The sequence below is a fragment of the Thermobia domestica genome, chromosome 17 (genome assembly GCF_964235325.1).
Source record: "Thermobia domestica chromosome 17, izTheDome1.hap1.1, whole genome shotgun sequence".
In the NCBI taxonomy this organism is placed as follows: domain Eukaryota; kingdom Metazoa; phylum Arthropoda; class Insecta; order Zygentoma; family Lepismatidae; genus Thermobia; species Thermobia domestica.
This window is the reverse complement of record NC_137470.1, coordinates 150,120,465-150,264,643: the sequence shown is the minus strand read 5'-3', so window position 1 is coordinate 150,264,643 and position 144,179 is coordinate 150,120,465. Positions and strand designations below refer to the sequence as shown.

Below are 144,179 nucleotides of genomic sequence, written 5' to 3'. Positions count from 1 at the left end.
AAACATGTGATGATTGGTATCTGTGCTACAACGTTTGAACCTGTGATTCGATTGGGCAAAGCAAAACAATTTGGTGTACAACTGAACTTTGAAGAATGGTAGATATTATGTACACATATCGATCATGTAACCATAGTCAAATCATTAGGCTCAAATCATGAAATAGTGCTACGTACAGTCCTCGGGAAGATGGTGCTGTTACGTAAAAAGAGTACATTGCACGAAGCCCGCAACATGGTGTATCTAACGCAATCGGAATGGATCAAATTCATCAATGTATTCCAGTGTGTAAAACATGCAGTGGAAGTGTGCAACAAAAAAGTATATTCCTGAAAAAGTACTATTTTGAGAAATGTGTTATGCATATTGTACAACATGTATCTAGATGTTGATAGTTGTCAACATCGTTCGTGGGTGCATACCTGTATTGATAAACAGTTTATTTGTGATCAAATGGACACTGAGTTTCCACCAATTGACATTGCAATAGACCTTAAAAGACTTCAGTTGGAATTAAAAGTATACGCTAAAGATAAACTAGTGCAAGAAGTTCAAAATACATTGTATCGACAATATCCAGATCCTGTATCTGGAATGGATGTATGTGATTAAGCTGTGCAGTGTAATAAAATGACCCATTTCAATGATTGTGTTTTTTCATTTCAAGTACAACCCCATGTTCTGATGTGTACTATTGCATCATGATAAACAATGTTGCCAGATGTTTTTGTTCTAAACATTTACGAAACGGTTCTTTACTAATAAATGCACAAACTTAAAAAATGTCAAACCAAAATTCTGAACCAAAAACGCCCTCGCCGGGAATCAAACTCATGACCTTCACATGAATTGCTTAGTTAAGAATTTAACGTGAACGTTATGATTTCCTGTTTATCAGGTGATTAAGATTTTCCTTCCTTTCTTTTGTAGTAAATTAACGCTGCTCAATTCCTTTTCACCTTTACATATTTCCTTTTACCGTAATCGTACCTGTTTGTCTTCTCCTTTTTAACCATGGCCGAATCGGGTTTCACTGTTCGTAACGAAATTAATCGTGATTACAGGCGATTTAATATTGAGGGCAGAATGATGGAAATTCAATTTAACGCACCACCCGTAGGAACTGATACCATTCAATACGTACACAACAGTTTTTAAGCGATGCTGGATCATTTATTAGCCAACATCGACGATGAGGCGATGGTTGGTTTATCGGTAATATCGCCATGAAACACCAATAAGCCATTTTGGGTAAGCTTTCGCCAAGCACGAAACCTGACATTGGAGACGATGTGGGCTTCGTTTCAAAGAGTTTTGCAGAGAAACAATTCGTTTCTCCTTCACGAACCATTCACCATTTATTTTCATCGTATGGATATTCCACGTGGCTATGGCGGCGGTTTGCGGCAAGGAGTACTAAATGAGGAACTGCTACGAAGCAAGCGAGGGATTGTACGCGTAAAGAATCAAGATTTAAGGTGTCTGGCGTACGTCCTTGTCATTGCTATTGGTTTGAAGAAATACAAGAATGTAGATGTGAAACGACATAAGCAGTATAAAGATCAATCTAAATGTGTTGTGGACCAAGAAGTAGATGCTTTATGTACAAATACAGGAGTGAATTTGGACCACGGGGCAGTGGAAATGAAATTCGGCAATTCCAGTCTTATCTGAAAGAATATAAAATTACTGTGTACACCAGTTTCTCAGGCCATGACATCATGTACGAGGGGCCCAACTATGAAAATCGCACTCCCACAAATTTGATCAGTTTGGCTGGTCATTTTGATATTATCCAATTTTTGACTGCTTGTTTCGCATCCAGTTTCTACTGTGAAGCGTGCCATAAAAAGTATGATCATCGTAACAGACATGTGAAAAATTGTCCTGTAACGTATTCGAAATATTTACAGAGACCTGTATGTGACAAGAACCATACGCTGATATTGTGCAACGACTGAAGTTGTCAATTTTAGGCGAAAAATGTTTTAGTAATCATCGGAATGCTCTGTATCATCAAGGGGAACTTGTATGTAAAATGGTGAAGCAATGTTCTAAATGTTAGAGAGTATATTCTTTTGTGTATACTGGACAACGCATTCATGACTGCAATGAGATCTTTTGTAATGTATGTAAGAAGATCGTTTCAGGATCGCATCAATGTTCCATGCTCCCTGATCGCCAAAGCTTAAAACATGGTGTTCCTTCCCTCATGCATTCAAAGAAAACCTTATTGATTTTCTACGATATAGAATCCATGCAGGACAAGAACATTGACGATAACATGTTTGTACACGTTCCGAATTTATTGGTTGCACAACAAGTATGTTATGCATGTGTTGAGAATGACAATATCCAGCAGTTTTGCAGTACGTGTGGTCAGCGCCAGCATATTTTCCAAGGAGACGATCCAATTTATAATTTTCTTCAGTAGTTGCGGGAACACCGTCCCAACATAAATAGGATTTTCTGCCTCACACACAATTCGAAGGGTTACGATTGACATTTTATTCTAGGGACTGGTAGAGCAATGTCAATGGAGACCTGTTGTCATATAAAATGGGACCAAAATACTAAGATTTACCATTAAATAATCTAACATTCATTGACTCTTTGAACTTCCTGCCTATGGCATTAAGCAAATTGTCAAAAGCGTTCAATTTACCTGCAACCAAAGGATACTTCCCGCATTTCTTCAACACCAAGGAAAATCAAACGTATATTGGACCACTTCCACAAACGAAATATTATGATGCAAATGAAATGTCCGTTGAAGAGAGGAACAAGTTCGTGCAGTGGTACGACCATCGAAATGATACGTTCCATTTCCAGAAGGAAATTATCAACTATTGCATTCAAGATGTCAATGTGCTGCGACCAGTCAATGTACTGCGACCATGTGTTTCGTTTATGACGTCATTTGAAGTAGAAACTAAAGTGAACCCCTTCTTGTAGACGATAACAATTGCAAGCGCTTCCAATTTAGTATTCCGTCGAAATTTTCTTAAGCCCAGTACCATAGGAATTCTACCGGCACATGGTTATCGATGGAGAAGTACGCAATCGATCTCTGCAATGCAATGGCTGGCCTACATTGAAAAAAGCCGAAGGGAAACAAATCTTACATGCGGCTCGACAAAAAGAAGTGTTTATTGCGGGATTCCATGTTGATGGCTATTACCAAGATCCCGAGATGTTAGAAGAGCACGTCTATGAGCATGTCGGCTATTTTTTATCATGACTGTAAAGTGAGAATTACTACAGGCCGTAATCAACCCATTTACGGTAATCCGGAAGACACCATGGAATTTCGGTATGAACGGATGCAACGAAAAAATGCAAGACTGCGTGAATTGGGATACATTGTACATGAAATGTGGGAGTCCGAATTTAAACAGTTCTTGAAACAAAATCCAGCAATGGCAACATATCTCAAGAATCGCCCGTACATGAATCGCAGCCCCTTAAATCAAAGAGAGAGCTTTTTTGGAGGAAGAACCAATTGTGTGAAATTATACCATCAAGTTGACGAAATAGCAAGAGAAAAAATATCTCGATATTGTTTCGCTTTGTCCGTTCATAAAGAAGTGCGCTAAATACCCTGTAGGACATCCTAGACTTTATCTACAGGGTGATGAAGATATACCACCAATAAATAAAGTTAATCATCTGATCAAAATGACGATATGCCAAGTCGCCACCTTTATCACGGTCTCCTCCCATATCGATGCAACAAGAAACTACTGTTTCCACTGTGTGCTGCTTGTGCTGAAGAAATGAATCCAGACCCTAAAGCAACCTGTACGCAAACGATCAGGAGCGATACCTCACTGCAACATGGGTATCATACGAAATACAAAAGGCAATAGAATTAGGATATCAACCGGTGGAAATTTTTGAAATTTGGGATTATGACATTGAACAATATGACCCCATCACGAAAACTGGTGGCTTGTTCACGTAATACATCAACACGTTTTTAAAATCGAGAATGGAAGCTTCTGGATGGCCAAGTTCATGTGTCACCGAAGAAAACAAAACGAAATTTATACAAACCGTCCTGAAGGAAGAAGGTATTGCTTTGGACCCGGCCAAAATTGAAAATAATCCTGCACGAAGAAGTTTATCTAAACTTTGTCTTAATTCTCTATGGGGAAAGCTATCGCAATGTACAAACTTGAGCCAGATCACGATTATTGATCGGCCGGAAAAATTTTATGAAAAACTCACTTCCCCCGACATTGAACTCCATCAAATTGTAGCCATCAACGATACCATGTTGTATGCGTTCTGGGAGTACAACGAACATGTTCCTGTTCAAAATCGAAACACCAATGTCGTTTTAGGAGCATTTACATGTTAGGCACGTCTGGAGTTGTACAAGTACCTGGAAATGTTGCAGGAACGCGTTTTATATTTCGACACGGATTCTGTGATATTTACAGAAAAGCCGGGGGAGCCAACCATTGAACCTTCCACGTATTTGGGATGTTTATCAGATGAGATGGATTCTTATGGACAACGGGCGTACATCAATACATTTGTTACTGGAGGGCCGAAAAATTACAGTTTAGAAATATATAATCCAGACACCAACGTCACCAGCTACATATTGTGGCAGTATTCGTTTTTAAATCGAAAATTATGTTTAATAATTTTATTAGTTTAATTATTAATTTATTAATTTAAAGTGTAAATAAAATGTTTCATTGAGAGTCTGGCAATGCAGGAAGGCAATGCAGACAATGCGTCAATTCTTGCATAGGCCAAATACTGTACATTGTGAAAAGAGAGATTGTAAGCTTTTGTGAACATTTCACACATTCACGGATATGAGGAAATTGCTTAGAATCGAGAAATCAGAGTGTGTCGAGAGTTGCAGTTTTTGAGTCTTGACACGAGGAAAGAATTTGTTTTTCCAAGTGAAAGGGGGTCGCACGTGCCATCCAGCAGACGACAGGAGGAGGACCAAGTTGAACAAAACTGGGAGACAAGAGGTCTCGACAGAGAGAAAAGGAGAGAGAAGTCGGAGAGAAGTCATAGAGAGTAATAGAGTCATGGTCAGTGGTGGACAGTCTTGAATCAGTCCTTAATAGTCTACAAGATCGGTCTTTGAGTGTTTAGTCAAAGACAACGGGACAGTCAAATGACAGTCAACTGACAGTCACCTTAGAATATCATATTCTATCTACGGAGAACATCGAGTCATCGTTAGCATTTGGGAGTATACCAAACTCAATGCTCGTCTACATCAATCACTAATTGGAAGTATCAACTTGGCGATACTACACCCATCACCAAGGTCATCAGTGGAGCATCATCAGAAGATATCAGGTATGTGTTACTCCTATTCAGGGCTCAAAGGCTCAATACTCGATCAGCGATACTCGATTGGCAAATATTCCGATTATCCGTAATTAGATACATCACAACACTTACATTCACAAATTTTATATAAAAGAAATATAATTGTTAGTAAATGAATGAAGTAAATGTTTGATTACAAGAATTAATTTTATCATGGTAGGAGATGCTGTGTTTCGATCGTAGTATATAAAATATAGTAAGTCCCTCCCATTCCACCCTTTCATGGTGGCGATAGCTGGTTTTGGTAATAATCCAATTTGTAGCGATCTCAGTAAACATAGCAAGTAACATCCTACACCATTTCATGGTGTAGAGCTGGGACAGTAAATGGTAAATTTAAGTACCAGTAAAATTTAAATCCCTTCCATCCCACTTGTCAGCTAAAAAGCATGTGGAGTGATAATATAAGTGAAATTAATTATCACCCAACCCGCCCATTTATGGTGAATTACACTATATTAAATTTAAATGATAAATTTAAGCATTAGTAAAATTAAAATCCCACCCTTCCCACCCTTTCGTATTAGGCATGCTAACAAAAATAAAATGGACTAATCAATTACCGCAAAGTTACAAATAGTAATAACGAATAATACTTATAAACCGTTCTGACATATAGTATGAGTAAAAGTGTTAACAAAAGTGAGTACGTGATCCTGGGGTACTCAGGTTCGATCCTTGATGAAAATCAGTATGTATTTAAAGGGATAATATTTGGATTTTAATATCGTTTGTGTTTATTGCGTATATATTTTAGTTTAGTTTCAGTAAGAAAAATATCATATTTATGGTTATAGGGAGTATTTGTTATAGTAAAATTATTATTATAGTAAAATCAGTTGAAGGAAAACTAGTGTGTAAGAATAGGCAGAACAAGACAAGCATCGCTTCAGCCGATGTGTGTGAAAAGCGCACGGACCACTTGAGAGCGTGTAAAGCTGAATGGTTCCGAGCAGCCACGACGTTAAGCGAACTCGTTGCATGGGATAGACAGGATCAAGGACACGAGTACAGCGACGAACACAGAAACGTATTACAGTGGAATGACCATGCGCTATTCTAGTAATAATAATAAAGTGTAATATAGTAGAATTTGGATTATTATTAAGATAGAGCAATATGCTTTCTTTAAAAAATAACCATAGGGTACATTACCCGATAATGAAAGACAATGGGAAACCAGTCTCAATATTTTCTAGATCTAGATACTACTGTTTAGATTTAGGTGTGTTAAAACATTTTTCCGAGTATTGTCCAACTTACAATAAAACGAAAGAACAAGCATTTCGAGGTAACGTACTAGGTTATACATACAAACATTATTATCTGATTGAGTTCTCTCAGAGAAATTTTGACATGGAAGAATTGGTAGAGTTAGGTTTTCTACATTATTTGTCAATTTTGTCCGGTATAGCCGAGACAAATACATTAATAAGGAATGCTGTGTTTTTCGCAGTAAAAGTAGACAAAATCCGATATAAAATATGTGCATTATTTTCTAATGGTGCAAGCCAGGACGTGGTAAACGGTTGGCTGGATAGATTTAGAGTTAAGTATAACTGCACTCAGGCTATTAAGATATCAGATTTTGTGTCAACATTGGCTCAATTAGAGAAACAGTCGAAGACTGTGGTTGCAAGCGATAAATCCTTGCTGGATTTAGCAGCATTTGCTGGATTATTTAAAGAAAGGACACTATGGTTGTTAAAATATATATAATTAGAATGTGGAATGTTGTATTTAGGATTATTATTAGTATTTAGAGGATTATATATATATATATAGAAGATATAATATTAGAGCATATATTTTTTTTGATTATGACTATTAGTTGGTGATTAGTAATATTGTTAGAATATCTATAGAAATAAGTAGGTTATAAGAATATTGCGAATGTAAGTTTAGAGTTAATGGAAATCTGACTATTTATTTTAGCGAACTATGTCTTTAGACATATAGCATTTAATTTAGTGACGTATTGAGTAGATTAAAATTAGGGAAGACTATGGAGAAAAAAAAGAAAATGAATATATGAATGATTTTGTAATTAGTTTTGTTTTAGGAAAAGTAGATTTAAGCAAGGCAAGAATGAAAACAACACAAGAAAAATGAATGATGCAATTGAAATAGATTTACGCTAGATATGTAAGTTAAAATTAGAAACCTGAAAATTAGGCGAACCTTTCATTAGGGGAAACTCTAATTAGGAAGGAAATCCCATTCTCTTCGAGTTGAATTGGGCGATTACCAAACTTCGATGAGAATATTTTATTTATCAAGTCACATAAGTCTTCCGTGATTGTTGATAAGAGACACAGGTGTTGCCTCGTACATCACGCGCAAAGCAGTGCAAATTTTTTTTTTTGTGTGGTGATATCCTTCATTTTTAGCTAAAAACCCTTAGTGTTAATTAAAATTAAGTTAGTGATAAATTAGTGTGTAGATAATTCTGTATCCTAGCGAGTAGGAATAGGATAGTTAGAGTAGTTATAGATGTTAGAAAAGCATCTAGAATATTAAAGAGTAGAATATTTAGTTATTCTGGTGTTTATATTATAAGAAGTTAGTCTAGTTTTAATCGCTTCATTTGTATTGGTTTGAAGGAAAGAGGAAAACAGTTTGTTTGTAGGAATGTGAATAGAAAGAAGAAGGAAACTTCAGTAGTAAAAATAGATCCTATGGAAGTAGACTATTAAATATACAAGTAAAAATAGATAGATAACGTAGACATAAAAAATATAAAATGTGAATATGGAGAAGAGAAGTGTTATAGTAATTAGATAAATAAAGAATTATTAATAAATAAGAATAGTAAAGCATTAATAGATATTGAATATTTATAGAAGATAAAATGCATGCATCGTCGGAAGAAATATAGTTATAGAAATACATGTATGTTAAGCGCTAGAGTACTGAGATAATAAGAATATGAAAATGAAATAGAAGAAATAAGCGCAAGAGAATAGAAATAAGAAAATGTTTTCGGGGACAAGCAGATGTTGTTTTCCTGCAGAGAGTGTAGCCCTGAACAAGTTTAGTACATTTCGAGTTGGACAAGTGGAGCAGTTATAAGACTCACTCCGAGGTATTCCTTCTCACAAGATAGGCCCTGTCGGCATTCTTTAATAATTTAATACTTTAATAATTTAATACTTTAATAATTTAATATAGTAATATAATGATAATAATAAGTATAGAGAATAGTAAACAAATAAATAAATAAACAACTAATAACGTAATAAAAATCAATGGTGAAATATGAATAATAAATATTTTGTCCTAATGATATTGTTGTGGGAATGGCCATCCAAAACAAAGTAGTTAGGCAATGACTGAATAAATAAATAAATAATGAATCAATATGAAGTCTATGATTATAAATCTATCAAAATAGATCAACAGTTACGTCTACAGGTTTTAGTGAGAAAAAAAAGAAGCGTCACGAAAGTTGTATTGAAATTATTTTGAGTATAGAGAAGAATCGAAATTTTGGAAAATTAATTTTAAAACAGTCAGATTTTATAAATACGTAAATAGTTAAGTTGTAAATGTGGTAGCTGTAGCCAAATTTTGATTGGGATATACGGCTAGGCAGGCAGCCGTATTTAACAACCAAGGCCTCATCCGATCTCAAGGAAATGTGAGATTCCATCGATTTCCCCGAATCTCAATCAATTTTTGTATTCAGTTATCAAGCGTTAGGTATAACAATAGTATTTATAGGTAAAATATAGTTAGATAGACACACTGTTAAATCACATATCTGTATTTTAAATATGTAAAAAAAATGTTTTTTTGTACTCACCAACATAAATATTATTCCATTTTGTAGTCCGTTCTATAATCCATTGTGTATGTCCTTTAGGTAATTATTTATATTCACTAAGTTATATTTATCACTTTAATAATATCTTACACCACATTTTAATATTTGAATAGTAGAGAAAAGCCAGTTCGAGTATAGCATAATCAGGTAGTAGCTCGAATTCTGAAATAAGAGTAACACTAGTGGAGTGTATAAAACCACGCATATACAGGTCACGAAACGGTCAGGTCACGATCTTAAATGCTACATTTCAAACTCAATTTTAAAGGAGGGGGGCACGGTGGCTCAGTGGTAGAGCGTTCACCTCTGGTGCTTGGGGTCCCGGGTTCGATCCCAGTCCCCGCCAAGTGAACCTTGTGGCGGACAAACACCATGCTCGTGGGTTTTCTCGGGGTTATCCCGTTTCCTCCCACTTTCTTCAATCCACCATTTCATTCATTACTCATCATCACCGTCTCCTTTAGCCTCACCGGCATAACCGTGGGACGTAAAACTCAAAGATTTCATTTCATTTCAATTCAATTTTAAAGGAGTACCAATCCAGGTTGACTGTAGAAACCGATGCCATGTAGATAACGTAGCGACTAGTGTGTTAACTAATGTTAACATCGTTAATTACATACTTGAAATATTGAAAACTTGTTTTTACATAACTGAACTTCAGGTTGTTAATAGCTGGCAGTTGTGACTCACTTTACATTCACTGAAGTATAACTGACGGAAAGTTTGTTCTTTTCGTGTGCCTAACAATGAAAGCTAATCTCAAAAAAACTGGCAGGAGAGTAATTTGTGCAAACGTAAAATTAAATGAAATGAAATATTTAAGTTTTACATCCTACGGTTATGCCGGTTAGGCTAAAGGAGACGGTGATAATGAGAAATGAACGAAATGGTGGAATGAATAATGTGGGAGGAAACGGAGAAACCTGAGAAAACCCATGCACACGGTGTTTGACCACCACGAAGTTCATATGGCGCGAGCTGGGATCGAAAAGAGACCCCAAGCACCGGAGGTGAACGCTCTACCACTGACCCACCGCGTTAACGTAAAAGGAATCCTGAGGCACATCAGCTAAACAAGATAAAGTGTACTCGGTTGAAAGGAAATAAATACGTGAACTACAAAGACAGCAGACATCAGCCGCAAAGTCAGGATTCACGTTGTAGCGTGCAAATTCCCGATCCCAATTTTTGCAACGCTCCACTAATAAATCCTTGCATAATTACAATTGCTGAAACAAGTTGTATGCATATTTCATTTTTGTAAAAATTCTTAAAACAAGGAAAGACGAAATCAGCATATGGGAACGAAGATGTCCCAGTTAATCTTTATTTTTCTTTGTTAGGTTTTTTTTCCTGTGTCTGACTCCACATCCCTTCTGCAGATGAACACTCTCCGTAACCTTTGCCCGGAGATACCTAACGAATATGAGTTCTCTTCCCCAGAGACAGTTCAGAGAACACAAGTAGATTTATTAAAGTGTATTAAGAACAAAGTAGATAACAGCGTTCTACGCTTAATGAGTATTCCTGCCTTACATTTTACAAAGTTTAACTCCATATTATTGTTATATTTTCTAGCGTTGACATTAACTGTGAATGTCCAGAGATTCTACCATACAAGCAGTGTAATAATTCCATTACTGTCTATGTTTTCCAAATTCTTAGCTATTTAAATTGTCATAGTGAGGAAGTTACTACTTCCAGCGTACACTTGCAAGTTTGATCTTTTAAACTTTTAAAATGTTATCTAAACTCTTAATGTGTCTACAAACTTATAGAAAATTGTAACTGTCATTGTAAATTCCAGTTTTGTATTACCAGCTGCGCTGTTGTAAGCATGGGTTCACTAGTTCATAACCTTTAGAGTCGTCAGCGTATTATAATAAATTTGATATTATGTCAAAAGGAAGTCTTTGGTTACGCCTTTGTACCACCTCTACGCAAACGCAGAAACCCAAATTCGTTTGATAGATAATACAAAGCCAATCAGGAAAGAAACTATCTCCGCCTACGGACCCCTCTATTTTCACCCGTCACTATCCTGTGCCTTGTGAAAGAGATAACACTTGTAACAAAACGGGCTTACTTCCTTCTCCAAGGGGAATATTCGGAATATTCGGGTTATTCTTAATCGCCGACCTTTTGATCGTCTAGGAGAAGTCCCCCAGGGAGCAGACACCCGTCTGCTACCCGTTGGGTTATTCTCTATTTAGCGCCTTGGACATTTGCGACGAAGACTTGTTGCTTTCTGCTCTCCAAGCGCCAGGACAAAAACTGTAAGTCTCTCTTCAACCGTACTTCGTCCGGGAGACAAACTCTTACCTCGCATCGAGACCGCTCTTGAACTTGCTTTCTTCTATGTCTCGTGCATCTTCTATCGTTAAAGTTCTTTTCGTCCAGTATAGTAGCCGTACCGACTAACTACACCCTGAATGTCGGGATTTACATCATATTGGTGACTGTGTTGAGATACCATCTTTATCAACTAGAAGAACGACTGAGTGTGTGTGTTATTCTCTCTCCGCTTAACAGTGTTTCAGTTATTTCACCGAGACTTTCACTCAATGTTCTCAGTGCTGTGCGAAGTTCAACTCTCTTGTGCATATCTTAATTGGACAGTATAGCGCCCTACAAGTAAGTAGGCACCCTAACTTAAAATCCGATATTCATAACTTTTCTGTGTGTCTGTCCATCACTAAGACTGACTCGTGTTAAACACCTTTCGATTATCCATTAACTCATCTGCTTGGAACCAACGGCTTCCTTTGATCGTATCACAGTGTTACTAAATTGCCTCATAGCTCAATTACGGTCCCATGCCGGAAGCGCTTGTTTTGTATCAAATTAAAAGACTGAGACGAGTCATGAATAAACCTTCTCTCAAATGGAACTTTGCTTCATGTCATTCCAACACTACTAACCCTCAACCGAATCTCGCCAGTTTTTCTCTCTCTTTTGGTTTATGTTTAATCTAAATTGGAAGCCTCCATCGGCGCAGAAACATTGCTGTCTAGTGGATGACCAGACTCCCGGTGAGACGTTCTTCATTCGAAGCCCGCTCTAACTTGGACCTGACTCTTCCCTTCTTCACACACCACGACCTTCGACATCTATCCAGAGAAGACCAGCGTGTGCGATGTCAGAATACTAAGAAGACATCTAACCCAGTACGAAGCCCTGAAGATCTCTGTTCGTACACCTACTTGTGAATTTCATCTCTCTCTCCACTTCGTGTTTCAGCCGCTCGAGACACAAGTGCGTAAGTTATTGTTTTAGTGCAATATATTAGTGTTGTTCAATCTTGCTACCAGGTGTGTGCATGAAATGTCTGCAGTGGCGTCGACACAACCCAAGGGAACTCCGTCATCTGGTTCTTTGAGCGACTTGTGGTAGGACTTAGTTACTCAGGTGGGTTGTCATTTAATTAATTACTTTCTAAATTATCATCACTCGCATTCGTATATCATCTCAAGTCTTAACTGTAAAGGGGATCACCTCCCAAGTGATGTCGAAATTATAATGTAACCTTGTTTTATTTGACAGACGTATTTTATATTAACAGAGCGGTTCTGAAAGCTCTCCTTTTCTCGTCATTGAGATTGTTTAATCTCTTATAATATTAAGTATCTCTTTTGAAGTCGAGCGATATCATTGTGATCTTTTATTGTAATTTGTCTAGTGAAGCTTGACTGGCCGATAGCAGTGGCATTCCAATTGCCGACGCCCTTAATTTAAGTAACTATATTTTGAACCCAATTAACTTTCTAATTTACTATTGTATTAATCGCTCTTGACTTGAATACCAATGACGCTCGTCTTTTGTACCTCTAACCGCCTCTTGTTCTAATTGTATTGTCGGGACTTCAACTCCGTCCCTGACGAGTGTTTTGAGATAGCCCTACATTGTAGATGACATTTGCACCTCTTATACTTTAGATTTACTGTCACCTCAATTGAGTTATGACAGCTATGCTTTATTCAGAGCCTTACAGCTCGTGGATGTTGTTGGATTAAGTCCTTGTATAAAGTCTTTTTCAAGACTATTAGTTAGTGTCAATCCGGACTAAGTTAAGTCCTCATATAAACAGTCTTTTCAAGACTAATTACTGTGCTTTTACTTTGTTGCTTCATGTGCAACCCCGCGACATCATTAGGTGGTACAGTTAAAGATACAAACACCACCGCCACATAGTTAGGTGACTGATCGGTGACAAACCATCTTTCTTTGATAGCTGCATTATTTAGTAGCAGCGTAGATACGAAACATAAATAAGGTGCTAGTTAGTGGATGACAAGCTCCCCACTAATCATTTTTGGGACTCGTAGTGGAATACGACCCTATCCAAACAACAATTGGTGACCTCTATCTGGCGGTACTTCCATTCTTTTGTTATTGGCTATCCTTCTTTTGGCGACCTAACGCCCTGTTGGTATGCCCTTCAAACAGTTAAGCATTCCCAGTCATAAATAATTAAATTCTGATATACGGTGAGCTTGATCTATTCTTGTAACTTGGAAGTGTGACAAACTATTCCGTATTTTTTGAATGACAGTGATAGGAGCAGTGTATTTTCTCTCATAAAAAACGAAATTTCTACCAGTCGGACACGATGTAACCATACGGTTCAGCTTAGTCAATTTTTAAGAAGAAAATTTTAACTTTTTAAATGAACCTCGCATAAAGGTGCTCAAGAAATTTTCTCTCAGCCAACAAACGAATATGCATATATGTATGTGCGTCCCGACTGCGACGGAGATTGCAGAGTTCCTCTCTCCTTCCCATATAAGGAGCTAAAATCCAGCACAATGGACAAACGTCGTCTCTAAAAATTCCAATGCATGGATTGTCATAGTTATTTTTAGCTTCTGACATCAACGAACTGCGAAGAAAAGCGCACTATCGCCTAGCAACAAGACGAGACGAAAAGAAAGAGAAGTTAGTGTTACTGAGACACCCGAAGAAGCCACCACGAATGGATTAGCTGGTGCGAAAATACAGCAATAATGAAGTATTTGATACATACGTTTAGTAAACTCTTACTTAGAAACCAAAACGAACAATTAAAGTGCATGAGCAACGTTAAATAATATTTTTAACAAGTGTGAATAAAGTGGTTTTGGCAGTATGGAGCTGGAGAACGGCATACAATTCAATTCACCGCAAGAAAGATGAGAGGAGAGCAACCCGCAACCTACAGGACATCACCCCTGAATATCCAATACAGCCCCCCTTCCAATGTCAAAGTAAGTGAACAGTGCTAGTGAAGGTGTAAAATCAGCAATGTAACGAAACCTAACCAATAATTCGTGGCAACCGCGTCAACCGTGTCCTTGATAATCAACGGGCCTAAATTAAATTGGAATATAATTATCATTACCAAGTATCCATTTGAAGTGCCATAAAAGTGATGTATTATTTGTTCATAAAGTTTTAGTGTTGTGAATTAAAAGCAAAGATAGAAATCTGAGTATCCTTTCAACATAATAATTGTGGTTTAAATTTACATATGTTTATTTTAAGAAATAACCTAATTCATTTTTCCTTACAGCACGAGTGATTAGCGCCTATGCAACTTAGTAATACGTACATTAATAAATTGCATCAGCGCTAAAGAATTCAATTAGAGTTGGTTTTGTGCCGGTTTCCCGTAACGTTCTGACCGAACTCTGAACCTGTTGTCCAGCGGCTATATGGTCAGTTTTAATGGTCAATCCAACCCGCTAGTAGATGCTAAAGAAGACATTCGAACGGTGGAGAATCGAACCTAGACCATGGTAAAAGCGCAAGCCTACTTTGGGACCGTAGGACACGAACCACATACAGTAATAAAAGGGTTTATCTCGATAGGGAGTGAAACGTACCTGGATCGAACCCAGTATTGTTATATATGGCTTTCTCTCACGGGAACGTACCAGGACTCGAACCCTAATACTGTAATAAATGGCTTTGCCGAACGGGTACAGACGAGAATCGAATCCATTACTGTAATAACGAAGGGCTTGTTCCCCGAAGCCGTGACGCAACACAATGTTCTAACTCCTAATTTAATATGAGAGTCAATATTAATTTCCTCATAAGGCCACAGCACCAGTTCTGGGTAATTATTTAATCTGGTGTCCCTAGTTTTATATATCCAATTAAGACATTACCATCTTAATTATTGCTCTACCTAAATAAAATGGTTAAGTTCGTTACGAGATTATGCTCTAAATTGCCCTCATGCTAACATGTTCATTATTATATGAGTTAAGTGTGGATATAACTTTGTATGTTGACGTTCGGATTTCGATCCAGTAAGTTGGCATACGTTAAAATGGTTGAAGTACATGGAATACGTAACAAAGATATCCAATGTCAGTGCAAATAATGCATTGGAGGAACGGTTTGGAAGACAAAGTCGATGGATTTGATGTAGAAACGAACACCATATATCAGTTCATGGGCTGTTACTGGAATGCTTGTAAAGAAAATGCTATGAACATAATAGAAATAACATTATATAATAAAGAAAATAGTGCGTAGAATATTTGAGAAGAGGCATGAACAAACGGTGCACTTTCACAAGTATTTGAAAAACAACTGTGCTATAAGGTATTAGAGATACGGGAATGCGAATGCGATGCAATGGTAAAGCGGGACAAGCATATACAGGACATCCTCGAACAACGGTACAAACATTCGTGATCCTCTCGTTCCAAAATCTGCCTATTGAGGTAGAACGGAAAAAATTTAAATTATATGTAGACTGTGCAGAGAACGAATATGTCGCGTACGACGGCGTGACTTCGTTATATCCATCCATCATGTGTAAACGAGATATGCCTGTAAATGTCTCTAAAGTACACACTGGCCCTAACTTTCCCGATATGCGAAGCATTCATGGCCTTTAAAAAGTAGTCCTATTCCACCATCCAATTTGTATTTTCAAATTTTACCATACGTTACAGGAGGCAGGTTGATCTTTGGATTATACAAATCGTGCATGGATGAACAAAATGATGATGATTGTACGGTACACATGTAGAAATAGTGCGTGTTATTACTGGTACGTCCTGTACTCCCAAATTGCACAAAGCATTAGACGATGGGTATGAGCTTATCGAAATTCATGAAATATGGGAATTTGATTTGTTCGTACCGGAAAAGGGTGTTTCCGAAAGATTATTTGGCTCATACGTTAAACACTTGTTTAAAGAAGTGAAACAAGAAGCTTCAGGTTTGAAGGTATGACAAAAGAAGAGCAGGAAAAGTACATTGAAGAATATTTTATGCATGAGGGGATACAGCAAAATTGTGAAAACAGAGTACATCCAAACCTACGTGGTACAACGAAGCTGTTTCTGAATTCGCTGTACGGAAAGTAGGGGCAAAGGACAGACATGTCCCAATGTACAACTGTTGATACGGTAGAGGATTTTTTGAAAATCCTAACAGATCCTAAATATGAAATTCAGGCCGTAACATGGCTTGAAGGGTAAAGGAAAAAAAAAACAAGGAATGTCACAAAACTACATTTTCGAGAAAAAGACGTTTTAATATTGAAAACCGCGTAAAAACAATAGGATTAGTTAAATGAGGAATGTCCACACAGCCGGATAAATTTGAATTTACTACTCAGCCGGATCTGTGAATTTGGTTGGTCAGCATGATGTCAGCCGTAGCTGTATGATGAAATTTTCAATCACAGAATGCGATCTATGAATTTGGTTTGGTTAGCACATTCCTTTCCAATGACGTCAGCAATAGCTCTATGAAATCATCAATGGAAACGTCAGCAAATTCCGCCAGCCCCTGAAATCATTCGAGCAAGTAAGTTTCAGCAGGAAAGATGTGTACTTCTAACGATAAAGAATTCCTCTTCGCAAGCTATTATCCAATAAATATATTTAAAACAAAACATGTGATGATTGGTATCTGTGCTACAACGTTTGAACCTGTGATTCGATTGGGCAAAGCAAAACAATTTGGTGTACAACTGAACTTTGAAGAATGGTAGATATTATGTACACTTATCGATCATGTGACCATAGTCAAATCATTAGGCTCAAATCATGAAATAGTGCTACGTACAGTCCTCGGGAAGATGGTGCTGTTACGTAAAAAGAGTACATTGCACGAAGCCCGCAACATGGTGTATCTAACGCAATCGGAATGGATCAAATTCATCAATGTATTCCAGTGTGTAAAACATGCAGTGGAAGTGTGCAACAAAAAAGTATATTCCTGAAAAAGTACTATTTTGAGAAATGTGTTATGCATATTGTACAACATGTATCTAGATGTTGATAGTTGTCAACATCGTTCGTGGGTGCATACCTGTATTGATAAACAGTTTATTTGTGATCAAATGGACACTGAGTTTCCACCAATTGACATTGCAATAGACCTTAAAAGACTTCAGTTGGAATTAAAAGTATACGCTAAAGATAAACTAGTGCAAGAAGTTCAAAATACATTGTATCGACAATATCCAGATCCTGTATCTGGTATGGATGTATGTGATTAAGCTGTGCAGTGTAATAAAATGACCCATTTCAATGATTTTGTTTTTTCATTTCAAGTACAACCCCATGTTCTGATGTGTACTATTGCATCATGATAAACAATGTTGCCAGATGTTTTTGTTCTAAACATTTACGAAACGGTTCTTTACTAATAAATGCACAAACTTAAAAAATGTCAAACCAAAATTCTGAACCAAAAACGCCCTCGCCGGGAATCAAACTCATGACATTCACATGAATTGCTTAGTTAAGAATTTAACGTGAACGTTATGATTTCCTGTTTATCAGGTGATTAAGATTTTTCTTTCTTTCTTTTGTAGTGTAATTAAGACTGTTCAATTCCTTTTCACCCTTACATATTTCTTTTTACCGTAATTGTACCTGTTTGTTTGTTTTCTCCTTTTTAACCATGGCCGGATCGGGTTTCACTGTTCGTAACGAAATTACTCGTGATTATAGGCGATTTAATATTGAGGGCATAATGATGGAAATTCAATTTAACGCACCATCCGTAGGAACTGATATCATTCAATATATACACAACAGTTTTTAAGCGATGCTGGATCATTTATTAGCCAACGTCGACGATGAGGCGATGGTTGGTGTATCGGTAATATCGCCACGAAACACCAATAAGCCATTTTGGGTAAGCTTTCGCCAGGCACGAAACCTGACATTGGAGACGATGTGGGCCTCGTTTGAAAGAGTTTTGCAGAGAAACAATTCGTTTCTCCTTCACGAACCATTCACCGTTTATTTTCATCGTATGGATATTCCACGTGGCTATGGCGGCGGTTTGCGGCAAGGAGTACTAAATGAGGAACTGCTACGAAGCAAGCGAGGGATTGTACGCGTTTAGAATCAAGATTCAATGTATCTGGCGTACGCCCTTGTCATTGCTATTGGTTTGAAGAAATACAAGAATGTAGATGTGAAACAATATAAGCAGTATAAAGATCAATCTAAATGTGTTGTGGACCAAGAAGTAGATGCTTTATGTACAAATACAGGAGTGAATTTGGACCACGGGGCAGTGTAAATGAAATTCGGCAATTCCAGTCTTATCTGAAAGAATATAAAGTTACTGTGTACACCAGTTTTTCAGGCCATGACATCATGTACGAGGGGCCCAGCTATGAAAATCGCACTCCCACAAATTTGATTAGTTTGGCTGGTCATTTTGATATTATCCAAACTTTGACTGCTTGTTTCGCATCCAGTTTCTACTGTGAAGCGTACCATAAAAAGTATAATCATCGTAACAGACATGTGAAAAATTATCCTGTAACGTATTCGAAATATTTAGAGACACTTGTATGTGACAAGAACCAGACGCTGATATTGTGCAACGACTGAAGTCGTCAATTTTAGGGGAAAAATGTTTTAGTAATCATCGGAATGCTTGTGTTAATGCAAATGTTATAGCGTTGTTGCATCTTGCTTTCGATGTAATACATCTACCGGAGACACCAATAACAGCGGAGGAAAGTCATGTAGCAAATGTACTACAGAATTTGTTGGAGGACTGGATGGAAGCGGGAACTACGTTGCAGATGAAAATAGATACGACATTAGCTCTTGCAAATGACGATAAAGGAAGAGAACAGGACGACGTAGATTATGCACCGGAGGATGGCGCGGAAGAATGTGCTGTACCCGACACCGCATCTGTTGGTGATGTCACCCTTGTATCTAAAGTGGAACTTTAATAATTTTGCTGAAAGAACAATCAGTGAGATTTTGTAGTTGTTTGTTGTGGAACTTGTAACTTTCATTTTTCTTATTAACTTCAATAAACTTATCACGCCTACCAAAAAGAGATCCTATTTTATTTGAAGAAAAAGAAGAACCTGCGCGAGACGCAAACGTCAATCATACAACAGGAAAATAAAGTGGTGGCAGCTGGGCAGGATCTCAACCGACGTACTCGAAGTTCGATTCCAGTGCACGTTCCACAGTTACCAAGTTGAACATTCATCATTGTAGTCAGAGTTCGTTCTTCGACACGAAGCTGATACGTTTTAAAATATCGCTACGTCCAGATACAGACCGCACTTCGTCGACAACACCTTTTTTACTGTGAGTGCAAGAAGCTTGCCTGCACAAGGTGTAGCGGATACCTCGGCGTACACAACGTTCCAGTGTTCCAGTTTATTGCATCCAGTTCCAGAGATCCAGTGAGCAGTACCATTCTCAAGTGTGGCTGGTCCCAGTTGAGCAACATTCCAAGCCGAGATCTTGTGGAAATCCAGAGGCCTCATCTTTAAACCAACATCAGGAAAGTACCAGGATCGACGCCAGCAGCACCCCCCATCACAGGAAATTCAAGGTTGGTTACAATTTTCATTGCTTGTTTGAACTTCCAAAATTTTCATGTGTTACGCCTGGAGATAGAAAAGATTTGTTCTTTGGTCACCGCGGTTGTTGTTTACTTGTGAAGTGAATAACGTAAAATCAAGACAAGAACAGTCTAGGATAGAAGGCTTTAGTATTCACCGTTCCTCTAGGGAAGGATTAAAATATTTCATTTATTTAATCTTGGGAATACTTAGCAAAACAGAAGGTGTAAGAAAGGTATTGTCGCTAACAAAATTTTTGTAAATTTAAATTGTAGAGTTTAACGTAAGTACTAATTGCCATGGCTACCAGTGGTAGTGCTGATTCTTCTGATACAGAAGTAGAGTATTGTAGTGTTTCGGAAGCACTAAAGTTAATTTCGGTACCATTTTCGGGAAAAAGAGAAGCATTAGAAGAATTTCTGTCTAATGTAGATGCTGCTTTTGAATTGGTTGACCCAGCTAAGCATAGTGCCCTTTTGAAATTTATTAAAGCAAAAATAACTGGGGATGCTAGATCTAAATTATTAGTTAGAAAAGCCACTACTACGTGGGAAGCTGTTAAACAAATATTAATAGAAAATTATTCCATTAGACGAACTCTTGATTTCTATGCTTGCCAGCTTTTTAGTGCCAGACAAACCAAATCTGATTCAATTGCATCATGGGCAAGTAAAGTAGACACTCTTCAAAGTCAATTACGCGAAGCCGTTGCTCGTGTTATAGATGCATCTAAATTGCCAGGAGCCATAGCACTTGTTGAAATATTAGCTAAAGCAAGTTTCATTCAGGGGCTGACAAATGACAGAATTCAAATGATTGTAAGATCTAAAAGCGATGATGATACATCCTTAGGATATATTATCGAACTCGCTCTAGAAGAAGAAACACAGATCACTTCCCACACTTCTCTCCCCTTTTCAAATGTACATAGTAAGAAAGCTCAAAAGAAAGAGTTAGTATGTTACCTATGCCATAAGCCTGGTCACACCAAAGCTCAATGCAAATCACAGAAAAGAAAGGAAAGAGGAAATTCTTCTAATCAGTTTATGAAAACGGTACATATTTGTGAAGTTTGTCCTGAGATCGCCGCGAGAGGCACAGGATGTGTTAATGGTAATTCTCCTGAGATCGCCGCGAGAGGCACAGGAGGTGTTAATTGTAATTTTTCCGAGAGCGCCTCGCGAGGCACGGAAGGTTATAGCAATTGTTTGCATGTTGCTAGTAGGGTAAATACTAGTGGAAATACTAGTGGAAATGAGAGAATTTGTGATAAAGAACAAAGTTCTCTGCATTTTAATGATGTAAAAGCCTGCAGTAGTCAGATGTGCTCAAGTTGTAATGGTCAGGGAAACCGCAAATGGATGTAAATGAGCAACCTGTTTGCATCTCAGATAACACGAAGGGTTGCATAGTAACAAATCAAGAAGAAGGTACTATTACTGCATTCATTAAAGAATTGCATGTTGATGCAACTTTTCTCTTAGATACAGGCAGTGATTTAAGTCTTTGGCAAATCCATGCAGTTTTAGAAAGAATATCGATACAACACAAACTGTGACATTGAAAGGACTAAACAATGTTAAAACTAGGTCACTAGGTACTATTTATCTAACGTTAGTGATAAAAGGGGTAGAATTCTCACATAAATTTCATGTTATTTCGGAAGGATGCTTATCAGAAGGCAGACACATTCTTGGTCGTGATTTTTTGAAACAAAAAAAAATTGTTTGTTAGAATTCCATCCTCCCCCTCCTCCTCCCTTGTCAGCACATGCTTGCCAGAAACTTGACCTTAAGGGCAGCGATAAGCTTATACTACCGTTGACATATAGTATTCCAGCTCGATGCGAGAAGCTAGTTTTTGTTCCCACAAACAGCACAGGAATTGGAATTGTAGAAAAACGAGAGATTAAACCGGGTGTTTTTCTTTCTTCTTGTTTGACAGTAGCGAAAGAAAATAAATGTATAGCTAGTGTGTTAAATGTGAATTCTTCAGTAGAGAATATTACTTTAGATCCGATAGAGTTAGAGAAATTAGAAGAAAACCATGTTTTAAATATTCAGTGTGAAAAAGACAGGGTTCCACAGAAGTCAAATTCAGAAAGTTTAACTGAACGTTTAAAATTGCTTCACAAGCTATTAAGGCTAGGTCATTTACCACCCAAAGAAAAAGAAAGTATACTTGAACTTTGTGACGAATTTAATGATGTTTTCTTTGTACCAGGAGACAAACTAACTGCTACAAATGTTCATGAACATGAAATTATTATTGATCTCAAATATGTAGGCAAAATTGTTAACAAAAAGAATTACCGAGTGCCTGAATGTCATAAGGAAGAATTAAATAGACAAATAGAAGAGTTGTTAAGACAAGACATTATAGAAGTTTCAACTTCTCCTTGGAACAGTTCTATTTTCCTTATTCCAAAGAAACTCGATGCATCAGGAAAACAGAAATATAGACTAATAGTCGATTATCGATCTGTCAATGATTTGTGTGTGCATTCGTCCTTTCCGTTGCCTAACATAGATGACATTTTGAGTAATTTAGCGAATGCGCGTTTCTTTTCCAGTTTAGATCTCCATAGTGGGTACCATCAATGCTATATAAGGGAAAAGGATAGACCTATAACTGCGTTCAGTACACCTGAAAATCATTATCAATTCAAGCGACTTGCTTTCGGTCTGGCGACAGCACCGGCCACCTTTCAAAGATTGATGAATACAGTGTTAGCAGGGCTGACAGGTACGAGTTGCTTTATCTATCTTGATGATTTAGTGGCCTTCTCTAGTTCTTTAGAAGAGCATAATAGTAGATTACGTGAGATTTTGCAAAGATTTCGCAAAAGCAACTTGCAGTTAAGTGTAGATAAGACTGAATTCTTGAAACCAGAACTAACATACTTTGGACATGTTATTACACCTAACGGAGTAAAACCAGATCCAAGATTAGTGGAGAAAGTTCAGAATTTTCCTGTTCCCCAAACTAAGAAACAAATTAAGAGATTTCTAGGACTTACTGGATATTATAGGAAATTTCTAAAAGACTACAGTAAAATTGCTTTACCCTTAACGTCCTTATTAAAAGAAAACGTCCAGTTTTCTTGGGGAGTCAAACAACAAGTTGCATTTGATTCGCTTAAGGAGAAATTGACAACTCCTCCAATTTTGCAGTATCCTGATTTTAAAAAGCCTTTTATAATCACATCGGATGCTTCGGCATTTGCCTGCGGAGCTATTCTCTCACAGGGTGAAATAAACAAAGATCTTCCAATTGCGTATGCTAGTAAAGTTTTCAATAAAGCAGAGAGATCGTATTCAGCCACAGAACGGGAACTGGCGGCTCTAGTGTGGGCTAGCAAAGTTTTTAGACCGTACATTTACGGAACAAAAGTAACTTTTGTCACAGATTGCAAGCCACTAACGTGGGTTTTTAGAGTACAAAATCCGACATCTAGACTTTTGAAATGGAGAATACTTTTAGAGGAATATCAATACGAAATTGTGTATAAGAAAGGAAGCTTAAATACAAATTCTGACGCCTTGTCACGAATGTATTCTTTAGACGTTATTGAAGAAGAAGATAGGGTATCAAATTGTGATTCACAACAGAAAGAAAAAGCTGAAGCTTTAGACTTAGAAACGAAAAACAAAATTTTAGAAGAGTTTCATACTCAAATTCTAGGTGGACATATAGGAATGAATAGGTGTTATGAAAAGATTAGAAAGTACCTTTCCTTAAATAATATTGACATTAAAGAATGGCCAAAACTAAAGGAAGATGTTGAAGATTACATAAAAGGGTGTGAAATATGTCAAAAGAATAGGAACACACAACAAAAGGTAAAAATGAAGATGGTAATAACTGACACTCCCAGTACGGTTTTTGAAAAGGTTTCGTTAGATCTCGTTGGACCCCTTCCAGAAACTTTAGAACACAGAAACAAATATTTATTGACTGTACAAGATAACCTTTCCAAATCTGTTATTGCAATTCCCATCCCTTCTCAAGATGCTGATACAATCAGCAAAGCCTTTGTCGAGAATGTAGTGCTAAAATTTGGCATTCCACACAGTATATTGTCTGATTGCGGAAGTAATTTCTTAAGCGATGTCTTCACGCGTATTTGTAAATTGTTACAAATAGAAAAACTGCATACTACCCCATACCATCCGGCATCGAATGGTGGTATAGAAAAATTCCATCAGTCTTTAAAATTTTTCTTGCGATGTTATGTGGCAGAAAATCAGAATAATTGGGACGAATTAGCATCATATGCTACTTTCTGTTATAATACCACTCCTCATAGTTCCACTCAATACACTCCCTTCGAACTGTTATTCGGGAAACCTGTAAATGTACCAGGTGTATTACAAAGAAAACCCTCTGAAGTTGTATACAATTACGATGACTATGTAAAACAGTTGAAACACAAATTGCAGGAGATGCACGGATTAGTTAGAGCAAACCTCATTGACAAAAAGGAGAAAAGTAAAGAATATTATGATAGAAACGAAAACGAATGCATTTTTCAGAAAGGAGATAAAGTGTTATTATATGATGAGTCAGTCCGCCGCGGCAGATCAAAGAAACTTGACAGTCTGTGGCGGGGACCGTACGATGTAATCCGAACAAAAGGTGTAAACTGTACCTTAAAGGTTGGCAAACAAGAAATGACTGTGCATGCCAATAGATTAAAGATGTATTATTAAGTAACTCGAATTCTTCATGTTATCTTGTAAAAAAAAAAAGTAAGGAAAAGTAAAATAACGTTTCTATATTTACAGGCTGTTCAAAATGATAGGACTTAAAGCTATTCTACTGGTTTCTCTTATATGTAGTAGTCTAGAGCTTGGAGCACGCATAAAGAAATTTGAAAATACAGCAGGTATTTATTATGACTCTTTAGGAGAGGTTCAGTTATATAATACTTACTGGCAATTGGTCTCTTACGTTAACTTAACTAAGCTAGATATAAGCTTTCGTAATTTGGAAACTTACGTAGATAGGACACAAAACCTGTGTAGACACTCAGTGGTGAAATCAAATAAAACAAGTTGTGCTACAGTGTTCGTAAATCAAGTTTTGACTAAGGTATCTGATATCAAAGAAGTTAAAGAAATAATAAGAGAAGTAACAAAAATTTCTTCGCAAGAAAGTAGAAGAAAACGAGGGTTAATAGATGGTATTGGTCACCTTGCTAAATTTCTATTTGGCACCTTAGACGATGAAGATGCCAATTATTACACTCAAAAAATCAATAAATTAGAAAAAGAACAATTAGATTTCTTGAAATTGAGTAAAGAGCAGATGACTATTGTTAAATCTACCCTACAAGGTATTAATAAAACTCTTCACACAGTAGAGACTAACAAAAATATTTTGAGTCAAGGTTTAGAGCATATAAGTAAAGAGATATCAAAAAGAGAGACATATTTAAACGAAGCATTTTTGGATTTAAATTTAAAATATACAATAAATGAACATATCGCAAAAGTTGAAAGGTATTTAAGAGATTTAAAGGATCAGTATGACATTGTTTTGCAAGCAATTTTAAATACACAAAAGGGTGTATTACAGCCTCACATAATAACTCCTTATCAAATAATCCAACATTGGAAGGCTAGTCAAAGTGACCTCCATAGTGCGTTATCTTTACCAATGGGACAAGTACTAGGAATAGTTACTTGTTATTAAAAATAATAAATTTAGATGTGTTTATCAATAATGGAATATTAGCCTATGTAATTCGTCTCCCTTTGACAGATTCCATTCGTTATCTAGTATATAAGTTAACGCCCTTCCCTACTAAAATAAAGAATACCACAAATAAATTTGTTTTTATTCAACCTGAAAAACCTTACCTTTTAGTTGATTCAATTAAGCAATATTACGCAAAAATGACTGAAATTGAGTTCAATAAATGTAAGATTCTTAAACAAGATTGGTTTTTATGTAAACAAATGTTTCCTATCTTGTCTAGCCATATAAATCAAGAGTGTGAAATGAAATTATTACAATATGTTCATTATGTTCCCATGGATTGTAATAAACATGTGATACAAATTGACCATTGTATATTCGTAACCTTAAATAACAATGAGTGGATTTTTGCTCCTCCACAGAAAGAGAAAATGACAATATTATGTAATGGATTTGAACCTTATGATTTAATTCTAACAAATTCAGGTATTATTCATTTAGATAATAATTGTAAAGCTTATGGTTTGAAGGCGATACTCCAAACACAAATGTGGTATGAAACCAATGTTACAGGTAAAGACTTTACTCCGAAATTAAATCTTACTGATAATTGTTGTGAAATATTAAATTCTCATATATACCTGGAAGATATGCAAATTAACCTACCTATTTAGCATGTAATTAATTCGGTTACTGACTTAAAGGTAGCAAGCCATAAAATTCAGGAAGTAGAAAAGAAAATAGATGATGAACAATGGAAACTACTTCATTCTGAAAAGGTAACTAATCTCTCTTGGTTTTCATATTTTGGTACAGTTCTGATAGCTCTAATATTAATATTTTGTTGTTGTTACCGATGTAAATGTTTTCGCTTTTTCAAAAGGTATATTGATGATGATAGCTGTTGTAAACAAATATGCATTAAACCTTTTATTATTACCAAAATAAATCAAAAACAAGATACCACTGAGCCTGTAGTCATGTCAAGAATTGCTGAGCAGCTTACTGAGATTACAGATGAGTAACAGGTAGCTGTTCCCCCTAAGAAAAGTCCTAATCTACGTAAGGAAAGGTAAAAAAAAAAAAAAATCTTTTTAATGCTTCATATCAGACTGTGAATTTTCAGTATCCAAATTCGCAATTTGATATGAAAATTCAAAAAAGGAGGGAGGTGTTGTATGAACATATATTTACTGTTATTTTTTTCTTTTCTTTTTCTTATTTTGTTTATCACCTTCGATGCACCTCCCCTCTTAGCAGTACTTACCTGGAATGTCACTGTACATAGTGTATATAAAGGTTCGGGGTTCGATTATAAGTTAGTGTATTTTATAGTTGTTATATTATTTTTGAAGTCAATGTTAATATTGTATAAAAGACGAATCTTTATTCTTTAAGCTATTGGTAATGTGCCAGCCAAGAACAACAGGATGTAGGGTCACTGAAGGGTCACACATATGTGATGATAGTGTATGTACTTTCAAAATACTCTCTTTTGTAATGGTTTCTTTTTCAAGGAAGTATGATAATGTACGCGCGTGTTAGTCCGGCAGCCAGACCCCCTATTTTCGGTTTTTCGGCTCAGTTGGGCGCAGGATTTGCAACTTTGGGTGAAGATTGTTTGGCCCATGGGAAGTATAAAAATGAATGTTGCCCGTCTGGGAAGAGCAGCTTTTCCAAGATGGCGGCCCAAATCCAAGATGGCTTCCATCAAACAGACGCATTCACATTTCCTCACATTAAAATAAAACGGTAAGAGATAGGAAGGTTTTCCTTTAGTGTAAGGACGCTGAATGGTCTATGGAAAGTTAAGAAATGCATGCTACCCGTCTGGGAAGAGCAGCTGTTCCAAGATGGCTGCCTAAATCCAAGATGGCCTCCATCAAACAGTCGCGGTTTCGCATTTTCTTTCGTAACAATGAATTAGTGATAGAAAATAAGGTTTTTCTTCTTTGTGAAAATGTTGAATAACCCACGGGATGTTCAAAAATAGATGTTGCCCATCTGGGAAGAGCAGCTCTGGAGCACTAAAATTAATTCACTTGAGCATTAAAACTGAATTTTGAATATTTCTAAAAAAAAAAAAAAAAGAATCAAGGACAGTTCAATGAGTTCCAAGATGGCTATCAAACAGACAGGGTTTTTACTATCGCTCTTTTTAACACTAACACATACTCATTGAACTGTCCTTGATTTTTTTTTTTTTTTTTTTTAGAAATATTCAAAATTCAGTTTTAATGCTCCAGTGAATTAATTTTTGTTCCGCATGGATCAATGTTTCATATTCAGTTTCATTTAAAAAAGTAATATAGATTCGAGGCAGTTTATTGTTCTTTTATATTATTCTTTTTAATGGTGAAGGTATGGGATAAATGCTGTTATTATGTAACTGGATAAATCCTTCTTCTTTTACAACTCTGTATTCCAGTTACACATTTTATTTTACAAGGCAATCAATGAAAAGGTGTGTAAAATTTAATAACAGTAACAGGACTAAAACTCCTCACACAATTTTAAGAAGAAATTATTGTGAAATCACAGAAAGAAACCAGTTTTTCTTATACCAATCGTGGAAAACCTCACACATCCTCACCAGTGTCACTTTTCATGTTATCACACTGAACTTTACATAAATCTGTGCAAAGTAAACTAGCTTGGAAACAGCAGCAGATATCTTTGGTGCATTTTTTACAGTCGCAACACATGAATTGTAGTATTTCATCTGGCGCTGGTTTACATCCTAGCCACTGTATCTGCAGAGTGTTGCCATCACTCAGAGTCCATCCATGACCGTGGGGTGTAGGGATTGTAGGTTTTGCAATAAGTGCGTTTCTCCAGATGCCACATTGATAGTTTGCTCGAGCAATATGAAGTTGAAGGGATGACTGGCAAGGAGGAAGATTTTCTGGATTTATCTCTCCACCCTTTGCACAGTACAGTTCATATCTTAAGGAATTCACATCAGCCATCTTTTTTCCGTATAATTCGCACACTAATGACTCGATGGAAGCTGTTAGCTCTTCAGTTACTTCCCAGTTTGTCCCCAGATGCTTACATGCAATAGTGTGTTCTTTTGATCTGAGGACCAACTTAAGAATGGAAACTTTTCCTTTTCCGGAGAAGGCTGAAACTGTGTCGCACCCTGAAAGTGAATGCACTCCAGGCAAAGCAGAAAGGAAATCATTCACCGTTATGTCTGCACTGATCGATTTCTTGACTTTACCTACAATGGCTTGAAATGGAATTATCTTAGGTTTTTTTCCTTTCTTGAAGTAAAAAAATCCCTGTTTCTGTATAGTAAGACTATGTGACAAAGCGATCACAAATGCGTCTGTGTCATCGCTGTGGATCACAAATGATGACTGAGGGACGTGGGCAACATGCAGCATCATTCTTGTGTCAGCCTCCTCATGTGTGCAGAACAACTCCGGAACAGGATGGGAACCACTGGAAGTGATGCAAATGCATTCTTCACCACGGGTTACGAAGAGTGTTCTTCCACCGAGTTTTTTCCTATAAGACTCCTCCTCCCATTCCTTTGTAAGAAAGGTGACCAATGCCATTTTGTTTTCTGAGCATTGTAAGAATTGTCTCCATGACCGCACAACATAAGACGGTAGGATAGCACTGTACTGCAACGAGGCTGGTTGTGATTGTGCTCTTCTCTGTCGTTCACAATCTTTTATGCTAGGGCAGGTATACACATCAAAAACAACATCTATTCTGCTAGAAGGGAACCTAGTAATGGTATCGAATATCTTCTGAGCGAGCACATCAAATGTTTCACCAGATGGAGGTGTGTATCTCTGAATAACAGCCATTCCATCAAAGACGGTTGCAGCTCCGTTTGGATAACTCGTTTCAGGATCGAGATCTTTTGTGAAGTAGTTGGTAAGCTGGGCTTTGTTGGTTTTTCTGGGAATGGCAAAAGGATCACTCAGACTCCATGGAAGTGGACCCAAAGGATACTGGAACACAGTTCTCATGTCGATGGAGCGGACCTGTGCCAAGACTGCCATTCTGCCGAATATAGACCTGTCAGCTTTTAAGGGGATGAGCTTATCCTTTGTTGAAACAGAGACTTTGGTCGTCATGCTTGTAAAAGTTCTTAAACGTTGCTTTGGTAATGGGTCAAAATAACCCGTTGCTGGGGTACTTGAACAACGATCCTGAAGGAACTGTTTGTAGGCTTTTCTTCCTATTTCTTCTGCGTTCAACAAATCTTGTTTTGTCTGTTCTGTTGCCACTTTTCCTGTAGACAGACTTCTGAACTCGCCACCTAACCATGGATTCGCTACGACTTCACCAAACAAAAGGGTTACTTTGCGCACACATTCATTGTCTTTCTTTGTGAAAGAATGGTACAGTTCCTTGTGTTGGCAGACGTTCTCAGGTGACTTTATATGGTCATGGATGAGTTGTCTGAACATGGCTCTACGTGATGCATTCAGTACCCAACGCTGAGTCGCTGAATAATTTACACTAAAGCCAGTGTAACCTCCTGGCGTCTTGCAGTCTCTGTTAATCGTGTTTTCAATCGTTTTGTCAGCTTCGTTTCCAGAGAAAGGGCGTTTATCACTGCGGTATATGGCGAAGTCACCTCGTAAGAAGGCATTGTGAACTGAAGGATGTGAATGAGGAAGATGAAGCATATCACTCAGGAAAGGTGGGAGATACCTGGCATAATTTTGCCTGTCATACGCAAACGTCCAAGGAATTACTGCGTTTAGGCAAGCAACGTACATGTTCCAGTCTCCAGTACGAGTAGCGAAGATGAGATTCAGGACCAGTTCTACCATATGTAAGTATGTTTCCCAGAATCGTAACAAATCTCCACGTTTCTCTTTCTGATCAGAAAAATGTTGTTCGAATTGCTGATACCACGTTAGAAACACTTCACTTTGTAGCACTTGTTCATGCTGATGCTGACAAAGATTGAGCTTCAGATCACCAATGGATTGGGTAAATTCACGTACTGTCATTTCGAAACTATCCTTTTCTTGCAGTGAAGCCTCAAAGTCATCGATGAGTAAACGGAATAGAGATTCGTACATCACTTTATGCATGTGAATCGCCCGATTATAGTTCTTACCACTTAACGCACTATCCACGCTACCAGCAGCTACAACCTCACCATAGACCGCTAAGTCCCTAAGGCCTGCATCCTGATATCTGTGTCCAATTATCCCGAGCAGCATCATCAACAGGTGAAAACCACCCAACATTATAACTATGTTTCCGTATAAGTCCTTGTTCTTCCAGTAAACCTCGGCAACTTTCGCATAAAATGACTGATCGAATACACACACTACTGCTGCAAGATGCAACGTTTCGCGCACTGCAAGTGCTCTCTGAAGAATCTCATGGGCAGTTCTTACGTCTGTTGCGGGAGAATCTATCATGTCTAAATAGCCCACAACACTTTCAATGATAGCGATGTCTTGATGAACAAGAATGTTGAATCCCGTCCAGCTGGGAACAAGTTTATTTGGATAAAGAGGATTTCGCCTGGCACTTATCCAAATCAGGTAACGCTGTCTCTGCTTTTTCTCAATTTCCGAGTACTTATGATCGTCGGGAATATTTAAAGGTCCAGGTCCCACCCTAAGCCCGGAATAGTAGTCAGGAATATTTTTTGCAATTATAGCAGTGGGTAAGGAACGGCAATGTCTTTTTATTCTCGGTTCGATTACTTCCTCTGATTCTTCACTCTGCTCATTCGGAAAAGAGTCGGGTAACTTTCTCTGGGCAACAATGGCATTGACACGATGTGATGTACCAGCACCTGTAAAGGTATTTTCGTTCTTGTCGATGTTGTCTGCAACCATAACTACTATTCCATCTCCAGGCACATGTGACTTACGAATTGAATCGGTATGACAACAGAACGGGAACGACAACAGAAGTCTGATTTTGTTTGGATATAATGTTGAGTGCGTGCGCAGTTTCAAGTTCTTCAATGAGATCGTAACTAATCCCATGACCATGCTGATTAATAAGCTTTATCACTTCTTTGTTATTGCATAGTGATTTAATTACACATGGAAAAAGGACACTTTTGGGAGGTTTTACAGCTCCGTCTGTAGCACAGAAAACAATATCTTGCGCTAGGGATGTTGCTCGCCGAAGAACACGAGTATTAAGCTCATCACTACTAAAGCTTCCACTGAGAAGAACACGTAGGAATGACAATAGTAGCTCTGGCACATACTTCGAAACATCACTGGGTTTTAGATCTTCTGCTTTGGGAGGCCATTGCTGTATTGATGGATCGTTTTTCAAGATGTGTTTCCGCAACAACTTCGCAGCGGTTTGCAGTTTGACGTCATCCTCACTTAGTCCTTTAAATGTCTCCTGCTCTTTCCTTAATTTGTAATTCTCGCGAATGACATCTTCCATTTTCAGCGTGATGGGAACGATCACAGTTTTTCTCTGTTCGATCTCGGTGAACGTTAACTCAGGGAATTTGTTTGAAATGTGACGCACAAGATTCTTCTTAAGAGAAGGTCTGCATTCCAGTTCGTGACTTTTGAATTCGTTTAGTAGGATTTCATGCAATACTTCAAGATGAACTGCCTTCGGATCCTCAATGAGGTTCTCACAGAAAGAGTACACTTTTCCCATTGCTTGTACTTCAATACTCTCAACTCCACTTTGCTGTGCAATTTCTGAATCGGTGGTGGAGTCAAGAATTCTGGTAAAATTTCTATAACAGGAATTGTGATATTTACCTTCACTTGACATGAGGTCTTTAACACATATACCCATTATGTAACTGGCATCGGAGTAACAGGAGGTTTTATCTTTTATGTGCTTCATTGCTGCTGCCTTGATGTTTTCGCTTGCTCTGGTTACTTCACAATTACTTAACCTCTCTCGAGTGTTCGATGCTTTCACGTACTTGTCTTTTTTACAAAATATGCATACAGGTGGTAGTATATTAGATGAAGTAGATGACGAAGTACCAGTAATGGACAATGTTGCTCGGGTGCATGGTTTATGTAAATCCGCCGCTGGTTCATCAGATGAAGCTACTGACTTGTTGATTTTTTCAAGCTTCTGCTTATGAGTGAATGCTTGGTAACATTGCCGGTGATAAACAATGGATTTCTTATCAACGGCGGGGAATGTGGTCTCAAGGATTTTGCTGTGGCTTCGTATCTTTGCAGCATTACGCAAAGTTTCCCAGGATGATGAAGAACGTATTTGACTTAGGGATCCTCCCCCTTCTCCACATATGATGCAGGTGTCATTCATTTCATCTGAAAATAAAAGGAAACAAAAAATATAAATACGTTAAACATGGAGGCATATGCATATACATTACATGTGGATATATACGCATTACTTGTTATACATATATGAAAGTGGTGATTGTGCCATATTTCAACGTTTAACACAATGAAAAGATGTATATAAAAAATTTAAATATAAATTTTAAATTATAGGTGTAAATCCTTCATTCTTATTAATGTCACCCTTGAAACCGCCCCTGAAAACAACCGAATGAGGTGTTGTTTACTAACCAAATATTGCATATTTACAAATGGGAACATGTGCCCTAAAACTAGTCTATTTCGTTCTTTTTCCAAAATCTAACAGATAAGTGAGAAATAATAATTAATAATAATAATGAGAAATATAATTCTCTATCCTCAGTGTCGCCCTTGAAGTCCCCCTGCCCCTGAAACAAAGAACGAGATACTGCTTACTAACCAAATCTTGAATATCCAAAATGATAACAATGTTCCGTAAGCGAAGTCTCTTTCTTCTTGCCAAAGTATGAGAGATAAATGAAATAAGTGAAATAATTAAATAAATGAAAAATAATAATTAAATTCTCTATTCTTAGAAATGCCAATAGCGAAACCGCCCCTGAAATCCGACATGTAACTAAAGAATGGACCTCCAGCCCCTATATCAAAAGCATTTGGCAAGATGAAGTCAAAAATTGGTGACGGAGGGCCGAGCACAGGGTAGGTTGGGTGGATTTGAATTCTATTATTTGCAATTATTTATATTTAATCCAATTACTCACTATACGATTACTTTTCTGTATAGTCATCGAGTAACGCAATGTACATAAAAATTACCCCCGTCAGATAAATTAGTGGTTCACAGTGAGGGTAGGATGTGTCTATCCACCTATTTCCGGCTTCAAAATGTCCGCTACTGGCTGTTGGAATTGCCACAACCTACCCTCACCACATCTATTTCCGACTTCATAATGCACGGTCTCGTTATCGCTCTATTCTTTAGTTATATGTCTGTGCCTGAAACAGAGATAATTATATACTGCTCACATCATACCTACAAATGGCAGTCATTCTCTAATATTTAGCATACAACGCACAATTCGAATAATATTACCTAAAATTGCAACATATCTTTGTTTAGTCGTAAAACATCCATTGAGTCACAATGTCCAAGATAAAGGACACACAATTTGAAACACATATTACGGGATAACTATAACAGCTATTATCATCATTTAACACAAGTTTTCTTTCTAGACATTATGATTACTTAAAATCACAAGTAATGGGGCTGTAGAAATAACAAAAATAATAAATATTTATAATGCTTACCTCCATTACTCTTCGTGCTCTTATCCATCGTGTAAGTATGACGTCACTACACCATCAATGTTGCACAAGCGGGATATATTTTGACTACAAATGAACAATAAAGGCTCCAAGCACGAGTACTTGGATATCATAATAATCAGCCTCATAACAACGGTATAAAATTGATGTCCATCAAAGTGGACACGATGATCGCAAGGGTTAAGAATCAATTTGATAATTTGGTATGTTATCCAAACATGTCCACTGTCTATTGGATTTGGGCGTATTGGATTTGTGCGGCCATCTTGGAGCAGTTTCTCTGTTCAGACTGGTAACATTAATTTCTTTATTGCCCATGGGTCATTCACATCTTTACAATAAAGGGGAAAACTTCCTATACCACCGTTTCATTTTTATGTATGGAAATCTGAATACAGCTGTTGATGGAGACCATATTGATTTTAGGCAGCCATCTTGGAACAGCTGCACTTCCCAGACAGGCAACATCCATTTTTAACATCCCATAGACCATTCAACATCTTTACAAAAAAAGGCAAACCTTCATATTCATTACAATTCCATTCTTATGTAGGAAAATGTGAATGCAGCTGTTTGATGGAGGCCATCTTGGATTTGTACCGCCATCTTGGAACAGTTACTCTTCTCAGACTTGCAACAATCAACTTCCCATAGACCAGTCAGCATCTTTATAATGAAGAAAAACCTTCCTATATATCACCGTTTCATTTTTATGTAGGGAAATGTTAATGGAGGAGGCCATCTTGGATTTAGACAGCCATCTTGGAACAGCTGCTCTTCCCAGATGGGCAACATCTATTTTTCAACATCCCGTGGGTCACAACATTTTCACAAAGAAGAAAAACCTTATTTTCTATCACTAATTCATTGTTATGAAAGAAAATGTGAAACCGCGGCTGTTTGATGGAGGCCATCTTGGACTTAGGCAGCCATCTTGGAACTGCTGCTCTTCCCAGACGGGCAGCATGTACTTTTTAACTTCCCACAGACCATTCAACGTCTTTATAATAAAGGAAAACCTTCATATCTCTCACCGTTTCATTTTTATGTAGGGAAATGTGAATGCGTCTGTTTGATGGAAGCCATCTTGGATTTGGGCCGCCATCTTGGAAAAGCTGCTCTTCCCAGACGGGCAACATTCATTTTTATACTTCCCATGGGCCAAACAATCTTCACCCAAAGTTGCAAATCCTGCCCTCAACTGAGCCGAAAATCGACCCTGGCTGCCGGACTATGTACATCACGCAGTGAGAGCATGGATTATTAAGTCCAGTTTCAAAGTCTGTATGATAGGTCTCCACGTGCGTCCACGTGTCGACCTAAACTCATGTGATGATTTGATCTTTGTGCTTACGATAGTTTTATATACTAGTTGTTATACTAGGCTCGGCACATTCCGAGAAAGCACGTCGATATTATTATTATACTCTTTCCGGTCTGTATCTAGGATTATTGCATCTTTGTTCATAGTAACTTGTTTTATATCATCTTGTATTTTAGTCTATCTTATTAACGACATTTTTACATCGTATACTCTGGTATTTCTTCGTATTTGGTGATTCTATTTTGTATCTAAAGTGGAACTTTAATAATTTTGCTGAAAGAACAATCAGTGAGATTTTGTAGTTGTTTGTTGTGGAACCTGTAACTTTCATTTTTCTTATTAACTTCAATAAACTTATCCCGCCTACCAAAAAGAGATCCTATTTTATTTGAAGAAAAAGAAGAACCTGCGCGAGACGCAAACGTCAATCATACAACAGTACTTCTAACGATAAAGAATTCCTCTTCGCAAGTTATTATCCAATAAATATATTTAAAACAAAACATGTGGTGATTGGTATCTGTGCTACAACGTTTGAACCTGTGAATCAATTGGGCAAAGCAGAACAATTTGGTGTACAACTGAACTTTGAAGAATGGCAGATATTATGTACACGTATCCACCATGTGACCATAGTCAAATCATTAGGCTCAAATCATGAAATGGTGCTACGTACAGTCCTCGAGAAAAAGATGGTGCTGTTACGTAAAAAGAGTACTTGCAGGAAGCCCGCAACGTGGTGTATCTAACGCAATCGGAATGGATCAAATTCATCAATGTATTCCAGTGTGTAAAACATGCAGTGGAAGTGTGCAACAAAACAAATATATTCCTGAAAATGTAGTATTTTGAGAAATGTGTCATGCATATTGTACAACATGTATCTAGATGTTGTGATGGTTGTCAACATCGTTTGTGGGTGCATACCTGTATTGATAAACAGCTTATTTGTGATCAAACGGACATTGAGTTTCCACCAACTGACATTGCAATAGACCTTAAAAGACTTCAGTTGGAATTAAAAGTATACGCTAAAGACAAACTAGTGCAAGAAGTTCAAAATATATTGTATCGACAATATCCAGATCCTTTATCTGGTATGAATATATGTGATTCAGCAGTACCGTGTAATAAAATGACCCATTTCAATGATTTGTGTTTTTTCAAGTACAATCCCATGTTCTGACGTGTACTATTGCATCATGATAAACAATGTTGCCAGATGTTTTTGTTTTAAACATTTACGAAACGGTTCTTTACTAACGAGTGCACAAACTTAAAAAATGTCAAACCAAAATTCTAAAACAAAAACACCCCCGCCGGGAATCAAACTCATGACATTCACATGAATTGCTTAGTTAAGAATTTAACGTGAACGTTATGATTTCCTGTTTATCAGGTGATTAAGATTTTTCTTTCTTTCTTTTGTAGTGTAATTAAGACTGTTCAATTCCTTTTCACCCTTACATATTTCTTTTTACCGTAATTGTACCTGTTTGTTTGTTTTCTCCTTTTTAACCATGGCCGGATCGGGTTTCACTGTTCGTAACGAAATTACTCGTGATTATAGGCGATTTAATATTGAGGGCATAATGATGGAAATTCAATTTAACGCACCATCCGTAGGAACTGATATCATTCAATATATACACAACAGTTTTTAAGCGATGCTGGATCATTTATTAGCCAACGTCGACGATGAGGCGATGGTTGGTGTATCGGTAATATCGCCACGAAACACCAATAAGCCATTTTGGGTAAGCTTTCGCCAGGCACGAAACCTGACATTGGAGACGATGTGGGCCTCGTTTGAAAGAGTTTTGCAGAGAAACAATTCGTTTCTCCTTCACGAACCATTCACCGTTTATTTTCATCGTATGGATATTCCACGTGGCTATGGCGGCGGTTTGCGGCAAGGAGTACTAAATGAGGAACTGCTACGAAGCAAGCGAGGGATTGTACGCGTTTAGAATCAAGATTCAATGTATCTGGCGTACGCCCTTGTCATTGCTATTGGTTTGAAGAAATACAAGAATGTAGATGTGAAACAATATAAGCAGTATAAAGATCAATCTAAATGTGTTGTGGACCAAGAAGTAGATGCTTTATGTACAAATACAGGAGTGAATTTGGACCACGGGGCAGTGTAAATGAAATTCGGCAATTCCAGTCTTATCTGAAAGAATATAAAGTTACTGTGTACACCAGTTTTTCAGGCCATGACATCATGTACGAGGGGCCCAGCTATGAAAATCGCACTCCCACAAATTTGATTAGTTTGGCTGGTCATTTTGATATTATCCAAACTTTGACTGCTTGTTTCGCATCCAGTTTCTACTGTGAAGCGTACCATAAAAAGTATAATCATCGTAACAGACATGTGAAAAATTATCCTGTAACGTATTCGAAATATTTAGAGACACTTGTATGTGACAAGAACCAGACGCTGATATTGTGCAACGACTGAAGTCGTCAATTTTAGGGGAAAAATGTTTTAGTAATCATCGGAATGCTTGTGTTAATGCAAATGTTATAGCGTTGTTGCATCTTGCTTTCGATGTAATACATCTACCGGAGACACCAATAACAGCGGAGGAAAGTCATGTAGCAAATGTACTACAGAATTTGTTGGAGGACTGGATGGAAGCGGGAACTACGTTGCAGATGACAATAGTTACGACATTAGTTCTTGGAAATGACGATAAAGGAAGAGAACAGGACGACGTAGATTATGCACCGGAGGATGGCGCGGAAGAATGCTGTACCCGACACCGCATCTGTTGGTGATGTCACCCTTGAGTATAAACGGAATGCCGTCACGTACTGGAAAAGTGGTAAGAAGAGGCCTCTTTCCGTGGGATCTGTCCGATCGAAATACAGAAAGGTTACCTCTAGGGAACAGCTCGTGCGATGGTAAAAACAAGTTGCTGCTGGAGGGACACGGAAGGACAAACTAGCTGAAGTGCCACAGTTCGTTCTACGTACGTTTAAAGATGCTCTAAACGCTCACTTTCCAATACACGATATGGACCTCCGGAGGTGGGCGTTGCAGGCTAGTAACCGATTAAGTCTACCTTCATTTTCAGCATCGCATACCTGGCTGTGGCAATTTAAAAGAAGACACAGCATTGTGTCGCGTAAAGTGACAAAATTTATATCTACTGCACATGCAGTAGACGACGAGGATTCCGCGAATATTGTAAGTGACTTTGTGAACAATGTGAAACAACTAATTATTGAATACGGCCCAAATAACGTTTATAATTCGAACCAAAGCGGATTCCAACTAGAAATGCATGCCGGTCGTACCTTGGCACGGCAGGGCATGAAAAAAGTCGAAACACTTGTTCAAGCTGTGAGTGCGACAACACATAGCTATACAATCCAGCCAATAATATCTGCGGATGGGATCTTGCTATCACCATTATTTGTTGTGTTGAAGGAGCCAAAAGGTGAGTTCGGTCCAAGGGTGCAGGACACTATGTTTCGCCCACGTAACATTTACCTAGCTGCCTCGAAGTCCGGTAAACTTACAAAAGAGCATGTTCGAACATGGTTCACTGAAGTGTATTTTCCAACAACGCAACAAAATACTGTTCTCCTATTAGATGCATGGCGTGGCCATTGTGAAAACACATTACGCGAAATAGAACCGAGTGAAAAGCATACAACGTTGCGCACAATACCACAGGGCCTAACCTAGAAACTACAACCACTGGATGTATATGTTTTTCAGCTGTGGAAGACCTTTGTGCGACGCTTTTCTGACGCAGTGATCTTCCAACGGTCCGACATAAACTTGCATATAAGGGACAATATAATAAAATTGCAATTATTGACACACAATAAATTCTCCTCGCCACGATATCGAGACGTGCTTAAATACTCTTGGCATGTGATCGGTTACACAACAGAACGACCAGCAAAGTTTCAGACACCTGCAGAGTACTCTTTCGACACGAATAGCGTACCCACGTGTGATATTTGTTGACAAGTTGGTGTGATTCGTTGTGGATGGTGTAAGCGATCACTGTGTTTGCAACATTTTTTTGTAGACTATCATTACTGTGAAACCTTTATTGAGTGAACACACTACCTGTCAGTACTACTAGACGTACACTTCTATGTATGGACAACAAGCAAGGTGTTTGCAACACGCGTTACTATACATACCAAATGTACAGACCGTGGGGAAAGATTGTGTGGTCCACACAGAAATAAATTAGGATCTAAACTTCATGCTTCATAATTTGTTTACCTTCAACATATCCACCTTCTCTCAACGTCAAAGCCCACCTCATGGCAACTACTCCTGACTAGTAGATAACATGTCAGAATCCACACTTTACGTGTAACAGAGAATACCTGCCATGAAGGAGTATGGTATATCGGTAGATATGTTCACAAAACATAATATTATATGTATGGATATAGGGAAACTGGGGAAACAGGTCGTCTTACGAATCGCTAGAAGTTGAACTCGACTGTCATTGTGGGCCATACAACAGCTGCAGTTAACGTAGGTTCACGAATGCCAAAATCTTATGGCCAGTACATTTCTCATAGAGTTCAATAATTACAACATGCTGGACATACGTGTGTATCCTGCATTCTTTGTCCTTTTGCAGCTTAAATGTCTATATGTACTTCATTCGCTTACTTTCTCCAATCATCTCGTTTCTGATGACTGCCAAATTATTTCGCGGCCCGTTTCGGCTACCAAACAGTTTTTCTGTACAAAATAACCACTAGTATTCGCTTATGTTTTTGTGTTATGTGTGCATTGGCACTAACCAGAGTTTGGTTACAATTCTGCATGTGCTTGAGGTACTTTGCATTACACTTACTATTCCTTTTTAGATTTCGTGTTTATACGTTTGGAGGGGTCTGTGCCCCACCCAACTGATTTTTCCCGGAAAACACGAAACACGTATTCCCTTATTTTATGTCTAGTGTATGTGTGTACAATTTCATTTGCTTCGGTCCACTTGTTCTTGCCCTTCGGGGGCCCACTTTCAAAATTTTAGGTGGGGCTTTTGCACCCTCAAACCGTTTTTCCGCAGAAAATAAAAAACACGTATTTGTTTATATCCTGTGCAGTATTTCCCTGCCAAATTTCATCAAAATCGGTTTGGATCACTAAGATGATGTTCCTTGTAAGTTCGTACCAAGTTTGTACCGGTTCGTGCTAAGTCCGTACTATTCTACTTTAAAGTAATTCATCTTCGATTCCATTCCTAACAAGTTGTGGTTAGTGCGCGTAACCACACCAATTTTGCGGATTCTTACGTAGTCTTGTGAGATTTTCTGTAAAACACATCACCGTCTTGTATATACATCTGTAGTTAGTCAAATACTATTGGAAATAAACATCAAAAGGGAATCCGAGAGAGTTTCAGTTCGATCCTTGAAGAACTCTAAGTGCTTTACATTAGTGTTAAGAGACCAACGGCGTTGCTCCACTCTATTACTTTTGCCGAGCCGCCCCTGTGTGAACTCTTGGGATTTGTACTCTTCACAAATTTCCACAGGACCGGCACGACAAACCTAATGGGACTTTTAATTGAAAAAAAAAAGTTTAAGCACCTAATTTCAAATTAATGACTGATTAATTTTGTAATATAATGAGGAACAGGGAACGGGGATCATTTTGGTCTTGGCAAATGCCAAGAGTGGAAGCGGAGGGAACAGAAGCATTGACAGAAAGCGCATTAGCCATGTGCGGCAAAACTTACTTTGGACTTGGGTTGAGAGGGTATCATTTGCTCATGTAAGTCTCATTCGGTAACATATGAAGGTTGCAGGGGAGAAACCAACTGAGTCAAAAAAAAAAAAAGTTATGTTGGTAACAGGTAGTGCATACCTTATATTTTAACATGCCGAAACGTGCAGGCAAACAAGCAACTCTGTCAAGAGATATAACAGTCGAAAGGTATTGTGGCAGTACCCGAATTTAATCAGAATTTCATGTATAATAATTTTATTTTTATTGATCAATTTTTATTTATTTTATGGATATCGGGTTTTATAAAATAATGAGGTGAAGGTAAACAACTGTTAAGAATCGAGATTAACGCAAGCCGATGCAAATGTATTATTTAATTGTCAGCAAGATTCAGTAAACAAAAATGCACAATGGAGAGTCTGCGAATGCAGGATGACAATGTATGTAATGCGTTAACTCCTACATAAACGACATTCTGTAAATCATGAAAAGTAATTGTAATCTGTTTGTGAACATTTCACACATTCACGGATATGAGGAAATTGCCTAGAATCGGGAAATCGGAGTGTGTCGAGTGTTGCAGTTTTTGAGTCTTGACACGAGGAAAGAATTTGTTTTTCCAAATGAAAGGAGGTCACACGTGCCTAGCAGCAGACGACGCCAGAGAATTCCAGAACGGAGAAGTTGAACAAAACCAAGAGACAGACAGAGAGAGAGAGGGACAGAGAACAAGGAGTTCGAGTGAGACAGATATCAGAGTGTTCGACACATAGAGAACCAGGAGTTCTATTGAAAGAGAAGTCATCGCGATCTGGATGGAAGCTTCAGCTTTTAGAGAAGCTCCAGTATTTTATTAAAGAAGTTCTACGATTCATCTAGAGCACTGGGAGTGAGACCAGACTCAATGCTAAGCAACAACGCCTGTCCATAGAAGTGTCAACTTGGAGATACTGGATTCAACTCGTCAACACCGAGGTCATCAGCGAACGTCATCTGGAAGAAAACTGAAAGGTATGTGTTTCTCCTATTCAGGATTCAATTGCTCAATGCTCGATAAGCGATACTCGTCTGGCAAAGTTTCCGAATATCCGTACTAAAATTCACAACATCTACATTCATTACATTTTACTGAATAAGAAATACAGTTGTTACCTAATCATTGAAATCAATGTTTTATTATTAGAACTCAATCCCCAATTGGTATGTGTTAAATTATAAACCTCTCGCATATGAATTTGAGAACTTGCCCACTCATTCTAGATGGTGAGTGGAAGGCGCTCAGCTCAATTCAATTTTGCATCCCCAAATTAGGCACGAAGTGAGCTGGGTTGTCAGTATGTCATGCAGGGGAAGAAACAAGTGCGTCAAGTTGGTACAGGCTAAGAAACAACTCAGTCCGCTAACTGCAGACGACTAACGCATGAGCGCACATCTGAGGTCTGCCATTTTGAGGTTATGTTCTGCACTGTGCTGTGTTGTGAGCTTACTGTGTGTTTCGTTACTTGTGATTTACAGTAAATGCGTAAAGTGTGTCAAAATGATTGATGGTGAATTTCAAAGTGAGGTTAGTGATTGTGAACATTCAACTCCACTGAGTAAATGTAAATCTACAAAGAAACGTAAAAAGACCGGTAGAGTAGCTGATGTCATGAAGAAGTTAAGAGCAGCATCTTATGAAACTGGGGTTGACTGCCGTTGTAAAAGGTACGAGTGCTTTAAAAATGTCAGTATTGAGGAAAGAAAATCTTTGATAAAACAATTCAACGAAATAGGAGCACAAGTAGGAACTGATGGTCAAAGTAGCTACCTAGCTGGCCTGATTTCAGTACTGCCTGTTGCTCAAAGGAGGCCTAGGAAGGTCAAGATGAAGCTAGGCAAAATGGTGGTTCTTTTGCCTACAAAATTAGGGTCGTACGGGAAGGTTCCGCTGTCGAAGTCCCAGTTTGTTTCAAGGGATTTCAATCCATTTTTGAAATCAAACCTTTTAGGTGCACACTATAAAACGGTCGGTCTTTAATGCTAACAGGCCAGGCCCCTAAAAACCATAGAGGGAAACACGCAAACAGACCAAATAAAATTTCCCAGGACACAGTAAATTGGCAATTGATTTTTTAGGATCATTGAAAGGTCGCCAGGCTCACTACAGTTTAAATGACTCCAAGGAAGTACATTTGTCTGAAGATTTAAATGTTAAGACCTTGCTAGGAATGTTTTTGAATAAATATCCGGGTCATGAAAGTTTTCGTCACATATTTGTTTCTGAATTTAATATGGGATTCGGGTATCCTCGCACTGATACCTGTTCTTGGTGTAATGAGCAGAAAGCCAAATTAACTGAAATTGATAGGAAAATAACAGCCAGTGCAAATAATGATGAAAAACTAGCACTACTAAAAAACAGGGAAAAACTGTTAACGGAGAAAGCTCTTCACTTGAAACAAGCCGGATGGTTTTACAAGCTAAAAAAATAAAGCTAAGCAAGAATCTAGAAAATCTGATGAAGTGAAAGCTATATGAATTGATTTTGGAAAAAACCTTCCAACCCCAAACATATCAACTGGTGGTGAAGTGTACTTCAGACGCCGGCTGACATTTTACATTTTTAACGTGCATCTACTGTCGAATGATGTTTCTGTGATGTACACATATGACGAAACTACTGCGAAAAAAGGTGCGGATGATCGATGCTTAGCCATTTCTTTGACACTTATTTAAGCAAATCTGTCAAGACACTATACATATTTTCAGATTCATGTGGTGGACAGAATAAAAACCACACCATTATTAAGTTCTTGCACTACGTTTCTGTTATGCAAAATAAGTTTGACACTGTTACTGTAACATTTCCAGTACGAGGCCACTCATGACTGACAAAAGTATGGGTCTTTTACCAAAAACTGCAAGAGCCGAAACACCAAATGGGTGAAGGACAGTTCTTGAGGGATCCCGGATGAAGCCAAGCACTTTTGAGGTCATAAAATGTGAGCAAATCTTATTCAAGGATTAGGGTAACTTTTTGTCTTCTAAATTCTACAAAAACAAGTTTTGTTTTCCTATCAGACCTGTCAAGCAACTGCGATTCACTAAGTCTCAATCAGTTGAGCACAGAAATGCCTACAACGGAGCATTTTACACGTCTAACGTAAGGCAAACCGACGTTGAAATAAAAAGAGAGAAAGGAAAAATGTACCCCCCGTCGAAGTTTTGACTGTACCAGCCCAAAAGTACGTAGCTCCAATAGCCTTGACAAAAGAGAATTGTATTATATTCCCAAAATCATTAAACGATGAAAAGTTTAAAATTATTATACACTCATATACTTTGTAATGTCTCCTTGTAAAAGTTCTATTAAAGAACAAGGTAAAAAACACAATCAAGATAAAAACTTTCCAAGTGATGGTATCAAGTATATTCAAGGTGATGGTGTCAAAACATATAAGATAAAAACTTTCAAGGTGTCTATTTTGAAAGAAATTAAAAAAAAAAAAAAAAAAAAAAAAACATATTTTCCAGCATAAACAGAGCCTTGCTAAAACCAAAATAGTTTTTGTGATACTATAAAACCAGGCATTTTAAAACAATTATCATCATTCGACCTACACCTGCTAAGAGTGTGGTATGGTATATTTAATCTGCATCCAGAGGAACCACCCAGGACTGACAGGCCTGAGTTTGTGAGTATATGCTTTGCGCTGATGAACTTTTGCATGACATAAATGTCGTGAAAGGAGGACTACGTGACATTAAAAACACACGAGAGTATCAGGGATTTCTCCTTGATAGACCCCAACCATTGTACTACTTATATTTCATATCATGATTTTGTAAATATTGTTTGTATCTATATCGTTAGCATTTATGGTGTCGGTTTTAATAAATACCACAAATGTATGACACTTGTCCATTTATTAGCATTCTTATTACTTAACGTGACAATTGATTGTTGCTATATTCAGTAACATAATTAGTAACATATTAATTGCAATGATCTTAAAGTGCTAATGAAGTTCTGCGAGGAGGAAGGTTCAAAGGTGGTTTATGCGAGTCTTCTTGCTGCCAATGAAACTGCTGCGGTCTTTCCAGATGTTGATGTCCCAGATGCAGAACCCGATTTTTAAAGGTAAGATAATAATCTTTTTACCTAGTGTTACGGGATATGAAGTAAGGACAAGCTAGGACATTTTCATTTCATGTGGAAATTCAACCAAGCATCAATGGAAGCCAAGCAGCCTTCAAGAGTTCACTGCCTGATATTATTAACACTAATATTCTGTTGTACGTCGCTAGCTGACTTTACATTGAAAGATTAATTAACTATTGCTTTGCTGTTATTGAGGAAGTCTTTGTACTTGTAATTTGTAATAAACAGTGGTAACGACCTTCAGAACCTTCACCCTTTAACAGTCTCACACGCGACGCTTTTAATTTGCTTTGTTAGATCAATTGCTTCTCTCAATTGGTTCGACCTCATTGGCCCCTCATAGTCAGGCTACTACAAGACATTGTCCGTTTCGTTCGTTTACCCACGACACGATGTTACAACAAGGAAGTAATGAATATAGAAGTAAGTACTTTGACGCAGGTGAGTCTCCTTTAGGTTCGTTTACCTGAAAACGTTAGCAATCTCAGGAGCAAGTTTGAGAACTTTGTGTTTAGTCGACGACATGTAGAAACATGGACTTGGTCAATGTCAGTTTTGTGTAATAGACCACGCTCAGGAAACTCTGTGGTGTCACCATAATCTCATTCTGACGTCAGAAGGACAGTCAGGTTAAAAGCAATTGAGAGAGCACAATCTGGGTCTTTGGATCTCAACCACGACGCGAGACAGATCGAAGTCTCCCTGCCTTTGGGGTCCGGCATTCAATGCCATGGTTGATTGTCGGACAAGTTTTCATCATGGACTTCATCAGGACAACCTAACCTGCAAATCACTGGAACTTCGAGGACAGCACCTAAACATCACCTATGAGTAAGAGGGAGAAGATTGGAACTACTTCGAATTGGGGTGAGACTGTTCAAAATTAGTTGCTATTCCTTTGTTTACTTTCTATTCCTTAACGCCCTTATTGCTACCAATTTTCAATGAAAATGCATTGGTTATTTTCAAATTATTTTAACACTAAATTTATATTCATTATCTTGTCTTATTTTGCTCATGGTTCTAGTCGCCTAAGACTAGTGGTGGAGTCGCCCCAATTTAGTATGTGCTTTATTGCTATAAATTTGGTATTGTTATCCCGCACCTCTTAGGTGCCTCTCATTTCTATCCCGACAGTTAAATGGTGTCGGAACACTAGTGATTAGTTCTTGCACTGCTCTTGCTTTAAAATAAAATTATAGACGACTTGTGGCCGAATAGCTTTACATTATTTTTCAATGAATATTAACAACAAACCATAGTCAAGACATAACTTGTCGCAATTCTCAAAAGTAATGAAACGTAACAATTACCCTTACAACAATCAAACTTCATATAACAACAATAGTTTTAGCAAAAACAACTGTTATAAATTTGGTTCATTTACAGAGGATAACTATTTGTGTGTGTGTGTGTGTATGTGTTTTGCAGCATGCTACAAACAAAGAGCTAAATTCAAGAATTTTAGTAACTATGGGAGCAGTTTTACTTTTAATTTCATCACGAAATAGAAAATTTTACGTGTAATGCTGTATTTTATCCTTTTTTCATGTTCAATCCTTAAAAAGCCTTTAAAAACACAATCTCATTTACAATTTATAAATATACAGGAAAAAAAAAAAAAACAATTCAGTCCCTGGCCATTAATATAAAAACAATCATACCTATGTTATTAATATGTTTTACGCAATAATTACTTAAAAACAATAACAATGAGCCAACAAGCAACAATGAACCATAACCATTTTCGTAAAAATTCTGTGTTTTACGTGAAAACGTTTTAACTTTGTTTTTGCTCTCCTGTAAAATTTCAGTTTTGTGAATCAGTTGTTTTTTCCCCTGCGCCCTTCATATGTAAAATTTCGTTAAAAAAGTTAGCTTTTAGTTTTGATTTCCAAGCGAAAATAAATTCCGGCATGTAACTCAGAGAATATGTACATAGTATTATTAATATCCTCTTGTAAAAATTAGAATTTTCTTTATGTTAATAAAATCGTAGTTAAGCATTCGGAGGTGAAACTGTTCTTTTACTTGACTTTTACAGAGAAAAGAATAGAACCTACCTCTTATGCTCAGTTCTGACAGGCTGAAATACTGTTTCACAGAAAAATAATAATATTTGGATACAACTACTAAAATAACATACTAAACTTTCATTTTCATTAATCAGTATAACTACTATAACTACTAAGTGTCCTCCTAGCATTATCAATGTTTCTGGTTTGTTTTCACTAATTTTAATTAACAATATGACTACTGAACAACAGCAGAATTAAGATTAATTAGTATTAAAGAAAAAGTAAATATTATTAAAGTAATTATAAAGAACTAAAAGAGGAGGAGGACGTCACACAGCGACAAAAGCCCAACAAGATATATTTTTGCAGGGACTTTCTAATGACTTTCGGCCACACGTGGAGAAGATTAGAAGAAGACCGTGGAGCATGGAAGCTTTTGTTGCGGTAAGTGACTTCCCAATAATGACAGAATACGTACAGAGATGATATTGACGTAACGGAGGTGAAGCAAAGGCGTCCAAGATCAGAGAAAGCCAGGGTAAATGCAACTTCATTCAAATACAACTTACAAATTGGGTCTCAGAAGCAAGAAATGTGTTCTGATGCACTGTTGTCTGTGTATGGAATTAGTGTAAAATCGATATAAAAAATTCGTGATTAAAAATTAGTGGGGTAATCGCCAGAAGCCCGAAGAGACGGAGGAATGTATAATGCCATTCCACGTGACATCGAACGGATGATTCGCAACCATATTGTGTTGTATAATCAAAAAGAACTAATTATTTCATTTAGTTGGAATATTAAAATTTTTACTATGTATGTGAATCCGAACTTTTTCTTGAGTGTGTACTCAGGTAGAAAAATAAGTTTATTTTGAAAAAGTGAACGGAAAATCCAAGGACACAAACACACTACAAAATAACACTGACGTAGCTAAGCTCTTGGATTTTATCAAGACAAACATGTTATTTACCAAAAGTAGAATCATATAAATAGTCTGGAAATTATACATTTTGTATCAATCATTCTCAATCTTCGCTTGGAAAACTACGACTCAAGTGGACTCATACATGGACGTTTCTCTCTTAATAAGTTTCACTGGACTTTAATATTCAGAGACATGAGAGAACTTAAGAAACCGTTATTTGCATTGTAAGTTTTTCTTTTACTTTTGCTTTATTGATATGTCTTTTTGAGAATTGTATCTCAATTGGTGGTCTCCTAAGGCTTACCTTAAATATGTATTTAAATTGCTTTGAAACTTTGAAGTAACTATTAATCATGCAGACTAATTTAAAGTGCACTTTACATTTTCTCTTGTTTAGCATATTTTCCTTTACTACCAGAAGTCTGCAGCTTGTTATATCAAATTACTTGTAATAAATAATGAACAATGAATATCATCTTTCTTTCCCAATCTCTAATAAGGTAAAAGGGTACCAACACTATTACTACCGTAAGATATGCTTTCACTTAAAGGTATTACAAATATAATTTACGATTTAGCTTTCATTTTTAAAAGCATATCACAATATTGAATCATGACGGTGAAAGAGTTGCACCATTCAGGGTAAAATATATGCTACTTAAATGCAGACCTGAATATAACACAGGTGTGGAGGTAGTTTTAAAAAGAAGCAACCTGATGTTAAGTGTTCCTACTGGAAATACTGGGACTGTTTCCGAAAACATTATAACTACAGATTTGGTCGGCCACAAGTAGATACCAGCTCTACATGTGAAGGGCTGACCTTGAAAATTAAATCTCTTCACCTGAACGAAGCAGCTAAACAAAACAAGGAAAAGATTCCTTTACATAATTTCAGGTCAGAAACCTATTATAAAATGTTAAGAATTATTATGTAATTTTGACTGCGAATTCGTTTTATGTGCTGAAGACAGTTTCACTTATATAATTAACTTCTTCATTATCTACATCTTCCGTTAACAGATTTCTTCGTTTGAATCAAATTCCTCGTTGCACATCAAACCTATTTTCTGGGTCACTTTTTCGATGGCGTGGTTCTACGTCATAATCACGGGCACTTTGCGTAACAACCTCAGCAAAAAGTATTAGTGTAAAGAGATCAATATTTATTGATTATTGATTTGTATTGATTACCCACTCATTCATTTATTGTTTGTCTGAGATACGTAATTTTCATTGAGGACTGTCATCAGTGTTGTGAAGCTACTCTTTTTTAATTAATTACATAAAGTTGTTTTGTACACATCAAGAACGTAAGACATTCGGAAGACTTAGCTAATGAAATTCATTTGCGTCTGGGAATTCGGTTAATGTATTCTTCCGTAGTTTTGTCTTCACTGCTGAATCGTGAAAGTGTTTGTTTACGTTTATGTAATGTATTATGTCAATGTGTATTTTATGTAATAAAGCTGAGAGATTTCCTTTCCCGATTACCTAACCATTCTGACGTCAAAAGTATCTGCTGAGACCAAATCATCTCATCGACACGTGTCTGGAGTCAGCAAGATCAAAAGAAGATTTGGATCCTTAAATACTCCGTTCAACCTGGAAACGAGAGGTCAGTCGGCGACAATCTTTGGAGTTCGTTAGAGTCAGTCGGCATAATGTTTATGTACTATTATTATACAACACTTTAACGATTGTTCTTCTGCATGGTCCAATCGATATTGTAATATCCTATGTGATGATGTGAACAAACAATTCCACGCATCAGTATTTACAAACACCACCACGTGCTTCGGCAAGAGGATCTCCCACCAGATGGATCTACAGTCACATGCAGACGACGGCTTCTGGCCCCTTCCACGGAGCAGAAGACGACATCGGAGCAGCAGCGCCACCGCCACCCAAAGGACCCTATAAATTGGATGGACGAAGGCAACTCGATACCAGTTTTCTGGTGACCCTCCTCTAGTCTGCTACGGGACTACGCCTATCCTATCTCCTGGCTTAGCCTGCTACAGGACTGTGTCTGGGAATCCTAACCTCAGCCACTTAGCCTGCTACGGGGCTCTGTTGGCTACTTAACCCGCCTCTGCTTGCTACGGAGCATTGGTTCCTTAATTCCTCTCTGCTTAGACTGCTACGGGGCTCTGTTGGAGATCCTGTCTGCGACCTTACGGTCAAAGACCACCTATAATTAATCTTTCATATTAGAGTGATTATCTTGTATAGTATTTTGTAAAAATACTTTCTATAGTGGAAACTTTTATAATAAAACTGGTAGTAGGAGTAGATTGCGGACGCTCTTTTTATTAAATGCTCTACCCACAAAAACTATATGAGACAATTTTTTACAATATAATAATAGGTTGTTTGTCCTTACTGGACAAGTCTCTTGATGTATATAAGTTTATGTACTAAAGGTGTCATATGACTATGTATACACTTATCCTACAACCTTATGCCTTATTGACCACTCTTGGTACCAATTACTAAATCATGTTATTCTTCCTCCCTATGTCCCTGACACAAGGATTCTAGGCATGAAACTGACGTTGCATCCCAGTGTACAGAAATTGTACTTAGTGATCTCCTTATACAGGGTGACTATCGAACTGTGATCGAAATTGATGATCTTGGGCATCCATTCCAGGATTGCTCACTAATATTTTTTAAGTGGGGAAATATTACGGAAACGTAAAGGACTTGATCGAAATTTTTTAATTTCGAAAATCAGACTCCAATATTATTTTAGTGTATGACAATGTCACCTTGGAAAAACCAAGTAACACAAATAAGTTATTATTGGTAGAGTAACATACTTGAAGAAGGATACCAGAAAACAACAAGCAATTATATAACAAAAAAATCTGTTTTGTGGAAAATGTGAAAGCAAGTGTTTTCCCGCATACGTCACAAAAACTATTATTTCATAGTCTAGAATGCACTGGTTCTGAAGGACATGAGAAAGAAAAATAACAAATGAGGCGTGTATAAAAACTTCTGGTTTCTAAACCAGGGTATTCAGTATTCAGAGTTTCAGTAATTGTGTAATGATCATCTAGAATCAGGACAATATACACTGGGAGAATGAAAAAAAATATTAGAAAAAAAAACTTTAATTCCAATATTAAGCAAAATAAACATGTGTTCTCCTACAAGTCAACAAGAAACCGTTGGAAGTTTTCGTGGCTGCATTAAGACACAGAACACAAGCTAAAAATTAACTTCCTAAGTAAAATTTAGTTACAGAAAGTAGCTCGAGACCTGAAAACCAAGAACAGCAAGAAGTATTTAAACTTCGGGTTTTCAGGTCACAGGGATCGTTCTCGAATGGTAGGCAAAGGTGCTACACGTTCGCCGACGAATTCTTGATTAACAGGCTGCCTCGATTTCGGAAAAGAGAGGTCCTGAGTTCAAGCAGTTCTATCCAGCTCCATAAGCCACGCAAAGAGGTTTGCTATGGGCTACCACTGATGCTATCCTTGGAGGTCCAAAGTTCGATCCCGACTCCGTAGCCACACAAAGAGGTTTGTTGTGGGCTTGCAATCTGATCGCTGCTCTAGGCTTGGAAGAGGAAGAAGTGATGCATCTAGTGATCTATAGTGCCCATAATTAGTGCGTGGTTATTGTGTGGTATGTATATAAGACCAGAAGCTGACTTCCAAGACGAGGACGAAAGGTTTGTCGTAGGCTTGCAATCTGATCGCTGCTCTAGGCTTGGAAGAGGAAGAAGTGATGCATCTAGTGATCTATAGTGCCCATAATTAGTGCGTGATTATTGTGTGGTATGTATGTAAGACCAGAAGCTGACTTCCAAGACAAGGCCGAAAGGTTTGTCGTGGGCTTGCAATCTGATCGCTGCTCTAGGCTTGGAAGAGGAAGAAGTGATGCATTCAGTGATCTATAGTGCCCATAATTAGTGCGTGATTATCGTGTGGTATGAATATAAGACCAGAAGCTGACTTCCAAGACGAGGCCGAAACATGTAAGTAGCCAGTAATGGAATTCAATGCATAAATGATAGATTCACTCTTAAGGCAGTTCTAAGCGATATAGCCCAAGGCTTATCTTTTGCCTGGCGTATTATTTCAAATCACCTTGCTGATATAATGATTTTCTTTATAGGTCAGACAGAATCTATATTATTTAATTAAACTCTATTAAACTAACTTTTATGACACACAGAGTTTGACCCTGGCTTAGCAGATAAGTAGTAGTGACCAACAGATTCCCTTTTGTTGTATGTATAGCTTATGTAAATAAACACTTATCATTATTATATGTTTTCTCTCTTATTCCATTTTGCAATTCTTAAATAAGTTTAACAAAAGGTTGTAAGAACTAGTAGCATTATATTAGCGAAGGTTCACCAAGTAGTTTGTAAAATAATTACGTCCTTATTTATAATGGAGTTGCAGGGGCTTATCGCCCAACCTCGTTAGGAAGAAGAAGTATATAAGGTTTATTGCATTGGAGATAGCATACCGTACAGGGGAATCGAATCATAGGTCACACTCTATCACTGTACTACCACACCGACACTAATAAGAATAGTAATATTCTAAGACAAGAGCCATTATCGTGTTCTAATTGAGACTCGGTCGCGCTCGGTTGGCGAAAGTCTCGTCTCGTATTGTCAAGTCGGAGACTATCGGGCAGGTGGTGCAATGTAAGTGACCACCATAGTAACGCGAAGAAATTGTCGTCGTTGCTAATATCGATGGACCAGAACATATAAGTTGTATATTGCATAGTTTTTTATACTCCTATGCATAATTATGGCAGGGCAGTACAAGTCATTCAAATCCTGATAATCGTAGGTTATGATAAACCCGGAACTATTATAACGTTTTGCATTTTGTATATTGCTTGGAAGAGAAGCTATTCTCGTAAATCATTTAGATGTCTATTTACAAGCATAATGCCTGTAAGTTCACTCTGTAATTTGCCAAGGCATTGTGTTATACATAAATCTCACGTAGTATATTCTTGCTGTGGATGACCCACATACTTATTAATAACTATGTCTGGATTAGAATAGTCCTGTAAGGTGCTCATCCACTTTGTGTTATTAATATTCAATACAATAAAATGAGATAACCTAGGTTAATTACCGTGTAGTTATTGTGTTTGCTCATAGGTTACTCTTTAAGCCCTGATCTTCTGCAATAGGTTAAGTGACAATTGGTAAAACTATGAATATTCATTACTATACTACCGAGGTAGCAATTGGTAATGTTAGTGGTACTTTTTTAACACCATTTTACCATGATTTATTACCGTGATTTTTTTTTCTTTACGGTACACAATAAAAAAGGATAAGTCTTCAAGAGACGATGAAACTACATGAAGCAAAAGAAGAAGAAGAAATTTAAGATAGATTTTCTACGTTTAAACCTGTCAGAAGAGGAAGAACTAACCAAAGGACTGTGACACATCTGTCTTCTACGAATAGGCAAGTTTTACATCTTTCTTTCGGATAACAAAGATCAATAACTGTTTTTCGTCTTTTTAGAATATGTGTGATAAGGTTAATAATTACTTTTTTTTAGGTAAACAAATTCATGTCGATCATGTAAAGTAACGTTTGCTTCTTTTTTTTTTCTTTACAGATTACATCTACAGAGGATACATCTATGAGCTAATAAAAATGAGAGCTCAAGGAATCAGACCTTGTGGAAATCCATTTACGAGTAAAGACTATTTTAAAGACAAAATAGTGAAACGCGGTGAAAGAAGATATTATTATTTATCAAGTGCGTGTTCTTTTAATGAAAATAGGAAAAAATGGCACACACGTGCAAATTATGTAAATGAAACACTGTTACGTACATATCCACTCACAAAAATGGTGAACTTCAGTACGAGGATAAATTATATGTATCAAATCTAACCAGGGAATAGAGGAACACGGTGGCTCATTCGTTCTCTCAGTTTCGTATTAATGGTCTCGAAATTAAAAATATATGTTTTATCATAATACAGCATTCTCGGAACGTTGTAATGTGGTGTAAGGAAAACCCCGGTTTTACAATGAAATAGAGAGAAACCCACCACACGTGATGGTGTGGGCTAGAATGAGTGCAACACACATTTTTGGGCCTCACTTCTTCGAAGAAAATGTTAATGGACATTCTTACCTGGAATGCTTAATGAGTGGTTGGTGCTTCAACTGGAAGAAAATGGTATCAAAGACACTGTTGTGATACAGCAGGATGGAGTACCAGCGCACTTCGCGATTCGCGTGCGCAATTACCTGAATCAGACGTTTCCTGCCCGCTAGATTGGAAGAGGTTGTGCATCTTCACCAACTCCCTTTGCCTGGCATCCAAGGAGTCCCGATCTGACGACACCAGACAATGCTCTTTGGGGATCCATAAAGCAAAAAATAAGAAACACTCGATATCATACAACGCAGGAATTACGAGCAGCTGTGGAACACGCCTTCACCCTCGTGACTCTGGAGTATCACCGCAAAACATCTGCCAGAACTTGGCGCAGAATTCAGCTGTGTTACGACCTGGATGCTGATCATACCGATGTTTATGACTCTTAAGACTTCAAGGTAACTGTGTAGAGACATTCTACCATAACTAACACTATACTGTTGAAACTAAAGGGGAGGGGAGGGGAAACTTCCGGACCACCCTGTATATAAAAATGAAATTGACTGTTTCTGACTTCCTACCTCTTCAACCAGCCGACAGACCTCGATCAAATTTTCAACATAGATGAGATTCGGGACTGGGAGTAAGGTTATCATTTCACTTTGACAGTGCGACTTAGGGAAGGCGAAGCGAGAGATATTTAAAAATCATAGAAAATTAGTACCAAATCCATAGTTTTCGGGGTCACTGAGATGAACAGTGACACTTCCGATGCCGTTTAAATCCAAATTCAGCCCTACAACTTGAGGGAGGGGAAGGGGGGGAGAACCCCTTGTTTCTCACACGGCCAACTTTATGTGGCAATGTCTAGAGTTGGAAGTTCCGAAAATTTATGTGTTCTGAATGCAAGACAGAAAACATCGTCTATCAAAAAGCGCTTCAGTAATACACTGGACTGACGGAACATTACTAATTTTTCTTATTTTAACCCAGCGAAGCGGGTAATTGACGCTACTAATTAATATAATACAATATTACTATTGTGTTTTTCAGATGTAAAGCATCACGGGCAGTAGCCAATGCTGTGCGATATTCCGCGCGGTGTTGCCGGATTTCGGACTCCCCTTTCCCTTCTCGCTCTTCCTCTAGTTGAGATTATTACACATACATTGGCAACATTATTCACAATGTAAATATACTATTCCAGCAAACTCAAAGATTTTGGCTGTGTATCCTAGAAGTATATATAGCAACTGAATAACCTACCTATTAACTTATTCCAGTGGAACTGCTAAACGTTCGTCTTCAACACTACTTTCACTATCGTCTATGTCAATTAATATTTCGCCATTGTCTGAATCTGACACTTGTAAATTTTTTATTATGAGTTCCAAAAATTGTAAACACAAAAAATAATTCTTCGAGCTTCACTTCGTAGCACTTTTTTTTAAAAGAAAATTCCGCACTTGTACTCGGTTTCCTTAAAGACATTGTCAACTATAATTTTGGAGAACAAATGAACTACCACGAAAGAAAGCAACCTAGACACTGATGAATTCTGTTTATGCTAGAAGAGAAGTTGCGTTCCTACACACACAATCAGCTCCTTTGCGTCCATGTCTGTTCCTATAATAACATACTCTTATACTTGATGTAGGTCTCACAACAACAATCCATCTGATTCGTAAGCAACACGATATGGTCGAGTTTGTTTTGGGTTACAATAATTTATGACACCACTCAGACGCCTGGTGCTTTTGCATCCCTGCTCGAGGAGTAAAGAAGGAGTACGTAATTGGCCACACATACGTAAGGTATTGAAACGAAGAAAAAAAATCATACTGCGTTTCTTCTGTCGAATAAGGAAGAATCTTGCATGAAGGCAATTTCAAAACAATATTACGAATGTCCCATACCTTCTGTTCTTCCACATGAGCTCCCGCCGGGAATCGAATATATATATATATATATATATGAATCAAATTGCAGAGGCTTGTTATTTAATTCGATCGCTTACTATTCTCAAGGGTGTAGAAACGGGGGGAAAAGAGGGCCTTGACTTTCCAAACTATTTCCAGCCCCGAAATGAGGTTCATCTAGTATATGTTTAGTAAACTTATTTAATAGTTAATGCAAATTAGGAACGTTTATAATAAAATACGATTTTTAAAAAAAGAAAAAAGAAAACATCATCAATACAGTTTCTGTACCTAATTACAAGGACGCTGATTTCTCTGTAAATTGGGGAGGGGGGGTGCATTCAGATGCAGAAAGCATATATGATGATTTTAAGACAAATTGCATTCAAATTATGCCTAATATTGCACATTTACAAATAAAATGAGGGGCCCTGGCTCCCTCAGTCCCCCCAGGATCTCTCACTACTATATTATTGCATAATAATATCTGAGTTGATATTTTTTCGAGTTTTTTCCCTTTAGTATTTTAACCTACATAAACACAAAGTCGGATAAACAGACTGCTAGAAACAGCATTTGTTTTCTTATGAATAGCTTATTGATTTATCTCTTACAATCCGCCTTTCAACTTCAGTACTGTCAAGATCCGTCTTTTGTTAAGGTAGCATCGAGAAAACATAATATGTGTATAGTATACATGGTGAGTTAAAATGCTTTCATATTCTGAAATAGGTCATTTGTTCTGTTTTTAATGTGTGAAAAGCTTTCCTCCCCCTGAAAGTAATGTTCCCCTAGAACAACCTGTTGGTTACACCCCTGATTATCCTTTAATAAAAGTTGAGTTCCATTTCCAAATCGAAGAAAAATCCACTGGAAATTAGACGGGACTCAACGCTCGTTTTACTAATTGTTTTATATGGAAACCTTTCAAAGCGTGTATCATGACAACCAGTTGTCATAAAAAGATGTAGTTTTCACGTATGTGTTCGTAATTCTTTCCTCTACTTCGTAAAGTGAGCAGTTAATGTGCTAACACAATATTTCTAATAAGCGCCTCTGCTATTTTCAAGATTCGCAGTAGCGCGAGAAGTCAGCGTGCAGAACTGCTTGTCGCGAATTGTCAACACCGCTCAAAGCCAATTGGACGCCGCGTAAAGCCAACTCAAGGCCATGCCGCTTCTCATCTGAAATCTGCTGTAATATATATATATATATATATATATATATATATATTAAGAAACTACTCGGTTAGTTTGACTTTCGCTATCTGGGATTTGTTGTCATAACAAATACAAGAATTTCAAAGGGAAATTCATCAACCTCTATTTTGTAGTTGTACATCTTTAAATTTAGTCAACCTCAAGTAACACATCTGGGGTGGTTAGTGAATTACACGTTTCTATCAATTAGAGATTTTCGGAGGATATGTTTATCTTCTAATAAGAAATTCACCTTGTAAATATGAGATCTCCCCATATAATTCAATACAGGAAGATGCTTGATATAGTGCTGCTGCCACCTACAAGATACTACTCGTGTCCGTAATTCCTAATGATGATGATGTCAATTTACATGACGATAGAACAGCGCTTAGAATTTCTATTATAATCTGAAAGTTCTCATTAAATTCTTCCTCGCATTTTGGCAAACGGAATATACACATATACAGGGTGTTTCAAAACAACACCGACAACGTTTGGGAGGTGATTCATGACACCATGACAAGACAAAAAGTATAGACCAATCTGGGTGCTCAAATGCTTCCTCCTTTCGGAGTTATAGGCTGCCGACAACATGGAAAAATGAACTTTAAAGGTCCATTGCTTCAAAACTATGAGACCTACCATAGTCGGCTCAAGACTTCACTTAGGAACTAGTATGTGCCCTATCCAAATATCAATGTTTCAGAATCCTAAGGTACTCACGCAACAATTTTTATAGAGGGAGTTTGGCTACGAGCATATAATTTGAAGTACTCTTCAATTACCTCTATAAAAATTTTTGCGGAAGTACAGCAGGATTCTGAAACTACCCGACTATAGTAGATCTCATAGTTTTGGAACTATAGACCTTTAAAGTTCTTTTTTTTTTTTTTTTTTTTTTTCCTCATGTTTTCGGCAGGCTATAACTCCGAAAGGAAACATTTGTGCACCCAGGTTGATCTATACTTTTTGTCTTATCTTGGTATCAGGAATCACCTCACAAACGTTGCTGGTGTTGTTTTGAAACACACTGTATATTTTTACATTTATTCCTTACTTCATACTTTTTGAATATCTTCCATTTTAACATTCAATTACACTTTAACGCTCTTAGCAAACAAGCTCTTCTGAACGAGCATCGAAAAGGCAATTTATATAAATATATATATATACTTATATACAGAATAATTCTTAAGCAAATAGAATCAACTTGCTTATCATTCTTATACTCTCTTGAAGAAGGCCAAATAGTTCCCTGACTTGCTTCAATACAAGATTGCATTGAAGCAAATATTCAACTATATCTAAATCTAGAAATTACGAAAAAGTATGCTATAACTAACAATCAAGTTGCTATTTAGATATTATAATACGCTAAAACCTGTCTTCAACGAACCCTTTATTAAACGGAAATATTTCACGGTCCCATGAATTTACTGGCGAAAATCGTGTTAAATTCTCTTCATTAAACGGAAACTGTATTACGCGGACAACGGAAATCAAAATAAGCCTTTTAACGGAAAATTCCAAGTTTCGGAGTGCAGCATTTAGAAAGTTTTTAGACATCCTATTAGAGGTTATATATATTTCTAGCAAAACAGTGACATGCACACCGAAGCACAAACAACAGATATACATGTTTTAGTTGAGAATTTTACAAAAAAATCTGAAAGGAGAAGAGGGGGTGGAGGAAGAAGAGAAATAAGGCATTGAGTTGGAAGAATGTAGGCTAAAGACTTATCAAAATGATATCAGAAGTTTAAAGGAACTGCAACATTTACCTTACGTCGAAATGACACTCGTATGCTTAGTGTGGCACCTCAGGCTAAACTCTGTGTGGAAAGGGGAGCAGACAAGCAGCGATGTGTACAGAAAACCGTCCCTGACTATTGGAAAAATTAAGTTAACGTGTGCACAGTATTTTTTTTTTTTTTTTTCCTGTTCATTGTAAGCTTTGCATGTATTAACGCGTAGTAGAAATACTGTAAATTGACTAAGGTACGTACAGCATCTTAATTTATCTCCGTATGCCTATTATATGTATGCACTTTTTTGTATAGGTTTACCTTCGGTAACTGGAAACCTATCTATAACGGAAATTTTTGCGAGTCCCGTTCGATTCCGCTAAAAACAGGTTCTATTGTAAAATAAATCAACAAATAAATCAATAATAAGTCAACAAAATACAAACATACAAACAACAAAAAGGAAAGAAAAAATTAAATCGATCTACAACTACTACCGGTAATAAACCAAATAAACCATTGAAACCTTGTACCTGGTAAATATTATTTGTTACTTATATAATGCCACAGATTAAGTCATAAATTAAATGTCAGACTTCGGCAAATTATTCCTAGTACCAAATGAAACAATATACATAACAAAGAAACAGATTGTTTAAGAGACAGGGGCGTAGAGGACAATTTCAGAGCACAATAACTTCAAAATCAAAGACTGATACTAAAGACGGTTACCTTATAGAATAAATTAATGTCATAACAGCTGATGAGAGGGTGACAAATAGTTTTTTTTTTCTTCTTTCTTTTTACAAAGGATAGGCTGACAAGGTCATCAACGCTTCTGTCTTCCCAGAATAACTTTACAATCATCTCTTCATACATTCGAATATTACAAACGACGGATACGATTGTCCTTGTTTGGAGTAAAATTTACGGCATTTTATTATATTGAGATAATAATATTTAAAAATTCGAAATTTGTCTCTTTCGAATTTACTTAAGGACAGTATGGAGGCCACAGTTCATGATGCTCGAATGTATTCGAGGGCAGAATAAAAGAAATTAGGAGCGTTCAGAAAAAACATCGGCTCATTTTTCTTAAAAATAAGTCAATTAAAATCTGGAAAACAAGCGCGATAGAACTTGTAAACTGCAGTGATAGTTTAGTACACGCTATTTACAGCTCAGAAAAAGATTACGTTATAATCGAGAGTTTTCTGCCCCACAATTTGTGTATCAACTTTGTCAATTGAAAGTCAAGAATGACCTGACACTGTGATCCACTCTAAAGACCATTTTGTGACACTCCTTTTGCTGTAATACCTGGAAACGTAAAAAAATATTGTACAATCATTTGTCTAACACCTCTCAAATTCTTTTCTGGTTACTTCCGCTGTCAGATGACGCACCATTAATTTGAAACTCTCCAACAATTAACAATATATTTTGTTCTATTTGATTTCCTCGTTTAGCGTTATATTTACATTTGAACTTTTTATTTTAAGCAATTTACAAATTCGCATGTGGTTCTCTGTAAGAAACTTGTACTTCAGAATCAAAATGGTTGGACCCTAAAAGGAATGGCACGGTGATTTTCTTTATGAAATTCTTCACTTACTAAGCTTTTCCTGTAACCACTCTTCAGTCAATTCCTCCAACTCTCGAATTTCATACACTCGTGTCAAGTCAGCTTCTTTCTGAAGAGCTAGCTTCGTTCCAGCATACATTATCTGCAACTCAGTCTGACTATCTGAAAAGCAAAATCGAATACATATACAGCAAAATATAGAATATACCAGGATAATAAAACTCTGGGCATATTAGAAATTAATTTATTATGGTGAAATTTTGTTCTATCGAAATAAGTCAATTTCAAGTCTCAAGAATTCATATGCTGTTATATCCACTGCAAGATCGACATTACTTCAACATGAATTTACAGAAAAAGAAGGAAAGAAAGAAAAAGATATGTCCATTCGTTATATAAAAAGTAATGGCAACACGTCAGAAATCTGTGTCTCAGTACTACAGGTGTTTCGTAGGTTACGATGAACTAACTTTTAGAGTATTCATTTTATTTTGTGCAATGGACTTAAAGAAGTGCATTTAGTTTCATTTCTGCATTTATAAAGGTTAAAAAAATGAAAGAAAATTCTGCACAAAATTTATAACAGGTCCTGTCTGTTACCCATAACGTATGGTGAAAAAAAATTCCACAAAAACTACAATCCATTTGCCACACTGAACATCCGAAATTTTATTGTTCTCTGATTGTTAAACTAGAATGACATCTGGACTTTAATGTATATACAAACATATTTACGCCATATCTGCTGCCCTTGCAACAATTGCGGGGAACTTTCTGCATACATGACGCGAAACACGATGTATCAATTTCATTCAAGCATCTACCGATCCGTCGGATTAAGACCTGCAACGGATGTTGGCTGATAATTATCGGCATGCACTTGTCTCTTCAAATTTGCCCCAAAATCTTCAGTTGGCCGAAGTTCAGGAATATTAGGAGGATTCTGATCTTTGGATATGTGGCGTTATACCGTAATGTGCCATGGCTGCAAGACTTGCTGTAGCGTAGCGGCAGCTGGCTAAATCTGGCCAAAACACCACATTGTCTCCACGATGATACGTGTTAATAAACTATAACTTTTGGCAGACAGAACGTCACATACCGTTCAGTTTTTATCGCAAGACTGGTCTTGAAAATCCGCCACCGATTTAGAAAGTTCCTTTTCACTCATCGCAAGCCATAACACCTTTTGTGGATATTTTGATTTTACAGAAAAGCGCACTGAATCAGGCACATCACTAGTTCCTAGATCGTAGTACGTTTTAGGCTGCCACTTGTGACCATCTAATGTAAAATAGGTCTCATCGTCCATGACGCACACTCCATGATTTGTAGCAGTGAACGTTTTGGTGATCAGAGTTCTTAAACGTTGTTTCTGAACCACAACTTGTCGTTATGTAAAATTCCGCATGGTTTTCCGTTTACGTCTGATAATTCCCATTTACCGTAAAGCATGCACGACAGATAGGCTACACTACTCTTCCTGCACAGCTCATATCGTGTGCCAAGGTCCACTGTTTCCAGGGTCTGCATTGTTGCAAACTCTGTACAATTTTTTCACAATACGTTATTACACAATGACGTATCGCTCCCCCTTCTCTCACGAAGCACCGCCCTCGGGTCTAGAACCCAGGCGCAAAAGGTAATCTCGAAACCCTCATTTCATACAAATTTCTACTCGTTTCGTGTGCACATGCGCTCTCATTGGCTAGAGCATTATCGTGACTTATAAGCAAAGTCTATGAGAGTATGTTATCGCTCCAGTTCCTACGGATGAGGCTCAAACGTTAACAAAATCTATTGTAACGCAAAATGAAAGAAAATGCAGAAATGAAACGAAATGCACTTCTTTAAGTCCATCGCACAAAATAAAATGAATGTTCTAAGAATTGGTTCATAATTAAGATCACTGTTAAAAAAAAAAGCCTTAGTACAAGTACTACTACTGAAAAAGAAGCCAATATATATATATAGGGTATGCTAAAAAATGGCGCCCATGGACCACAGAGCAAAATGAAGCATAACATATATATATACCTTTCGAGTCCTTGTCTGGAGACACAAATTGCACTATGTAGCAAGTCGCAAATGAAGAACCATAGATTAGATCTACCAATCTATCAAATAGTTATATCGATTCTTCCCAGATGGCAGCTAAAGTCGATGTTGATTGACACTAACATCACTTACTAGTGTAGCAATCGATTCAACTTCTTGTTGTATTCGTAGAGTAATGCTAATAGCTCCAAATTAATCTGCGACGTTGCCACATTGCGAAACTTTGATTCCCCATAGCGACTGAAGGAGGCCCCGGAGGGCAAACCATCATATAACATTTTCGCTTTATTTTGGCCTGTAGAAAAGTGCTCTGAGGTCCGTGGGTGCCATTTTTAGAACACCCGATATATTTTTCTACGAGCTGAATTCAGCTTCATTGTTTTAGTGGTACGGCTTTAGTTTAGCAAGTTCTGTTATAATGTTCCTTTTGAAAGTATCATATACTGGAAACAACGTCTTTTCACGCTAAAAATGTATCAAAATATATTAAATATACAGCACTGTATATCAAAGAAATCTTTATTCCAATTTAACCGAATTTTTGTTCAACCGAAGCAACATCTGTCGCATAAATTCGGTTAAACGGATCCTTAATGTAATTAAGTTTTCTACTATCAAGGATTATGAAGATAAGGAAGTAATACAATTGAAGAATTTATCAACAAGAATATTTGAAAGAAAGAAAAAAAAAATGTAGAAACACATTTTCATTGAGAGAAACTACTCAATTGGACCAAAGCAACCGCTTGTGTTAATTATTTACATTACCGTTTCGACACTTTACCGTCGTCTTCGTCAGGCATTTTATCTATGACAATGATGAAGTCAATGACAAGCTAACAAAACTATACCTCAGCTCATGTAGCCAGAATGGAATAAAGTAGGAATGCTTTCAAAGTTTTGGTTGTAAATTCAATCCGAAAAGGCCCATTAGGAAAACCTAGGCGTAGATAAGAGGACAACCTTAAGATGGATCTCGCAGAAATAGGAATATAAAGTTGGCTACGGCAGAGCTTTTGTGAACATGGCGTTGAAATTCCGGCTTCCATAGGCAACAGAGTTAGTTAGTTAGTAGAATCCAAATCTACAATAAAAAGTGGGAGGTCCCTACTTAAGTTCTCGAAGTCCCCTCCAGGGGCGGGGAGGGTTAATTTTACCATTGATGAATTTTAGCCTTCAAAATATTAACTTTTTATTTCGAACATCATTTTTTTTTTTTCGTCCGATGCTTATTTTTAAGATATTTTACAGTCTCAAGAACCCTTATTTCTATTCAGACACAGTTCAGTCTATCTTTGAAACGACTGAGTTAAAAAGTCTAAAGACCTTTCTTTATGTAGAATATTATAAACTACATTTTTTCTCATAACTATTTTCCTCGAAAAATGGAAAATTTTCGAAATAACTCCTCAAAAGTAGAATTCAAGTTTCAACCCCTAGAAACCAAAATCCCTGCCTCAAATTAAGGGTTCTTTCTACGATATGCTGAGGATGAAGGTATTCATATGTTTTTTTTTTTTTCCTTTCCTTTTCTTGTCTAACTTCCCTGAGCTACGTATCAATGAGATAAAAGAATTGAGAATTCCATCTTCAATTTAACGTCTTACGACTACGTTCTTTAGGCTCAAGAAGACGGATGATTAGCAACGATTGTGGAACAACAAGTGGAATTATAATGTGAGAGGGAGCGAGACAACACCAGGAAAACGCAAGGAGATGACGACGTTCACTACAAACTCCAGTGGCCCCGATGTACAGTCCGCAGCAAAAAAACCTGCAACATGAGCATGTAAGTTTATTGTGAAACTCCGCCTAACAGCCCAGGAGATCAACATAACGTCTAAGCAGCGCGAATTACGCAGGAGAAACTCGGTGTTCTCCCCTATACACTTACTTTGGAGCAAAAGACTTCGTCGTTTCACAATAAACTCACATGCTTCTGTTGCAGGTTTTTTGCTGCGGACTGTACCGGCGCTCGTCGCACCATAGGTAAGCCACCGTGCTCCTGATGAAAGAATTGGAGATAACGCGTAAAGAAAGCGGAATGAAGAAATTCTAAAAATTCAACACATATAAGGTGATTCAAAGAAACGGGAAATTTTGAAACTTGTGTTGGCAACAGTGGGTGATTGGTAACATTGAACAACGTATGACAGCCTATCAACGAACCCTGCCATTTAGTTACCATGAATGCTTGGAGTGTTGCACAACGTACTTTCGCGATCAAAGTGTTTTACAAGAACAATGACAGTGTGGAGGGGGCACGTGGAGAATTCCGCCGTCTAATTTAGCTCGCCACGATTCTGTTCCATTGGCACATGCAATTAAAACATGGATACGTAACTTCGAGCAAACTGGTTCGGCAGTGAAAAAGAAACCTCTAGGTCGTGTGTGAACCGTTCGTACAAAACAATATATCCAAGCTGTTCGAGATGGTGTCCTAAGAAGTCCTGTGATTTCTTTTTGTGGAATCACCTTAAAAGCAAAGTGTTCCTTTGTCGACTTGCTACAATAAAAGAATTCAAAGCCAAAATCCGAGAAGCAATTGCCGAAAATTCCACTTGAAATGTTACGTCAAGCCATGAACAATGTAACGAAGAGACTGCAGGAATGTTTGTGTAGAGGAGGAGTTGAACTGCAAGATGTCATCTTTAAAAAAAATAAGTGGTACTGCATGTACTGCAAAATGGCATTATTTTTAGAAAATTACGGGTTTATGGACCACAAATACCAGAAGACATGAACTTGAACTTAAGTAGCAACACTGAGCTAGAAATGAGAATCGTGCAAGTAATAATCACTGCTCTCAAGGTGGCAATAAAGAAAATCTAAGTTATGATTTTTGCCGGTGTGTCCCATTTTCCACAATAGCTTTATTTTTCCTCGAATACACCTGTTTGTTGATGAAGGAAAGTCAAAGGAAATTCCAACGTACCTCTTGGAGTGACAAAAATGAAGCACATTGGGTACGAGACACGCCCATCCTTGTGTTCCATCTTGTAGCTGTAGATGACAAAGCGAGGTTGGTGTTCTGGAAGAGTCTCTCTCAGTTCTTCTACACTAATATCCTAGAAACAATAGTTTATTTATTTTATTAGTACGTGATACGTATAGCAGTTGCGGCAAAATAAAAACACCAAAAATGAGAAAATAAATTTCAAAAAAACGGCAATAACACTCGAAGAGTAAAAACGTGAATGACAGGACCGGAATCTACAGCATACCGTGCCGATGCGTTAACCCAGCGTTTCCCAACCGGTGTGCCGTCAATGGGCCGCTGGTGTGCCGCGAGGAATCGAAACAAAATTATTAATTTTATAACAAGCAAATTTCAAAACGTAGGGCAAAATGTATATTTGTATTTCACATTACTATGAACCTCTACTATGAATCTACAATTTTAAGTTTCATACCGGGTTACTGTTCTGTACATTTCTAATGTTGAAAAAAGTATTTGTTATCATTGTTATGACCATTATTACTTTTTTATTGTTGCAGACTATTTCGTAACTTGAAAATTTAAAATATCATTCAATCCTTTCGACAAATTACCTACATTTGTGTTTTAAGGTAAGAGAGATTTGTTTGTTCGTTCGTTATTTAGTGATCTTCCTTCTCAGTAAAAAGTTGGATACAGTTTTTAAAAAGAAAGCGTATTTTTAAAAACCTGAGTCCAATATTTCATTGCAATTGTATTCTATTTTTAAATTAAAATGAAAAATAAGCATAATTATTTACCACGGAGAAAAAACAGTGATAGAGTTTTCTTCTCTGTGAGAAGGAGATCAATAATCACAGAAAAATACCGCTGTGTTTTATATTTACAAATAATAATATCTGTAAGTGTGCCCGAGAATCCAAGGAACACCTGTGGTGTGCCGCAAGTTGAAAAAGGTTGGGAAACGCTGCGTTAACCAATACCCCACCCACTCCGCTTCCCAGGACTGCCACACCAAGTCCTGGTCCAGTCATACACTCTTTCATTCACACCCAGAGAGAATCTTGTGTGTAAAAGAATTCGGTTGTTTCCTTCTTTCATTAACACATTGACCGCCATGTGAGCCATATCTGGATCACGCGTTGACTTTTGTTTGGCACTTATCTGAAGTCTTACGAAAAGGATTGTGTTTTCTTTTTCAATGCGATGTTTTGAGTCACACACTTTAGCTTTTCGAATTATACATCCATATCCACAGAAAATATGTGAAAATTTTAACTTGCTGAAAATGCGAAAATGCAACTTGTTTGAGCTTTTATTCAGCTGAGGTACACTCATGTCCAAAATGATTGTCGCATGTCTATAACTGTCTTCTCGTAATAATATAATTTGATAATGATTTTGCAGAGTATACTTTTAATACTGATACTGTGTGAATAATCGTGAAATGTATATTTGTGGTAAATCTCATAGGAAAAGAATTATAAATACGAAAATTAGAATGAATAAAACAAAATATTGCTAAACGGACAAGAAAGTTTTATTTTCGATTTATTGTTCTTATTTACTGCTCTTTTGACATGAAATTTGCTACATACATGTCTTTGCCGATTATACACATACGAATATTATGGGAAATAACGGGCGAATTCGTTACCAAATTATATTCCTACAACAACATATCTATAGACATGCGACAATAATTTTGGACATGAGTGTACTTCGCAGTTTAGAATTTAGCATATTCAAATAATACGTACATAGAGACCTCAATATTCAATTATTCCAAGTTTTTTTTAAACCAGATCTGGCTCCTGGCGGAAAAAAATTGCGTAAGCCACATATGGCTCACGGGGCCTTAGAGGAACAAATTTACGTCTAGACCCTGTGTGCTATATGTGGCTCACATGAAACACAAGGAAATTGACACTTTTTTGTTAATAATACATTGTTGCATACCATTAAAATTGTAAAAGAATGTATTTTAATGATATGCAACAATGTATTGTTAATAAAAAAGTGTCAATTTCCTTGTTTTTCATGTGAGCCACATATGGCACACAGGGTTTAGACATAAATTTGTTCCTCTGAGGCCCCGTGAGCCATATGTGGCTTACGCATTTTTTTCCACCAGGAGCCAGATCTGGTTAAAAAAAAAAAAAAAAAAAAAAAAAAAAATTGGAATATTGAATATTGAGGTCTCTAGGTACGTATTATTTGAATATCGCTTCGTGGCTGGTACAATCTCAAAAATGGCCATGGGCAGTCAAAATGTTAATATATTGAAAAACGGCACTTTATGTTACAAAAATGATACATTCGTTGTAAATTTGTGTCATTAACTCTGGATCGATATACGTGAAAGCGCGACGCTCACCTGCGGGGAAACTCATATATTTCTTATGAGCAGCATTATGAAATTATTTTTAGCTGTATTTTGTATTTTCTGTAGTCAAGGGACGTAGCTACTGTGGTGGCGAATCTGATCAGTTGAAGATCAAGCATTGTTAAAAAAATAGCATGTTGTGAAAATGTGAGTGTGGCTCTCACATGTATAACAACGGCGATAGTATTTTTTTCCAGACTCAAAGTTTATTATTCGTTTTACACTTGTGTAATTTTGCACTTTCGTGTGATATGAGCAATCAAAAGGAAGTCCTAGCATGGCTAGATGGAGTCAGTGAAGTGCAACGTAACATCTTCAACGGGTTTAAGTACTTAAACTAAGATTTCTATATGTATTCATGTTTTAGTGAATAATTATTCTGTTTTCTTCCATTGTAGTAGGAAAGCGTTTGTTAGCATTATTTATAATTTACTGTGTTCAACTACAAAAAAAAAAAAAAAAAAAAAATCTAATTCTTGATACAGACAAAATCATTTGGTCATTATAATGCAAGTAATATTTTCTATAACAGCAAAACTACTTGTGTTTGTAACATCTAAAAATCATATGTCTTTAAATATGAACCTGAGTATATTTAATAACAAAAACAAAAATTTGGTTTTATCAAACAAAAATGTTGGTCTACAGTACGGTATTAACTTTTTTTTTTACTTTTTTGAGTGAATGAGCTGCTAAGTTAATATAAAAATATTTGAAAAATGAAGTAACTTTTTGAGATTCTAATTATATGGTAACACCATTTCTCATAATTAAAACATTATAAAACATAGTAATATTGTTAAAATACGTTTTTCTTGCATTATTAATGGTTCTCATATCTTTCTGTAAATACCATGGTTAACAGAAGCTAACAATAATACCACAAATAAATATAAGCGACGCGCTCACACGTATACCAACAGTGTAACATCAGAGACGTATACCGATCCAGGATTAATTTATCAAAAACTCACATTAAATGTGTTAATCTACCTTAAAGGCTATCAGTAGCACTAATTATTAAACGTGACTTCAACCGTGTTTTCCGTGTACTTGGTTGGTTAATAATGATTTATCCCCTCCGGAGATAAGTACTCGTATTAAATTCCATATCTCACACGTGAGCTGCATTAGGCTACAACGGTGAACAATGTGACTTGTATTTTCGTAGAAAGATAAACAAAACTTACGAAGCAATCATAAAATGGAAAAATATGGCCAATGATTACAATAAATGGCATTCGTTTACGATTTTCAATAAAAATGCCAAAATACGACTTTCATGGCATTTTGGATTTTTGGCACAGTTGCCGGACTTCAGTGATATGTGTCCATGGCTGATATCTTGGAAATCACTTATATAATATCAAGAAATACATTATTATTTCATAGAAATGTTTATCTTGTAAAGCCGAGCACTAACATATTTAGTACGGTAGTCCCTCCCCCTCGTAATTCATATAGAAGTAGTATATAAGGCAACAAATACTTTTGTTAGTTAGTTGAGTAATCAGTATCACGAGGTGCATATTTTATATATCTTTCACTCACATGGAATATCGTACCACGAAGAGTCCGGTTTATGCTATGTACGCCACTAGTAGTCCTTCCCCCAAAGAAAAAGAACAGCCTTACCATTTTCGAGAAAATTCGTGTGAAGAAATTCGAGGAAAAACTGCTCAGTATGTGATAGCGCATACGGAGGTTACGAAAACCAGTGCTCAGGCATACACAAACAGAGTTCAAAGAATCACTTGATTACCAGACCATCATACACATGATGTCAAGCTACATATAAGTGGCTATATGGTCAGCCTACACTTCATTGGGTGAGTGACCAGATGCGATTCCCAGTAGGAGTTCATGGTTGAATTAGTTTAGCGTCCCTTTTAGAAGTGAGCCTACAAGACACATTGACCTACAGCTGAACATGTGATCCGAACCACGTGAGCTCCAAAATCGAGCCTGGGTCCCCGCACCGAAGACGCGTGCGCGTTAAGAGTTGACGTGATTCAGATTCCACGTAAAGCTGCACCTGCATGTCTCACATAGTCACAAAGGGGTACGACATTGCAATCCAACCAATCAAGAAGGTACAAATGTGTTTTATAGATCTCGGATCACGTAGGTTCTGAACCACTGTAGTGTGTTCGATGCTCTCCCACCGGGACTTGAACACGGGACCTTGTGCATCATAAGCATGCGCGGTACCCACAAGACCACGAAGGCACGTTACTGTAGTTTGTAGTTTTATTGAAAAGTGTGATACGGAAATTAACCAGTAACTTCATAATTGATAACCCTTGCATTGATTTCGCAAAAACATAACCAAGCTACTGTCGATTGTTCACAATCAACTTATGCCAGTGTGCCTTCAAGAAAACACAATATTGCCATTATGGATGATGTTAATTTGACACTCTCTATAATTTATTAAGGTTAATTTCTTTCCAATAAGTGTACCTGTAGCCAGGTCATCTGTATGCAATTCGTACTGCAAGACCACATGACTATGACATTGCATACCCTACTCTTCTTATTGTGAGCAATGGTAACTTTCACTTCAGTGATGAATTAATATGCACTAGGTACAGGTCGTGCCTTGATGTTCCCTGAAGATAAAGTGTATTATCATCTGCTACAGATTTCAAAGAAAAATCATCGTTCTTCTCACGGAGACGAACTGCATTTTAAATGTTTTTATTTCTTCTTATTTTACTGATACATTGCAATTCTTTCAACTCTTTTTCTATATACATACAAATTGTTTTCGCTGTGTAAAACTTTGTTACGTGGGTCGTTCAATGTATTCTCCTAAGCTATAAAAATTTTATTTTTTTCGATACTTTTGTAAACTATACAGACATGTGTAGACGAGTTCTTTCTCACCTCTCTACGTAATCCTCACTGAGATTCAGGCATTTGTCTCACTGTTGCACAGTGGTCCAGAAACCCTTCAAACCTGGCCAAAACGTCAAAATTCGAAATTATCACAAATATGAAAGACCTTACACATTTAATAAGGAAAGATGTAAGGTTTATGTAGATTTTCGTGTAGCTCCTAAGGGTTGGGCCTACAGTTAGTACCAATGTGAAATATTAAAGTCGGTGGAAGAAGGTCATGTATCTACCCCGGTAGCAGACGCAAAGTTCAGGATGTGAAAACAAAATAACGTTTCGTTGTTAGGCGTCAACAATGATTGTGCAGAGCGTTGTTATACATTCATCGTTCACGACACATACATAGAACTATAATATACTTTCATGTACCAGTCAATATGTGGATAAATAAAATTAGATCGAAAACCAAAATTGGTATACTTGATATTGAATTTCATCTAGAGTTTTATTTTGAGTCCAGCCGAGTCCAGTTCTACTTTGTAAATACTTGTTATGAATCAAAATTCCTGTATTTGTAATATAATAAAACGCTTGTACCAAACAATAACTATACATTAACATAGTATCTCGGCATTCTGAATAAAAATAAACAAGCAAAAATATATCAAAGAACTAAAGATTATTCTTTTACGACCTTTTTTAACTTCTCGAATCTGCATTGATTATTTAAGGTGTTGTTCATATTTTTAGTGAGCAGCACTAATGCTTATTAACATCACTTAACAGAAAATCTCCAAATACTTTTGTGAAATATGATTACATTTTCCCTGATTCTTGTGTGAAATATAGTGATTTCCCTGACTCTTGGCATATTTTCAAGCATTTCCCCAACTCATTTTAATTTCTCTGACTTTCCATGGCATTCCCTGACTTTCGAAGTCCGTGTGAATCTTGCTGTTGTATCAATGCGGCTAAAACAACAGTTGCAGCAAACATTGCAAAATAATAATAATAATAATAATAATAATAATAATAATAATAATAATAATAATAATAATAATAATAATAATAATAATAATAATAATAGTGAAATGAATCCTCGTTTACACTTAATTCGTACACTTTCTGTGGATATTTCTCATGTTACACCACTCTGGTCCATTCTAGTGGTGGGCACGTAAAAACTGTTTCCCAGTTTTCTGAAACATTCAAAAAATTATTTTTTTAAAACTGATTCGGCTTCTACCAAACCGGTTTCGGTTTTTTATCAAACTTGTTCGGCTTTAAAACCAGTTCTTTTTTTTCCTTTTTTTATCAAACCTGTTTCGGCTTTAAAACCAAATGTTTTTTTATCAACCCAGTTTCGGCTTTAAAACCAATTGGTTTTATTTATCAAACCTGTTCGGCTTTAAAACCAATTGTTTTTTTTTTTATCAAACCTGTTTCGGCTTCAAAACCAATTTGATTTTTTTTATCAAAGCTGTTTTGGCTTTAAAACCAATTGTTTTCTTTTTTATCAAAGCTGTTTTGGCTTTAAAACCAATTGTTTTTTTTATCAAACCTGTTTCGGCTTGAACGCTTTTTTTTTATCATCAAAGCTGTTTCAGCTTTAAAGCCAGTTCGGTTTCCTATCAAACACATTTTTGTTTCTTCATTGACTTGCTTGGAAGTGAGTACTATAAGAACAGATACCCACTTCGGTAAAAATCACACTAGCCTTAGCAATAATCAATAACTCTTTTTGCAGTAAGGGCCACGGTGGGTATGTGGTAGAGCTTTCACCTATGATGCCTGTGGTCCTTGGTTCGATTCCAGCTCGCGCCAAATGATCTTTGTGCTGGACAAACACCGTGTGCGTGGGTTTCCTCCGGATTCTCCTGTTTCCCCCCTCTTTCTTCATTCTACTATTTCATTCATTATTTCAATATCACTGTCTCCTTTAGCTCTGCAAACATAACCGTGAGACGTAAAACTTGAAGATTTCTTTGATTTTCTCTTTTTGGAGGAAACGGTTTCGATGAAAACCGAAACCAGTTTCTGTGAAAAACCGAACTGGCTTATAAGAAAACCATTTTTTTTAGTAATTTTTTTTAAAAAATAAAATAAAAACCAGTTTTCTCCTTCCTCGTGATCATATAGTTAGCGTACGCGTTTCTAGCGCAGGAGACTCAAGTTCGATTTCTGGTGGGAGCTCATCTGGTTTGGATCCCACGTTAAGCTGTAGGTCCACGTCTCATATAGCCTCGCTGCTCAACGAGACACTGAACCTTAAAACAATCTACCTAGTTATTCTTAATGGATGCTGAATTCTTCATCAAGGATCACAGTTGAATCCACAGTTTCGTAATTCCAAAAGACTTGTAAAACGAAGGTAAATTTCATTACAATTAACTCTGTCCGCTGTTAAAAAAATAAATCACTACGTGTTGCTTTAGTCATGTTGACTATAGCAGAGATATTGGACTATTTCACGAAAGGGCAGAAAATTCTGCAAAATTTTTCCCGTCCTTTCCCTGCCGGTGCCACTGCCGAAAGGAAATCTCCGAAGAACAATCACCAAATCAAATAATAACAGCTTCCAGATGGTTGGGACTGTACCCAAAACTCAGAAATCACAAGATGGTCTCTTCCTCTTTTCAGGTAAAACCTTCACTAAAAATAAATTTTCAATATAAAAAGCACTAATTACCTGATGATGTAGCACCACACACGCAGAACGCGAACTGTTCTGTCTGAAGAGAAAAGATTAACAGGAAGCAGTATTACCATCCTCTCCCTCCCAAAAAGTCGTGTTTGTGATACTTGAGTAAAGTAAGAATATAATCATTAATAGTGATCACTATTTTGCACACATACATATGCAACGTAAGGTAAAAAGTGTTCAAAGACACATATTTATATTTTTCCAATCAATCCTCATCGACTGAATTGTGATCTCTTGTTTTATTAATAAAATACGTAAACAGCGCCTTTAGAATGAAGTTGGATACAGTGTCCTTCAGTTAGCAACAGTAACTCAGATTAAAAGTAAGGTATTCTGCTGACTAAGATCAACCACACTCAGAACGCCTGTATCCAACAGTAACAAATAACGCAAACGTTAACAGTTTCCAGAAGCAAAGTATGTACAAGAGACTGTTGCTTCAAGACAATTGTGCTCGGAATAAGAAAGCTAAATACTAAAAGAGAGAGAGAGAAATGAAATGAAATTTTTAAGTTTTACGTCGCACGATTAAGCCGGCTAGGCTACAGGAGACCGTGATGATAAGAAATGAAGGAAATGGTGGAACGATGAAAGTGGGAGGAAACGGTCGAAAACCCACGCACACGGTGTTTGTCCACCACAAAGTTCACTTGGCACGAGCTGGGATCGAATCAAGGACCTCATGGACAGAGGTGAACGCTCTACCACGGGACCACCGCGGACAGAGAAAGAGCGAGAGAGAGAGAGAGAAACTTTTATTCAAAAGACTCACTTGTTTTCCAGTTCTAAAGACAGTACGAAATGGCGCACAAAACCACCACTGCATTATTAAATTAATGGAGAACTTTTCAATAAATGATTAAATATGTTCATTCCTTTTATCTTGACTTTGCAACGAAACTTTATCAATATATTCATCCGCCACTTTCTTCTTCCCCTAAAAATCAAGGATACTATAGAGCTATATCGTACGAGTTCAGGCAAACCCACTTGATCGGGATCAAAGTTGATATAGTGGTAGAACTTGACCTGTTATATAAAAGTGTGAAGTACTATGTTGCGCAGGCTTTTGGTTCTCGGGTTATGGGCGGTCATATTTTTGAAACCAAAAATTAATATGCCGTACTCTTCGGATCGAGATGATACTTCGAATGATGTTAGAGCTGAGTTGATTTTAACGTACCGTTCAGCAGCGAGGCTATATGAGACGTGAACCTACTGATTAACGTGGAATCCGAATCACATGAGCTCCCGCCGGGAAAGAAATGGTAGTAGAACGTGACCTAGTATATAAAAAAAATTAAATAAAATCTTTCAAGCTTTACGTTCCAAAATTATGCCCTATAGGCTAAGGGAGACGGAGGATTAAGGCAAGTGAATAATAAGGGAAGAATCGGTAAAATTAGAATGCGGGAGGAAACGGAAGCATCCCGACAAAACCCACGGACACGATGTTGTCCACCATAAACTTACTTGGCCGGAGATAGAACCAGGGACCTCACGCACCAGAGGTAAGCACTCTACCACTAGTCCATCGTACCCTCCGTATTGTAAAAGAAAAGGAACGAAGGCAACGGTTAAGATGTAAGTGAAAAAAAAAGTGTAATTTGTTCATATTCAGAGATGAACAGAATACATGATTTTGAAGGTCATCAGGAGAAGAACAGAGATATTGGCATCAAGTCGGTAGGAAACGCTGAGAAAATTTTCAATCTGGATGGATATTGTAAGAAAAATCTTCCAGTTTAACGTCCTACGGCTAAGACAGAGCATTAAGGGATGTGAATGATGATAGGAGAATCGGCGGAATGAGAATATGGGAGGAAACGAGAATATCCCGAGAAAATCCACAGACGCGGTGTTGTCCACCACAAACTTACTTTGCCGTGGATCGAACCTGGGACTCCACGTATCAGAGGTAAGCGCTCTACCACTGAGTCACCGTGTCTCCCTCCTATATAAAACAGTAAAAAATATTGTGTTATCTGGGATTACGGTTCCCGAGTTACGAGCTGTCAAATTTCGCGTCATATATTGGAAAACAAATATGACTGTCTCGATTTACAACGTGACATGGAAAATATTGCTAATTGGTGTTTTCTTAACAAACTTAATGTAAACATAAACAAATGTAACATTTTATCGTTTACCAGAAACAAAAGTCAAATAGAGTTTGATTACTCAATGAATCAGATCTTACTAAATAGATTAAATTCAGTCAAAGTTCTTGGAGTTATATTTGATACGAAACACATTTAATAACAATATAGAGAACATAGTTAACGAATCTCTCCAGATGTTAGGGTTCATAATTAGAACTGGAAAGGAATTTAACAATAGTACTACACTAAAAAAAATGTATTATGCCTATGTCCGATCAAAACTGGAATATGCTGCTGTGATTTGGAACCCATCACAACAGCAATACAGACACCAACTGGAAAAGGTCCAATCTAAATTTATCAAATACTTGACGTACAAGACAACTGGAATCTATCCATATTATGAAAATTATCTAACATTAATAGACAACTTCTGTATCCCTACACTTGAACAAAGGCGAAATGTGACAGATTTGATTTTTCTCCATAAAATAGTACAAAACGAATTTAATTGTACGGATCTCATATCAACATTAAATTTTCATGTCCCGACACTTAAAACTCGTGCTAATAACTCTGGTCTGTTTTATTGCAAAAAAGCAAGGACCAACGAATTATTGAAATCACCAATTTGAAGAATGTGTTCTACTTATAACAAAATATGTATCAAACACAAAGAAATTGACATCTGCAATATGAACTCTATGTTTAAGAAAACTATTGTAAATGTATTATGTAATACACCAACACTATAATTGGGCTTATGCCTGTTGTGTTGATGGCAAATAAATAAATAAATATACTATCGAATTTCTAAATCAATTCATCGTGCATAATAACGGAATAAATAACACTTAAATAGCAATTAAAGGTCCGTCTTGGGCAGAAAAAATAAAAATCTAACGGAGAAAGTTGTTTTTTTTTTTCACGACTGCGTATCTCTCAGGTATTTTGTAGTATATTTTTAATATTCATATTTTTTCAGCAATTCACTATACATAAGGAATATCATCTCATCTTCAATAATTGTCATACTATATGTAAATAATTTTACACCGCAGAACCTGACTACAGGGGGCGAGTCGGAAGATCCAAACAGGGAGATGAGGTAGACCAGTATTTAATATTTTCAATTTGGTGGAAGTTAAATCTCAATTTTCATTTCTTAATATTAATTTTAAAAAGGCGGAAGAAATGTTTTAATGTATGAGTATTTCACATACAATTTGTATAATTCTTGCAACGGTTGTCTGTGTTTTCATCTTTGTGCTGACTGAAGCCTTACGTAATGAAAAGACTGTTACACAGAGTTTATAGATAAGATTTCTTTCCATCGACAAAATTCTACTTTTGTAATTTATTCCTGATTTTTGGATAAAGATTTGGATCACGCACGGAGAACCCGACTCTACGGGTACTTGGACGCCTCGATCTCAGCAAAAGCTTAAAAAAAGAAATTCCAAGATGGCGAACAGTCTTACAAAGACTACCAAATTGTTTGTTAGTCGAATATTCACATACATAGGTTAGGTAAAAGTGGTGGCAACAGTGTTGTTACGTCAAAGAGGGGTATGTCAGCACCACAAGATTTCCGTAGCTGATAGGGGTATGTAGTGGCGAGTAGTAACGACTATAGTTATTCAGTCAAAAGCAGCAGTACCGTGAACTAAAGGCGGAAAGTGAAAGCACCATAACAATGTGTTTCGGAAAGACGAACAGCGTGCGTGGATTAAGATTAAAGTGGCACGTGGATGCAGTGCACAACAATGCTGCCAGAAACTTCTTGACGACCTCTTCGTCAAAACGAAGAAACCACTTAGTCGGAAGCACAAGAGAAGTCCATCCGTGACGGTCCCTGTGGGGCATCGATAAAGATCGATGAGCTGACGGCATACGACGCCTTCTACATGTCTGGCAGAAGGTGATAGAAACGGGAGACGATTACAGTGAGGAAATGTAATAAGTGTTGTTCTGTGCATAAAGCCAGGTGTGAATTGTAACAATCATGCCATTACTTTTCATCCAGCTCTTGTAGTAAACATACTGCAGTCAATCTTCGACCAACTTTACCAAATATCTAAGTTAATAAAGCCAGAGCAACTCCTGTTCCTCATGGGTCTCTACTTTCATAAATCTATTCTTTACACCTAAACCTAAACTACATAAGATCCTATTATTAACTAGCTGATACAGTGGCGTAGCACATTTTTGCGCCCCCCCCCCCCCGCAAAGTATAGAGAAGGGGCCCTAGTTGTAAAGCCGATAAAGTAAGATTGAAGTTCTACTTCTTTAAATCTTTATTCATCGCAAGACTTCGGCCTTCCCTATACGTCGGGACCCCCCGCACTGCGGGGGTTGCTGCTACGCCACTGAGCTGATACTATTCACGATTGGGGACGCTCGGTCGAAAATGTGTTAAGTTTTTCAGGCCAGTCATCCTGAGTGAGATTTTCCTTATTCCCACCAGGCAAATGCCGGGATGGTACCTAATATGGAGGCCCAGACCGCTTTCTTCCTTCCCTTTCCTTGGATAGTGTAGTCGCCGAGGGACGTCATCCCTCATGCGTGACGGGCTAACATGATCATATATACCGAAAGCCCATAAATCTAATTCCTAATCCTAATCCTAGTGACGGGCTAACATGGCCATAGATACCGAAAGCCCAGAAATCTAATTCCTAATCCTAATCCTAGTGACGGGCTAACATGGCCATAGATACCGAAAGCCCAGAAATCTAATTCCTAATCCTAATCCTAGTGACGGGCTAACATGGCCATAGATAGCGAAAGCCCAGAATTTTAATTCCTAATCCTAGTGACGGGCTAACATGGCCATAGATACCGAAAGCCCATAAATCTAATTCCTAATCCTAATCCTAGTGACGGGCTAACATGGCCATAGATGCCAAAAGCCCAGAAATCTAATTCCTAATCCTAGTGACGGGCTAACATGACCATAGATACCGAAAGCCCAGAAATCTAATTCCTAATCCTAATCCTAGTGACGGGCTAACATGGCCATAGATACCGAAAGCTCAGAAATCTAATTCGTAATCCTAATCCTAGTGACGGGCTAACACGGCCATAGATACCGAAAGCCCAGAAATCTAATTCCTAATGCTATTCACCATTTGTGTAGTAGGATATACTGCTATCATCGACGCTCTGGAGAAAATTGAAGCCACGGACCATCAATGAGTTGTCTCTAATTGACCACAGAGGAAACGACATTCATCAGACTAAGAATAAGATCAGTAAGAGAAATCTGTCTGCCAAAATGCTTAGAGAGAGAGAGAGAGAGCATAGACAAACACACTTTCATTTACATTAATTCATTAAACATTCTTTTAATCCGAAGCTTGTGAGTTCTAGTTTATTCTCTGTGCTTCAATTACGGTGTACTTTTGCTAACGGGATGAAACTTCCAAAACCTGTCACAAGCCCCAAAATTACGTAACTTTAGCTAGTCACCATACGGCTTCTTAACAACATAAAAACTAGCTAAAACATACCTCTCTTAACCTCGGTGCACAAATGTGGAACGTTAACCCCCCCTCCTCGCAAGAGAAATGTTGAAATGCCTGTTCTTCGCACAGCAAGAACAGGTTTAAGCAAAATATTTGAATTTTGAACCAACCTTCATCCCCCCTTGTATTTAAATGGAAACGAAATACTAAACCCATCACGAGCCAAGTGTTAAAAAGTGTTCAAAAATTCATTTCATACGGTGCAACTGTTAACTCTTTACCAATAATTTACCCTCCTTAGGGTGTGCATTTCAATCAAAGCGTAATGATAAAAACATAGGGTCAACTCAAGTGGCGACTGTGTTTAAGAATTCATTTAGAAAACGGTTTAGCCAACGATGATGAGACAGAAGGTGCCATCCATTATCCAAGTTTTGCTTAAATTTGATTTGAACTATTCGCTGAGCAAAACAATACGTTTAGTTTAAAAGTTATTAACGTGTAACACTTTCGCCATCTATCCACTTTGGCTTCATCAGACACTATGAATACACAGGTAGTGACAGAATTAATATATACCTGTGTAACATATACACATTTCACTACTTGTGTATTCATAGTGTCCGATGAAGCCAAAGTGGATAGATGGCGAAAGTGTTACACGTTAATAACTTTTACACTAAACGTATCATTTTCTTCAGCAAGTAGTTTAAATAAAATTAAAAAAAAAGAAGAAGAAGAAGAAGGACTATGTCAATTTAAATATGGAGAAAAGAGCCATTGAAACTGCTGGCTTTGTAAGTGGAATTTTTAAAAACTCTGTTTTACTTTTTTTCAATGACGAGTTAACACACCGAGTTTCGTCTTCCTAACTTGCTTAACTCGTGAGATACCTTATTTTTGGCATACAGTTTGAGCGCATCACTGTCCCCTTATGATACGCATGTAATCAAACTGGCATGACCAAAACTCAGTTCGTGGAACGTACTAACTATATTTAAAAATCAATTTCAAAACAGTTCAGAAGTTTTCCCGTGATGCGATCCTACAAAAGATCACTTTCATTCTTATCCTAACTATACAGGGTGGGCCATTTTAATTAATCCATGGAAATATCTGAAAAATGATAAAACATAGAAGAAATGTTTGAAGTAAACTTTATATATTGCTAAGGGGGAAAACCATTTCCACCAAAAGTACCCCTCCCCACCCTCCGGAAATGGGGATAATGGGGGGTAACTTTGAAATGTCAAACGGGAACATGGGTTGAGTAATACCTCGCTCGAAAGGTCTTGGAAAACTAAGTAACGCTGTACCAAAAGATGTTTCATATGGAGCACCAGTTTCAAAATGGCCGCCATGATATTGTTCGGAAACTCCAGTAGCCGTAGTATGAAAACCATGGGAGGTAAATGAATGGAACAAAATTGAAATACGTAAATATCATAGGGCATATCGAATGGTGTGGTCCCTGTGATCCCAGTGGCCTCCCTGAAGGGGTCTTGGGGCTAACTTCAAGATTTCAAATAGTAACATGAGTCGAGTGGTACCTCGTTCGATAGATCTTGCAAAATCAAACATCTTGCAGGAGAAAACGATTGAGGTGAAATGGCAGTGTTCTCAAAAGGCCGCCGAAACATAGTATCAGTGTCAGAGAAAAGGTTTAGTATCCGTAGTATGAAAGCGATTGGAGATAAATCAACAGAAGAAAAACTGGAGTAGGTAACTGACGTAAGGCACATCGAGAGGTGTTGTCGGGGTGACTCCACTGAAAGGTATCCGGGGCCAACTTGAAAATTTTAAATAGCAACTTGAAGCGAGTAACATCATGTTACATAGACAAATGAATATCAAACAGCTTCTGTAAGAATATTTTCGACATGAGACACCGTTTTCAAAATGATCGCCAAGACATGGTGAATGTGTCTAAGAAAACGTCTAGTGCCCATAGTATGAATACGGGTAGTGATAAATGAAAATAACGAAAATTAAATAGGAAAACCACGGAGGCGTTCCAAGGCTCGAGAATGATACAACAGAGATAAAAATGTTAGAGTAAAATTGCCATAATGTATAGAGAGATATCCAAGTCCTGCAAAATAATCTTTTCCTGTGCTCTGTATGTGAGTGGGGTGGAAAGTAACAGTGAAAGTTCAAATGAGAACTTTACTTTAATTCGCAAATTAAGGCTACCTTACAAATAGGTATGGTATGGTTGAAACATTTGTTTGTAAGGATGACGCTGTAGTGACTAAAAAAAGGTGAAATTTTATTTGAATGGTAACGCATATCTGTATGGCTAAGTGTGATTTGATGCGAAAACAGAAGGAACGTTATACGAAAGAAGTTGTCGAATAATGCAGTTGCTGGAACTTACAAACGTGTGAATTTGCTAATCTCCGTCGCCACAGAAACTTTTATGCAATGCGTGCTGGTTATTCGGAAAGCATTTCGGGGATATACGTGCACACTGTTTCGTCCCTCAAGCTCACAATATGACATGAGTGCTAATAGTTAATCAAAATGTAACTGTGGCCAAGGGCGCCCATGTTGTGGTTTCCAAGGGAGGCAAGAAAAAGCGACATTTCAAATATAGTTTCAAATTTTGCTGTAGCTATTCTAAAAATTCTATTGAGTTTTCAATATTCTGAAGCGCAATTTCCTCTAGGGGGGAGAGAGCCCCCCTTGCCCCCCTTATGGGCGCCCTTGACTGTGGCCATCCGCATTAACTGAGTGCACTAATTCTCTATCCCTGAAGTCTGCCTTCAAACAGCATTGGGTAGGTCAAGCGTACGCCCGAACCGTTGTCCGGTCGGACATTGAAATTTTGAAGTTAGCTCACAAGATCCCTTCAGGGAAGCCGCTGGGATCGCAGGGGTCACATCATTCGATATGCCCTATGATATTTACGTATTTCAATTTTGTTCCATTCATTTACCTCCCATGGTTTTCATACTACGGTTACTGGAGTTTCCGAACAATATCATGGCAGCCATTTTAAAACTGGTGCTCCATATGAAACATCTTTTGGTACAGCGTTACTTAGTTTTCCAAGACCTTTCGAACGAGGTATTACTCGACCCATGTTCCCATTTGACATTTCAAAGTTACTCCCCGTTACCCCATTTCCGGGGGGTGGAGAGGGGTACTTTTGGCGGAAATGGTTTTCCCCCTTAGCAATATATAACGTGTACTTCAAACATTTCTTCTATGTTTTATCATTTTTCAGATATTTCCGTGGATTAATTAAAATGGCCCACCCTGTATATAAAACTACATGAGCTGACATATATTATTGAGCACTTCCTGTAGGGCTACAATGATTAAATTTGGCATGATTGTAGCTTTCCGGAACTAACCCACAGTAAAATTGCCAAAAGTGAAGATTTTTAATTTTTTAGGGGTCTAAAGGGGGATGAAGCAATTCCCATGCTATTTAAATGGTCGTTCTCTTGGGATACAAAATCTTATCTTTTAGATAGTTGAAATAGAAAAAGAAACGAACGAATTGTGGGTTCAAGAGGTGCGAGGCCGTAGGCCGAGCTAAGACAGTGTGTTTGTGTGGGGGGGGGGGGGGCGAAGCTCCCGGATGGGCAGATTCAGGAAATATGAAGAGCAAGTTCACGAAATTCACTGTTGATGCAAAGGCCGATAGATAAGAAATGCAAGGCCGTAGACCGAGGAGACTCAGGGGCCTGGGGGGGGGGGGAGATCCAGCTAGCCAAAAGCTAGTATTTATATATAACCCATAACATAGAGATTGAACGGAATTTCAGCAACCTTGCAATGTTTTTAATGCGGGAAAGAAGCAATCACACTGCAATAACTGCTGCTCTGTGCGCTACTTTATTCTTACATCACGTGTGGTACCTCTTCTTTTTACAACGGACTCACATATAGGGGACACGGTGGCTCAGCGCTACAGCGCTTACCTCTGGAGTGTGGGGTCCCTGGTTCAATCCCAGGCCAGGTAAGTTTGAGGTGGAAAAATCGTGTCTGGGGGTTTTCTCGGGGTACTCCCGTTTCTTCCCATATATTCATTCCGTCAATTATTTCATAACCATTCACTTGTCTTAATCAGGTTTCTCCATTAGCCTAAAGGGTATAAACTGAAAGATTTAATTTTCATTCTCTGACCCATATTTTACATTTATATATATAAATTCATATCCTGAAAATTTAATATTCCGTAGTCTTCCCTTACATACTCAAAACACAAGACTCATTTTGTCCAAATATGTCCGCACATAACAACTAGCCAATAATGTCACTGTCTGGGAGTGTCAACTGAAGAGCATATTGCCCATTGAAACTAGAATTACCCGTCACCTTAAATTAAATTTAAAAAAAAAAAAGCTAACGTAAGCAAACACTTGTTATTATCTGTTAGGTCCTTTGGTATAAACATCACAGTAATCTGTGTAAGGCTACTTTTCACCTACTTATCCGGCTATACCCTTTAGTTAAAATCTATATAAATAATAATGAAAGTGAGTATGTTTGTGACTTAACTATTGAACTCCCCCGACCGATCTCAATCAAATTTTCAACATAGATGAGGTTCGGGCCTGGAATGTTTTATATCATGTCGTTTTGACCATATAACGTATGAGAAGGGGAGGGAGGACATATAAATAAATAAATAAAACTTAATAACACTTGAACCACCGACCGATATCGATCAAATTTGCCACATAGATGAGGTTTGGGCCTGGGATGGCTTTTATCATTTCACTTTGACGATACAACTTAGGAGAGGAGGAGGGAGAGATGTTTAAAAATTATCGAAAATGACCGATATTAGTATCGAATCCATAGTTTTCGATGTCGCTGAGATGAACACTGACACTTCCGATACCGTTCAAATCCAAATTCAGCCCCGTAACTTGGGAGAGAGGGTGGGGGAGATATATAAAAGTTATCGAAAAATGACCAATATCAGAGAGCGCTTCAGTACTAGTAAAAAGTGACTAATTAACGAAACATATTACTAATTTTTTTCTTATTTTAACTCAGCGAAGCGGGTAATTGACGCTAGTTACATATAATTTGATTTGAAGAACAGAGAATGTTTAAATTTGTTGTGCAGTGTAAAAAGTATTTGCTTTCTTTATATTTATTTAAGTTGTGTGTAGCTCCAATGAATGAGCTGTACTCAGATGAACGTTCATTTTCTGTGTTATTATTCGTCTGTATATATGCAAGAACTTCATTATCTCCTGCATTACTTTCTTGACATGACTCAATGTAATGCTATTTACGCTCCCCTTCAATGGTACGCACTTTGAGGTCGTGAAAACAGTGAGACTGTAATCGGTACCAGTGTGTTCCACTCACACTCCGCTCTGAGCGGCAAAGTCAACCTAGCCTAAAGTGCATTTCTTAAGTATACTGGTGTGTCTGATTTGTTTAATTATGTCTTTTTGACCATGTGTGAGTGTTTCAAATTATGCCCGAGTAAATCCACAGATTGCCATTACTGATATAACACCGTATGAGCAAGACTCACCTGCACTCAGCTGTCTTGCTTCCAAATGATCCTCTTTGGTTTCTGCATCGATGAACCTTTTCTCCGGACACATTGGTTGATGCTGGTCCGATGACTATCTGGTTTAATATCGGAGCTGTCTCAATGTGGAAACTGCAGTCGCCCTCTCTTCCGCAAACGTGGTTCTCACTGGATACTTTGGCGAAGTCTCGGTGGTCCTCAAACATCGCAGAATGAAAGACCAGTGCCAAAGACTGAAAGACTCCTCCCAATCTCTTAAGAACAGTCTGTTGTGTTATTGAACTCTTCACTCGCGGTCTTTGTTTCTTACGTTATTATTTCGAAAGCGGAGGTTTTACACCTTACTCTTTGCTCAATATGTATTAGTCAGTTAAAATTTTGACAACTTTGTGGATTCTACTCGGCATTCCTTGAAAACACAAGGTTACAACGTTTGCAATTTCACAGTATTTCCGCATGTAGCAAGTGCAGATTACATTGCATTTTCTTTCTCTTGAGAAGTTAACTACCTTTCTTTGTTACTTTTGATTCTCTACTTCTTCCTGTTTCTTAAGAGCCTGACATACTAAAGTAATACAAAATTTACTATTTTTCTTTAGTTTGTTTTTCGTAAGTGAAAGGAGATAATGAAATGCAACTTACCTCAATCATAGATAATGTTATGAAGCTGAAGAATTTTTAGTGTTGCCATCCATAGAAATTACAGTATTGCCAGAATAACATTTCTCCCAAAATCTAAGTTAAGGCAGCGATTAGAGGAACGAATTCAAATGCATTTGATTACGTATCATGTTGTTTTGGTATCCTGTGAACTACTTTTTAAATAACATTATTATTTAATTTTAAAAACTGTATGTTAAAATTGTTTTATTACAAACTAAATACAACTATTATTTAAAAAGTAGTTGACAGGATTTTAAGACAACATATGTAATCGAATGCAGTTGAGTTCGTTCCTCTAGTGGCTGCCTTAACTTAGATTTTGGTAGAAATGCTATTCTGGTAATACTGTAATTTCTACGGATGGCAACACTGAAAATTCTTCAGGTTCATATTTTCTGGTGTAGAATAACATTATCTATGATTGTGGTAAATTCCATTTCATTATCTCCTTTCACTTATGAATAAACAAGAAAAAGAAAAACGGTAAATTTTGTATTATGTTTAGTATGTCAGGCTCTTAAGTTGAATGTCCTTACATCTGTTCTACGGTTAATGTACATTTTAATTATTTTTTTAGAAATAAATCAAAGTTATACCTCAATATGACTGAGAATTAATTTTTTCGAACAACGTTACGAAGCGAGAACACTTATTCAATTAAGTAACTATTCTTTTTTTCCCTAAAGCAAAAATTACAAATTACTTTTCAAGAAAATAATTAGAACTTACTTCACGGACTTCATCCACACAGATCTTCTGCTTTTCACGGTCCACTTTCACTAAGAAAAGAAAAAGGAAATAATGAAGCATTATTAATATTAACGAATCTTTTTTTTTTTTTTTTTTAAATCGAACAGAAAAAAGAATAACTAAAATAGAATCTTTACATCTTCTGGACCAGTGGCGGCTCTTCAGCAATGCCATATTGGTAAAAATTAAAATTTTATTGATGGAAACTTATCTAAAAGGTCCTAATTGTTGTATGTAGGCATTACGGTATTAAGTAAGCTTTCTTTCCGTAGATTTTAGCAAAAAAAAAAAAAAAAAAAAAGTTAATTTTTACCGAACAGTTTTCTCTCAAGAGCCGCCAGTTTATTAGGACATTTTATACATCAGAATAAAGACAAGAGGACTATGATTAATTATGAGGCGGATTTTTTTTTTACGTACTTGTATTGATATACGTGCATATTAATATCTTAACATAAAGCCCGAGAATACTCGGCTGTTTAATTTTATCGAAAGTATAAAATCCCGAATATACTCGTGTTAACTTCTATTTACCCGTGCGTATTCTAAAAGGATGATTTTATTCGTTTTCCTATGTTTCTGTACATTTACGCCAGTTAGTGCCGTTGAAGTAGTTGTTTAAGTGTCTTTCTGGTAGATGTCACTGTAATATCTATTCAGCCAGGGCCGGCCCTAGACAATTTGCCGTCTCCCCTTTCTCCAGAAAGAACAGACCTTAAAAGCCACGATTTTAAGTATGTTACCCCATCATGAACAACGAAGGAGAGGGAAAGTGCACTCGCACTCAGAGAGGCCTAAACACTACAAATACAATCTCATTGTCTGTTTATTATTATTATTATTTATTGAAATAATAATGAATTATTTTAGCGAAAGATATAGCAAATACACCTGCAGAGGAAAGATTGTAATTTTTTTATAGGACTCAATATCGAGCTTCAATCTCAATATATCAGTTTGCAATTCCTGTGCAACTACCTCTTTTATCTTTATTTCTTGATTTTCCTTCTACATTTTTTTTTTTACTTGTTTCCACCTTCAGTGATAAGGAACTTGTTTGTAGCAAACACAAGATTGGTTTCCATATCAAAACTGTGATAACTAAATGGAACAGGTATTCGTTACTTTTCGAAAATTGAATTCTCGTATTTGGAAACAACCAAGCAATTCACGTTGGTATTTGTTTGACCATTTGCTTTAGCACTGTCCATGTGACCTTAAACTAATGCGACCTAAACATGATTTATGAAAGATCAGCTTAGTAAGTTTAACTACAACCATCATGAAGTCCAGTTCCAACAAGAAATATTTATTTTAAAAATGTGACAGATAGCTGACATATTTTGCCACCCCATGCAAATCAAATGTTGCATATGGTAGAACCGACATTCCCGTTTGTTTTCGTCTGCAGTAGTGGCTGTGATGAAGCCAATTCTGGTGCCCTCATTATCTTCTGTGTTTTTCATGGTATTCCTCTTGTTTTGTGACAATGTGAGTGAAGAAGAGCTTGACATTGCGTTTAGCTCATTTTTACAAGTTTCATAGGTCCCATTTCGTGCACAAGTACACTCAGTATTTTAAGTGATTATTAGGACTAGGATTTAGAATTCTGGGCTTACAGAACAGTACATCCACCACACCCATATTTTCACGCGTATGCGCAGAGAAAATAAGCCAACTTCCCACAGCCATAGTGCTCGTATGGTTCCTGCAAGATCACTGAAGTCAACAGGATGGAATTTCGGGATGAGTGACCACTATGGAAAACGTCATAAAGACAAGTGAGAGTTTCCTAGAAGAAAGAGATCGCGAACGCTTAACAAATAAAGAAACAAAAACGACGGAACTACCTATTTGCTAAATTGAGGAAATAACCGATTTTATAGCACATCAGTTCCTCTATAGGTGCGAATTTAATGATATACAAAGAGTGCAAAAATGCATGGTTGGACCGAGACTCGAACCTGGGTCTCTGGCTTACCCTACTCACCCTACTCCCTGAACTACCATACAGTCCATCACTCTCGAGGACAGTGTTGAGACACTCAAAATCACGTGGATTCTACATCATTTCCTCAATTTATCAAGTATTATATAAATTCAACCGTCAGAGGTAATTTGTAATGTACACACTGGGCTGTCCAAGCACAACAGGAGTGATGGTACAGCCCATCTGGTCTCACTGGCTGAGCACAGACTTCAAGACTGATGAAATGTATTACTGTCCAAAAAGTGGACTGGGTACCATAGTAGTTGACGCATCATCACAGTATCCCGGCGACCCGGGTTGGAATTCAGGTCCAACCATGCACTTTTCATTCTTGATATATGCGACTAGTTATGTGCTGGACACATTTCCCTTATTTCAGCTCACTCTTCGAGGCACAATCTAGTTAAAATTCTCAAACAACCACCCAAGTAGGCTATCAACTGACTGATTGCTCTGTATTTTGCGTCTTGTCACGAGCAAAGCGATATAAGACGAGAACTGAAGTTTGGAGTGTCATTCGTACCACTGTAGCAGTACTCTCCCACCGGGAGTTCATGTAGTATAAAGACCCAAGTTAGTATGAAAAATAAAATAATTCAAATACTTGTCGGGATTCCTAACTGAATTGGACACGAAAAATGCTTTTAGGAACAACAGACAGGGGACAAACACATAGGGGGGGAGCAAGAAAAGGGTTAAGTGGAAACACTAGGACAATCACAATGCAGGTAGGCAATGGAGGTGACGAAGAAGTAAAAAACCTTGAGAGATCATTCGGTGATCATCTCCGAACAGTGTTGGTAAATCTGCTTGTATGGCACACTCAGCTCGAAGCTGGACATGAGGAGGACAATCCACAAGCAGGTGCTGAGTATTTTGTTTAGCTCCACAAGCCGTACACAATGGTAGGTCTTCGCCACGAAGTATAAATCAATACCGTATTTGCGCGAATACAAGCCGTGTGCAAATATGGACCACAAATAAACTTCTGATACGACATTATAGAAGAAAGCAAATATCGAATATAAATCGTACTGATAAATTTACAAGAAAGCTGTGTGTTGTAGCTTTGGAAGTGCGTATCAGTCATCCATTCAAAGCTAGTGTAAGAAAATTCTATAGAAATTACACCATGAACAAAGCAACTTCGACACCACGAGACAGTTTGCAACGCACATCTGTGTCAGAAGTGTGTCGTTGGATTTTGGCTGCTTGGCGGTAATATCGGAAGAACTTATCATGGAAAGGTTTATTTATTTATTTATTTTTTGTTACAGGAATTTCCAATAATCTTGATGGGGCTGAAAATCACCTCCTTTGTGATAATGACTCTGAGCAGCATTCTAGATCGTCTAGCGAGGGTTAACAATGAAACGGTGGTGATGCTGAGATGTGGAAAGTAATTGTGCTTGATTTGGTTGGGTACAAACAAGCTGACAGTTTTGCGAAAAGTTGCTTTTCTTTTTTCAAGATTATATACTGTACATAAATATACTGTATATCTATATATATAAAAGAGAACGTACAAATCCTTTGTCCGCTCATCACGCTAATACGGCTGAACCAATTTCTTTTATTTTTGGGGGGTTATTAGGATTTGGACCCTAGATGGTTTTTATCATATCACTTTAATTTTCAATTACCAGTGTCTTGAGATAATTGACCATTCAGGTGTCCATTACGTACAAATCCTTTGTTAGTTCATCATAGGTATAAAAATAAACGTATTTATATGCAACCCGCATGACCGTGTCACTCGGCGGGTTAACATACATGACAGGCGTTATAATGGTTTTTATCATATCACTTGAAAGCGAAAAAGTAAAAATTATCTAAGTAACAAAGTTTATTGCGTTCGGGGGTGACCGCAGCGAAGTGGGGCGGGTTAACATAAATGACAGGCGATATAATGTTAACATTTACTGCAATCTTCTATGGTTTTTATCATATCACTTGAAAGCGAAAAAGTAAAAATTATCTAAGTAACAAAGTTTATTGCGTTCCGGGGTGACCGCAGCGAAGCGGGGTGAACGCTGCTAGTATTATATATAGTGTATAAGAAAGATACGTATTCCTGTTAATAAAATATTAGATGTACAAGTGAATTTTGTGCCAGTGTAAGGTGTTACCGGTACCCAATGAAGGTGGCAATTTTTGCGATTAAGGTAAGTTTTTCTGCTATTTTCTTCTTAACTCTGCTGTAACTTGTAATGATATTAATTTCAAACCAGAAGATAAATGTACGCTTCATTTTGATATTGACGATTTATTATCTGAGGGGAAAAAAATCTCGATTACAGGGCGAAACATGATTTTTCATGTCAAAATTTAGGAAAAAGGTGCGGCCTATATTCGCGCAAATTCGATATGTTAAGTGTGAATTACCAATGCGAAGTCGAGTTTGGTTGATTTACTGATTGAAAGGGTAGAGCTGGGCGCATCAACAGCGAGGTCAATTGCACCGTCAGTGATACATGAAAACCAGAAAGAAAAAGAATTTTAAAAAACCAACATCCCAGAAAAAGATAAATGCAGAGTGCAGCCTAGATCAGAGCAAATAGTTTCATTCCACGTACGAAAAAATTACATAGAAGTAAGAAAAGTGCAAACACAGAAACACACAGAAAAATAAAACGGGAAAAGCTCTCACAAGACAGTCAAGTCTTGGGCATGTTGTAGAAAAGAGAAAACTTTGACGATCATCTGAGCATCGTCTCTAAGCAAAGTATGCAGATCTGCAGGCAGTCCTCCACACCACCATGTTTTACAACTTTATATAGCAGATGAAGATATATCATCATGCTAAGTTTGATTCCGATCGGCTGAGTTCGGTTGAAATCGTAGGATATAAATAAATATGCTTGATGTTTTCAGGGAAAATCGATTAAAAGGTGAAGAATAAAAGAAAACGTTATTTGGTTTCACGATAGTTGCTATACACCACGTTTCATGAAAATCTGAGATATTGAGGCAGATACACCTGGATGATCCAACATAATTAATATTATTTAGATTGTAGCTTCTCTCCCTCTTTGGTTTTAGTAGAAACTAAATTCTCAATCAGTCTAATGAATACTTACTAATGAGAGCAGCATTCGTTTGATCCCTCCTAAATCGGAATTTTCTCAACTCATCCTTGACATCATCTTCTATGTCACAGATTTTCACATTATATGATGACTGTAAAAGAAAAAAATAAGCAAAAACTTATAATGTTTGTTTGATCAGTTTTTCTTTCTTTTTTTTTTTTTTAAACGGAATTCTTTATAAAGAACTACCACTCAAGTTAATGGTAAAAAGTACCCAAGCTTCGATAAATTTCCAATTGTTCTTTTACACTGACTGGAGGACAGGGTTGGCAAACAGTCAGTGTTGGCAAAACCATGGTTTTTTTATTGAAAAAACAAAAAAAAAAAAAAGCTGTTTGGGTTTAAATTTTTTATTTATTTATTTTTTTTTTTTGTTTAAACCTTTTCTTTCTTTGGTTTAAATAATTTGCTCTATGTATTTATATTTAATATAGACAGAAATAAGTTTATTTCGCCTTACTATTATTATGCAACAACCGAATTATACATGAAGGGGTCACATAAGCTTAAAGCGGAATAAAAACCGCTTTTCGGCTTACTTCCGAGAGAAATTGCCCTTCATTTGAACTTGAAACCGGGACTAATTGGCCACAAACGCGATACGTCTGCCGACTCACCCACGGACTCCTGATAAAAATACGTTGTACTGATCTTTACATACTTGTTAATATAATTGTCAAGAGTCATTTCAGAAGGACAAAAGGATAAAGAGTTGCACAAGTGAAACCATTATACAGAATTACATATGGACAATCTCAAAGTACTGCAAAGTACAGAGTAACTAATTTAGTCTATGTTGGTTCACTACGACTTTTATTAGTTCAAGTTAAAGATATACAAGGACTTACTTTGTATAACAGTAAGAAAAGTGAATAAAGATACAAATTATTTGAGTCCACTTTGGCTCTGACCCATTTATACATAAATAGATACCAAAGTTACTTCTGATTTCAATCTCGTAGGGTTTGTGTGACCCTCCCCCCCTCCCAAAAAAGTACGGCATTTCGATGTATTTTATTAATAGTAAACATTATTAAAACGAAACAATATTTAGAATTCTACTTTGATTGCAATTGTATAACAATAACAACTAACTATAAAAAAAATTACAAAAGAAATATTCATAAAGTTATAAAAAAAATTCTTTTGTAGTATAATCTCTGAGTAATGAATAGGAAATTTAGGTCTGGATATAATACGAATAATAAACGGGAGTGAAAGGTGATAACCCACAAATGTGTGTTCATCAAGATTTTACACTTTTACGAACATTTTTCGTTTTTTGATTTAAACCAGTTTCTTTTTCTTTTTTTTTTCTTTTTTTCTTTTTTTTTTTTTAACAGATGGTTTAAACCAGGCAATCCTGCTGGAGGACGTGGAAATCAATTGATATATTGTTTAACTCTAAGGTCGCACAGTGCACTTTGATCGACAAATGTGAAACAGGACGGGGCTTACAGATGGTGTTCTACCCTTGAGGACGGCTGGATTTTATTACTTACGGACACGTTGAGGTGCGTAGCGGTTTTAATCTATGAACGTAAGACAGACATTTTCGGATATTTTGTCCTCTTCTTCTTTGTAAAAATGTAGTTTCGTATGAAATTCTATTAGTAGCATTTTTATCGAGGAACTAAACGTACTATAATTTTATGTCGAAAAAAAAATACAACTTTTTGGAAAGAGTCCATGTCTATAAATACCAATCTACAATCAGGTAACTTTATTCTTGGAATTAGGAAATAGATTTCTGGGCTTTCGGCACCTATGGGAATGTTAGCCAGTTACTAGGATTAGGAATTAGATTTCTGGGCTTTCGGCACCTATGGCCATGTTAGCCCGTCACTAGGATTATGATTTAGATTTCTGGGCTTTCGGCACCTATGGCCATGTTAGCCCGTCACTAGGATTAGGATTAGGAAATAGATTTCTGGGCTTTCGGCACCTATGGTCATGTTAGCCCGTCACTAGGATTAGGATTAAGAATTAGATTTCTGGGCCTTCGGCACCTATGGTCATGTTAGCCCGTCACTAGGATTAGGAATTAGATTTCTGGGCTTTCGGCACCTATGGCCATGTTAGCCCGTTATTAGGATTAGGAACTAGATTTCTGGGCCTTCCGCACCTATGGTCATGTTAGCTCGTCATTAGGATTAGGAATTAGATTTCTGGGCTTTCGGCATTTATGGCCATGTTAGCCCGTCACTAGGATTAGGATTAGGAATTAGATTTCTGGGCTTTCGGCATCTATGGCCATGTTAGCCGTCACTAGGATTAGGATTTAGATTTCTGGGCTTTCGGCATCTATGGCCATGTTAGCCCGTCACTAGGATTAGGATTTAGATTTCTGGGCTTTCGGCATCTATAGCCATGTTAGCCCGTCACTAGAATTAGGATTAGGAATTAGATTTCTGGGCTTTCGGCACGTATGGTCATGTTGGCCAGGCACGTATGAGGGATGATGTCCGAGGAAAGGAAAGAAAGAAAGCGGCCTGGGACCCGTATATTAGGTACCATCTCTGCATTTGTCTAGTATGAATGAGGAAATCCTCACTCAGGATCAGGATGGCTGGCTAAGAAAGCTTTTACACTTCTTCGACCAAGTGTCCCCACCGGTAACTTCATTACGTCTCCACTACAAGAAACTATACCTATATTACGCATTTACAGAAATAGTTGCAAAGATAAAGGACCATAATATATAAAAATGTTTGCCTTATGTTCATAGATTAAAATTACTAGACAACCCAACGTGTCAAAACTACTGAAAACGTGCCATCCCAACAAAAGGACCATCCGTAAATCCCATTCTTTGGTATACTCGCTGATCAACTTGGATCTAAGGGAGTAGATGGTGATAAGTAGTGGGAGCCATAAGTAAGATACTCGTCTAGCGCACATGTACGGTCAGCGAAAAAAGTTATTTTCCTTTGGTATAATTTACTTTGGGAGTACTCGTAGTGTGTACACAGTTTCACCAAGTTTCAAGGCCGGAACGTACAAAAAATTACATTCTTTTTAATTTACTGAAAATAGTACGGTACTCAAACTGTCCTTCCACACTGAAGTTATTTACGAAACTAACTTCATCAAACGAAAAAAAAAAAGCTTTTGTTGCTGACTGTACAACCGTTAATTTAAATCATAACGGACAGAAGCATACTGTACGGACATAGTGCTGATTAACGTACGTAGTGTGGGCGTAATTTGTGCCCTCGAGAGTTAAAGTGTTATATATATATATCCGCCCATGGGGTCAAGAAAAACTTACCTCAAAGTTACGACATAAATTGCTGCTTATATACCAGATACTATTGATCATAAAGAACAAATTTCTTAAATAATATATACTACAAACTTTACTAATATAATCATTACAGTAAACAGGTCATCATAGTGTGTACATAATATGAACCTCAAGCTCGAAGTGTGATTTTTTTCACAGTTTATTGTATTTATTTACTACCGGCTTTCACTATACTTTGTATTAAAAAATTACAAAAAGAATTAATTTTAAGGTAATTATACAGCTTAAAGCAATCAATGCATAAAAAAATAGCAGTTCACCACGTGAAAAAGTTTGGTTTGTATAAAGTGTTAATTTCTCAATTAGTATTGAAACCGAAAATGGTAGTAGTTATCTACTGCTTCTGGTTTTAGTAGAGACTAGCTTTTGGCTAGCTGGGGGCTTCGACCCCCGCGTTTGCTCCGCCTGCGGCCTCGCATCTCTTACGTATTAGCCTTTGCATTAATAGTGAATTTCGTGCAGTTGCTCTTTATATTTCCTGAATTTGCCCAGCTGTGGATTTCGCCCGCACACCCGCCACCTTCGCTCGGCCTACAGCCTCGCACCTCTTATAGCCACAATTCTACCAAATTTCACGTTTCTTTTCGTATTTCAACTATATGAAAGAAAAGATTTTCGATCTCAAAAAAACGCCCATTTAAATAACATGGGAATTTTTTCATCCTCCATTTAGACCCCTTAAAAACTAAAAATATTCACTTTCGGAAAATTTTCTGTGGTTTAGTCTCGAAAGGCTACAATCATGTCAAATTTAATCATTTTAATCCTTCTGGAAGCGCCTAAACTTTTTGGGGTGTAGAAGATGTCCCAAATAAATAACAGGGGGTGATGTCTTAGTTCCACATAAAACCACTCTACAGTTGGATTTTCTTAAGTTTGGGTGATTTGCTTAGTTAACGCTAACGAAAACGTACAAGCATACGAAATTTCAAGTTTTTACTACAATTCCAAGTACTTAAAATATGATAAGTCCAGAAAGAGGCCCATTGAAATAACATGGGGAATTTCTTCATCCCCCAAGTAGACCCCTTAAAAACTAAAAATATACACTTTCGGCAAATTTCCTGTGGGTTAGTCTCGAAAGGCTACAATCATGTCAAATTTAATCATTGTAGCTCTACAGGAAGTACCCAATAATTTGAAGTTGCTAAAAGGTTTCCCCATATAAATAATATGGGAAATATTTTTAACTTCCCCATAAAACCACTCTAAAGTTGCAAATTTTTATTTTTAGTGATTTAATTAGATAACGCTAACGAAAGCGTACAAGCGTACCGAATTTCAAGTTTTTATTCCGATTTCAAGTACCTAAAACATGAGATTATAGGTCCAAAAAAAAAAATCCATTTAAATAACATGGGGAATTCTTCGTCTCCCGTTTAGACACCCAAAAAAATTAAAAATATTCACTTTCGGCAATTTTTCTGTCGGTTAATCCCGAAAAGCTACAATCATGCCAAATTTCAACTGTCCACGTCAACCGGAAGTACCCCTTTAATTTATGACAGTTCATGAGTTTTATATACAGGGTGGCCCAAAAGTAGGTATACAGTACTGTACTGCATTTTATATCATTTCTTATTCTTACCCATCTGGTAGACTTAGTTTCTTAATTATTTGTTCTTAATGTATTTTTGCTTACATCCTAAGCTCGGAAGAGCCGAAGCAAATAAACCCATAAACTAGAATTTTATATTTGATCAATGCAGGGATGTATACCTACTTTTGGCCACCATGTATAGTTAGGATATCGGAGCAGACTGAATACATTCTTCAGATGCTTAATTGATTGCAGAAAATAACTTTTCCCTCGCTATCTATTACCGCTTTTACTTTACAACGATCACCGTTAAAACCGAAACTGGTTGATTTTTTTTGCCACTTCCGGCTTCAGCAGAGATATTAATATGAAGACACAATGTATTCTTGGGACGCTTAATTGATTGCAGTAAATCGTTTATTATTACCTATTACTATTTTTATTCTGCAGCAATCACTGTTAAAACCGGAAGTGGTAGATTTCTGTTTGAATAGGGAGTTAGAAAAGAATATTTCTATTCTTAGAATGCTAAATCGATTTCGAAAGAAAAAGCAACATGATCTCTCTTATCGTTTTTGCTCTGTGTAGATCAATATTGGTACCGGAAGTTCAAGTGGATTTCTATCACTTCCGGTTTCAACAGAGTTAAGAATGGAGATAAAACATCTTCTTGAGACGCTTTATCGATTGCAGAAAACGTCCTCTCGCTTTCTATTACCGCTTTTCCTCTATAGCGATCAACAGAAAAACCAAAAAATGATTTATTTCTACCATTTCCGATTCTGATAAAGCCTCTATCAAAGAACTTTTTGACCAGTGTTGCCAGATCTGAAGATAAAAAAAGTAGCGAGGTTGTGGTCCAAAAGTAATGAATTTGAACTAGTTACAGCCCAAAACATATTTTGAAGCTATACGTTTTTACTAACCATGTTTAATGGAAACAACTGGAGTTGGCAACAGTCAGGTGGTGTTAGAGCAAATTCCATATCATGTCAGAAGTAGTAGAACTGCAGTATGCAACAAGCTGGGCAGACGATAATAATACAGGGCGGCCCAAAAGTAGGTATACCCCATTTCATTCATGAAGTATAACATTCTGGTTTATGGGTTTATTTGCTTCGGCTGGTCCGAACTTAAGATATAAGTAAAAACGCATTAAGAACAAATAATAAAGAAACTAAGTCCACCTCATGGATAAAAATAAGAAATTACATAAAATGCAATGAGCTGGTCAGTACGGTACTGTATACCTACTTTTGGGGCATCCTGTATAAAATGGGCAACGTTTCTGATTTTCTAAGGAGATATGCTTGCTTAAGTCAGTCTTGTGGGCTCTAAAATACAGTTTACAACGTTTACAGTATGTTAATTCACTGTTATTCCTCACTTCTTTAATTCAGTTGCTAATTTTCTTTTATGCGGGAAGCATGAATTTTGGAAGCTTTAATTGCAATTGCACTTACTCGTTATGTTAATATAGATAATACAGAAACAACTAAACTTGTGATGTTTACGTTTACACAGCTGCGTACAATTATTAGGCCTTTGTATTAACTGAGACAGCAACACGGCCTGTGATACTACAACAGCGAAAACTGAACAAAAATATAGTATTGTCAGATCTGGATATTAAAAAGTACAAAAATAATAATTAAACTAATAACGAAAATATTAGTTTTACTAAAACTATTATTCATTATGAATAGAATACTTAACAAAACTTTTATTATATAAAACAAATAATTTGTGATTTAATATATGAAAATAAAGTAGGGCATTCTTACGAATTACAGCTTACAAATAATTAAAAGTACCGTAAACTGAGGTTACTTGGAAAGTTTTTTTTCTTATTTTTATACTAACCCTGTTATTTATTGCAATTAATTTTTCTTCTTGTATTGTTAGTACATGTTAACTTTCTCCTGCAGTCATCACAAAATTTTACTGAGACTGAAGTCTCCCAGGAACCAAAATGTGCTGTTTTCAAGTAGCCCCAAATGCGGGGCTACTTGAAAAATATATTTCTTTTCATAGTAGTAAGAGCTATGTGAAAGATGGGACTATTTGAAAAGAACAATTTGCAAGATCATATTTTCCTGAGAAGATTGATATGCAACATACCTATGTTTCTTTCATAGTAATGTATTCTTAGGCTGTTTTAAATAAATAAATAAAAAAGACTTATTTTTTGCACAACCTTTTAGTTAAAAACAATAAGTTGTTGAACCAATCTAAACTAACTACAGTGGTAAATTTGTCTTCCTGAAGGCCTACAGAATCACTATTTTAAAAAAAACTTTTTGCAATATGCTTTTATAAACGGTAGTTTTTCAAACAATGCAAGGGAAATTTTGGCAAATGCCAAGACACGCATAAGCTCTTGAGACTTTTTTGAGACTAAAACATGCTCTACATAATTTTATGAAATTTATGTATGTATCAGATCAGTAATTGCCTTACATTGGTTTACAAAATTACCTGGTAATATTTTTACAAGTTTAGATTTACCTTAACTCTTTGCAAAAATACCATATGGTACTCTGTTGATGGTAATAATAATGCAAATAATAAAATTCTTTGCTGCAAAGTCATAAGGAAAACAACTTGTTCTCTGCGGTTGTAGGTAGGTTAGGAAACTTCTGAAAGCAATGATATTTAGCACAACCAGGTAAAAATCACTTTTCATTACGGAAACACAGGGACAATTTATAGAAAATTCAGAAAACACAAGAAAAGAATCAATTGCTATGAGAATTTTTAGACCAGTCTATAAATAAGAAATAGCACTTATGACCATCCATATTGTTTTTTTTTAGGTGCCTACTTTTCAATGGTCTGGAAGAAAACGTATGTCGTAGTTCTCTCATTACTATACCATCCTAACTATATATAAAACTACATGAGCTGACATAAATTATTGAGCACTTCTTGTAGGGCTACAATGATTAAATTCGGCATGATTGTAGCTTTCCGGAACTAACCCACAGGAAAATTACCAAAAGTGAATACTTTTAATTTTTAGGGGGTCTAAAGAGCGAATGAAGAATTTCCCCATGTTATTTAAATGGATTTTTTTTTTGGACCTATAATCTCATGTTTTAGGTACTTAGAATTGGAATAAAAACTTGAAATTCGGTATGCTTGTACGTTTTTGTTAGCGTTATCTAAGTGAACTATCAGAAATAAAAATTTCCAATCGTCGAGTGGTTTTATGGAGAACTGAAAAATCTTTCCCGTGTTATTTATATGGGACGTCTTCTACACCCTAAAATGTTTAGGCACTTCCGGCAGGATTAGAATGACGAAATTTGGCATGATTGTAGCCTTCCGGGACTAACCGACAGGAAAATTGCCAAAGTGAATATTTTTATTTTTTAGGGGTCTAAAGGGGGATGAAGAAATTCCCATGCTATTTAAATGGGCATTTTCTTAGGATACAAAATCTAATTTTTTTTTTAGATAGTTGAAATAGGAAAAGAAACGATAGAATTATGGGTTCAAGAGGTGCGAGGCCGTAGGCCGAGCAAAGAAAGTGTGTGGGGGGGGCGAAGCCCCGGATGGGCAGATTCAGGAAATATGAAGAGTAAGTTCACGAAATTCACTGTTGATGCAAAGGCTGATAGATAAGAAATGTGAGGCTGTAGGCCGAGCAGACTTGGGGGCCTGGGGGCGGAGCCCTCAGCTAGCCAAAGGCTAGTCTATCTATTAAAATGCTACAATGGCAATAAAAGTGCCTGAGCTCCGACCTCTAACTTTTGATTTCAAACCTTTGATTTACGGTTATTTGTGATTTCACGTTTATAACAAAGACAAATATATTTAAAGTATGTGTACTTTAAATAAATTATTTAAAGAGATCTTTTTCATAAAGTTTATGATTTTAAATTATTGTTCAAAGCCTCCTTCTGTAAAATAAATGCAAATGAATTGTGCTGTCATCTTTGGAGTTTTTCTAAACTATACGTTTGTGGACGTTTATATGTTTGTGACCAATCCTTTCGACAGTGAAGGCTCTAGAAAGATGAAATTTTCACTGATCATTTGCAAATTTTGCGTAGATTGTTCAGTTTTAACTGAATATTTAAAAAAACACGGGCCACTATTTCTTTATTACATTTTTACGGGTACACTGGAAGTGTTGAAATTAAAAAAACAAAAAAAAAAAAAACGAAATCATCATATCCTACCCTTATACATTCCAACACCACATAATTGTAAAAAGGGGTTGTATACCTCTCAGGCGTGTGTTTCATGGCAAAATTATAACGAAAAACGAAGGATAACCATTTCTCTCCAGTCTAAGCTGAATCTTTATTGTTTTCGTATTTTGCCCAATGAACACCATATATCACTGACATAACTGATTGTATGTGTAATGTATTAGCTTATTTTAAAATATATAAAACGATAATCATGCCTGTTGTTTTGTATAGCTGCGAAACATGGTCACTTACTCGGAAGGAAGAACATAGATTGAAAGTATTTGAGCACAAGATCCTGAGACGAATATTCGGACCCAAGAGAAACGGGAATAGGGAATGGCGGAAACTTCGTAACAAGGAACTACATAATTTATACGATTTACCCAACATTGTTAGGGTCATCAAATCTAGGAGACTCAGGTGGGCAGGTCATGTAGCCAGAATGGAAGAAAGAAGGAACGCTCTCAAAATCTTAACTGGAAGACCACCGGGAAACGACCATTAGGAAGACCTAGGCGCAGATGGGAGGCCAATATTAAGATGAATCTCGCAGAAATAGGAATACAAAGTAGAAACTGGATACAGTTAGCTAAGGATAGAAGTCAGTGGAGAGCTTTTGTGAACGCGGCATTGAACCTTCGGGTTCCATAGGCCATAGAGTTAGTTAGTGTATGTATTTGCTTATTACATACAGGGTCGTCATTTAGGGGGGCAGGGAGGGGCAAATGCCCCCCTTAGTTTGAGATTTATATCTATTTTATCAATAGAATAGTAGTAAATCAGTTAAAAATGTGAAAATTTACTTATATTAAGGGGTCTTGCCCCCCGAAGCAAAATCTGAAATGACGGTCCTGATTACATACTGCATGCAAGAAGAAAGAAAACACTGATCATACATGAATTAAAAACTCAAACCGGAACTAGGCTCAAATCTTGCAGACGGTGAGAGATATTGAAAAAGTAATCAAAATAATCTTCCGTTTACGGTATCTCTTGTCGATTTTTATCAAGACGTCTTTCACTTGTGTCTGCAAAGGGACATGTACAGATGTGAGGAATAACAAGGAGATTCATGCTTATATGTGATGATGCGCTGTGTACAGAGCGGAGGTTCAGCTAGTATAACACAAAAAAAATGTCAGTTTTCCAAGTATCCCCAGTTTACGGTGGTCCAAAAAGTAGCGTATCGCCAGTTTGAAATTTTGGTAGCGAGGGCACTTAAAAAAATCGCCTAATCCACTACTTGTATGCCAACCGGGCAGCACAGTTTTTGGTGCTCATTCATCAAGTAGTTCTTGACATTTTGTTTCCCGAACGAACAGACACTTTTAAAGAAAATCTACGCAGTAAGAATAAAAAATAAAAATGTTCAGTCTAACGTCCTACAGTTATGACCCTTCGGCTTAAGGAGACGATGATTAAAGCAAGTGAACGATGATGAAACAATTGGTGAAATGAAAAGTGGGAGGAAACGGGAGTACTCCGAGAGAACCCACGGACATCATGATGTCCATCGCAAACTTAATTGGTCGGGGATCGAACCTGGGACCCCAGGCACAAGAGGTAAGCGCTTTATTTCTGAGCCACTGTGCTTCCGGGCGTTTCGTGAATATAGCTTCAAGTTTACCTGGAACTTTCTTGAACTTGCTTTGGTCGAATCAATAATTTAGAAAAATGTCGGCACAGCATAAAGAAACTTGTCCACACTATATAACGATACAACAAAGTACAACAAACAAGTAACTTTAATGCAACCGAGAAAAATTCTATCTTGAGCACATAATGAAACAAAACAATATTCAACATTAACAATATTCCCACGTGCAAAGGACTACTCTTTCTGAATTAGAAAACAAGCTGAAAATGCATTTTGTTGGACAGTCTTCACAAACAATTGCGAGTTAACTTGAGTACAATGTCTTTTCATAGTTTGGATGGACTTCATTCATACTTTACATATGTTCTATACCCTAACTAGGGCCGCGGTGGCTCAGTGGTAGAGCGTTCACCTCTCGTGCGTGGAATCCCTGGTTCAACCCAGCTCGCGCCAAGTGATCTTTGTGGTGACGAAACACCGTGTGCGTGGGTTTTCTCGGGGTTCTCCCGTTTCCTCCCACTTTCTTCATTCCATTCATTTCTCATCATCACCGACTCCTTCAGCCTAGCCGGCATAACCGTGGGACATAAAACTTCAAGATTTCATTTCATTTCATACACCCTAACTGATTCACTGAATGTCTGTCGACAATAAGATTCATAATTATCGGGTCAAAATCTACAACTTAGCCGAGTTTAGTCACGATCGCATCAGTTTCATCGATTGCATTTTAGTGAAATTTCTTGAGTTCATCAAGTCAAAACTCTAAATTTGATGGCAAATTACTCGGGAATCAGAGTTCTGCACATCATTACCATAATACTTCAAATCTATACTGCGACCCCGCTCTGTATTATTCTTTAAAAGAATGTAGCATACACAAATACAAGAGATTCTACAACTGATACACCCTTAAATTACCGGATAAATATATATCGGTAATATACCATAAAGTACATGCATAAATTACGTGAATTAGAAAAGAACCGCCAATTAAGTGTTTTTATGTAACGTAGAGCACTGGTTCCCAATCAGTGTGCCGCGACAATATATACTATGCATCGAAATAATTAGCAACAGATTGTATTTATTTTGTGTTTATTTCCGTGCGTTGCGAAATCTTAGAATTTAAATATCATGAAGCATTTAATAATTACGTTAAAATCAATTTTGAGGCAGATAGTAGCAGTCAGTACCTCAGAGGCAGCAACAATGTTCAGTACTACACAGAGTCACTACCATATACCAACACGTGACTACGTTTGTGAGTTAATAACTCTGGAACCACCCGACCGATCTCGATCAAATTTTCCACATAGATGAGGATTGGGATGGATTTTATTATTTCACTTTGACGGTGCAGATTAGGTGAGGGGTAGAAGGGGAGATAACATAAAAGAGATCAAAAATGACAAATATTAGTGTCGAATCCATAGTTTTCGGGGTCGCTGAGATGAACAGTGACACTTCCAATGCCATTTAAATCCAAATTCAGCCCTGTAACTTGGGGGAGGGGGGGTAGAAATGACCGATATTAGTGCCAATTAGCTTTCCGAGTCGACGAGATGAACAGTGACATTCCAGATGCCATTTAAATCTAAATTCAGCCTCGCAACTTGGGGAAAGGGAGGGAGAGAGATACATAAAAATGATAGAAAATGACCGATATCAGACAGTGCTCCAGTAATAGTAAAAAGTGACCGACTAACGGAACATATTACTGTACTAATTTTATTTTAACCCAGCGAAGTGAATAATTGACGCCATTAAATAAAAATTAAAACTTTCAAACATTCATAAGAGCTTCATCTTTGCTCTGCTATTGAATCATAAATACATACATACATAGATAATTTGTATGTACGCGAATTATTTTTACATCACTATACAAGCACAATGAGAGCTTGCTTTTGAATGTTTTGTTCTCTGGACTCGTTGTCAAAGCTGAATCAGCAGCTTCACTTGATAACTGTTCTCAGAAATACTTGAATCCTTTGGTCATCAGTTTTAAACATATACGTAACACCGGAAATATACTTGTTTAATCTCAGAGAGAACTCTTTGCTGTATTGAACGTTAATTCCAAACATTCAGTGTTTCCAACTTCACTATTATTTTCTTATCAAAAAATATTAATAAACTGAATTATTAATCTATATATATAAAATTGAAAATCACTATGTTTGTGACTCTAAATCTCCTGAACCGCCCGACCGATCTTAATCAAATTTGTAACATGAATGAGGTTCAAGGCTGGGCTGGTTTTAGGCTATTCACTTTGATGGTAGAACTGAGGGGCGGGGGAAAGGGTGTAAAAAATAGATAAAACTGAATAACTCCTGAACCACTCGACCGATCTTGACCAAATTTTCAACGTAGATGACGTTCAGGCCTGGGGTTGTTTTTATGATTTAAATTTGACGGAGCAACGTAGGGGCGGAGGAGAAGGAGGGGAAGATATATATATAAATCAATTTATATAAGACTGAAAGTGACTATTTTTGTAAGTTAATATCTCTTGAACCATCCAACCGATCTCAATCAAATTTTCAAAGATACATGAGGTTTTGATCTGGAAACATTTCTGTAATTTCACTTTAACGGTAGATCCTAGGGGAAGGGGACGTATAAATAAAAACTAATAAAACCTAATAACTTTTGAACCACCCAACCAATCTCGATCAAATTTTCAACATATATATGAGGATCGGGCCTTGGGTGTATTTTATCGTTTCACTTTAACCCGACAACGCTCACGCTAATTTTACCCTTAAAAGGCCCAGGGGTGCCTCTGAGGCTCCCTGCTGCATATACAATCTACCTGGACTCACCGCGACCATTTGTATTTTCCGTCATGAACAGGAAAGTCTAGTCACTACTTTGCTATGAAATCATTTGTCAATGGTAATAAACAATGAACCGTATCAAATAATTAGAAAAGTACATACTTCAATAGGAGCCCCAGAGGCACTCCTTGGGCCTTTATGTTAGTATAAAAAATAACGCTATTTTTTCTGAGATAAAGTAAAAAAAATGATTAGGAAATGCAATCAGAGGGTGTATTTCAAAGAAATAGAAGAATTCTAGAGCGCAGGACACGGGACGAAATATCTATTAAGAATAATGCTATTAAAAATTGACCAGGGTGCCTCCGAGGCACCCCTTGGGCCTTTACGTGAACATAAAAAAACAGCCCTATTTTTTTCTGAAGTAAAATAAGAAAACGTATGAACAACTCAATCGGGGGGCATATTCCAAAGAGATAGGAGAATTCTAGAGCGGAAGACACGCGACGAAACATCTATTAAGAATAATTGCATTAAAAGTGGACCTCAGGCAACCCCTGGGCTTTCTCGGGTTAAAGAGCCAAAGTAGGAGAGGAGGAGGACGATATATATATATATATATATATATATATATATATATATAGATAGATAGATAGATAGATAGATAGATAGATATATGGTGGTAGGTAACTCCACCGACAAACTGTGGGAGGTGATTCCTTATATGAAATGAAAGAAAAAAGTTCTTATAAACATAGGTCGAAAAACGTCTCATTTCAGAGTTATGAACCGCCAAAAATTCGAAAAATCATGTTTCGAAACACCCTGCCTTAGAAACTATAGGACCTATAACAAGCGGTTTAAGGAATTACACAGGAACTAGTATGCGAACTATCTAAATATCCATGTTTTACCATCCTCCGTTATCGGCGAAACGAACGCGTTATTAGTACTTAAATGAGTATCCCTATACCTCAATTTCCTTTTTACAGTTCGTTTCGCCGATAACGGACGATGGTAAAATATGGATATTTAGATAGTTCGCATACTAGTTCCTTTGTAATTCCTTAAACCGCTTGGGAACGGTCCTGTAGTTTCTAAGGCAGAGCGTTTCGAAACGTGAATTTTCGAATGTTCTCCGGTTCATAAATCTGAAAGGAGACGTTTTTCGTTCCATGTTTATTAGAATTTTTTTCTTTCATTTCTTATAAGGAATCACCTCCCACAGTTTTTCGGTGGAGTTACCTACCACCCTGTGTATATATATATGTAAAAAAAAAAAATTAATGTGTCTGTCTTTGTGACTTCATCACTCTTGAACCACCCGACCGATCTCGATCAAATTTTCAACATGGATGACATTCGGGCCTGGCACGATTTTTGTCACTTTATTTGATGGTACAACATAGGGGAGGGGGGAGATATATATATATAAGTACGAAAAATAAAAATTAAAGTGACTGTCTTTGTGACTTCACCACTCTTGAACCACACGACCGATTTCAATCAAATTTTCAACATAGATGAAGTTCAAACATGGGATGGGTTTTATCATATAACTTACACGGTAAAACTTATGGGGAGAGAAGAGGGGAGAGTTATATAAAAATAAATAAAACTTAATAAATCTTGAACCGGCCGACCGATCTCGATCAAATTTTCAATAGATGAAGTTCGGGCCTGAGATGATTTTTATTATTTTACTTTGAAGGTGCAACTAAGGGGAGGGGGAGATATTATTAAAAAATGAAAATGAAAGTAACTGTCTTTGTGACTTCATCACTTTTGAAAAACCCGACCGATCTCGATCAGATTTTCAACGTAGATGAGGTTTGAGAATGGGATGACAGACTAGTTTGACTGTACAACTTCTGAAAGGACGAGGGAGAGAGACATGTATAAATGATCGAAAATCACTGATATTAGTGTCAAAACTATAGTTCTCGGGGCCGCTGAGATGAACAGTAACACTTCCGATGCCATTTCAATTTAAATTCAGCCAAGCAACATGGGAGGGAAGGGGAGAGAAATATAAAAATGATCGAAAATAACCGATACCAGAGATCACTTTAGTAATAGAAAAAAGTGACTGACTAACGGAACATATTACTATTTTCCCTTAATTTAACCCAACGAAGCGGGTAATTGGTGCTAGTATATATATATATATATATATATATATATATATATATATATATATATATATATATTTACTTCATAACTCTTGAACCACCAGACCGATCTCGATCAAATTTTCAATATGGATAGGGTTAGGGCTTGCAATGTTATTATTATTATTATTATTTCACTTTGACGGTGCAACTTACGGTTGAGGGGGAGTGAGAAAACATATAAAAATAATTAAAAATGAAAGTGACTACTCTTGTGACTTAATAAATCTTGAACCACCCAACCGATCTTGATCAAATCTAATATAAATAAAATAAAGAGTATGTTTGTGTGTGTGTCTCTGTCTGTCTGTCTGTGTGTGGCTGGGGACCAGACGAGTGGACCGAGAGTTACCAAATTTTGGTCAGGGGTACCTTGTCCCAGGCCCCATATCAAGACGAAGCCCTTTTTTAAAATTTCGAACCAGGGGGGTCTCAGGGGGGTGTTTACCAAAACCGGCTTGGGAACCAGACAAATTGACCGAGAGTTACTCAAGTTTAGTCACGAATACCTTGGTCCAGACTCCAGACCACAGTTAAACGTTTTTGTGAAAATTCGAACCAGGGGATCTCAGGGGAGCGTTTACCAGGGCATGTGAAAGCAGTAGAAAATGACCGATATTAGTGTCGAATTCATAGTTTTCGCGGTCGCTTAAATCAATGGTGAAACTCCGATCGCATTAACTTCCAAATTCACGCTATTCGGCTCCGGGCCAGGGATCACCGGGGGGGGAGGGGATACCGAGACATGTAAAAGTAATCAAAAATGATCGATATTAGTGTCAAATAAATAGTTTTCCCGGTCGCTGAGATCAATGGTGACACTTCCATTAGCGATGACTTGCAAATTCAGCTACAATTGTATGCGGGCCGGGGGTCATCGGGGGGGGGGGATACCAAGACATGTAAAAAATTGCCCAAAATGACTGATATTAGTATCAAATCCATAGTTTTCGCGATCGCTGAAGTCAATGGTGAAACTCCGATCGCATTATCTTCCGAATTCACGCTATTCTACTCCGGGCCTGGGGTCACCGGTGGGGGGGGGGGAGTGAGATACCGAGACACATAAAAGTAATGCAAAATTACCGATATTAGTGTCAAATCCACAGTTTTCGCAGTCGCTGAAATCAATGGTGACACTTCCATTAGCGATGACTTGCAAATTTAGTTACAATTGGGTGCGGGCCGGGAGTCAGCGGGTGGGTGTAGGAGGATATCGAGACATGGAAAAAATAGCCCAAAATGACCGATATTAATATCAAATCCATAGTATTCGCGGTCGCTGAGATCAATGGTGATACTCCCACAGGCGTTGACTTCCAAATACAGCCCCCGTACGAAGCATGGATATATTCAACTAGTTTTCAATATAGATGAGATTCGGGACTGGGATGGCTTTCGTCATGTCACTTTGACGGTGCAACTTAGGGGAGATATTTAAATGATAGAAAATTACCGACATTAGTGTGGAATCCATAATTTTCTGGGTCGCTGAGATGAACAGTGACATTTTCGATGCAGTTTGAATCCAAATTCACCCTTTATGTCTAAAATGAAACCTAATCGTGCGAAGAACGGGTATTCTCCTAGCAACTAATAAACTGGTCTATCACGATACTAATTCTGTCCAATTTTACCAAAATTTCAAGGTTGGTCAAGTTCTGATGAGTTCCATCGTTGGTACATGATATATAATCTGCTTTCACTAAGTCAACTCCTAAATCTAATGGCCAATAACTAGGGAACGAAAGTTTTGCCCACTGTAATATTTCACATATGAACTAAACTGTTTAAAATATACCCCATATTAAGTTTGGTCAAGTTGAAATAAGTTACATTGATCGCATTTCAGTGATTTATTATTATTATTGTGAAAATTTGATTACTCCGAACTCTAATGTTGATGGTCAATAATTCGGGAGCCACAGGGGTTTGTGCACCAATAATATTTTATACGCTTAGTAAGTTTACCAAGATCTACCACCATGCCAATTTTTGATGACGTCGGATAAGCTTCGTCAATCGTGCCAGATATAAACTATGCTTGTGACTTTTTTAGAAGAAAAATTAAATGAATGTCAAAAACAAATATACGAGGGTCATCCAGAAAATAAAAATCGTTTACATATACAAAATGAAAAACACAATATTTATTAAAAAAAAACTGTTACATACCTGAAGTTTCCTTCATTTCTCTACATAATCACCACCTTCTTTTAACCCTCTTAGAATTTATAGAAACTTTTGTTATCATGGTGTAGTGTCGTCTTTGACCGTTTATTTAGGTTCTATAACAGGTATTTAAGCCGGTTTATTTTATTAGGCAAGTCAAGTATGGACCAAAGAACACCCCAGATGCGTTTTGGAACCGGACGGTCAACTTGGCGGCATCAAGTAAGATGGAGGGGCGTGACTTTTTATTTTTCTTAAGGCAAATTTCAAAAAAATTTTCACAACTTTAGTTTTCAAAATATCAGATTGAAACTTTGAATATGGATTGTGTACATCTTTGGGTATTTATCAAATTTCTTTGAGATCCCTACGTGAACCCGGGGCCGGGCTCGAGGGGCGCAAGTGTTCCGGAAGAGTGATTTTTTTCAGAAAAATATCCGCTTTTTCCCGATTTTTCCAGTTTAGGTGTATGATACGGACATGTGGGTGGTACCGTTGGAAAGGGCAAAATCAACTAAAGTACAACTTCAACCACTACTCCGTTTCCTGTTCGAGATGATGTAAGCGTAGTAGATCTACCGAAAAGCAGTCGCACTATGCATGAGACTTCCAAATTGCCAGAGGGGGTGAGTGAGTCCCCTTTCCTTGCCGCCGAGAAATGAAAGCTAGCATTGCCACTGCAAACAGCCCCTTTGCACGTTGGGCAATAAAGACGCTTTGGTAAGAGTGGACTTTGAGAAGAACAAGTGATTTGTCACAGGATGTGGTATTGATGGAACAGAATCACTGTTATTTGTACGTAATACGTACGGAATCTGTGTTTCTGCGTCTGTTGTTAATAATATTGTTTCCGAGTTCTAGCGGTAGGTGGCAATGATATTGTGTCCTGTGCTGTGATTGGTTGGTTGTGTTGGTGTCGCTCATTGGGTGTTCTGTTTTATTGTTGGTTTGAATGGTTTATTTTCTTTACTGTATTTTGAGCGGGGGTCTTATCTCCCCATTTAAATCTGAAAATTGACTGTCACCGTTTCACCTAAATTGATTTCTCGGAATAGTTTTGATATCAGTTCTCAAGGATGTTCCCATTATCCGTAACAATTGAAGAGTAAATTCTGGGTGAGTGTGGGATATTTGGTCAGCAATCGTAACCCAGTTGCCGCTGTTGTGATGTACCTGAGTGTATTAATTTTACATTATGTGGGTGCATTACTGGCACGAATTTGGATTATTATTGCTCATTAGCTGGTCTCCCAAACTCGTCCAGAATTTCTTTTTGATTGCTCCGATTGATGGGATCGTTCTTGGGAACTGATCCTTGAACTGTTCCGAGGAATCGGTTCCTATGAATGTTCTGCTCAAAGTACACTTTTCCCGACATTTTATTTACACAGTTTCGCAAACTTGATGAAACTCTTACATTTGAATAATTAGGCTGCTTAGTGTAAGTCATAATTTCTGCACTTGCAAAACATTAACAAAGTAATCAAGATGAAAATAAACCAAAGGAGTGACAGTGCAAAAGGATTCTTACTGTACACTCGTAATGGTTCAAGCTGTCACGAGTTCCAAAAAGACTACTCTACTCGACAGCCATCAAGTATTAACACAAGCAAGCAATCTACTAATCCTATAAGCCTTCTTGCTACATATGGAGCCCACCGACCGTAAATAGAATAATGGTTAGGGCACTTGCTTCGCAATCGGAATTCTAGGTTCGAATCCTGTGATCAGTTATCTAGAATTTTTCATCAGTTCCATACAGCAAAATCTGGGATACTACGTCTAACTATAGACATTGGCACACATCCTCCATTCTTGTTATTGTAACTGTTAATTGCGCTCGTATTCTCAACCTAGAAGGCAATTAAAATGAAATAAATAATTTCCGTAACATTCTAATTAATCCTTTCATAGGATGTATTGTAATGCCCGCCGTATCATAGTTATTTCGAACAACACTCTGCTCGTACAATCCAGTGGATTTTTAAAGCACTGTTTCTTATGGCTTCCAGAGAATTTAAAAACGATTATAGACGGAATTTACGGCTAGATAATTATTTTAAAATTGTACTTATAAAACAGAATTCTCGTTGGCATCTGATTCAGAAATATACAATATAAAACACTGTTTATGTTATATGCAAATATCTTAATTAGCTTTCTATCTTGTATGATACATGCGTAAGTTTTTTTTTTCTTCCTCCACCCAGTGCTGTAACTTGGCAGGGGCAGCAGAAGCCCCTGCCCATAAGAGCCCCGAAAAATACAGTCGCACTCATAGTAATTTCTGCTTAGAGAACTGAATAATGGAAAACACTTAAGAAATTCAAGAATTTAGTGCTATAATCTGAGCTCTCATGGGTATAGCAGTCCACTCTAGTTCTACGCTACAGAAAAAGTGGTCGTCCTAGGCAAAGAAATAGGCTTCGGGGGTCCGACATTATTAAATACCGGTATCTATCTAAATATATATCTATGTATGTATGTTAATGTTATTAATTTGGTTCCTCGGAAATATATTGCTTTTTTGTTTTGTTTTGTCATATAACTCTTCAATCGCTGTTTTCCTTCTCATTTTTTTCTCTTTTACGCCTTTGTTTTCTTACTTTACTCCTGTATTGTTTCTTCTAGTTTTCAGATTGAGGGGGCCACCAATTAGTGTAGCAACGTTACCCGAGGGATCCACTCGCGAAACAATTTATACATAATTGAAGTGGGGCCGTCGTTATGGCTTCTAGCTTTAACTGTTATATCTTTAAAGTAACCCGCTGACTGGGGGACCCAACAAGTACCCTCCTGCATCGGGGTTCCGTAGAGATTTGTACAGCACTGACTTCACCCCCAATTTCATTAAAAGAAAAAAATACTGGACCAATACAGAAATTTATAAAATTTAGCGATATATTTTTAGAGAATCCTCACTACTTTAAATGAAATGTAACAAATTAAAAAATGTACTTAGTAGAAACTTCCAGGCGACTCGTAGCTAAAGGAACTAAATGTTACTTATTAATTTTTGAGAACCCATTTAAAGGCACAGAAATATATGTATACCAATATGAGGAAAGGAGACCACGGCTCGAAACTTCTTTATCTTATTGGGCCAAGTTCATATATTGTCATGAAATAATGCAAACTTTATAAAGAGGCACTTGGTATCTTGTCTACTTCTATAACCATGGGACTTACTAGTTTATCTACTTCAAGTCTGAGTCATTCCATAATAAATCAACACACGGTTTCGGATCGACCATAACAGATTGCAGTGATATTTTATATTCTGACCATTATCATCAGTGTATGGAACAAGCGGAAAGATCAAGTTGATTTGTGAACTAATTTCAGGCCCCCAAAGTTCTCAAATTTATTAAAAATTGAGTGAGTGGCATTTGAGGCTCTTAAAGGACCTAGGACGTTGGTTAAATGCTATTTTAAAGCTAATGAAGAGAACTTTTAAATGGTAAATCTTGAATTTGATTATATCTCAAAAAGCTATATTCTGAAAATGTCAAATATATATATACAACATAAACGGACTGGTATGAATTATCCCCAAAATTTTGAAATCGGAATGGGATCACTTGTTACAAGAGTTTCCACTTCCAAACGTGGAGTTGAAAATCCCATGAAAGAACTACGGATGTATTAAAATCCAAATGACATATCAGTGTCAAAAAAGAACACTCATCAGGTTTCTGTCTGATCTGGAAATTCAAACTTTCTCTAGATACTGCATACAACTTACTTTGGAGTAAACTTGGAAAGCTTTTTCGGTTGTCATTACAATCTTCTCAGGCAAGGTCTCTAGTCAGCCTGTTGGGGTCAGAGGGCTCAAATTACACAGTACATATATCCACTACATGAATCCAGAGAACATCTAGTTTCCCTGGATATCCAAAGAATACAGATAAGCCAATTGACTAGAGAAACGTCACTTTATCTTTCCCCAAAACAGACGCCAGCCACCACCTGATGTTATAGATTGCACTTATGTCTACCACTGCCAGCTTGTTGTCGAATTTGGTGTCTGTTCCAATGAACTCCGGCAATACAAAAATACATTGACAAAAAGTTTTGAAGTATCTGAAGCTGCAGAAATAAGCACGTGAATTTTCTGTGTCCCAGGAATTGTGATTTGCTGATGCGATCTTGTAGGAATGTTTCTGACTTGGTGAACACCTCTTAACAGAGAAATGTAAAATGCACTCCAATAAAGTTTGCCGCTGCCAAGTCAAAAAGCTGCTGGGGTTAAGAATTATATTGTGGATACTTCCGACTGGCTCAGGATCCCAACCTCTTAACTGTGTCACCAAGTTCATTACAAGACCGTTTCCATGAGCTGTTCGAGCAAACTGCCATTCAACTTCTATGCCAAAATCAGTTTTATATAAATTTAAATCGTTCTTTTTGTTTATGCACTAAGCCTCAGGTCAATCAGAATATTACTATACCTTTTCCAGTCTAAACTAGTTTCTCAAGAACTCAATGGGGCTCTATGCAGAGTAGTCTTTAGCATCGTATTAAAAGTGACTAACGTGTGATGCTAACCTCTGTATTTATAAGTTAGCAATGATTTATATTGAGTATGGTGCAGTATCTATACCAAAAAAACACTTTCCCGTCATCAGGCGTTTTGGTAATGATTTCTACAGCAAACTGTTGCTGTTTTGAACTTTTAACTCTGGATTTGTAAATGGATGAGGCAACATTAACGAAGACCGACATGTTCAACAAGTACAACAATTATCTCTGGGAATTTGAAATCCTCATGCTACTCTTTTGCAACACCATCAGCACAAGTTTCCATTAAGTGTATAGTGCATATGCACTTGATTGGTCCTTATTTGTTTGTTACCGACTTTGTGGCAGCAATCGACTCACGTTTATATTGACGTCTTGCCGGAATTCATAGAGCATGTACCATCCGCAATTGGGTAATGAATATGGTTCCAACACGACGGCGCACCTGCACATTTGGACCTGGATGCCAGAAATATATGAAATATTTGTAGAGCGTTGTATTGGCAGTGGTGGACTTGTGCCTTGACCACCACGATTGCCTGACATAACTACACTAGATTTCTTTCTAGTGTACAAAATATCTAACGTAACACGCGAGGACCTCGTTGCCCATGTCATTTAATCTGCTGTGGTGATCTAAGAAACACCAGACGCATTTAACTGTACCAAGCAACATAAGCGTGTCCGTGGGTTTTCTCGGGATACTCCCCTTTCCTCCCACATTATCATTCCACCAATTATTAACTTGTCTTAATTATCCTCTGTTAAACTGAAAGATACCATTTCATTTTCACTTCAAACAACACCAGATTCGTCGATGGCATCGGTATGATGCCACTGGCGTACACTTTTTGCAGTTCCTGAGGCATTACTCATTTCGCCTCATCGTACTGGTATGGAAATTTACACTATCATTCACGAGCATATAGAGAGTCGCAAGGGGTCAGACGGTGATGTAGGGTGACTCATTTTACACGTCTGATATTTGCATATTTGTACTTATGTAGTATTGTAGTTTTTACATTATCCGTCTGGAAAGTTCGTTTCCCCATGACTTTCAAGGTATCTACCTTCTCAACACAACCTTTTCAACTTTTAGTTACATAATCAGCTTTATTGCTTTCATTGTTTCTAACGTTGTCAATATTTTTTTGTCCGCTATTGAGAAGGGGGAAGAAGAGGTTCATGACGAGTCAGTGATAGTGTTAATCTCTACTGCAAGTGGTCCCACTTTTGAACCTAGGTGAATTCTCTTGCGCATCAACATTGCGCTAATTCTTTCAAACTCGTTAAATATAAATAAAAGTTTCCTTCAGCGCTTAAGGCACGATCGTAAGTTATTAACAGAAGACTATTTCCCTACTACAGCCACTCTCTTTTGTAGTTATGTAACCACGCACTAAAAGTCCTTCGCAATCCTAATTCTCCTCAAGACATCGATGTGCCGTCAACAATTTTTTGTTACCTTCTGGGACGTAGTTCGGATGGCATTCAGTATCTCCTCCACATCCATCGAAGGCCCCGGAGCCGGTACAGAGACTTATAGTGTGCTGTTTAAACAACCTCGTTTATGCGTGTACACATCGTCGCTGACGCGCCTGGTCCCCGTGGACGCATCCCTCCGCTACCACTCAGGCCTCCCGGCTCCGCTCTTGTTCCAAATCGGTTAGATAAAATTCGTGCTTTTTAGTGGCCATCAAGCACAAATTGATTTGTATTTTATGCAATACGTGCACACTGTATTTATACTCAATCACAGTTACAAATAAACTATAATCACTACCAAGTGAGCCCGAGTCACTACCAAGTGATTTGGGGGAGAAACTAAATAATACCCATGTAGTTCCACACGTTATGAATAGTACCCGCCTATCTTAACGGAATACCCGGGCATCTCTCCTTTCATGTGGGGAAATCCGGGAAGGTTCTACAACACAGGCCCCCCATGTAGGTTAGTAGCTCGGTTAGTCCCTTTCTGTACCAAAGTCTAACATTTAATCCACATAGTATCGCCGAGTGAGCGTTAGCGAGCGAAGGTGGGTTAGAGCTCCGCAGGGCACGTTGTTTTATTACAGCTCAATTGGAAGGGGAGGACCTGTGTTCTAGAACCTTGCGGGAAATCCCTTGCGCTGCCACTAAAGGATTCTGTCACTCATTTTTAGATATTGGGTGACAAATCTAAAGCCATAACTTACTGCTTCAGAACAGTAGCTGGTATTTTTTGAAAATATTCACCCCTAAAGCTCGTTTTCTCATGCTACTGACAACCTGTCACTGAGACTAAGTGATTTTGAAGAAATTAGGGACCTCGAGTGGAGGAATAGATCGCGAATTAAGACTAGTGCTATACAAGTATCACGTAATAATGACCACCTTACATGAGGTATTAATTTGCAATCATCAATTAATACTGATACTACATTAATTCTCTAATATTATAGCGACATTTTATACCCAGACTGTTTGGAAACCCTGAAAGAGAAACTTTCCAACCAGAAAATATTTCTTGGGTGGGTATGTGGAGAAAGAACTCCAAAATCGTGGAAATTGAGTTATCTGGTTACGAAGAAAGCATATATTCTGCACCAGGCTGTATAGTGCTGTCTCCAGTGGCGTACTTACGATTTTGTTTCAGGGGGCTTTTGCTATTATTCCTGAAAATGTGAAAATTTTACAAGATATTTCATTTACTTCAAAACAGTAAATAAAATTTTTTGGGGGGGAATCCCCCTTAAATACGCCATTAGCTGTATCTCATATTGCCACTGGTTGCAAAGGAACTTCATTTTGAATGTCGCAGTAACTGTGCGATCATACGGAGACAAGCACTTTAAATTTAGTTATCTCCACAACAACTTACCTCAATTAACATATCAACACGAGATTTAATGTCACATCACACCGGTCCAGACCCTCACCCCCTAAAAAAATCTTCGTATTCGACTAGTTTTTGACGGACACGGTGGCTCGGTGGTAGATCGCCAACCTCTGGTGCCTACCGGGTTTCTAGTTCGAATCCCGGTCAAGTTAGTTTGTAGTGGACACCATAGTGTCCGACGGTTTTCTCGGGATACTCCCACATGCTTATTCCACCAATTTTTCCATCATTCACTCGCCTTAATCATTAGTCTCCGTTAGCCTAAGGGGCGTAATCGTAGGACGTTAAACTGAAACATTTCATTCCACTTCTTTCGAATAACTCTCGTATAACTTCTTCACATAACTATACTTGGGTAATAGTATACAACAGTGCCTCATGATCTGTGCGCGTGCATACCTCCTACTGTTGCACTACGTATAAAAATGATTTTATTACATTTAGAAGTAGTAAGAAGCATCCACGTGCACGTGACATGCGATGTGTGTTTCAAATCCCTCACATATACTCATACACTACGTACAAGGGCACATTATTATTCTTCGCATACCATAAAACACAACGAAACGCAACGCAAACCGACGTACATTTTATTTTATATTACTCAGTAATTAAATGAAAGTCGCATTTTTACCTCATTTTCAAGTTCCTATATCCTCAATGAATAATCCTTAAAAGACTGCACTTCGTGAGTCCTCGCTAAATGATGAGGCACTCTCGTATACTATATCCTTTTATTCCTTTAATAATAATAAAGAAGTTTTTAAATATAGGTAGCAGTAATTAACAATCACTCATTGTTTTTTCGGATGCAGAACACAGATTCAATACTATATTAGACCCCCGAAAAAAAAAACAAAAAAACTTTGGACCCCTTCCAACAAAATTCTCTGGGTGCGCGCCTGCACCTGGTAAAACGCCATATACAGTATCGCAATGTTCAATTTAGTGGTAGGCGATATTCGACAGAAAAAGTTATCTCGATCAACTGAGTAGATAATTGGGACGTCAGCAACTTGATCACATGTCCCCGTCGCAATAGAGGACTAACATGAAAAATAATCTTGTATTTATGCACAATTACACGTAAGTTCTGCGGTAACGAAACTTTTTTTTAACCTCAACTGGCAAATGTACGAGTTAAAAAGTTACGGGTTTCAAAAAATGAAATAAAATAAAAACGATATCTCTAAAAGAAAACTTTAACGCATAAGGCCTTTACTATAACTCGCCTAATATCCTAATCCTCATTCCATTTCCCAACGAACATAATTTCCTGTTAATAAGGATGGGCGGATGCTCGTGGTTGGTCCCCACCCCCTACAAAGAACTTTTTCAACCTCAAAACAACACAACTGTCTGGAAGTGACCCACCAATCTGGTGTTTTAGTGTGCATGAAGGTGCATACCACAATGCTATTTTTAAAGCAACGTCATCGAATTAACGTTAATTTCCTGTCAAGATTGCGACACGACTACAAGAACGTATGAAGCCAAATCTCCTGGGGGCTAATTGATAATTCATGTCTGCTACTAATGTAAACGCAACTCCACTAGTAATAAAAACAAATTACTATATTTTGATACATAAATTATTATATTTAATTAGATATCTAAGATGATATCTTAATATTAAAATCTAATTACATATTTTAAAAAATCCAACCCGCCACATTGACAACAGATCGCAGAGTGTATGTTCCTTATTCATTTAAACAACAAAAAAATTCTTACCATGGTTAATGTGATAACAGACTATTTACTTGTTACAAATCACGTTGCTTCGACTTTTAACACCTTCAATAAACCTTGTTATATCGTGAAAATCTGCACTACCAAATTCACGTTCGCTCCTACACGGACAGGAAGTTTACATTTCCATTCCACATCCGGGTCTCGTGATCGGTGATCGCTGTGATACTCTAACTTCTTCATGAATAGTACGGTTCCGAATCGAATCGTTTACAAACAAATGTAAAATAAATATAAAACATTTTTACATATACTTCATATTTATTGTACAAAAGAAAAAATAACTTTCATTTATTATACGATACTTTAATAATACTCTAATTTCTGGCATTTAAGTCAAATACGATGGCCAAATTAAATGAATGACATGAGATGAGTTGTACATGAACGAATCAAAGAAGCTGAATCATATCAATTTTGGTTCAGGATAAGTACATACGATTCTTTTGTACACCTAAGGGGCTATTCACATGCACCGTTACTCACTGACATATTAATCGCTTCAATTCATTTTGAATGAGAATATGGACACAATTCTGTCGGCTGCCAACAGTGACCAGTATACCGTTGTATAGAGCGAAATTTTATGTTCTCGAGTGAGTGAATGCGTGCCAAAAAGGAAGGAGTTCAATGTTGCCGGGTCTGACAATTTCCATACATAAAATGGATTTTTATACATATTTGACGCTGGTATGATTTATTTATTTATTTATTATTTAAAATTGCGGAGTTAAGGCATAGACTTTTCTTCCACTCAACCTTGATTATGGATCTTTAATATATATATATATTCTTTGATTTAACCGAACTAACATGAAATAACAACTGTTCCGTAATTTTAGTCAGAAGATATAAAGTATCTACATATGTAATATAAATATTTCTATTAAACATTATTATTGATAATAAATGAATCATTCGAAAGCGGTTGTTTTTGGTGTTATGCAATGTAATTTATCTAAGATACGAAAAGGGAAGCCATTCTGAGCGTATACCTGAAAGAGCCACTGCTTATAATAATTTGAAAAAAAAGTCTTCTAGTGTAATAATTTCCCTTGAAATACACCTGAAAACGTATGAAAATAGCCTAGCCTCACTTCTGAGGACATTTTTTATTCTTCAATTTGCACACAAAGTTTGAAATGAAGTAATAAAATAAGCAAACAGCCAGTTATATTTCTAATATTTAAATAATTCTATAGTTGTTTTATGTTGGTTATTTGTCTCCGCATAACAGTCACTAAAGGAAGCAAAGGGGAAGATTCATTAACCTAAGTTAACAGTTTTTTTAATTCGAAATTATGTGGTATCATCAGCACTAATTTAACACTAACTTTGTGTATAGGTTTCATCTGAATCGGTTGCATGGGTGGGACTAGTGTGAACCTATCTACACCCAGATTTTTTTTTTTTTTTTTTTTTTGCGTTTTGACGTCTGTGTAACAGCATATTTTTTAAAACATTATAGATCGTCAGCACTAATTTTTGGCATATATATTTTAAAATTAGCACCGGTGTGGGTGGGACCAGGTTCACGGACATTTGTCCACCAGCTTTCACGTCGAGAACGACCTAAAACAAGGAGATGCGTTGTCGCCATTATTATCTAACTTTGTTCTGGAGTACGATATAAGGAAAATCAAAGATAGCAGCCATTATCTAGAGCTGACTGATATTCACCAGGCTATGGTGTATGCTGATGATGTAAATTTAATAGGGGATGATAGGAGAACAATAGAAAGAAATGCAGAGATCTTATTAAACGCTTGCCGAGACATGGGTTTAGAATGCAGAGAAAACTAAATACATGGAAGTACGTCGGGATCGTAATACGGCAAATTATGGATGAGTTAAAATATCAAATAATACTTTTAATAAAGTGGACACTTTCAAATATTTAGGGTCAATATTAACGGACGAAAACCATATTCACGAAGAAATTAAACGTTGACTAAAAGCACGGAACTCGTGTTATTATTCAGTTCAAAATCTCTTGTCGTCACGAATTCTGTCGAGGAATTTGAAGCTTAAAATATATAAAACGATAATCATGCCTGTTGTTCTGTGTGGTTGCGAAAGATGGTCGCTGACTCCGAGGAAAGAACGTAGACTGAAAGTATTTGATGTAGCATGTAGGATTTAGATTTCTGGGCTTTCGGTATCGAAGGCCATCTTAGTCCGTTATGTATCAGGGATGAGTTTCTCGGCGAGCAAACTATCCGGGGAAAGGGAAGGAAGAAAGAATTGGGAAAGGAAGGAACCTATGTGTTAGGGCCCTATGCCTGGGACCTATATATGTTAGATACCACTCTAGCATTTGCCTGGTGTGAATGATGAAAACCTCATTCAGGATAGCTGGCCTGAAAAGACTTTTTACACTCTTTCGTCCGAGTGCCCTAACAGCACAAGATGTGCTAGTCATGTGCCATTTAGGTGTCCCAGCTACTTTTTAAGTACCCGACACTTAGCACAAATGATATTCATGTGCTAAGTATATACTTCAGCTACCTACAGTTTTAGGTACTTGTTACACCTAATTGACATTTGCAACTATGTACCACAAATATAGTATTTATATACCTGGCTCAGTTTCACACACTAACAGTAATTTGTTTTTATGTCGTCACTTGGGACATATATCTGTCATGTTTTAGGTACGTCCTTTATGTACACCTTGTCTCAAAAAGGTTGAGCGCATTCTTTACTGGTGTTTTGAGGCAAAAATTTTCTAAGTCCAGCTTAGGGTATCTTCGGGAAAAAGTAAGCCAGGTTCGAACCTCCAAGCCAGCCTTTGCAATCGGGAAATAGTTTCCAGATGTGTTTTTCTTCTTTTAAATATAATAAGACTTGTTACCAAGTGTATAAAACAGCAACATTGATTGAAATACTTAATGATACAATATTTCGAAACCTTTTTTTTTTAAAAATGTCAGCACATGCTTGTTTGTCATTTAGCTCTCCATACGTAATGGAACATTTAAATACGTTAAAGAATCTTTCCATATGTAAAAGAATGCTCAAAGTTCAGAAATAGAACATAATTATCGCCTGAGTACTAAAATAAAAGTCAAAGTAGAACAGAAACAGCGTTTGTAATGGATATGAATGTCATAATTATCTTGAGATCCGTTATACATCGCTAGAAGCATAGTTCTAGAAGTCCTTGTGCTAGCTCATTGGTAAGCTGTCGGATTTCAAATCATAAGGTTAAGAGTTCGAATCCCGTTTAGGTTAATCCTTTTTTTAAATTATATTTTCCGCAATGCATGAAAAATTATATAAAATAATTACATTAGAATACATAAGTTCTGTATATATAACATAATCATTGCAGAACATAGTAATTACTATGTTTAAAATATAACATCTGAGATGATTTTCACAGTAGGTCGGTATTATATAGAGGATGTAAATACAAGTTAAGAAACTCGTTCAATAGCAATAAATAAATCATGTAGTGTATTTATTTGCAGCTATTTGTCATATAGAGGGTAATTCTCAACATTCATAATACAGAATGTCATTTATGTTCTTGAAAAGTTATTCGATGCATAAACAGAAGGTATAAACAGAGAATCCAAAGTCGGAACGCTCGCAAAAAAATTCATGAACCCCAAAGGTCACGTGAGCAGACTGGAATTGTCCTTATGAAGCATGCCACAGCAGAAAGTCTTTACATAGATTTTCAATTCAATTCCTGATATATGCTTTTGCAATGTGGAAGTGGTGATGCCTTGAGTCGCCCTCTCTCGCTCGCTCGCTCGCTCACTCTCTCTCTATTTATACAGAATATAAAAGTGGATTTATGTGTGTATTTCAACATAATTCTGATATATCTAGAGCAATTTTAACTATATTTCTTACAGTCTGGAAAAAGAGTACTGTCGGGATACATATCAAAAATGCTAGAAACAGGTCGATATTAGTATCGAATCCATAGTTTCGTCGTCGCTTAGGTAAATAGTTCTACTTTCAATTCAAGTCCAATTAAGCTCCCATTAGCACCCAGGGTGGTTACGTAGCGACATAAAGATACCGAAATCATTCGATATTAGAATCGAATCGTAAGTTTTCAGCGCCGCTAGCAGTGCAGCATTTCCCATTAGTCCACATTAGTCCACATTTCACATTAGTCCCATTGCCTAGAGGGCAACATATTTGCAGAGTGCAAAGTTTAAAACTTGAATAATATTTTAATTTTTTCCGTATGAAAAAGTTATAAATCAAGAGCAAATATACTATTTCGCGAACAATCCTCTTTTACTATTCTAATATGTTTAATAATAGCGTAAGAAATTTAATAGTAATTCAGAACATGTTTCACAGTTGTTATTTTTTGTTACATAGTTGTAGCTGTAGCATGTAGTGAGTGGAATTTAACTGTAATAAATTCACTAATTTACCATATTCGAATTAAGTTTTATTTTTAAGTTCGGGATGAAGGGGCGGAGAAATATATAGTTATTGGGGGCACCGAGCTTTTCTACATTTTACTTTCAAGCTCTCCATTTTTCTTTTGTCATTTGTTCCTAATAAAAAAAGTTCAGTAACTTTTGGATTGTCATAGGATAATAGGAGTTGGATTTTGGGATGCAGCCTGTGAGATTCTAGAGGAGCTAACTGCTTGAAAAAATATTTTTGAATCATCTGTAACATATGAAATAAGGATATGTATCATAAAAAATTGAAAGTAACTATGTCTGCGTAATCATCACGGTCAAATTGCAAAGTCAAATGAATTGACGTTTGGTATATAATCAGGCTCCAATCCCAACTGGGAAGTTATCATACGCGTGTCACTTTCATTATAATACATATCCTTAGGGGGAGTAGAAGTCCGAATTTTTGCGAAAAATTTAGTATCTCACAAGCCCTTCAACTGAGAGCTGAAATTCAGCATATAACTCTTTATTAAAAATAAAGAGAATATGTCCTGGCATTTTTTAAAATTATCTTTTATGAGCGGGGGGACGGGGGTGCATTTTCTATATATTGGAAATTGGTAGTGGGTTGATTTGTAAAAATAATCGAAAACGATTGATATTAGTAGAGAAACAAATTGAGTAATGCAAACTAAAGTTCTTTTTGAATTTTATACCCACTGCTTTCTATTTATAATTGCTGAAGCTGGTGTTTAATATATGGAGCGTTCCGAGCATAAGGCAATCAAGCCATAAAGTTAGAGAAAAATGGCCATAAAATTTGTATTCTAAACTTAATTACATGGGCATTTTCAATTAGTACGGCATGCTTAATTATATAGAAAATTAGTTTCTCTTTTTTTTTTTTTTTTTTTTTTTGTTACGTTGGTCTACTTTTTCTTGATTTGAAACTTTCAAATTTCACCCTATTTTCTACTGAAATGTGTCTGTAAGGCAACAAAGAAATAATTATATATGATAAATTTAAATTCATTTTAATTTGGAAGATGAGAAACACTTTGCCATTATATATCGTAAAGGTCAGACCCACCAGTATTGTAACAGAGAGGTGCTTGAGCCATTAACGGTAGAAATTCAAACTCCGGTAAGTGATAATTTCACAGTCTTGTTTTATGACAAGTGTAACCTCTTTAGCCAATGGAGAGGAGGACGTGGGCCATCGGTCAGAGTTGATGTCGATGGGTTTTGGTGGGTCGGAGTTGGTCACAATGGTTCAGAGTGGTTCATAGTTGGTGGTGGGTCAGAGTGGATCACGATGGTTGATGGGTCAGAGTGGGCCAATGGAGCATTTGGGTGGTGGGTGATAGTGGGTCATGGTGGGTCGTGGATCAAATTTTCATTGACCCACACCATCTCTGGTTAAAATTGTACTAAAGATAAGAGGCACCGAAGATGCATGTCGGCTATTATGCTCAAATTTTGCTCATGGATAGTACTCCACCAAGAAGCAATAAATCTGAAACGGTTCACGGTATCACCTTCTAGAACTCGAGATGTAGGGGTTTGTCTGATTGGCTAAATTAAGACGTCAATGATTTATCCTTCAACAACCAAGCTTTTTATGATCGTTTCCGTGGGGAAGTCAGAAGAACACGTGCCTAGTAATCGTAATATTGATAGTTTGCGTCCACCCCGGGTATTTGTTTTGTGTTTCTTTGATTCACCTAAATATAAACAAATCACACATATAGGCATTTTGACATATTTTGGGAGAGTAATTTTGTGGTTCGTTGGCGTTTCATCGCGTCTCTGCTGCTGGTAGTAAAGTTTTCAAAATGGAACTTGGGCCACCACGGATCGTCGCTGCGGGGCCACCAATTTCTGGCGAGAGGTCAATAGTTGACCATCTGTAGTTCACCGACGCTTACAGCTTAGAGTAATGAACGATGTCTTTGCCTTGTAGAGTTCATGACTACCGACGTCGGCAGTCAACTAGCTTTTAGTATTCCTTTACTAACCATCTATTGTTCATGTTTGTACACGGTGTTGTCATAATAATAATAATAATAATAATAATAATAATAATAATAATAATAATAATAATAATAATAATAATTATTATTATTATTATTATTATTATTATTATTATTATTATTATTATTATTATTATTATTATTATTATTATTATTATTATTATTATTATTATTATTATTTGTAGTAATAGTAGTATAATTGATGATAGAATAATTATTGTCTATGTATTGTCTAGGTAGGACTACACACAGGATTTTGCTCGTTTTGGTTCGACTTGACTCTAATCCGAGTCGAGTTGGAAGATATTTTTCGCGCCGAGTCCAAGAGTAGACCTCAAAGATGTCTGTTTCGAGTCGAGTCGAGTTTCAAAGAAAAGTCGTTCGTGCCCATCCCTACTAATGAGAGCTTAATCGGAGTTAAGCGAAATTGAAAGTCTCACTATTTATCTAAGCGACCCCGAAAACTATGAATCTAATATCGATCATTTTCTAGCAATCTTTTATATGTATCCCCCTCCCATTCACCATAGGTAACCCGACAGCACTCTTTTCGAAACTATAAGAAATGTGGTTAAAATTACTCTAGGCCAGTGGTTCTCAATCTAATTCCTATCACGATCCCTTTTTATCACACGCTCTTGCCAGCGACCCTTTTCTAATTTGTTTTATAATAAGCTTGTGTGGGATTTTTAACATACCTATTTCTATAATAGTAGAATCCATTTTTTTGTTTATAGTGAACAGTGCCATGGAAAATCAGCGCCCGGGGCGAGAGTATAGTACGATGTCACCGTATATATGAGTGACGTCGACAGACTAGCTACGAAGCGCCACCATGGTTGGCACGAAGCTCAATAGCATTTTCAAAATAAGCCCTACCTTTCCTTAATTTTGAGCACATTTTATTACGTTTTTCCTTCTATTTTACACATGTGCACATGCACTTTCCTAACATGAGTAACACACTTCCTCCGAAATGTGTGGCCCCTTTTTTCGGCTCCCGGCACTGACAGTGGATACAGCAACTGTAATATCTATATTCCCAACGACGAAGGTGCTGGTTCAAGATGGATGTTAAACTCCTTCATTGAAGAGGCCATTAACGTATTCGATCTAAGCCCACAACTTCTTGACCAAATAATAGAATGATCATGCGACAAGTCTTTGCAACTGGTTTTTTGTAACGAAGACTTGGACAAGTTCTGCCTGATGAGGAGAGAAGAATATCCTGGTCTGGGGATTGCTGCTTTAAAAGTAATAATTCCATTTGCTATATCGTACTTGTGCGAAAGTGTGTTTTTTAATGGTAAACATTAAAACAAAGATAAGAAATCGCTTATCAGTTGAAAATGGCTTGATAATGTTCGTCATGAAGATTGAACCGGACATTGCTGAACTAGTGAAATTACACCATGCTTAGGTGTCTCATTAGGTTTTAATTTTAATTGTATTTCAATGTGCAGGTTTTGTTGCATGTGTATTTTTCTAGTATTTCTATATACAGTTCTCATTAGTTTTATATCATACCTCTTTGATTTAAATTCATTTTTAAACAACTCTACTAACTAACTAACTCTATGGCCTATGGAACCCGGAGGTTCAATGCCGCGTTCACAAAAGCTCTACACTGACTTCTATACTTAGCCAATTGGATCCAGTTTCTACTTTGTATATTCGTATCTCAGCGAGATCCATCTTAATATTGTCCTCCCATCTGCGCCTAGGTCTTCCTAATGGTCGTTTTCCGATTGGTCTTCCAGTCAAGATTTTGAAAGCGTTTCTACTTTCTTCCATTCTAGCTACATGACCTGCCCACCTAAGCCTTCTAGACTTGACGACCCTAAGAATGTTGGGTAAACCGTATAAATTATGTAGTTCCTCGTTATGAAGTTTCCGCCATTCCCCATTCCCGTTCCTCTTGGGTCCGAATATTCGTCTAAGGATCTTGTTCTCAAATACTTTCAGTCTATGTTCTTTCCTCAAAGTAAGCGACCATGTTTCGCAACCATACAGAACAACAGGCATGATTATCGTTTTGTATATTTTAAGCTTCAAATTTCTCGACAGAATTCGCGACGACAAGAGACTTTGAACCGAATAGTAACACGAATTCTACACCCTTTGAAAATGTTCAGTAGACTTATTTTTTATTGTTCTTTACAGTGTGTATAAAAAATAAAAGTATGCCTATCAGAACAAAATTAAAAATAATATTTAAAAATAATTTCTGGTATTAGATTCTAACTATATTTATCTCTTCCGCCTATCTTCGCGATCCCCTAGGGGCCGCGACTCCCAGGTTGAGAAACCCTGCTCTAGGCATACATGAGTTATGTTGGAACATACATACATACCATTTTATGTGTATAAATGCAGATAAGAGAGAGTTGAGAGAGAGCGATTAAGGAATTACCGCTCTCAATCTCTTCACTTTACTTTTGCGATTCGCGAATTTCTTACGTGACAGTTTGGGGCTAGCTAGTTTTTTGTCTTGGACCACGATCCGATTTTCGATATGCTCTACCTAAATGCTGTAATGCGAATATTGAGAAGTTATCTGCGATGAAAGTAGCTGCAAATAAATACATTACATAACTTATTTATTGCTATTACACGATTTTTTAAATTTGTATTCAATATTCACACATAACACACCGACGTTCTGTCAATACCTCAGATGTTATATTTTAAAGATAAGAATTACTTATGTCGTGAAATGATATGAATATATATATTCAACTGATATATACAACTGATGATATGAATATATATATTCAACTGATATATACAACTGATGAATTGTAATGTAACTATTTTACATAATGTTCATGCATTGAGGAAAGTAGAATATCATAAAAGAATTTCACCTGAACGGGTATCGAACTCACGATTTAAACGCTTGGTGGTGTACCACTGAGCTAACATGACCGCTTTTCGGAAGCTGCTTCTGAAATATAACTGAGCTCATACGTAAATGCTCTTTTCCGTATGGAAATCACAATGACGAAACGAGAGTGTGAATACATAGTCTCGAAATATTGTATCATTAAGTATTTCAATGTTACTTTTTTCTACACTTAATACCATTTCAACATGTCTTATTATATTTAACAGAAGGAAAAACATATCTGTACATCGTTTCCCGATTACTAAGGTTGGCTTTGGAGGTTCGAACCAGCAGCTTTAGTTTACTGTTTTCCGAAGATACCCGAAGTTGGACTTCGGAAGAGTTTGTCTCAAAACAGCTATCATCATATCGCTCAATCTGTTTGGTATATGGTATATGTTTTTATACGTGTAAAGTCAGTATAACAATTCATTCTTTAAACAGCTTTTCGTATGTATTAATATTCCTTTATAAAAACTGTTTTTAATATTATTATTACGGCGCACCATTTTCAGATTTCTTTCGCGAGTCGTTGACCAAGTCGTTCCCCACCAGCGTTGCCAGACTCACAGCTCGGAATTATTCCAAAACCTGATCGAACTTATGCTAGATTCGGTCAAATTATGCTAGATCCTCATAATTACTAATTCAGGAGTTTAAAAAAACGAAGTTGAGATACGATAACGTAACTTAAAATACACAGAGAGCAAGAATGCATGGATAGAACTCAATACTTCACGCACCAAAATTTTAACTCAACTAAATTAATGCAGTCGTTGCCAGACTCAATGGCGTATATATCGTATAAATGAATGCAAAGTTTCTGTTTACATATTTTGAAAGAAAATTACTTCGCAGCATAAGGGGAGTTGGGAATCGTCTGCTGGGGGGGCGGCAGATTTTTGGTCGGTCTCGGAGCTGTCATTTCAGGAATAAATATGATCATGAAGTCAGAAATAAAGATGGTGAAGTTGTCAAAAAGTTGGGGGGAGAATGGCCCCTATAGCTCCGCCCATGCCTCGGAGTTAAAGGATTAGAAAACCCTGGGTGGAGCCACAAAAAAGCCCAAAGACATTTCGAACTTACTTCGGAAAATAAGACTGCCTGTATGGTTTACCGACTGTATGAATCAATGGAAGAGGATACATTTCTGCCGTTCTTTTTCTTCCCACGACCAACTTCTTTCTGATCTCCAGGTTTTACGGCTTTTTGATAAACTTGCTGAAATTGTGCTAGATTTGGGCAGGATGCTAAAAGCAAGATGCTAGATGCTAGAGACATGCAAATTATGCTAGATCTAGCATCATTATGCAAGATCTGGCAACGCTGTTTCCCACAATAGGCGTGTCGTGCAAGTAACCAATCACACGTCAGGTACTAGCTTTTACCTATTGCTTCCTTCTCACAGCACAGAACATTGGTAACTATGGATAGACGTACAGCAGTAATTACTTTATGGGAGTTGGAAGGTTATTCTGCAACTGCAGCTAGCAGGCGAGTAGGTGTCCCGGCCTCTACAGGAAGGCGATGGATTCGGAAATATGGTGCTACAGGTCAGACTGATAATTTACGATCTCCTGGTCGTCCGCATGTGTCAACCGAAGCCCAAGATGCGAGATTAGTAAACGAAGCCCGGTTAGACCCACTAAGGACGTCTAGACAGCTAAGGGAAGTTTCTCTCTTTCCTGGTAGAAAGCATACAGCTCTGCGAAGGCTTCGTCATGCTGGGTTACGTGGCCGTGTTGCTGCCGTGAAGGAAAAACTCTCAGATGACCACAAAATTTACCGTCACGCGTTTGCACAGGCGAATGTGGGTCTCAATTGGGAAAACGTAGTTTTCTCAGATGAATCCATATTCACAACATCAAAGGAGGGACGCCGTTTTGTGTATCGTCCGAGAGGCACCCGATATGACCATGGAAATGTGGCTGCTTGCAATCGCAGTGGCAATGTATCTATTTTATGTTGGGGTTGGATTTCCAGTCGCGGAGCAGGACAGCTTCATAGAATTGAAGGACATCTGGACAATGCTCAGTACTTAGACATTATCAGTAATATCATGGTGCTATCTGTACGAGTATTTCAGCCTGATGGTGTAATTCAGTTCCAGCAATACCAGTCGCCAATACATACTTCCCGTGTGAGTCAGGAATGGTTCGCAGGGCACCCTAAGGTTGATTTAATCGACTGGCCGCTCGTGGAGCAGACCTCAATCGCATGGAAAATATGTGGGCAAAAGTGAAGCGTACTCTAAGGGAAAGTTGGCCTGAGGCAGATCCACCAAGAACTCAGGATGACCTGTGGCATCTTGTTTCCGAAGCATGGCTGGAGGTAGGGGAAGGAGATAGATTTGTCACCCATGTAATAGATTCCATGCCCAGAAGAATGGAGTGTGTAATAAATTCAGAAGGGTCTTGGACACAATATTAATGTCCCCGCCTCAACTCCCGAAAACAGCCCTTTTCAGGGCTACCTAAACGCTTCTGAAAATATTTATAGAAGTAAACCACTCCTTGTATCCGATTTCTGTGCAATCCTACTAACAAAAGAATGATAATTAGCTGTAGGCTTTGAACTCAAGACCTGTTTATTGGCAAGTCCGTACTCTACCAGTGAGCTAACATGAACACGCAAACCCAACCTGAAGAAACACGACTTTCAATTTCTGGTATTCGATGACAATGATGCTCATATACTTGGCAAATGTTGTATTCAACTTGGGATATTCCGCAACACCATGGGCGGCGATTAGGGGGGGCAAGAGGGGGCAGTTGTCCCCCCCACTTTTTTTGAAGTGACGCCCTAATTTATATAATTTCATTTGGAAATGTAAACAGAGTGTCCACACAATTTGGAGAAAAGATCTCTGACTTTTCCCAGACTTTTCATGACGGAAGTTCCAGGTTTCCCTAATCCCTGAATAACTTAAAAATATAGAAAAAAGGAAGAAACTCCAGCCTCCACACTCCGCATAGTTGGCCTTGTTCTCTTCCGCTTCTGTTTTTCTTTTTTCAATTTTCTTTCCAAAGGAATGTAAATTTACAAACATATGCATGAGGCCGATATTGATTAGGCCTACATATTACACAAAATGTGAAGTTACAAACGAAAGTGTGTAGTATACAGAGTACTTAAGATATGAAAAAAATACAGATTATATCCTTACACATTATAATATCAATTACACAGCATTATAATATTGCCTATAGTAATAAACAGTTCATACATGATTTTACTGATTATTAAAAAAAAATACACACACACACACACACTTTTGCTGGTGCAGTTGTTAAATGCAACACATTTAGAAATTTGTTTTAATCCTTTCTCGCATAGTTTTCTTCTCATTGATCTGCATATCCTTCTTGTTGCCTCCACAGTTTAATTTTCTTCTCTTCTTCCTCCAGCTCCTTTAGTTGTTGCTGAATCTTCTGTTTCTCTCTCCTCTTCTCGTCCCCAGCATTTATTTTTCTTTTCTTTTCCAAATACACCTGACATTATCTCATTGAACTTCTCACTGAATTTATCATACCTCCGATGATCCATATATTCTCGTCACAGAATCATATATGATCCGTTGAGCCACCAGAGATTCTTCTTGTAAATTGTCAACAATGAGAATTTTATTTATTGTGAAACCACTTTCAAAAAATGCGTTTCCGTGAAAGAAAAGAAAACACAATTTCATAACTGACCATAAGTCAACGAAGTTCTTCCCATTTCCTAAGACTAAGTAAAAAACTCATCAAGTTCAATACCATCTCTGTCATTGGCTATGAATTCATTCGAGTGTTCCTTAAATTCTTCAGTCTGAGCTTTCACTGTGAGCTGGAGATTATATTCCTTCGCGTTCTCAGCCACTTGTCCAGATATCCTCGTGACACCATGCAGTTCTTCTAGAACAGCGTCTACTCTTTTGAGCAAATATGCCAGGATGCAGTTAGATATGCTTTTTCCCCAGAAAATTAGTTTCAACAACTATATCAGAGAACACTGCCTCTCTCAATATCATCATTGAGAACACTACATTTTGCATCCAGTAACATTAAAGAAATCAACCCTATTTCATAAAATAAGTAATTGAACAATGGACCTAAATCGATTTTTCCCTGACTTTCCCTGACCAATCTGCCATTTTCCTGACTTCACCTGATACATTTTTTTCCTTGACCTTTCCCTGACTTTCACTTATTTTCTAGAATGTGGACACCCTGGTAAAGGTTTTGTATGTATTACTGTTTCATAAGGAAAAAATGATGCCATATATTTGCCGTTGCGTGAGTACGTATTGGATATTTGTCTTCCCGTGGAGTTACGAAAGCTACAGGAATTGCGTTTTAATTGCAATTCAAAGCAATTAATATTCCAATTGCATATTTCCTTAAATGTCATAGCATATGCTTGCAGTACTTACTGTAGGCCTATTTCATTTTCTAAGAGTAAAAATATTCATTTAATGGCATGTGTGGAATTAAAAGTATAAGTTGTTCGTTAATTCCCAGTTTCAATGTAACTTCTGCAAAACAAGCGTCATTATTCATTACTATGATTAATATTATCCTCTCTATTTATTTGTTTTGCAAATCTATTAAATAATCTGATCACACAATTTTCCAGACAGAATTTTAAGATGTTCATGAGCAAGAACTCAAATCTCTTCTTACACTTTCCTTGTTTAAGAATATAAAGGGCTACCTACATGTATTGCTCTTACGAATTTACTTAATAAAATAGAAATACGATATACGACATTTTAACTGAAAAAGATAGTATCCTATTAGGTATGCAACCTTTCATCAAACATTGTTAGAAACAACCAGAAAATCTAACATTGATATACAATTGTTAAGATCATGTCTTGCCCCCTCACTTTTAACGTCCAACCGCCGCCACTGCGCAACACACACACATAAACAAAGCGAAAGAGAGAGAGAGAGAGAGAGAGAGAGAGAGATGAATATACAAAAGCATATTCAACGTATTCGAATGAGACTCTAAGTAACGACATTCCGTTCTAAAGAGAGTTTGTGTTTCTTCCCGTGACGTTAAGGGGATCGGGAAAAGTTATGTGTCTTGAAGCAGGATACGACTTTGGATACTCTGTTTATACACTTTCTATATCCGTAGGAATATATTGTATTTCACGAATGTAAATGACATGCTGTAATGAGAATATTGAGAAGTTACATCTGTATGACAAATAGATGCAAATAAATACACTACATAACTTATTTATTGCTATTAAATGATTTTCCTAACTTGTATTTACATCCTCATATATACCGACCTACTGTGAAAATTATCTCAGATGTTATATTTTAAACATAATAATTACTATGTTCTGCAATGATTGTGTTATATATACAGAACTTATGTATTCTAATGTAATTATTTTATATAATTTTTCATGCATTGCGGAAAATATAATTTTAAAAAAAGGATTAACCTAGACGGGATTCGAACTCTCAACCTTATGATTTGAAATCCGACAGCTTACCAATGAGCTAACACAAGGACTTCTAGAACTATGCTTCTAGCGATGTATAACGGATCTCAAGATAATTATGACATTCATATCCATTACAAACTCTGTTTCTGTTCTACTTTGACTTTTATTTTAGTATTCAGGCGATAATTATGTTCTATTTCTGAACTTTGAGCATTCTTTTACATATGGAAAGATTCTTTAACGTATTTAAATGTTCCATTACGTATGGAGAGCTAAATGACAAACAAGCATGTGCTGACATTTAAAAAAAAAAAAAAGTTTCGAAATATTGTATCATTAAGTATTTCAATCAATGTTGCTTTTTTAAACACTTGGTAACAAGTCTTATTATATTTAAAAGAAGAAAAACAAATCTGCAAACTTTTTCCCGATTGCAAAGGCTGGCTTGGAGGTTCGAACCTGGCTTACTTTTTCCCGAAGATACACGAAGCTGGACTTAGAAAATTTTTGCCTCAAAACACCAATAAAGAATGCGCTCAACCTTTTTGAGACAAGGTGTACATATTGTTTCAGATACCCTAACAGCACAAGATGAGCTAGACATTCGCCATTTAGGTGTTCTAAATTCATCTCCCACATTTGATGCATTCATTGCTTCTTTTTCTAAGCGATTGTGTACTAGAAGCAATAAACGCATTAACTTTATTAGATGGCAACTGTCGCCGATCATATGAAAGTGAATATGGAAGAACCATGAAATAAAGTAAATAGACACTCGTCATTTTGATATCAAATTACATGGCGAGCAGATTTTATCTGATCCCAATCGGTCTTCGTCGAATATACGCGGTTAAAGGAGCACTCTGATTAGTCAAATTCAAAAGACCTCAACAATTTATCCTTCTACAAGCGACATTCTCTTCATCGCCTCCTCGGCCAAGTTGGGAGAGCACGCGGCTAGTAATCCAAAGCTTGGTGGTTCGTGCCCACCCTACCCTGGGGTAGATTTTTTCACTTGTTTGAAGTGTTTTTTAGACTTAGCATAATGTAAACACATTACGCATATACGCGATTTAACATATTTTTGGGGAGTAATTTTGTGGTTGATTGACGCTTACGGCATGGGGAACATACTAGGCACGTTCCGCAGGTACACCTTGTCTCAAAAAGGTTGAGCGCATTCTTTATTGGTGTTTTGAGGCAAAAATTTTCTAAGTCCAGCTTCGGGTATCTTCGGGAAAAAGTAAGCCAGGTTCGAACCTCCAAGCCAGCCTTTGCAATCGGGAAAAAGTTTGCAGATGTGTTTTTCTTCTTTTAAATATAATAAGACTTGTTACCAAGTGTTTAAAAAAGCAACATTGATTGAAATACTTAATGATACAATATTTCGAAACCTTTTATTAATGAGAGCACATGCTTGTGTGTCATTTAGCTCTCTATACGTAATGGAGCATTTAAATACGTTAAAGAATCTTTCCATATGTAAAAGAATGCTCAAAGTTAAGAAATAGAACATAATTATCGCCTGAGTACTAAAATAAAAGTCAAAGTAGAACAGAAAGAGCGTTTGTAATGGATATGAATGTCATAATTATCTTGAGATCCGTTATACATCGCTAGAAGCTTAGTTCTAGAAGTCCTTGTGTTTGCTCATTGGTAAGCTGTCGGATGTCAAATCATAAGGTTGAGAGTTCGAATCCCATCTGGGTCAATACTTTTTTTTTTAAATTATATTTTCCGCAATGCATGAAAAATTATATAAAATAATTACATTAAAATACATAAGTTGTTTATATATAACATAATAATTGCAGAACATAGTAATTATTATGTTTAAAATATAACATCTGAGATAATTTTCACAGTAGGTCGTTATTATATATGAGAATGTTAAATACAAGTTAGGAAAATCGTTTAATAGCAATAAATAAGTTATGTAGTGTATTTATTTGCAGCTATTTGTCATACAGATTTAACTTCTCAATATTCTCATTACAGTATGTTATTTATATTCGTGAAATACAGTATATTCCTACGGATATAGAAAGTGTATAAACAGAGTATCCAAAGTCGTATCCTGCTTCAAGACACATAACTTTTCCCGATCCCCTTAACGTCACGGGAAGAAACACAAATTCTCTCTTGAACGGAATGTCGTTACTTAGAGTCTCATTCGAATACGTTGAATATGCTTTTGTGTATTCATATCTCTCTCTCTCTCTCTCTCTCTTTCGCTTTGTTTATGTGTGTGTGTGTGTTGCGGAATATCCCAAGTTGAATACAACATTTGCAAAGTATATGAGCATCATTGTCATCGAATACCAGAAATTGAAAGTCGTGTTTCTTCAGGTTAGGTTTGCGTGTTCATGTTAGCTCACTGGTAGAGTACGGACTTGCCACTGAAGAGGTCTTGAGTTCAAAGCCTACAGCTAATTATCATTCTTTTGTTAGTAGGATTGCACAGAAATCGAATACAAGGAGTGGTTTACTTCTAGAAATATTTTCAGAAGCGTTTAGGTAGCCCTGAAAAGGGCTGTTTTCGGGAGTTAAGGCGGGGACATTAATATTGTGTCCAAGACCCTTCTGAATTTATTACACGCTCCATTCTTCTGGGCATGGAATCTATTACATGGGTGACAAATCTATCTCCTTCCCCTACCTCCAGCCATGCTTCGGAAACAAGATGCCACAGGTCATCCTGAGTTCTTGGTGGATCTGCCTCAGGCCAACTTTCCCTTAGAGTACGCTTCACTTCTGCTCACATATTTTCCATGAGATTCAGGTCTGCTCCACGAGGCGGCCAGTCGATTAAATCAATCTCAGGGTGCCCTGCGAACCATTCCTGAACCACACGGGAATTATGTATTGGCGACTGGTATTGCTGGAACTGAATTACACCATCAGGCTGAAATACTCGTACAGATGGCACCATGATATTACTGATAATGTCTAAGTACTAAGCATTGTCCAGATGTCCTTCAATTCTATGAAGCTATCCTGCTTCGCGACTGGAAATCCAACCCCAACATAAAATAGATACATGACCACTGCGATTGCAAGCAGCCACATATCCATGGTCATATCGGGTGCCTCTCGGACGATACACAAAACGGCGTCCCTCCTTTGATGTTGTGAATATGGATTCATCTGAGAAAACTACGTTTTCCCAATTGAGACCCACATTCGCCTGTGCAAACGCGAGACGGTAAATTTTGTGGTCGTCTGAGAGTTTTTCCTTCACGGCAGCAACACGGCCACGTAACCCAGCATGACGAAGCCTTCGGAGAGCTGTATGCTTACTACCAGGAAAGAGAGAAGCTTCCCTTATCTGTCTAGACGTCCTTAGTGGGTCTAACCGGGCTTCGTTTACTAATCTCGCATCTTGGGCTTCGGTTGACACATGCGGACGACCAGGAGATCGTAAATTACCAGTCTGACCTGTAGCACCATATTTCCGAATCCATTGCCTTCCTGTAGAGGCCGGGACACCTACTCGCCTGCTAGCTGCAGTTGCAGAATAACCTGTAATATGCCATTACAGTCTAATGATATTATGTTCTTAATAGGAGGGTGCCCGAAATTTTTTGCACCGACTGTACCTGACGTTTAACAAAAAATTTCTGGCTGTTCATATAATTCGTAATATTGTTCATTATTCTATTTCAAATTAACATGGAAAACTGTAAAAAAAAAAAAAATTATTGGGAATTATAGTTTTGGGAATCAATATCTTTATTTATATTTTAAATTAGTTATAAGTCTTGTATATGGATGTGTATATGGATTATTACAATTCTTACGGTGTCAGTGCTACTGAAGACACTGGTTTTTGTTCGTCTAACTTAAAAGTCGAAAGGACTGAGAGAAACTACAAATAAAGGTAATATTGTGATGTTATTAACATCTAAAATCTCTGGAAGCTAAGGAGCCATAAATTTGCCAATTTTTATAGTAAAAAACCGGACTGTAGAGCAGAAATAGGAAGTCAACTCGGTAACGCCATGTTTTGCTGATATAATTAGTGGTGGACAGGTTCTGTGAAGTGCATCAGTTTGCTAGTTGTTCTTAGAAAGAAAAAATCTATAAACAGTTTCGGAAGAGTAGTGTTTCTCCCTTAAAATATTCTCATCCTGAAAATTACTCCTTTTAGAGTTACGTTAGGCCTGCCCCACTGCCGTTTGTGTTCGTGTATGTAGTAAATGTGATTTCTTTTGTACTTATTTAGTAATAACATGGCGGTATTTAATTTCTTTGTAGTTAGGATAGTGATCACAATGCACGTGTGAATTATCAGTAAGGGCTCCTATCTGACTCCCAAATTGGGAGTACGGCTTCCAGCGGGATGAGTTGAACATTTAGTTTGTTTCCGGGTTCCTGCCCCTTCAGGGCAGGGGTCCTATTGTTAGCTAATACTTCGATACGTCCCCTCGGGGGCATTGATTAAACACTTAAGAATGTGATTCAGTGAATAAAAGGGCCAGCTGGCCTTGTCCCTTTCTTTCCTTTTCCTTTCGAGCCGATTTAAAATGGTAAAATATGAATGTTTTCTGTGTGTATTTATCGGTATAACATGTGTTAATGATAGTGATGATTGGTGTGTATTGGCATGATGTGTCTTGTAGTTTGAGTAGTATGTGTATATTTGTAATGTAGTATCAGTGGTAGTGGTAGTTAAGTGATGAAAGAGTGTGTGAGATAATTAAATACGGACAGTGTAGTATTTACTATGCGATAAATTTTTATTACTCCGTCATTAAGTGAACGTAATATAGTATAATAATTCCGTGTACAAGGTCACATTCCGTTGTTCAAGGGTTGATTATATCGTCGCTAGCCCTAGTGTCAAAAGTCAGTACTAACCGCCATTCTTCCGTCGAGGTGCTTAGTGATTTAGTTTTCATGAAATTGACCTTTCTTTCCGAAATAAAACCTAGAAGGTATAATTCACAGCCCATATGAATGTACAGTTAGGTCAAGTGACCCAAAATTAATATATTCTGAAAGTTTCAACATTCTGCATAGTCTAGAAATCGAGATATTTAAATAAATAAACAATACGTAAATTTTTAACAGAAGTCGGGCGATATGATGCTAGTTCTTCGCTTTGGAATTATATTAGATGTTCATTTTTCTTCGTGGCTGCAGAAGTCAATTGTTGCTGCAGAAATTTCGTAAACATTAAATATTATCGCGGATAATTCTATTTTCAGTGAACATACGTAGGATTTTTTTTCTTTCTTCTTAATAAAGCTACCGAGTATTACATAGTATTGTGTGTTTGGGATGAAAGAGTCTTGGGTTCGAGTGAGGTTGTCGTGCGGTGATCAGAATGGGAAATGTTTGTAGTGATTATAGATTTTAAAGTATTATGATGAAATGTGTAAATAGGCTGGGCGTAGATAGAGGAAACAGGGTGTTTGTAGAATATAGCGTCGTGGCAAATGAATATTAATGTGAATATGAATATAAAGTGTATGAATATTGTAGTAAATGAATATAGAATATAGGACACCCATATAGTTAAATATATAGTAGCCCAGTGAATATTTCGCCGTGTGTTGATATATAGATATTGAATAGATACGTGTAACTACAAACATCTCAGGTTCTGACCCCTGCACCATAATATCACGCGGACCGGAGGGCGATATATAGTCGGACTATGGTAATACTTTGTAGTTTAATGTGTTATAGTAATAATCAACCATAGTAATACCATCTGATAGAATGGGTAGCATCATATAATCGTTGACTAGACATATTGAATAATAAATTATGAAAAGACAGTAGTAGTTATACAACAGGGCTGTAGTGAATTATATTTTCTGGTCGGTTTTTTAAAATAGAATATCCTGCTCCGTGAGATTTTTTTTTCCCCACGTTACCTACTCGAGCTAGCTTACAATGTTCATGGAGGCGACAGCTCTGTATCAAAACAATTAGTTATTGAGATTTATTCGCGTACCCGGATGTCGACCCCTAGTCCCTTTAAGTATTTTCATTTCTTTTCTTAGGCCGTGTCCAAAAGTGCATAGTGCACACTTCGAGGATGCACACTCGAAGTCTACAAATGGAGTGCACACTAAATAGTGTACACTTCGTAAAATTAGCTTTTGATCAGCACTTGCTTACAGCGCCTCGTTGTGGTGGAATATGGAACATTGATGACAAAAGAAGGGAGAATTACGCGTACTAGAAAAAATTAGCATGCTTTTTTTTCTTTAGATGAATGACTTTCCAGTTATATTAAAGATAAATAAACCGTACAGATTGACTATATGGGGTAACCATAAAATGATTTAAGAGTTTTTTTCATGTATGCCAACAGCTTCAGCTTTGCCGTGCCTGCAAATATTTGTCATTTTGGGTATTTCACGCGCAGATTAACAAGAGCGGAGCATAAATGCAATACATATATAATATATGTGTGCGTTGTCTTATGTGCACAATAAACTCGTAACAGCATAAAAAACACTAAACTATTGGCGATATTCTACTTTATTAGGCATGCTTGCGGAGGGAATATTTAATAATCTCCCGAAAGAAGAGTAGCACTGGTGATTAGGGCGCTGAAGACACTTTTGCGAATTAGTTTAGGAATTTTATTGCAACTGAAAGTAGGCAACGTGCAAGAGCGTTAGGACACCGAGGGGAGCGGTATTTACAATAATGTGGCACAAAACTACTTTGGGAGAGGGTTGATACTGAGTATAATTGCTTCCTGTACGGTAGATTTCACAACAATGAGAGTATAATTGTTGTAGTTCTACTGTATTCTTTCAGTTCAGGCATACTGATTGAACTCTTTCTACCATATTGCGCTAATATTGAAGTTCCTTAGATGTTATTCTTTCACTGTGAATTTATTGATTTTACCTGGAAATCATCGAAATAGTGTCTCCGTATTCTTAATCTACAGCAAAAGTTAACACATAGAAGGATGACAAGGAAAGAAATGGTAAAGTTGAACAACATGAGGACCAAAATTACAGAAAAAAGCTATTATGTCGCTATGAAATACCAATTTATAAGGATAATGCATACTCAAGGCGAATAACCCTAATGAAAGTAGTATGGTAAAAATAACAAAAAAAAAAGTGAGATTACTATCTTATAAGCCTGCTTGAATGGAGTTCTGTATATTGTATACACTTCAACATTTACGTGCATTTTACTACGCTTTCGGCGCCCTACATCTCTCTTGAAATATACCGGTACTCTCCTACATGCTTCCCACTGCGAAAATGGTTATTCAGTAACGAAACAAATCCCCTCGTCCAAATATAAACGTAAAATAAACTACTAAAAATATAATAAGAATTTTATGAAAATTAAGAGACGGTTTTATGAAAAAATACAGTATGTAATGTAATGGCTCTCATTGTTCAACTATACGGAAGAAATTATTGTTCATAATCTTTTAATACTGGGTACAGTAATGGGATTATATGAATTAAGAGGAAGGCAAGTCTTTACTTTGGACATTTCTTTCAATGAATCGTTCAATGAACCGATTCGTAACGAAGACGGAAAAGAAAGTGCTCTGCGGGGTTCCAACCAGCCTTCACTCGCTAACACTCGCTCGTCAATATTATGTGAATTAAATATTATACTTTGGTACAAAAAGGAACCAACCTACCTACTACCTTATATACAGTATATGGGTGAAGAGGCAAGTTGTTAAAACCGGAACCAAGAGATCAAATCGCTAAATCGAAGAATAAAAAAAATGAAATGGCAATAGTAAAGACTTACCAGGAGTAATTTGTGAAATCTTTGATAAATGTGGAGAAAGGAATTTTTGATCTGTATTTCACTTTTCGGTACCTGTCAAAAATACACAATGTATGGTAATTGGTATATTACAGTCTCTCTCAAGTGCAAGGAAATATGGTATCGTTGAAAGGAATTCGTTTAGAATCAAAACTATAAAATTAGGCTTATGTGTCTATGAATTAACATTTGCGGCTGCGGCTGTAGCTGTAGCTATAGAGAAATGAATAATCTATGTATACTATGCTAGAACTTAATATATTCATACACCATTAAAATTTGTCATTTACGTGCAAATAGCCGCATTACCGATAGTGCAACTATTTCAATTAAGCTACATAAACCATGTAATATTTAAGCACAAATGTCTTTATAGCATTATTAAAGAAACTATTTGTTTGTTTTCCCTATACTATTTTAAATTCTATTGCACACTCAAAGAACATAACGTAAATACATTTGTTATTTGCGTAATATTTTTATATTCGACTTGTAAAATCACTAACTTGTATGTTTATCAAGTAAATTATTATAAAATCAGTCCACAAATATATTTACTTAAACAAAAATATTAAGAATATGCGTATTAAAATTTTATTAGGTCATTCTACGAGAAATCGCCATATTAAGCACACAAGTATACTAACGTAGTGTACATCCTCGCACACTACGCACTATGCACTCGCACACTTGTGAACTTGGACCTTTTGACGCACACTAGGTGACGTCACTTCCGGAAATAAGCGTACTTCAAATGTGCACTTGTATCTTTTGGACACGGCCTTAGTTTAATTAGACGAGGGAAATTAACGACATCCCAGACTGTGGCGTGTCTGCGCAGGGTAGCTATCGGTGAGGTTTGGCATAGAAATCACCGATCCAAAATTCAGTTTATTTAATTTTTTTTTTATTTCGGCAAATCATTAGTTAGGGATATCTTAGATAATACTTCTATTCTAGTTTCATTACTGTCCTCGAACCTTCTTAGTTTTTCTAAGGGGTCGAATATTTTTTTTTACTTAGAGATTTCAAAATTGGGGACGCAGTTACCTGGTCCCTTTCCCCCTCTCCTTTTATCCTGCTGGTCTGGGCCGGATACGGGGATCGGATTTCAATCTTACAAGCAAACTCTTGTGGGATTGGGATCTGATGGACACAGAACTTGCATCCTTGGCAGCAGGGCGCCCCTTGAGTCTACGTATTTGAGTAGACCACCCTTTTTGGCATGTTAAGAATATTTTGGCTATGGATTTTGTTGAGAGCGAAATTCGACTTCTAACTTTGTAGCGTTAGTTATTTCTCACTTAAGTCTTTGGCGCCCCTATTCTTCGTCTTCCTTCTTCTCTCTCTCTCTCTCTGTCTTCATTTCTTCAAGTTTTTTTTAATTTTTTTCAACCTTCCCCCCCCCCCAAGATTTTGAACTTGTTACTTACGATTTATTTAACGTACAACTCTGATCTGAAATTACCAGCTGAGACGTTGCGAGACACGATTCATGAATGGAGTAGATAATGATTGGGTCCTCCATCACATTTTGACCTATCGCTGAAATGAACAAAGACTTAGTATTTGACGACACTTCGATTACGTTCTTTCACCGTCGTTCCTCTTAAGTTTCTTTTTAATCCATTGGTCACTTTCCTTTCTGTTTCGGTTTTCAATTACCTTGTAGTTAACCTGGGCCCAGAAATTGTATTTTGGTTTATCTAGTTATATCTTTAGAAATGCTCTGTGTTACGTGCCTGCCTCACAAAGTTTTTTTTTTTTCATGATTTAAACACGAATTGATTATATAAAAGTGAAAGATTTATAGATGCACGGTATCAGGTAGAAAAGCGATTTTCTTTTTTCATATGTAATGTCGGAAGTCATTTGTTCTGGGACAATGTTGCAACCTTTTCGAAAAATTTATTGTTGGGGTGATTAATTTAAATGTGTGCGCATTTATTATAAATATATATATATAGAGAGAGAGAGAAATGAATACGTCGAAATGTATATGTACACCTTGTCTCAAAAAGGTTGAGCGCATTCTTTATTGGTGTTTTGAGGCAAAAATTTTCTAAGTCCAGCTTCGGGTATCTTCGGGAAAAAGTAAGCCAGGTTTGAACCTCCAAGCCAGCCTTTGCAATCGGGAAAAAGTTTGCAGATGTGTTTTTCTTCTTTTAAATATAATAAGACTTGTTACCAAGTGTTTAAAAAAGCAACATTGATTGAAATACTTAATGATACAATATTTCGAAACCTTTGCACAAATGTGAGCACATGCTTGTTTGTCATTTAGCTTTCTATACGTAATGGAACATTTAAATACGTTAAAGAATCTTTCCATATGTAAAAGAATGCTCAAAGTTAAGAAATAGAACATAATTATCGCCTGAGTACTAAAAGAAAAGTCAAAGTAGAACAGAAACAGCGTTTGTAATGGATATGAATGTCATAATTATCTTGAGATCCGTTATACATCGCTAGAAGCTTAGTTCTAGAAGTCCTTGTGTTAGCTCATTGGTAAGCTGTCGGATTTCAAATCATAAGGTTTTGAGTTCGAATCCCATCTGGGCCAATACTTTTTTAAAATTATATTTTCCGCAATGCATGAAAAATTATATAAAATAATTACATTAAAATACATAAGTTGTTTATATATAACATAATAATTGCAGAACATAGTAATTATTATGTTTAAAATATAACATCTGAGATAATTTTCACAGTAGGTCGTTATTATATATGAGAATGTTAAATACAAGTTAGGAAAATCGTTTAATAGCAATAAATAAGTTATGTAGTGTATTTATTTGCAGCTATTTGTCATACAGATTTAACTTCTCAATATTCTCATTACAGTATGTTATTTATATTCGTGAAATACAGTATATTCCTACGGATATAGAAAGTGTATAAACAGAGTATCCAAAGTCGTATCCTGCTTCAAGACACATAACTTTTCCCGATCCCCTTAACGTCACGGGAAGAAACACAAATTCTCTCTTGAACGGAATGTCGTTACTTAGAGTCTCATTCGAATACGTTGAGTATGCTTTTGTGTATTCATCTCTCTCTCTCTCTCTCTCTTTCGCTTTGTTTATGTGTGTGTGTGTGTGTTGCGGAATATCCCAAGTTGAATACAACATTTGCAAAGTATATGAGCATCATTGTCATCGAATACCAGAAATTGAAAGT

At 37.0% G+C, this 144,179-nt stretch overlaps 1 protein-coding gene across 3 annotated transcripts; it reads right to left on the bottom strand.

The window, feature by feature from the left end:
• Positions 1–31,471: 31,471 nt before the first annotated feature.
• GMF (Glia maturation factor) lies at positions 31,472–119,069 on the bottom strand. Of its 3 annotated transcripts, none has more exons than XM_081744433.1 (6): positions 117,953–118,150; positions 91,538–91,637; positions 86,447–86,496; positions 66,043–66,175; positions 61,080–61,211; positions 31,472–33,005 (listed from the first exon to the last, which is right to left on the bottom strand). In XM_081744433.1, coding segments are annotated over exons 2-6 (1,719 nt in total). In that variant the 5' UTR covers positions 91,539–91,637; positions 117,953–118,150; the 3' UTR covers positions 31,472–31,602. The 3 variants fall into 3 exon arrangements, with proteins under 3 accessions (XP_081600559.1, XP_081600556.1, XP_081600558.1); XM_081744430.1 differs by lacking the exon at positions 117,953–118,150 and adding an exon at positions 118,959–119,069 and having other exon boundaries at positions 31,473–33,005; XM_081744432.1 differs by lacking the exon at positions 117,953–118,150 and adding an exon at positions 118,455–118,620 and having other exon boundaries at positions 31,477–33,005.
• Between the last annotated feature and the right edge of the window lie 25,110 nt (positions 119,070–144,179).

What these genes read in the sequence shown, in the direction of transcription:
- GMF (XM_081744430.1), bottom strand. An exon ending in AACGAATGCTGCTCTCATTA is followed by an intron (nt 86,497 to 91,537) that starts GTAAGTATTCAT and finishes TTCTTTTCTTAG; the next exon opens with TGAAAGTGGACCGTGAAAAG. An exon ending in GTGGTTACAGGAAAAGCTTA is followed by an intron (nt 33,006 to 61,079) that starts GTAAGTGAAGAA and finishes TTTTATTTTCAG; the next exon opens with ATGAAATGAATGACACCTGC.